Source organism: Schistosoma haematobium, chromosome 3 (assembly GCF_000699445.3).
Source record: "Schistosoma haematobium chromosome 3, whole genome shotgun sequence".
Taxonomy (NCBI): Eukaryota; Metazoa; Platyhelminthes; class Trematoda; order Strigeidida; family Schistosomatidae; genus Schistosoma; species Schistosoma haematobium.
Genome location: NC_067198.1, coordinates 47,178,106 through 47,280,805, shown reverse-complemented (window position 1 = coordinate 47,280,805; position 102,700 = coordinate 47,178,106). Strand labels below are relative to the sequence as shown.

The window sequence follows — 102,700 nt, the reverse complement described above, 5'->3', positions numbered from 1 at the left end:
AGGCACGAAAGACTCAATTCATACGTTTTGATGTATGTCGGAGCGTTCATCTTGTTGTGCTAATGAAATATGGCAACTTGGACCGATGCATTATGTGCTTGGTCCTACGTTGTAGCCGACTGGGTACGATATTCTTAAGACGGAAAACAGCCGCCCAAAATAAATCGCCCATAACGAAATAGTGAGTAGTTACTAATTATAGAACACCATATAAGTTATTCTACCAATGATTCAAAGACCTCATGATCTAACATGGGGTAAGTTTATTCATATACTAATGAGTGACGTGCAAAAAATTGCCCCCAAACGCCATAGTATGGACGAGGGTGGAGAGTTTGCTCTCCCCTCAAATGCTCTCATATGACTATTTCTATATCGTCACTGTCAGTACAGCCGTACCCATTCTCTTCTAGAGGAACAAGTGTTGATTCCGAAATTGGAAGAAATATAAGCGAACCTTCATCTCTTAAACCAGATTGCTGGGTACAGACGACCCTCCTAGAAAAGTTAGAAAACCCTGATTCCAAATCTATGGTGCACATGTCATACAGGACCCTAAGGGGATAAACGTCATATGAACCTAATCTCGGCCACTGGTTGATATAAGACCGAATCTTCTAACATTGTATCACTGTCATGTGTATTAGGTGGCTGAGTCAAAAACATATGGAGTAGTAGCACCATAAGAAAACCACCTGCTTTGGTATGAACACCTGAATAGTAACCCACGATAGCACAAACCAAAGACTTTATAATAGTAATAATATATATATATATTTCTGCATGCGCAGGTATACGCCATTTTTACAGGCATGATCTATAAATTACAACATTTGTTGGTTCACAAAATGCTTCACAACCTTTTAAGTTTATAGTTGTTATAAAGTATACCCGTAGAACGCTTGCTGTAAACTGTGACCTTGAGAGGACGCGTACGTCAAGTTTGTTCCAGACGTCAGAAGTTTCACAGCTGTGCCTTCAAAGCAAATTTAGTAACTTGGTGCCTGCGAAATTATTCCCACTTCTAATCGCATTAAGACATATCAAATTCACAATCATTTGAAAACAATCGTTCTAATTTCTTTTATACAATGTCAGTTGTATAACACCCCATTTATCCTCACGTTATGTATTCTTGCATTTTCGAACTCATACAGCATGTCGCTTAAGATGGAAACTCAGTTCTAACAAAACGACCTCAAGTCAGTGAATGTGTTTAACGCGACCGTGGTTGCCACTCCAACGAATGTTGATGAAAGGGTACAGGTCGAGAGCAAGAGTCGAGATAAGACTATTGAAGAAAATCCAACCCCCAAAAAAGAAGTCGAGAACTTAAAGACTGGTCACAGTGACAGGTCAGTTGTCTTTTATAGAATCAAGGAGAATGGAAGCTCAGAACCTGAAACTCGTTTTGAGCATGACATGGGGTTGATAAAACAGCTACTAAATCAGCTCATGCCTAAGGGTATCTCCGGAGTCACCTTGCTAAAGGCGTAAAGTCTAGGTAGTCAAGCGGACTTAAAACCTAACCAAACCAGGCTGCTTAAAGTAGTATTCAAATCATCGAATGAGCGGGACTTAATTTTACAAAATGGATATAAATTAAATGATTCAGGAGTTTTTATCCGTACGAGCCTGCCGCTCTCGGAACGTGTAAAAGGACGAGAAGCCCAAAAAACTAACACTTAGGTTAAATGCTGTCAAAAAGAACCAAAAAACGGTAAATTTTCGGCCTGTGAGGCCTCGACAGAGAATGATGCTGAAGCCACTCTGGGTACAGCACGAAGCCATTTAAATAGGCTTCGGATCCGTTACACAAATACCCAAAGCTTGCTCGATAAGCGGTCGGTATTAGGCGTACAGATTGGCTCTACCGAGCCAGATATAATCACAGTCACAGAAGCGTGGCTGACAGCCTGTAGATAGTATGGAATTTGATTTTGAAGGTTTTACGTTGGTATTAGTCGAGAAAATTTAGAAGCGTAAAGGAGGGCGGACAGCTCTATCCATTAAGATTACTATCCCACTTACCATAGTCGACAGTGTATCCCATGAGAGTGGAACGTGTGAACTGGCTAGTTGCCGCTTGAAATGCAAGGGAAAAGAGCTGCCGATCGGTTTGGTCTACCGCAGTAAAAGCTATGAGGTAAATGAGGTCTTGCTAGACAGTCTTAATACTTGTTTACGAAGTGGTCGATGTCTCATCCTGGGAGACTTTAATGCACCCATGGTAGACTTGAAAAATTTGAGAACTGGATTGTCAAAATATTCCTTTGAGCAGGAACTAGTCGATGCAGTTATCACATATGCCCTAGTGCAACATATGGAAGAAGCGACTAGATACTATCCGGACTCTGAATCATCCTTACCAGATCTTATATTGACCCATTATAAAGATGACGTCATGAACCTTGATCACACGCCACCTCTTGGTAAAAGTGATAATGCAGTTCTAACCTTTGATTTCCATATAGTTGTCAAAAACGAGCACGCGTCAGTCCAACCCAGACCTAACTTCTGGAAAGCAAATATACAAGATAGTATACACTCAGCATCGTCGGTAGATTGAACAGAGCCAGAGTCCGCAATTGAAACAGTTTGGGATGTATTTCGAAATTTATATTTAAAAGTTACTGCAACCCACATCCCTAGGACCACACCAAAGGGTCCGAGAGACTCATCACCGTGGTTCAGTAGGGAGGAACTGACCACTTAGATCTCCTAGGACACATTATTGATGCTCAAGACATCTGACTTCTAAGAAACAAAGTGGCCGCTATTCTGGATTATCCAGAACCGACCACAATTAAGCGACTACGCACGTTTAACGGTCTCGTAAGTTTCTAAAGACGGTTCATACCAAACTGCACGTCCCTTATGACACCTCTAACTGATTAACTTCGTGGACTTGCGGAATCCATCCAAATATCATCTAAACATAAATCTTTATGGCTTCTTTCTCTGGAATTATCATCGATTCATGAAAGTGTAATCTGTTGTTCATTCACCAATCTTTGGATCGTTACGTTTAACGTGAGTTAGATATAACTTTTACGTCATTTGACCAAAGTGATTTACACGCATATTCAAACAAAAATGGCAATTATTAAAAGCTCGAACGATACGCTAAAACAATTCACAGAAATACTCAAATGGAAACCTTTTTTGTTTGTGTATTAGGAGTTTTATTGGCTTTGTGGTAAAATAATCACCAATATAATTGTAAGTCTACGTCATGTTCGAGAAGTAGTTCTCAATTTTTTACAGTTCATTTTTAACGGACATGACATAAATACCATTTCTTTGTAACAAAGACCTGTTTTCTTCTGCTCAGAAAATCAACTTGAGATGTGAATGGTTTCTGGACGTAAAATTTACAATCTGATATCTCTTCGAGAAATCCGCTCTTCTATTCAGATTTTTGGTTCAGATTCGAATTTGTGTAGTAAGGACAGAAGACATACAGCCTCTGTTAGTACTTTTCTAGTAAGCTTTTGAGAGTATCTTGTTTTCTCTTGAATGATTCAACAAGAAGGGTGGAAACACTTCTTCGTGTAAGAGATTCCAAGAACTGATGATTCAGTGTGAAAATCAGAATGCTATGAGCACTTTTTGTGTACTTGGCTTTCCTAATCGCCTGCTATGTCTTCTGATTTGTACATATATGGATAAATATCAGGATCATAGCTCACCGTTATCCCAAGATCATTGCGAGACCAAACTAAGGACACCAACTCTTCCCCTATGCGGCAACTATTTGCTTTTGTATATCTAATGTGTTTATAGACACGTTTGACTGCGTTGATAGGCATCAGCCAGTTTTAGACCAGCCAGTCAAAACGTCTAAGTTCGCTTGAAGTGCACATGCATCCTTGTCTCTTGTTATTCCTCGCCAGAATTCTGCATTAGGGTATAGTAGCAGAGAGGACTCAACAATACTTGAGGGTTCGTTTACATACAATATGAAAAGCAAAATAAGCAGGACAGAGCCTTGTTGAACTGCACTAAGCACTGATTTCCACATTGAGCACTTGAAATTTACTCGTACTTCCTGCCAGCGACCTACCAAGAAATCGCTAATCCACTTAAGTAGAGGTACGTTAGTGCCTGGATTTTCCATTTAAAAGAGTAGTCTATTTTTTGGCACCTCATCAAATTCTCTGCTGATGTCTAAGTAAATAAAACTCAATGATTTTCCATTACCTGACCTCCCGGTCTAAAACCTTGTTGTGTGGCGTCAAGTCGCGGTTGACTGTGATCACCACTACAGGAAGACTACGTGTCAGCTAACCGATAAGATCCCCCGTAAGTAAAATATCAGAAGGCAGTTGGTGGCCGTAGTCGAGATGTATTTGTCGGCGATCTCGTGGTATCGAAAGAATACCGAGATCGCGCCATGTTACAAGTGTGGTTACTGAGCGTAACCGAATTCGTGCAAGGTCACAATCAACGGAAGAATGTATGTATTTTGGTACAGTTAAACAAACTACTACAGTGAAACAATCCGTGGTACAATTGGTTATAATAATAATTGTTTCCATTAAACCAATCGCGTTCTTTTGATAAAAGTAGGTCACTACAACTTTTTGCCATAAGTTTTATTGTGCAGTATACTCCCTACCTGAAGTGATTTTGTTCGTCATTTAACAAGTTGTTGGCTTTCACGACTGTCATTATGACCTTTTTGTTTATTCTTTGTAGTACTTGATTCATAAAAGTCATGAGGTTGATAGGTTTGTAGTTTGATGGGAGTTGTCTTGATCCATGCCCTAGGTAGCCCACCTTGTCCAAGTGACTATCGTAATCAATAAAGGATCAAGGTAGTTCTCATAATTCGCACATTAGTACCTATTGAGGAAAATGATATGCGCCATTTAGACTTAATCAATGCTAGGGATCACTGGGTTTTGTAGATTTGCTTGGAAGTGATAGGTTTGAAGTGCATAGTTGAAGCGCCTGGTTTAGATCTCAGGGTCACCAGATTTCCTATGGACAATAGTCCTCACACTGAAGGTCGCGTGCGCAACAAGAGCGTTAGCGGCGAAAAGTATATGGTTGTTTGGGACAATTGTAAGGTCTGTATCTGTAAATTGTATCTATATGCCGAGTAAGGTGTTTTGTTTTTGAACGTAATCTCTGCGGTTCATGGAATCAGAATAAAAATCTGTTTCCTTTTTTTCTGCTCTGTTGTTTTTGTAGTAACAAACATTTGTCATCGCACTGCCACCTTAATATTGGTGTACTGTTCGACGAGAGTTAGGTTTCACTGGTGTAACAGAATTTCATACTGTTCCCCAGTCTCCTGATTTTGGGGAATTTTATAGTCTTTTCCAAATCCATACGAAAACCCGTAGTTTCCATCAAAGTTTGGGGAAGGTATTGGGAAGAACACAAAATGTACCCAAAAAGCTTTTGAGTTTCTTCAGGCCTGAAAAGATTTAGGGTTTTGTGTGCTATTTCCCCAAAACGTTCTACTGTAGTTTTCGCCAAGTTTACCCAAAACTTACAAAATTTTCGTAAAAGTCGAGAAATAAAGTTTCCAGTGTCAGAATGCAAAAATGGGCAACTTTCATATTTGCTTGGTGTATTGTAATTCATTTTCGTGCCATTCGGTATATTTTTGGAGTACAAAATTTATCTACAATGGGGTAAGCATTATTCGGCCTTCACTCTGGAATCCTTTACGTGAAAGTAGCGAAATTATTGCTTGCCCTATTGTATCCCACTGATGTATAAGGCTGCATGTATATTTATTGTTGTGTCTATTCTCCAGTACTTAGAATTTTCGCGGTTTACGGACAGGTAGTTAATAACAATTATCAGGGCTTTAAATAAATCTAGAACAAATCTTGATGCAGAATAATATGAATTCATTGTATTTCGTGGTTTCTCGTCAGCTGCTTGCAACCAAATATATAGTTATCGTTGATAACCTTTGTCATTCCAATCCTTTACATTCACTCATGTCAATTGTTCCATACTATTTCTTATCTCTATGTAAAATTCTAATACGTATTTGGTTGTAAGCAGCTGACGAGAAACCATGAAATGTGATGAATTCGTATTATACTGCATCAATATTTGTTCTGGCTTTAATTACATTCATAAAGGGAACTGATTGCATGAAATATCGGGTTTTATCAGTAGAGATTGAGATCATACAAACCGGATATGAAACTAGAGAATTACTTACGTGGAAGCTAAATTATAGTATTGCTAGTGGTTCTGGCCTTTGTGACCTATGTATGCACCTTATGAACTACAGTCATTCACTAAATTGTAGTAATGAACTGTTAGACAAATGATAAAAGTATACTATCCATAGTTATCAAGACAGTCATCCGAGATCTAAAAAAGCTATAGACAGCCACTCCAAAGTGAAAGTAATTAAGTGTAACGTTATTCTCTCCTTCAGTACTTAGAACTTGCGTTTTTAAGAGGTTAATTTACTGCACAAATAGATATTTAATTATAAAGAGCAAGAAAATATGTTTTCAGTATGTGGCTCAGAGTGCTGAGTATAAGTTTATTTATTTGTTTTCATTGAAATGGTTAGACCGACTGACAAACTTGATCACAGCTATTACCATAATATGTTTATTTGATTGTTACGAAAACTATCAACATGATGATATTTCCTTTAAAAAGCTTGGACCAGATTGCCAGGCGAAACGTTAGATTTACTTCAAATTCTTCCGCTGAGATTTTACAAATACATCCTTCCTCTTTAATATCAACATGATTGTTTACTGAAGTCTTACCTTTCTAAGCAAGTCAGATAGATGAACAGAAGCAATCGATTTAAGGTGAAGGAGCGAATTCTTACTGCCGACTGTGCAAAATTTAATCAGTTCTGAAGATAAAAAGAAGGGTTAGTTAATGTCAACCACGAAAATGCTCTTCAAAGATAGTTTACATGGACAGGTTAATAGCGTCAGGTCACAAACATTTTTGAAACAGTAGTGCAAACAATGCATAGGTCACATTTTGGAGAACTGAGTGGAATGAAAAATATGTTGGATAAACTGATTTTCACTATTTAAAGTGGCTGGGACGTGAATTACGTATGGCAAGCCACTGCTTTTTTCTATGCCCAATGCTAACTGGATTGAAAGTAGGTTAAAAAAGGCCAGGGCCTTTCAAACCAGATCATCTCATAAGTTCATGTAGTGTTTGATTGGTAGTGTGAGAACTGACTATTCATGTTACTATTCGGATGTAAAATGTGGCAACTTAAACTGATACACATCTGCACTAGGTCTTACAGTAATGACCGTTGAATACTGTAAACAGTAGGCTTTTAAACTGGAAACGGCAGTTTACATGTATTCGTAATGTTTATGTAGTTAATGGTCAACAGTTTCGTTATTTGGCATCTCATCCCTATCCTCGAATAGTTTCCTGGTTGAATTGTGATTATTCTGCCTGCAGCGCGCTACACACTTGTATCAACATATATAGTTTTTGTTTATGTTTAAGATACTACTAATTCACATTAATACTAGTCACAGTCATAGGTACTGCCAACATAAAACCTGGCACAAATCTACACTAGTCAAACTTGATGATCAGTTGCAGAAGTTACTGTCCAAAGTTCTGTCTGCTTTTTCCATCAAGATTCATAATAGTAAATAGAAAACTAACTCGTTCACTAGGTACTTGGATATGAGACACACTTCGAGTGTGAGGACTAATAATTCTACGCGACTATCCAAGCCGAAGTGGCGTGGGTTGTAAATCCATTACTTAGTGGCTGGATGTCGAACGCTAAAAGCATTGAGCCACCACTCTGCTTTTAGTAGTACACTAAAGACATAGGTTTCTCGTTTTACTGCACTAAGCCATATTGGTAGCTTCAAACTACCTGGTTAATATTCGTGTGATAACCATAATCAGTTGTTGGAGACTTTGGGTGACATAAATTAGAAGTAGTTACAACAGATGTATTGACTCTTGTTCGTCCTTCAACTATTAGATTCCAATATTTCTTCATACGTACTGTTTCACTTCGTCTTTTTGTGCTATGTTTTTAGTGTTCAGTCTTTCTCATTATTATTACCACTACCGCACCATTAAATTTCGGTTGGTATTCATCTTGTTGATTTTATCTCGTGCTATTCTTGGTACAGCAACACATTTTCCTACCAGGCTTTAAGTCATTTATGGCTGTTATTGTAATTCATTTGATAATGAAGGTTTATTTACTCACCTTTGAGACACATGATTCTTATGGGACTTGTAACACCACTTAACCTTACAAACCGTAAAGTAGATGGAACAGAGTATTAACCCACGACCTACTGATTGAGGTCTACGTTGATCAGGATTAACGCTGCTAATCCCTAAAATTAAGCAATTGATCAAGAAAACAATGCTCTTGTAGATAAGCTTTCAGTCTTCAATTTTCATCTTACTGGCTTGTATTACTATAGAGGATTTTCAGAATAGTACAAAGCAGTCATGTAGGAATACACGGGTTTGTCAAAATATGTATACTAATACCAAAAGGCGAATGGAGTTTAGCCATCATATATTCGGTTACATAGTTTGTTATAAGCCACTGATGTATGCACAGACCAACAATAGTTTCTTAGTTCTCAAAAATCGTTAAATTAAAACAGGACTTAAATGTTCAGTGTCTAAACTGTCAAAACAAGTCATAAGTATTAAGTATGTCTATGATTTTTCTGATGAGTCTGTAGTAAAATGCTCTACCAATAATCAATGTAACCGTTGTAACTGAACTAAATGCTAATTCTTTGATAAGTTTAAGTCTTACTGGAAAGAATGTTAACATATATGACTGAGATGCAATCACAGTCAATTGATGAACTCTATACAGAAATAAAACTGTCTTCATTAGTTATTGCTATTTCAATTATATTGTCATTCTTTAATTAAAGCAGTTAAATATTCCGCTTTTTTAATATCTTTATTCATTTTCAGGGTACTGAATCACCAGCTACTTTTGTGCATGTCGAAGAATTATGTAAGTTTAGTACGCATATATATATATATATATATATATATATATATATATATATATGATATGATATGAACTGGCTGATGGCAATTAATAAATAACTGTGAATGTAGGTTTGCCACTGATCAATAAGCTACATATGTAATTTTAAGGGAACCGATGCTTTTCATGGGATTTGAACATGTAAAAACAGTTATTATTTAACTTTTCACCTCGTAATCAGCTTATTTGTTACTATAAAGTGATCGATTAGTTCAGACGTTTGTTATATCTTGGATCAAATAAGAATTTGTTGTTCCTGTTATAACGTACACCTTTCTCTGTTGTTCGAAATATATTAACGCGATAGTAATCTGAACTTTAGTACTATTCCCTCAATCTTCTTGACCTAGTTAGACTCCGATTATTGAAAAGATGAAATTGATCTGTGAAGCATAAATAACATAAACAACTTCAAAAGAAAATTTACCGCTTAATACATTCCAGATCTAAGTGAATAATTAGTTATCAGAATACAGTAATATCACGTACAGGAATAAATGGTAACAGGATTAATCAAAGTACAATGAAATGTTAACTGAGCAGTTATCATATTAAATTAACTGATAATTTTACTTTTAATCGATATCTATCAACGATTTTCGTCTGTCTGGGATAATGATACTACTATTAGATTGCCTATACTGTATGAAATAATAATCAGGATTCGAACCAGAAGTCTATCAATTGGAAGTTAACTGCTTCAGCCGTTCAATTATCCATCAGAATTCCTTGTCACTTTCATCATCTTTCACGCTCACTTTTTTTGTTATTGCTTAACTGAACGTCCTGCTGTTGTTCTTATTTTTCTCCCAATGTTAATGCTCTTATGCGTTTTCTTCTCTCTGATTTTCAGCTGATCCTGATAAAGCTTATAAAATATTTTTAAAAAATCACACTTGTTATGATCTAATTCCATTGAGTGCCAAATTAGTCGTGTTCGATGTCACATTGAATGTAAGTGTGATTAACTATGCATATATTCATTCATTTTTCGTTCACCATCATCATCATTAATGATTATTTCTCTCCTCTCTTTACATAGGTAAAGAAAGCATTTTTCGCTTTAGTTTACAATGGTGTACGTGTAGCTATATTGTGGGATTCCACTGAACAGAAACATATTGGCATGTTGACTATTACGGATTTCATACGCATATTACATCGGTACTATCGTTCACCAGATCAACCAATGACTGAATTAGAAAAGCATCAAATTAAAACATGGAGAGGTAATTGTTTATTTTAGATAAAGAGAGTTTTAGAAAGATTATTTTGATTTGTAAGTGGTAGTCGTCATATTCTTACATTGTTTCCTCAAAACCTGTAGACTCTAGGTTCAGCCCGTGATAGTTCATGTGTATACCCTTAATGTTGGTGGTAGTATTGTGTTTCATGAGCTGGATAGCTATAACTTGAATATAACAGCATAATCAGGGCTATCTGAGAGTCTGAAGTAAACACTTATGCTTTCTATGTGAAATTCAGATTTACGTCCTATAAAACCATTTGTTCCGTAAAAAACTTAAGGGGAGGGGAGGGAGCAGCATTTACGAATCTGGATAAGATTCATTTGCAGTTTCTTCATAAAGGTTGATCACCTCATTAGACTTTATAGGTTTGATATTAACTTAATTTTTAAGTGTGAATGGCTTATGCAAAAAGGGAAAACTAAAAGCTACCAAATCAGTTCATGACATATTCGTCCACGAAATGTTTGACTGTCGACCTTGGTCTAGATCGCCGACGTACCATATCAGGACAGCGTGATGAAATTATCGAGATGAAAGTCAAAGTTTTAGAAGTAACAATAGTATCAGCGCTTGTGAAAGAAAAGATAAGTGATAAACGACATAATACGCGAAGAAATATTTTAAAGGAAACTTTAAAATCAAAGATCTAATATAAGAGTGGATGCATCTGTCTCATCAGTACCGATTCTAAACGGTATCGCCCTGTTGGTGAATGGATTCAAACACTGTCATACAACAACACGTAATGGTTAATTTAAACTTAAAAATTTATAAGTTCTCATACTCTAACCGATTTGATATTAATTGTATGTTAGAAACCTCTATGTAATTAAGTTTGTTTAGTCAAACCATCTATCTACAATTATTATATGGGGATTTAATATGTCACTACTTGACGTAGTTTTTGGTGTCCATAATGTTTAACAATTCCTCATAGATTAACGTATCACACTTTCCATAATTATTTGCACGTGTAATTATGTGATCGAGTGAATGAATCCTATCAATATCAACTACAAGGTATTTCGGTTTGGAAGATGTTTACCATTTCAATGAATATTATTTGGAAAGATGTTTTCCCATTGCAATCAAACGACTTTAATATGAAACAATGGCAAATAATTTAAAATTTTGGGTTTGTAAGTCAGTAGAGTTCATTTGAAATTGGACTAACATGATCTTAGTAGCCATCGGAAATCGTGGAACTTTAAACAGCTGGTTTGTCCTACTACAGGGCTCTTTAGAAATGAGTTTCTAGGATCCTTCCGGTTTTACGACGAACTCTTTATCTTTAGACAGTCAGATTCCAACTCAAAAGTCCATGGTCTTATTCTTGATGGTCGAACAGTGGTTTCAAGTTGCTAAAGAGTTTCATATTAAAGTAAAGTCATTGTCCAACGCTCCCTGGATTTGATTGATTCCACAGTCTAGGTTTGAAATGGTCAACGGGAAACTCTTAATTGGCAAAACTCTATCACAACTAAGGACTAAACAGATATAACATTCATTGATACTTGGTGATCGTTTCTGCTGACTCTAGGGAAATAATAAATTTGAACAAATTCTGTCCAAAAATGGTTATAATCTGATCATTTTTGACAAGGTAAAACTAATAGTAATTCAACTTAGTGTATCCATCAAACTGGTTCTGTTATATCTTGCGACCGCCAATTAGGGAGCAGTAAATTATCGATCGGACCAAGGATGCGTAAAACACGTACGAGCAGCTTAGAGTTCTGACTGGCCCTGCTTTCCGCCTAGCCCAGTCAGTTTAGTTCAGAACACCAATCTCAGCCTCTGCAATATGAATCCTTATATTTCAAACATACTGAGTTGATATACCAATCAAACAGACCACAACGTAGCATAAAATAGGAAATAACATTTATACAAGATATAGCCAAATGTGGCTGTGAATGTGTGAGGCAGTGGACTAATAGACAGGGCATAAATCAATAATGGTAAAACGTATAATAATGGCTCATAGGTCAAAATGAAGCTCAGAATAAGAGGGACATGAATATTCATAGTTTAGTTATTTAACAATTATGGGATAAAAATATACGTTTAGTATTGGTCCATAAAAAGGATCCCAAAAGTTACCATTCATTATGTTTATCAAGACCTAACAGGTTCTTATACTAATCTGTTTATAGTGACTACTTGTGATATTACTTGTTAGTGTAGAAAATTCTAGATGAATTTTTGAGTCTATCACCTTTCATACAAAATGTTCATTTCTATAGATTTTTTTAAAGTTGTTTATGTAAGATAAAACAATGTAAATCTGATAACCTTGATAATAATTGAATACTGTCTGATGAATTATTTATTTTTCATCTTTGTTTTCACCATTATTTGACCTTAAATTTCATTGAATTAATAAACTTGGACAAAGTGACCTTGTCTAGTTTGACATTGTCATCAATATCATTTGGTGTATCTTACTGAACTTATCTCTGGCGCATGTATAACATTTTGTGAATGAAAATGTATTTAATATACCAATAGAGATATATACAATAGGGGATCGGATCAAGCTGCCCGACTTTGTAATATCACAGACAAAGCCACTGTTAACCACTATCCATCATTGCTTACAAATAGCTTGTGAATTAAGGTAATATCAAGGCATACGCACAGTATGCACATATGCCAATAACAGACTGATCAATTGCAGTCTTAAACCTCAATGGGAAGATACAAGCCAAACAATACCAATTGAATTCAAATTCACCCCATTGCACAAGCATGTGGCTATCAGGACTCAGTAGCTGAGTGGATAACGCGATAGCGTTAGAAGCCAATGGTACTGGGTTCGAGTCCCAGAGTGCACATCAACTCTTTGAGATGCAGATACATCCAGCTGACGAGTCCCAAATAGGACAAAACGCGCGTCCTGGATTCCACTGCTAGCCACTATCCATCATTGCTTACAAAAACTAACAAAGATTCTGAGATATTAAAGTGAATAGTCAATCAGAGATATTCAATTTATAACTTAAGACATATGTATTACTTCAAGTTGTCGTACCACATGAACATAACAAGATGAAATTTTACAAGATAAATATCAAGGTGGAAGAAGTGTAGTATCAGTGATATGAAAAAAAATCAAAAAATAAGGGAATATGATTCGAAATGGGAGAATTAATTAGTTAAAAAGTATAAGACAATACAGAGACTCCTGATTCAGTAAAAAAATGTGAAACAAATGCATCTAAGCCATTGATATTAATTTTGAACCATTGTCTCGTAAGATATCCATCTACTGACCACAATGGTATGGGGCCACAGCCAACCAGGTTACAACTTAAATATCTCAGACTATCAGTCAATGATTTCATAAATGAAGTGGATATATGTCGAAAATTGAAAACCAATGGGTGATGGAATATTATTTTACTTCAAATCCTTCGATCATTTATTTTCATCATACAGAGGGCTATGTCTGTAGACAGTTTACAGTTCTTTGCACAGTTACATGAACTTGACAAGAATCGCAAATGAGTTCGAACAGTAAAAGTATTAGTATCATTGTTAGTGAAAAAAACTAAACACAGAAAATGGTTTAAAATGGGTGCGTAAATTCACGCTGCATAAATTATGAAGTAATATTGAATAGTCAAGATTTAGTAGAAGATAAAAAGTGATTACATCATGATTGGTGCACTGATTCCGGTCTACATAGTTTGGATCTATAAATATGGTTCAAAAAATCAGTCAATGGTTCAACAAATTTATATCACTGTAATTTAATCATCCCTTGCCTATTGTCCCACCTACACTTACTTCAGTCACCACTGCATATATAGGTTGATTGTAGTTGAGCCTAGGTAATACTTGTGTTAGCCACCACGATTGATAAAAATAAATGTATATAGTCAAGTTATATTGTAGCCAGTAATGAAATCTAGGACGTGGATTTAATCTTACTGAAGATCGTTAGCCAGATCTATCTTCATCCTAGTGTTGGTGTTAGTGGGTATCTAAACCCATTAGCTCAGTGGAAACTAGTTGGCATTTGAAGCGAACTTCACTGGTTTTAAGTCCTACTGTAAGCTTCAATATTGAGATACATCTACATCTACATGAAAAGTTCAAGATAGAATTAAGTGCGCATCATGGATCCTACCAGTAGCCACAATCCATCTCAGTTCTACTAGGTTAGGTAAGCTTCAAAGATTAAATACTATCAAAGGACGTCTGATTATGTTGGAAATTTTTCTGCTATGACCTCATACACTGGCTTTCATTTATATTTAGCTTGACACCACAAAGTGGTTAGTGCCTGAATCGGTTCACGTTTATTAACGGAATTTTTACTGACTAATGGGGTAGTTTCAATTCTTGAAATATTCTGATATCTGCGAGATATTATTTTGCTGTACAGTGTGACACCAATTCTTCATCCCTAAAACTAAAGGATATACAATGGGTAGCGCTACTATGGCTCATTTGATAAATTATTTATGGGAGAAACACAGAATCTCGCTCTGAGAATGCAAAGCAAAATATTCTATTAGATTCCTAACCTGTATTGACCAAGAGAATTGGATTTTACATTTCGAACCACCATCGATTTGTCCCCTTGGATAAAAAAAGATTGGAAGTGGTCAGTTGGTGTAGAGCATATTTATAGTTATCAAATATTGAGATCTCACACTAATAGCATTAATTTACTTACTATAAATCATCTTCAGACTTCAACTAGAGAATCTTCACGGGACAATAAGTACTGGGGAAATCTTTCGTTCTAGTTTTCGATTTCTCAGTAATTTCGTACTCACTAGTGATTTAATACGAGAATTCGTACGAGATACTATGAATAACTGAATTCAACCAAGTTAAAGATGAAAATTTATCACTGACAGCAATGGATGAATGGTATCATAGAGACTAAATGAAATATCCTTATTCTCATTATGTTCAAATTTTTGTGAATCACTTAACAACAGTAAACTTTCTTGATTTGACAACCATTATCATCTCAATAGTTTTTCAAATTAATCTGATTTTGAAATAGATATTTAAAAAGTTACGGAAATTCACTTGTTTGTTTTGAACAAAATGCAGACATATTACACCACTTTCCCTTCACATCGCCTACTTCGGTCTGAGCACTCGGGAAATATCACAGTTCATACACAAATCAAATGACTTGTTTGACACTTGTGTATTCGGTATCCCCTTTTTTACCAATATTTTTATGTGTTCAAAGAAATATATAATATACTTCACATCACCGACGAAGTTTGTTTATTTTTGCCGGTTAATGAAATGAATAATTACTGATTGGTGTAAATTTATGATTTAAAAAAAAAGTTTTTCATTGTATATATTAGTCAGTCAGTCAGTCGGCTACAACGTAGGACCAGGCATCGGTCCAAGTTGCCATACCTCATCAGCACAACAAGATGAACAGGGTAAACAGTGTTCAAGCATACGCGACACGTGGCCCAACCATCTCAGTAGATGAAGATTCACAACCTCATCGACTGGCTTGCCATCATTCCTTAATACCTTGAGTCTAACCTCACTATTACTTACCTGGTGATCCCAGCAGACGCCAGCAATATTTCTAAGGCATCTGTGGTCAAATACCAGTAGCTTACAAGTATCTTCTACTCTTAATGACTACGTTTCTCAGCCGTAAAGTAGAACAGAACGAACTGCCACGCAGTATACTCGTCGCTTAATTGATAGACGGATATCTCGACTTCGCCACATTTAGTGACGTAAGTTGGCAAAAGCCAAGCGAGCTTTTTGAATCCGTGCTGTATATATATAGACATGAAAAATAAATTTACTGTAATTTTTATATTCGTTACCTTTTTCTCTGATGTAAATTCATAAGATTAAAGTTTCAATGTTGAATTGGGTCATTTAATTCACTATTTATATTCTATATGTTTGTTTTTTCTTTGTTTGCAAGTGAAAAGTTAACCTTAATCTGTAAAATTAATCATTAAAATTTTGTTCCATATTATTCTGTATATAAGTTAATCTACTTATATGTATATAATATGGATAACAATCCAAGTCACTTGTCATTCAGTCATAAGCAATGTAAGACCTGATACATATGTGCATCAGTTCACATTGTCACAACTTATCAGTATAGCAAGATGAAATGATTAAAACAAATGCTGGTGGAATAAATAAGGAGCTCACTTCTATATAAAGCGTTAATAATATTGTGCAAAACGATAATGACAGCTCGGCAATTAAACTGTCTAACTTAGAGAACTGAACAATGCTAAAAGCATTGACCTGAGATACAAATCTTCTTCTTCATTTCAGTATTAATGGTAGTGGTAATTATTACACATAGACAAAATAATTTGGAAAAAAACGAATAAATTTGCAGAAGAAGAAAAGTATTAAGTAATTTTAAGACTAAACATATAAGGAAGGTAAAAGAATGACTGTGTATGCTCGTTAGAATAGATTCTGAGCCATATCGACCATTGGTTACAATCTATGCACGGATCACTGTTCGATACTCTCCACCTATCATCAAGTTTCAGTCCACCACTCAATAATTTTATGGTTCGATCATAGGCCTTGGTTTGGTTACCTCTAAGTTTTTTCAACCTATTCATACTCCAGCAAACAAGTCACTTATGCCAGTGGGATATTAGTTATTATTATTATTATTATTATTATTATTATTATTTCATCACTTACCGGTTAATGAAATGAATAATAACCCGATTCAAGTTCGTGAACTTGACTTCAAGCCACACTCCTATTGTGAGAGTTAATGATATTGCCTAGCTGCTGAAACCGAAGTAAATAAAGTGGGACTCAAACTTTTAACTTATTAGCTGAAATTCACCTGCCCTAACCATTAAACTGTCAACTATAATAGAGAATCAGTGTTCATTTAAAAATATATTGACTATTATTTAGTAGAAGTTCTTGTACTTCAATTGCGTTTTGTTCTTGTTACCTAAATGAACTGTGTATATAGACTAGTTGATCAATTCGCAAACTGAACTTCAAATTGTAAAACCAAAGAAAACCATTCTAGGTTCCATAAAAGAAACACACGTTATTTAATGAAGAAATCACACTATACTAAAATTAATTCACAGCATAGTGTTTAATTAATCTAAATAGTATTGAAATAAAGCATAGTAACAAATAGTAAAATGGATTACATAACTATTCAATAAAAGAAAATTATTTATTTGTTTATGATCAATATTGTTTTGTTTCATCTTTTTTACACTGTAACCTTGAAATGGTTTTCTGCATTTTGTGTAATATAGATTCCTTTGGTCTGAATGATAATGTATATAATCAATGATGAAAAGTTCATTTTGTATGGTCTACGTATATGAAAAAGCAAATGTATAAATATCCACATTAGTTTAGGATCAAACTTTATTAAATGATCACATAGAGATTGCCCCCAAATGCCCTGGTATGGCCGAGAGTGGGGTGGGCCCGCCCTCCCTCTCGAAACGCTCTCACATGGCCACGTGTATACAGCCTCTGCTAGGGAAGTCCTTTTCACTGCCTTCTCATGGCATTACTGTTGTTTGCGAAAATGAGAGGACGAAAAGCGAATGTCCGGCGCTTTAACCAAATTCCAAAACAATGGTGCACATGGGCTCCAGTATCCTGAAGGAGCAAATGGTGTATGAACCAATCGTTGGTCACTGGCTACCATGGGACTGCATCTCCTCACGATGCTCCATTGCCTTGTGGATCAGACCTTTAGGTCCAAGGCTCGGGGTGTGGCCCCCTAAGCAAACCACGTGGTTCGGTTTGGGCACCTGGACAGTATCCCAGTCCTCACACATATCAAATGATTTATGTGGCGCATACCTATTTGTTGCCTCCTTGTACCAATGTTTATGTGTTTAAATAAATAAAATAAATAAACATAGAGATTTATTTATTGAAGTGAATTAATCGATGACATACCTTAGCTTCCGATTAACATCATAGGACAAGTCAGGATTCTAATATATATGACCTTATGAATAAATAAAAACCAAACATTTACTGAAGTTTCGAGACGAGGTCATATTCTTTAAACCTGTTATTTTCTTTTATTGTCTATTATTTCCTTAGAGCGACAACACTACACTTGACTTTTCTCAAATCAGAACAATAGTTGAGAGCGAACAATCTACATTATAATACATAAAACAAGAAAGATACAACGTTAAAACATTAAAGTTTATTCAAAATCAACATAAAACTGTTCTAGCACTTGACTTTGTCCATTAGCACCGATTGGTTGAACATGGATTAATTCGTTTACTCCAATTTGAATTTGATAAGATTATTCAATAGTCAATACTCTGTCCTGTTAACTTACCATAGAAATACCTAATTACATTTATTTGGAAATACTATTTAAGCATTTTAAGCAAAGATGGATATTGGCTAGCAGTGGGATCCAGGACGCGCGTTTCGTCCTATCCGGGACTCGTCAGCTGAATGTATCTGTATCGTAGAGTTGATGTTCATTCCACTTCTAGCCACTATGCATCTTTGCTTAAAAAGCTCGTGAATTAAGGCCATATCGAGGCAATCCTCACAAGAGACTGATCAATTGCAGTCCTAAATAACAATGGGAAGATACAAGTAAAATAACACCAAGTGAATTTATCATTTAAGCAGTTTAACCATTCAATTACTAACCACTGGATGATAGTTGATTTGTGCAACTTGGTACTATCGTATTTGCTTTCATACAAAAAATATGTGGCACATAGTTAAATACATAAATAAGCACCTGGTTACTGAGTTAGTTTTCAAAGATATGAATAATTAAGGATTTATACACATAAAACGTCCATTTTGTTCGCTATTTGTCTTATTGTTATCATCATTATTCGGATTTCAAACTTCAGAAAACTTTTCTTTTATCGTGTACAAAGTTTTCAACATTGTCTTATCTGTACTCTTTCGAAAGGTTCATATAACTTTTGAGGATGGCAAATCAATTGATGAAGTAATGAAACTTCATCAGTTGAGATGGCTGGGACATGTGTTACGTATGCACAACCCAACCACTGACTGCCTCGACGTGCGATATTTTATAGTGTAGGAGTAGGTTGGAAGAAAGCTAGGGGCGGCCAGACCAAAACATGGTACAAATCCATGAGGTCACTGACAAGTGGACTGAGTCATGTTGGTAGATGTAGACTACCTGGTTGGGATCCGTGAGACGATAGCAACCGATGGTTAGAGACCTTGAATGACATGACTGAAAATCGTTTGGAATGGTGCAGGTGCATCCATCCTTTGTGTTCTCCCAAATTCTAATCTTCTGAATTCTTCATGTCCTTTATTTTCTTTCTGAGTTTATTTCACTGTATTATACTCCTTGAATAACATCTTCAAACCCTAATGTTTCCAATTACTGCTTATACTTTTACTACCTCTACCACTATGGGATTTGAATTGACAATTGTATTTCTGTGCTAATGTGGTATGGCAACTTGAACTGATGTATGTACGTACGAAGTTCCACGTTGTTACTGACTGACTGATATAAATTTAAGTAACATACTGAATAGATGAATCAAAATGATGTAAACCTATTTTTTTTGTACTTACGTCTAAAACCTTATTTATTATATTTTTTTGTTTACTCTTTTCTCTATTCTTGTTTACGTGTTACTATATATCTGTGTACGTGGATATATATTTGTGTATGTTCATAGAACAATTAACAGAATATCAACGTTCATTAATTTTCATCACACCTGAAAGTACTTTATTAGATGCTGTACGTATGTTACTCAGGCATAAAGTTCATCGTCTTCCTGTGATTGATCCAATCAGTGGAAATCCACTGCACATATTAACACATAAACGTGTACTGAAATATTTACATATTCATGTAAGTTATTGTTAATAGTAAATGTTACCTTCTTTTCACATTGTTTGTTGTTTTCATTGTCTTTTCGTGTGCCAATATTAAGGTATACTTATTGATATCATTTCTATTACTATAGGAGATTTACAGCGATCAGTTCGAAGGTGCTTACTGTGCTTATTTTGTTAAGATGTAGTGATTTGAATAGGAAGACTGTAAATGCTGGCTCAATGACCTGCTCATATGTGCAATCTCAGTTTAAAATTTGATGTAACTATATCGGTTTGGGTCGGTGGTTGATTCTTTAAACTTTCAGCCAGTCACAGGTTTGAGTCCTGGTTCACCTATTTCAGTTTCTTCAGGTAGGTAGTATTACTGGCCCTCACACATAAGGTATGACTCAAATCCCGAAGTACGCTAATCTGTACTTGGTAAGTGTGTCTTATCATCAGTTTTCGAGGATAATTCACATCATGACCTGGATTCATCTCAGTAACAACATTGGGATTCATATAGTATTAAAAATCGATTCCTTCTTAGTATAGCACCTCTTACGCAACCATTTCAGGGATCGAAGCTAAGATCTTCGAACGTTGTCCAGAGCTCTTAACCCTCAAACTAATATTGAGTTGCAATCTAGTAGCCAACGTTTCCAACTTCAATCATTTTTGATATCAGTGTTACTTGAAGTCTTTCGATCCTGACTTTCTACCAAAACTTCATGAACTGCCCTAGGGGTCGACCACTAGTAATGTAATATTTATTATTATTATTATTATTATCATTATTATTATTATTATTATTGTTAAGGGAGATTTCTGTAATCGTAACCCCAAGATCGCTTGTACCATGTACTGACTTTAAATTGATAACATCTACCTATTTCATTAATTTATAGTATGATACCATTAAATGTGTGTAACAGAAAATAAAGTGATGTTTTGTCATGAAGTATGATGATAAGAATAATGTATTTTAAGATACACCGGTTGAATCAAGAACACAACCTATATATGTTCTCTTCGGTTGAAAGTGTATCCTACATGCTGTTTAAACAGACAACTTGTTCTCAATGATTAAGCGTTAATACATGTAGTCTGCGCTACTTCACATCGTTTTCATGAAGACAAATTATATGACTCGGTTACTGAAACTAAAGTAAGGCAGGGGTTTAAAGTTAAGACGTTCGTCTTTCAGTCGCTAATAGATGATTGTGGCACCATATTATGACTTAACGAAAGAGGAAAATATGAGTTATTGGTTGGGAACTCATCGAACTAAAAGTAATACCTTTACTTCAAAGGTTGATGGCCTTGTGTTTGATCCTTTACGGAGTCTGAGATGAGCACCACTGTTGTTCTGTTTCATGATTCTAAATGATTTCTCAATCAAAGGAATTCCCATTTTAAATCTTCTTACACACACAATTAGTATTCAAAGCTTTTGCATTAAATTTTGTGATTATACCGAAAGACAGCTCATCTCTTCAAATTAGCGTACATGTTACCACATCCTATTCGTAAGTCTTTTTCTTTTCAAACACACCTTAACTGAAAATTGTTTACTCATGCAATCATGGTACTTTATATCTATTTCTAGTGGTATATATTAAATAACATTACCTCGATCATGCGACTTGTATATCTATCTATAACTATCTATGATATACATATATGAGCTGTCTATAGATTGGGAGGATTTTCTAAATACGCTTATATTCATATCATACTTATTATGTATTAAGTAGCATAGAATTTTTGAATAGCAAAAAATGTTCTTGTTATTATAACTTTATATTGTACAATACACATAATAATAAAAAGTAAAATGAACAGAGTATTATTAAAGTTTAATAGTGACTATCAGTGGGATCCATTTAGGATTCATCAGCTTGATTTACCTAGATTTCATTGCGAACCTCAATACTGAAATATGAGTTCATCCAACTGACTAGTTGTAAATAGGACGAAACACACGCGCTGGATTTTATTGATAGTCACTGTTCAACTTTGGTTAACGTTTTTAATTGGCAATATCGAGTCAATGCCTTCAGTATTCTCATATCCCAGTAGTGAATGGTCATTTACTGTCTTTAACATCGACAATGGGAAAATACCAAAGCTGATGTCCTAGATTATGCCCATTTGGTTGATGCATTCTTTTAACATTTTTTAATTATGAAATCTGATCACAGAATGATGATAAATCATTGTCAGTAATGTCTATAACTTAAAAATAGATGTAAACATCCTGATAATATAATATAATGTTGTACTTTATGTATTTAACGTTATGTCGTGCTTTGGTAATCATCAGTAAGAGTTCCTAGATTGAACATTGTCTTCTTTCACTACTTGCAAGCAAGCAGATCTCAGTTAAGAGCATGGTTTTTGAGTGGTTCTAACTTATATTGTATTATGATTGTCCTAATGGCGGGAGGTATTACATATACTCTTTACTGTGGTGGGTACAAATAAAACTAGACTGCTTTTGATTTAATGCTGTGGAGGTTGGTTTTTGTGGTTTGATGAAGCAATTTTCAATCATGAAAGTTAAAATTCGCATTCCCCTCAGCACGTTTGACATAATGCAGAAATCCATTAAGTCCCTTTACTTTCGAAGGGTTCTTGGAATTTTTCTCAGTAAACGAAATATACCCATTGAGACATTCAAAACACCGAATTCTCTAAAAAAATTTCAATGAGAGGAACAAGACCTACATGATCGAAAAGTAACCGAATGAAGAGGATGAAAAATGATCATGTAATTAACGGAGGTATCTATGAGCGCTTAAAGCCAACAGGATCAATAATACCACGATTATATGACTTGCCTAAAATACTCAACCCTGGCCTACATCTCCGATCAATTCTTGATATATTCGAATCCCTCTACCACTCCATAGCAAAGTGGTTAGTGAATCTAGAATCCGTAAGAAAACGTATATGCATAAATTACCTACATGATACTTTTGAATTCATGGATTACATATAAGGAGTAAATGTAAATGACGAACTTACCCTTTCTCTTGATGTCGAGTCACCATTCGCCGATGTTTCACTTACAGAAACGATCATTTTTATCTTCAAATACACAAATTATAATAAGATTAATATCGGAATATTGGGAGCTTATTCAAAGGAACTACTATTATGATGCACTTGTATTGTACAATTTACACTCGACGAAGTAATTCATAGGCAAAAGAATGCCATAGCAATGAGAAATTAAAAAAAAGAATTGGAATCAACTTAACTCAGCATTTGGGGGAAGAAGATTGATAATGAGTGGGATTATATTACTATGACTGATTTTTGTGCCACATCATCTATATCCCCGAATCGCTGATCACTGTGATCGCCTGAATGTATCAACCTAAGTTGTCAAACTATGTCCGCTCCCCGAAATGAATAGTAAATAAGTCGAATAATTAAAGTAGTAATCATAGTGCAATATATAAAACATTGAGAATGTAGTTCGAAAAGGAAGTATGTACAGAAGATGCAGATAGTCACCACTCCTCCAAATCTTGAGCCATGTCACTCAACGTCTCCAACCACTGATGGCGGTTATCGCGTGGTCTTGAACCATATAGTAGTCTGGATCCACAAGCATGAGTCAGTCAGTGATTTCATAAACTGATGTCACATTGTTAAGCAGGCTATTATAGTAAATTGGTAGGTGAAACACTGACGACAATAGTCAGCCGTTATAAGCTAAGTTATGTAGAAAGTGAACAATGTTTATAGTTGGTTTCATGTTTAGCTCACATCATAAATCTACAGGAAGCAGAATCGAATTTCGAATTTCTAGTAGAAACTACAGTCATAAACAAAATGTAAATTCAGAGTTGATTTTCATTACGACCAGATGTCACCTGGAGAAAAATGAGTAAAACAAAGAAAACTGACCAGACATTTCATTCTAGGTTGTAAATTTTTAATAAGGTGCTTTCACAATTCAACATAGGATTCAACTCAAAATGCATACGTTTCACAACAAGCACAACTATCACTGAATCATTAGTCAACTGCCAACATTTTCAATTTATTTATTTATTTAAACACATAAGCATTGCTACAAGGAGGGGCGGCCAAACCAAAACGTGGCATCAGTGCTTGAAGTCACTAAATTGTAGTCTGAGCCATGTTGGTAGATGCAGACTACTTAGTTGGGGTCCGCGTGACTATCGTAACCAATGGTTAGAGTCTCTCGGTGACAAGGCTCAGAATCGATCACAGTGGCGTCGGTGTATACACTCTCTGTCTTCTCTTAAACTAAGAGATTAAAATCGCTTCATATCTTTCTTTCTACGAACTAATTTTTTCTTCCTGTACTATTTCCTTATTGCGATCTTTCTTTTATATATTACCACCTCTGAATTAACTACTTTTATGAATCCGATGTCCATCTTGTTGTGTTAATAAGGTATGACAACTTGGACCGATGCATATATGTGCCTGGTCCTACGTTGTAGCTGACTGACTTCTGTTCGTTGTTAGGTTTCAATATTTAAAACATAGACACTTTACATGATGTATAATAGATATATTATTTTACCACAAAATCCGTTTTATTCATCAGTGAAATGTATTAATTTGTGTAAATCCGTACACAGTATTGTTTGATATGCATTGTTGATTAGTAATAGTATTATTTCTATGTAATTAGTATAAGGAAGTATTGGTGATCGATATTTCTCCCTAAAATGTAACTTATTTCATTTCAATTCTTTCAAAGGTTGGCAGGATAGAAAAGCAACTCGAAACACATGAACGTCTTTTTTTTTTCTTTTTCTTTTTTGAAACACCCACGTTTATGCATGTATTTATTCCTTCAAAGTAGCATATCCTCCAATTGTTTTAGTCTATAGTATACAGAAAACTAAATGTATAGTTGTCTATCATCGATCTATTCATACTGTCCAGATAAAACTATTTGAATAATTTACATGTGCTACTACGACTGTAATCACCACTTCTAGCCTGATTTAGTCAGTGCTTTTTTTTAAAGATAATTTCATCATTTTAACTAAGCAAATTACCGTAATGATTTTTAGAATTGATCTTCCAGTTATATTTGTAAAAATGTCGAATACATCAACTATTCATCTAAGTATAGTTTGTATCTAGAATGTTAAATAATTTATCATAAAGGGTTGTATGTTTCAAGTATACCCCAAATGTCCTGGTACGGTCGAAAGGGGGGAGGGTCTGCTTTCCCTCTCGAACTGCTCTCTCAAGGCCACGGGTATACAGCCTCTGTCAGGGAAGTCTTACTCACTGCCTTCTCGCAGCATTATTGTTGTTTACAAAATTGAGAGGACGAAAAGCGAGTGTCCGGCGCTTTAACCGGGTTGGTGGACACGGTGAGTCCACCTAAGGGAGTTGAGAAACCCTGATTCCAAACCAATCGTGTACATGGGCTCCAATATCCTAAAGGAAAAAAATGGTGTATGAAGCAATTGTTGGTCACCGGCTACCATGGGACTGCATCTCCTAACGTTGCTCCGCTGCCTCGTGGTTTAGACCTTTATGTCGAAGGCTCCGGGTGTGCCCTCCTAAGAAAACCACCTGCTTCGGTTTGGGTGCCCGGGCAGTATCACAGCCCGCACACAAATAAAATGAAATGACACTATTTACTAGAAATACTGTTCTTGTTCCAATTAAAATTCAGACAACTCATCCATTTGACAACATTCATTTTTATTTTTATTTTATATACTACGTCACTTATATACTGTCTTTTATTCCCAATTTGTATATCCTTATCTTTCAACTTATAGAGAAGCTCGCCTATGATGGAAAATCTGTTCTATCTATTGTGTGGCGCATATATATCTGTTTCCCCCTTGTACCAATATTTATGTGTTAAAATAAATAAACAAATAAATAATTAAATACTATTTGGGAATAAACTTGGTAGATTCGGGGGCATAATTGCAGTTGATATTGTTTGGAGCCATGAAAAAACGTCTTCCGAAAACGTAACGAAGTCGGAAACCATTCCGTCTATTCAACATCCAACGAGAACATCTTAGAAACTTGTGGGAAAACGGTGGATTATGTGTCACACTGTGATTGAGTAACTATCTATTTTGTTACCAAATTCAGCACGTTTCCAAAATTTAAAGGTTATCCTTGAACATATGGATACCATTATTCTCTGTACATAAATTAACCTTTAATTAAAGCTTCTGTTCTCCACTGTTCGGGGCTCAAGTATAGAGTAATTCTGAAGATCAAGGAAGCGGCTAGAAAGTTTTTATCAAGAGTTTGAGTACTAAACTTATCAGATATAAGTTTTTGGTACTCCTGAATATGAATAAATGTATTGGTAATGAAACATCAGCAAACTTAATTGTGAATTCGCTGTTGACTAAAATGGTAATAATATGTTTCCATAAGTATTATGATGCCATCTACGCTAATACACTACAGGTGTTCTAGCTGTTGTAAACCGCGGGAAGCAAATTATCAATAAATATATCAAGTCATTTTACTTAACTTGAAGATTTCATTAATCCAGATGAATTGGCGGCTGACGAACTGTTGGTACAGACATAAAAATCTCACTTGTTTTTTTCCTGAAAATTCACCAGATAAGGTGGTTAGAATACATGTTATGCACGCTCAACCATTCCCCATCCTAGATAGCTTAGCGGTAACTTCTGGTTGTAATAATAAATTGAAACTAATGGAGAGTAAGGTACATTCCAAAGTTCTAGGTGCACCTTCCAGACATAAGCTAATTAGCACAAAAAGTGAGCTCAATTACTGAGACTTCCTACTAATAGCCACCAATTACGAAAATTTCAAACTATTTATTATACGTACCATTTATTAATTATACTTTTATTGATCCATCCCTACAGCTTTCTGAACTTCCCTATCCTTCATTTATGTCGAAGAAACTATGTGATGTCAATGTTGGCTCAATGACAAATGTATGTGTAGTTAATCAAAATTGTCCTGTTCATAAAGCTTTACAATATTTCATTGAGTATGGTGTCTCAGCGTTGCCTGTTGTCGATCAAGATGGTCAATTAATTGATATTTATGCAAAATTTGATGTAATTGTAAGTTTGTTTAAAATTATATTTTATTTAATCGTTAGTGCTGATTGAATTCTTTCAATCAAATGTGTAATGCTATCATAAGTTCACTGTTAGGAACCGTTGAGAATTCCTTTGAAAACCTTAGTAAAGCCTGAAAAACGCCAAAAAAGTTTTTTGACCAGTATATTCTTTTTCTAAACTTCCAAAATACACATGGGAATTTACTGACTCTGTTCATTTTATTGTGATTATAGAATTGATATATCTGTTTTTTTAACAACTTGGGCTTATTTTCGAAAGGTTACAGAATTTTAACGTCATTTGTATTCCTATAAACACTCGTGGTTCCTATACATAAACTAACTTTCAAAGTTAAGCTCCTTCGTGTTCTTCACATATTTTTTTCCCCTTTGGGTTTCAGGAGTAGAAACAACTTCTGTAAACTAGCATGCAACTAAGTAATCTCTGTGTATCTAAACATTCAAATAGAAAACGTATCATAAAGGGATTTAACATCGGGTTCTAACTTCATATTTTTTGTTAGATGGTGTTTGGCAGTCAACAACTGTGAATCTATGTTCCGTGCTGATTACTATTCGTTAGTATAGGCTATATCACCGCAATGTCGAGTCACATAGTTAAGTGGTTACATCGCATGCGTTATTGATAGAATTCAATCAGTCACCTCGAATATTTGATGCATAATTGATTCCCACTCAATTAGCGATTCATGTTAATATCTCAGTTCTACTGGGAATCGATCGCTACCTGATTAGCTCAGTTATAATGTCTCTGATTGTTTAGTTAGGCGATGATATACACGTTCATTGCCGACTAGTGTAAACCAGCCTGGACACCTAACTTTGGATGAACTAATATGGTTAGTCACTTATCCTGGTAGTTTGCATCATCAACTGCTAACCGTTGAAAATCAAGATTCACTGGACAAGTGTTTGGTCCTAGTTGAAGAACTCAATAGTGCAAATCTGCAACCTTACGGAGGACCAAATACAAGAACTTCATATCTCACAATGAGTTATCTATCATCCATCGGTTTACACTTCTAATCACAATCAATGTACGATATTATTCAATCATATTCGGATATAATTGGTGGGTAACTCTTCTGGTCATAACTTCTCATTAAGACTTCTGAATCTATTCCCCGAAATTATTCACTCGTTAGCATATGATTATTATTAGTATTGAGGGTTTGTGGAGATTATTGGACTATATAATTCACATCACAGACTGATCTCAGTTAAACAATCATTGAAAACTAGAATTTAGTGGACAGTTGTTTTTTTTTCTACTATGACATTCCTCAGATTTCCCCACTTATTACCTGCATGAGAATCGAACCCTGAATTTCCAGATCCCGTGGCGAACACTTAAACATTAATTTAGATAATCCATAAATATCTATTTGATATTAACTAAGATTGTGTATTCAACATTGATTTACATTGAGATGGGTTCCTAAAACTTTTATGGAGTTTTGTTCTCTGAGCTGGATGGTTTAATCGTGGAGGTTTCATCGTTATTCTGAACGATATCGTCAGCACAAACTCCAGGTAGAAGTGTTCGAATTTCTCCACATATGCTTTACAGTTTGTTCTGTCGACCTCAATGTTGATTGTTTCTTGTTGACCTTAAACATGTCACTGTTTACTTTATTTTGGTTGTATCTCCCATTGGTTTGATTTTTGGTCCTATATTGGTGCATAATTTTTCTGACTGGATGATAAATTGGATCGATTTCAATGTGTTTGTTGGTTGCTGATTGACCTGAATGCCAAGCTTTATAAAATTCTCTGGTGTTTTTAGAATTGCCTCTATCCAAGATCTCAACATGCTTCCGGTCGAATATATGTCCACAGTTGTCCACATGCATTGATATAAGTGAGGATATGTCATGGCGTTTGACCAGCTAATTGATGTGTCATGCAGGCGAAGAGGGCATCCGCTTTGTCGATGTAATGTTTTTCGCAGTTGGTACAATCCATTGTCGGACGCCGATAAGCATGTCTGTGTTCTAAGATCTGACAAATGGTGAATATGTGGTCAACGCAGCCGCAACCATATCTTAAGCCAGCCTGATGTTCTCGTGTTTGCAGTTCACGAGTTTTTGTTAGACACCCGATAATTATTGATGCTATATTAGTCAAACTAGTCCCTCTATGTTTATCACAGGGTGATTTTAACCCTTTTGTTATATATACAGACAATAAGTGATTGCGACCAGTCAGATGAGATTTCTTCCCACTCCCAGATTTTATCTAAAATATTAGTCAACCTAATCGCTGAAACTAGACCTCCATACTTAAAGACCTCTAGAGCCAATCCATCTGGGCCAGCTGCTCTTCCTGGTTTCAGATTAGCTAAAGCTTTTTGAACTTCAATTAGAGTCGAGGGACCTACTTCAATATTCCATTCAGGCTGTTTGGTATTGGTGGGTAGTTTTAGAGTAGCTGAAGTTGTCTTTTGTTACCTACAGCCACTGCCTTTTCCGTCTCTCGTGGTTTCGTTGCCCACCACTGCTCACGGTCGTTCCTTAGACTTTTGGTTAACCTAGATCTGATCTGTTTTCGTTCTTAATCGTATTCAGAGCATGATCGGATATGTTTACGAGAGTGTATCAGTGCAATAAATGTCTCGGAAATCCACTAGTTTTTCTTGACATTTTGTTTCGAATCACTAACAGATGTCACTTCTGTTTCCACAGCTGTTTGTATAACTTTCCAAGCAACATCTGGGTCAGCCTCGTTTTTGGTACTGCCTAAATGTGACCTCAGTTGTTTCTGAAATATACTTTTGGCTTTCTCGTCACTGTGTTCAACTATAATGGATCTTCTTAATGTGGCTTTTCTGCGTCTAGTGAGGCGCAAGCAAATGCGTGCTCGTATTAGAGCATGACCGGAGTCCAAACAGGCATTTCAGAACGAGCGACAGCCTTCTATCGAGCCTCTCCAACGATGACTGATGGCAATATGGTCTATTTGAATTCATCGTTCGTTTGGTGCAAGGGATCGCCATGTTAGACGATGTCTTTCCGTATGCCTAAACTTGGTGCTTGTTAGAAATAAACGATTGTCTGAACAGAGTTGCAGCAGGCGGTCACCATTATCTGTTCGCTGAGCTGGAATTGAAAAGGGAGATTGATTACGAATACCGTGGTCCTGAGTGCTGCTAGAGATATGAGGGCAGTTATTACTTCCCGGTTGCCCACACTGTGGAAGGGTTCTTCTGGAGGTACCTGAAAAGGAAATTGGGTTAGGGGTAGTCTTAATGATCCGAGAGCGTGACCACAGTGCCCAAGAGTCAACTGCTTGAGGTCGATCAGACACGACCTTTTTGTAATTTTCGTGTTAGTTTCGTAATTGTCGAGACATTGCTGCTGGAGACTGAAATCTGTGGGATAAGACGGGGTGTGCATTTTTAGGGTCGACCTTTTCTAACCCCACCCTCCCTTTATGGGAAAGCAGCATTGCTGTTATGCTGGTTGTCTGAAGGAAACACCTTACTGCCGTCACAGCTCTTTACATTCAGCCGTATGACTTCGCCCTCGGAACTTGGGTTTGCTGCTCTTAGTCTTACCGTTTTTCAACCGACTTGTCTGGTATTGTAGAACGTCGAGGAACAATTGCTCCAGCCAGTATAGATCGATTGATTCATTACGATAGGCAAGCCCGACCTTCACGTCAAGGTAGCAGTAACAGTCGTTTATAAAAGCTCTACGATACCTTATTTAGCAAATATACTATGTGACAAACAGGTTATGAGTTACTGGCTTCGTCAATAACTTGCATTCTTAAACATGTTTCTAATTAAAAGTTGTACAGGTTTCTAATCTTCTTAAAAAAACATTTCATTTAATTCCAGGTAGTTTATCTACTTAATTTATGTATGTATGTGTGCAGTTATCAGTGTCTTTTAGTTTTTTTCTTCTTTTTTGTGTAAAAGAAACTTATTGAAATACCTTGTGTTGAGAATGTCATATTATGCCTAATTTGTAGTATTGAATAAAACCATTAATAATAGTAGTAATAATAATAATAATATGATTAGTATCAATATATTCGTGTACTCAGCTTTAAGGTCAAGCACTTTTTTACTGGAATATATGAAGTAAAGCTTGAAAGTGTAGTTCCAATATCAATTCATCATTTACAACTTAACTCTGAGACTTTTTATTCTATTACTAACCTTTATTCCTGTTACCTTTTATGATTGATAAATTCAATATTGTGTTATTTGTGTGCGTGTTTGGTGTGTGTACACTTTTAGAATTTGGCAGCTACACGAACCTATCAAAATTTGGACATTAGTGTATATGAAGCTTTGGATTATCGACGTGGAGTGAGTAGATATATTATTATTATTATTATTATTATTATTATTATTATTATTATTATTATTATTATTATTATTATTATTATTATTATTATTATTATTATTATTATTATTATTATTATTATTATTATTATTATTATTATTATTATTATTATTATTATTATTATTATTATTATTATTATTATTATTATTATTATTATTATTATTATTATTATTATTATTATTATTATTATTATTATTATTATTATTATTATTATTATTATTATTATTATTATTATTATTATTATTATTATTATTATTATTATTATTATTATTATTATTATTATTATTATTATTATTATTATTATTATTATTATTATTATTATTATTATTATTATTATTATTATTATTATTATTATTATTATTATTATTATTATTATTATTATTATTATTATTATTATTATTATTATTATTATTATTATTATTATTATTATTATTATTATTATTATTATTATTATTATTATTATTATTATTATTATTATTATTATTATTATTATTATTATTATTATTATTATTATTATTATTATTATTATTATTATTATTATTATTATTATTATTATTATTATTATTATTATTATTATTATTATTATTATTATTATTATTATTATTATTATTATTATTATTATTATTATTATTATTATTATTATTATTATTATTATTATTATTATTATTATTATTATTATTATTATTATTATTATTATTATTATTATTATTATTATTATTATTATTATTATTATTATTATTATTATTATTATTATTATTATTATTATTATTATTATTATTATTATTATTATTATTATTATTATTATTATTATTATTATTATTATTATTATTATTATTATTATTATTATTATTATTATTATTATTATTATTATTATTATTATTATTATTATTATTATTATTATTATTATTATTATTATTATTATTATTATTATTATTATTATTATTATTATTATTATTATTATTATTATTATTATTATTATTATTATTATTATTATTATTATTATTATTATTATTATTATTATTATTATTATTACCGTTTGTGTTTTTATTTGATGGAATGTTCTTCATTTTATTGTGAAAATATCAGTTGGCAGATTTATACTACTTATTAGTAACCATTACATATAAAGATCTTTAGAACATTAAATTAGTTGTAGTTCATGAAATAGCCTTGTTGTTGTTGTTGTTGTTGAAATCCCTGTTTAATAATCGAAATTCACTGATATATTGTCTCTGCCTGATGAAAACAATCATGTGCTTTTTTTTCGCAGATCTTACTTTTTCATCTGACTCATTCATCAATAGGTGCTGTAATGGTGGTTGTCTTTATTACATATTCTTACATTCTGTACACTTAGGCATAATTGTGGCTAATTTTCTTTCAAAACAACCACACACTTCATAATAAAAAACGAAGAGGAATGAAATGAAAAACAACTTAAAATAATTGACATAGAAGAAGGAGAAAGTTGTGACCAGAGATGAACTGAAGAAAAAATCCCATCGGTTCATAACAGAATGAAACAGAAGGTATTATATGATGATTTCAGTTGTCCTATGAATCAGAGGCGAATATTCACATTCTTTTGAAAAAATTAAAGTGACTAGTTAGCGAGTGTTTTATTTATCTTCTATCTGGTAGTTTCGCCAAGCTTTCAAGGCTTCTTCAGAACTACAGGCAATCCAACTAAGTTCAATGAACAATAGTTTTCCATGTTTGTAATAAAATAAATTACTTTACAGCCTAATAGAGTCCTCATAAACATTTGAGTCTCTTATCTCTATTGGAAAAATGGATAATATCGTTTTGTTTCCGTTTACCAGGTTTTTTTGAAGTGATACAACTTAAATAAATAATAGACTAATATCCTCAATCACTTTCTACTATTATGCAAAACTTAAGTTCTGAGTGAATGACGATAAATATAACTTAAACATTCTTAGATATTCTATCAAGATGTTTACATATCCTGCAATTCGCGACTCTGTATTGTGTTTGAAAGGTTTTGCCTCAATCTGGTCATCCTTCTAGTGTAATATGAACCTGTTAAGTTTTGTGGTTAAAGAGCTTCAGACTTTTGACCACTAAATCCCAGCGCCGAACATTACTCCACAACCGAAGCAGGTTGTTTTCTTAATGGACCATACCTGAAGGTCTGATTCAAAAGGCAGTGGAGTAACGTCAGGAGATGCATTCTCATGGTAGCCGGTGACCAACGATTGGTTCGTACTCCATTTGTTCCCTCAAGATCCTGGAGCCCATGTGCACCATTGGTTTGAGGGGCCTAATGTGATTAAGTTCATGACATTTTGTATGAGCTAACTTCTTTGGATGATAGCTAACAGCAGAATCCAAAATACATTTCACCTTTTTTTGTGACTCAGTAGCTACTTGCGTAATGAACGCAGACTTGAGTGGTACAAAGCAATTTATTATGTCGCACAAAACCACACACTGCATGTGTAAAATATGAAAACAATATGTTGACCATATTATTTAGACTTCTTCTTTGGATTGTCTCTTATCAACTCCATCGTTCTTCTATTCCTGTTGCTTCTCCGACCGTTTCTGTTTTTCTTTCTCTTTGCCTCATTTTCCTTTTCTGTCAGTAAAAATCCTTCTTATTCCTAACACACACTACTTATACCAGTCCGTATAAGTAGCACAATTTTGGCGTTCAAAATAAGGTAATACAGATGTTCACAAATAATTTAATATCCTTTGAAAAAATTAGTGGCTATCGGAATCCAGTGGCTTAGTGAAGAGCGTTTTACTATTTTAATTGATAGGTAATTTGAATCTCAGTGGGAATATCAATACTCGGATGCAGATTTATCTAACTAGTAAATTCCTTTTACTGCTTGCTACAATCCAAGTATATTAGAAGCTTTTGACCAAAGAAAATAATTTGGCAATCTTCACAGCATGCACATACCAGACGATCGTCCAATTGTAGTTATAAATAGAAACTATAACAAATGATAACGGTTAATTAGATAGATGATCCATGAGAGAAAATGACTGCTTTGTAATTAGATCAAGCACTTGAGAATAGTTTGTGAAAAGAATTCAAAGCTAGAGTGTTCGTCACCATCTTTACCTGGCGATACAGAGGTGATTGTTAATGGACTTAACATAGTTTATCTTTGAAAATTAGAATAATGACATAGCACACACCAATTTACGTGTATTATCAGATTGTTGCCAAATTGATAGAAAACATTTAGATTGTCTACGGGAATCGCTCAATTTAAGATTATTTTTTATTACAGACTGACTTCAAATAAGGAACTGTTTGAAAAAGTTGAGAATCGTTGCACAGTTCTTTCATTCTACCTTTTTTAAACTCCTCATTTACGTGCACGTATGACTGTAGACTGAGTCTGATCCAACACCTGAAGTCCTCTTAGTTAACACGATACTTTCAAACTACTAAGTTAATTGTTCATATTTTCGCTATACTACGCGGAAGATCATCCAATATGTCTTAATTTTAATGTAATAGAACTCCAGTAGTTTACATGTATTGTATGCTTTGGAAGACTAAAACTTACAGGTTTAAGTTTATCTTGAATTTGGAAACTGACATTACAGGCTTATCTTAGCTAAAGTACTTTTGAAAACTAGGGAGCACTAGATTACTGTGTTGTCCCACTATAAGACTCATCAACCATCGACATCCACAACCCCGCAGGGGATTATACCCAAGACTTTCAAGTGCCACAGTTAGCACTTAACTTTTTACAGCATTGATTCGACACACAAAGGTTTACTTGTTTAACTTCAGTTAATTCGTGATATTATGCAACAATCTCTCACATATTGTTGAACTCCATTGGTCGCGGCTATTCATTAGAACTCGGGGAATTACCTCTTGAATTAATCACTTGTGTTCATATGATTATTATCACTAATCTCTTATACAAAAACACATCTATCGTTTTCTATAAGCGGCATTTGGCTTTGTAGACCGCGAGATTCTATGCCAGTGTCCGTCATTGAAAGGCGTACCTCAGAAGTACATAAACCTTGTGAAGGCTCTTTATTCGAACAATACTAGTCGAGTCAGAGCTTATGGCGAACTGTCATCTGCTTTTGCCACCTCAAGTGGTGTCCGTCAAGACTGTTCACTTTCTCCATTCTTGTTTAACTTCAGCATAGACCTGCTGATGAACATAATGTTCTCACTGACTGAATTTTTGGGCATTGATCTCCTTCCAGGAGGTCCACTTATCGACTTAGGATACGCAGATGACATAGTCCTGTTTTGTGAAGACGCTGATAAAATGCAGTCTTTTGATAGCACTGAGTAACAATGCCACGATGCGTTTCTCCTCCGAATGCAAGTTGTTGCTTCAGGACTGGTCTGCGTCAACACCTGAACTAAGAACAGGGAGTGAAGTAGTGGAACGCGTTGACAACTTCACTTATCTTGGAAGTCTGATCAGCCGTAATGGGTTGGTGTCTGACGAAATCTCAGCACGGATTCGAAAAGCTCGTTTGGCTTTTGCCAACTTACGTCACTAAATGTGGCGAAGGCGAGATATCCGTCTTTCAATAAAAGGACGAGTATACTACGCGGTAGCTCGTTCTGTTCTACTTTACGTGGCCATTAAGAGTGGAAGACACTCGTAAGCTACTAATATTTGACCACAGGTGCCTTAGAAATATTGCTGGCATCTGATGGGATTACCGGGTAAGTAATAGTTGAGGTTAGACGCAGGGTATTAGGGAATGATGGTAAATCAGTTGATGAGGTTATGAATCTTCATCGACTGAGATGGTTGGGCCACGTGTTACGTATGCCTGAACCCCGATTACCACGACGTGCAATGCTGATTAGTGTTGGGGATGGTTGGATGAAAATTAGGGCCGGCCAAACCAAAGCGTGTCAACAGTCTATGAAGTCACTGAATTCTATTCTGAACCATATTGGTGGATGCAGACTACTTGGTTGAGGTCTGCGTGACTATCGTAACCAATGGTTGGAGACCGTTGGTGACATGGCTCAGAATCGATCACAATGGCGTAGGTGTATACACTCTCTGTCTTCTCTTAAACTAAGAGATTAAAATCACTTTATATCTTTCTTTCTACGAACTAAATCTTCTTGTACTATATCATCATATGCAATCTTTCCTTTATATATTATACAATGGAGTTAATTGCTTCTATGAATCCGGTGTTCATCTTGTTGTGCTAATGAGCTGTGGGAGCTTGGATCAATGCATGTGTGTGTCTTGTCCTACGTTGTAACTGACTGACTGACTGAATTCCATGTAAGTGTAATCTGTTTAATTTGTCACATGTATAGTTCCAGCTACATATATATGTATGTATTTTCTTTCAATGATTTCATAATCCAAAGAGATATCCCTAATGTAAATATTCTTTTGAATAATTGTTTGTATTAAATAATTTATTCTGAAACATTCTTTTCTCATATTTTTTTTACGTTTTTTTCTTTCTAATCCATTCTTTGATCTGTCAATATGAAGAATAGTAATGTAAATGCCACTTACTGAGAGATATATCACAAAATGCTTGTATTTATGCATGATAATAAACAGGCGTATATATTTAGAATTAAAAAAATATAAGAAGAAATATTTCACACTACTTAAATGGATCATTCATTTTGTTGGTGTATATTTTGGAAATATAGTCGTTAAACGTTTACTTCACAGCACAGTACCTTTGAACACATACCCGAATGTGTATGTGTGTATGTACATAAATAATAAATTCTGTAAATGTATAATGACTACGGTTATCCGGTGGTTTTTTTCTACAACCAATTTTGTTGCTAATTTCATTCATTCTCACTGTTAGGTACTACTGATTTAGAATGAGTACCTGATCGTCAAAGACAGAGTAACTTTCAGCACATGTCAATAATATCGATAATAGTAATAATGGCTTTATTTAGTACCATTTGTTTGATCTTAATAAGAAAATTTGGCATAAGACAGACTAAAATTGTACTTATCCACAAACCATATATACAAAAATAGTTTTACAACCGGGCTAAACTATCATTCTCATCCGCAAATATTTCCTACCCAGTTTTGGTTCTGACATATATATTTCACTGTGTAATATATTTTTTATGTATGGTTTTTGTGGGAAGTAAGTCTCAATTTACCTCTCGCCGAAGACTATGAAAATCCAGAAAATGCACGGGAAAGCTTTATCTAATCAGGATTAGACAAGCCCCTCAGAAACATCTAGGAAAATGAAGGGATGTATCGCATTTCCATTGGATAATTGCCAAATTTGTTACTATGTTTAGTAATTTCCGAAAGTTCTACGATATCAAGGCCACATGAACCTATAAATATACTCCAGAGGCCCTAAATTAGTCGAAGAGTTTCCATCTAATCAGAACATGATGGGGCTTCCTAGAATACCAACATGACATGCTACTATTGGACAGTAGCACAACTTGCCTCTTTATGGATTGGCTGAATTATAATTCTGATATAACAAACGTTATATATATATACCCATGATTTTCTGTAAATTTTGATTCTTATTTATAGAATCCCATATTCGCAAAAGCAGAAGAAAGCTGAAGAAGTGTTTGCTGAGTATTAATCAAAATGTACAGAAAATCATGGGTATTTATATATATAACGTTTGTCATATCAATATTATAATTCAGCCGATCCGCAAAGAGGCAAGTTGTGCTATTGTCCAATAGTAGCATGCCACGTTGATATTTTAGGAAGCTCTGTCATAGTTCTCGGAAGCCGTCCCAGTACATCCCCGGAATAAGACTTCTTCCTTGGGTGCACTTGGAACCTGACGATTGGTTTGCGGTGGCGTTCCATTTCTTTTCGCTGTCTTTCTTGTCCAAGTCTTCTTTTCAGTATTCTTGGGCGTATCTGTCGTTGATGTATCTGGGCTTAACTCTAGTGGAAGATTCAGCTGATTATCTTGAGTGTGCATCATTCTTTTGTCTTTCTGGATTTGGTTCGTGTGTCTGATACATGTCCCAAAAGCTGCTCGAAATCTATACAAAACTTCCCAATCTTTGTGCGGTTTTTCCTGGTTCCCATCGATTCTTTCTGAGGTAGGACTTAACGAACACTTTATTCCCAACGTTAAAACTTCGGATATTAAGATTTGGTTTGTGTCTATCCACTATTTTGGGGGTGGCAACATGGTGTTGAAAATAGTTCGTATACATCTTCCCAACATGGGTTTTGCAGGAAACTTTTCGTCTGGGACATTTGGGTTCGGAGTGGTTCTGTAAGCCGTTAAAAATTTTATGATTAGCTGTTTAGTTGTCCCCTCATCGCCTTCTTTCGGTAATGCTCCTAAAACGTTCTGCTTGTCTATTTAATTGGGGATGATAAGGCGGAGAACGTAGATGTGTTATTCCATTTATGCTACAAAAATAATTAAATGATTCTGCAATGAATTGTGAGCCATTATCAGTCACTAAGGTCTCTAGGACTCCAAAATAGATAAACAAAGTAGAGAGCTTGTGGATTGTTTCTGAGGCTGTACAATTTGGCATACTATATACTTCTGGCTACTTCAAAAATGCATTCACAGTAACTAGAAACATTTTACCTTGGATTGGACCAGTGAAATCTGCATGAAGTCTCTCCCAGGGTCCTGAAGATGTGGGCCAATGCTGTGATTCGCATTTCGAAGGGCTTTTGGCAGCCTCTAGACATGATGGGCAGTTATGACACTTATTTTTGAGCCAAGGATTTCATTTTATTGATCTCAGGGTGACCACTGTGAAATTGTTTGAGGATCTTGTGATGCAATAATTCTAGAATATCAATTTGATCACCGAATATAATGCGTGAGTCGGCAACCATCAGTTAGTCAATTCGACGAAAATATTGCAAAATTTCCGCTTCAAGACAATTGTTTGGCCGTTTAGTCGAAAGAAAGCACTTAACTCTATTCAATGTCTTATCAGTTTCAGTGGCTTATTTGATAGCTTCGGAGGTAACCAGGAGTCCGTCGATTACGTCATCCAATACACGATGGACGTCCTTTTCAACTTTTATATTTGCCACAAGAGTGTCTTCTGGCATTTTTGACTGGGAACCTATTAATCTTGATAACGCCTCAGCTTGCCCAAAATCTGTAGTGGACTGATACTTGATCGTGAAATCGTAACGCAGTGTTGTTGCCCATCGTTGTAGTCGATTAGCCGTGTGAACAGGAATCTCTTTTTTTCAACCCAAATACGGCAATCAATGGCTTATGGTCTGTTATTAGAGTGAAATGCCGACCAACTATCATCTTGTGGAACTTTTTACTGCAGAGATAATTGATAGAGCTTCTTTCTCAATCTGACTATAGTTCTGTTCTGTCGTCAATGCTGCGGCAGCATGGGAGATTGCCTTTTCAGACCCATCAGGGAGAATGTGAGAGATGATTGCTCCAATACCATAGTTCAAAGCATCTGAAGCAACCACTGTACTGTGTCAGTAAGTGATTGGAAGCTAGGAGCTGGACTAATGGGATGTTTTAGTTTGGACACTCATAACTCTTCCAATCTACTGCTATTCCACTTTACACTGTATGTTGTTTGAGGAAATGTAATACATGTCCTAACCTTATCAATTACTTCTTTCTACACGACCCAGTATATTGTGACAAGATAAGTAGTGATTCAGCGTTATAATCCAATATTATCTAGTCGTTGGTTTCATCATATCTATCCTATTCTGTATAATTTTGAATTAGTTGAATGAACCATTCAATTTATCAAACCATGTGTATTGTTTTAAGGAATACGATTACAGTATCATGGCTTCCTAACTTCATTATGTCTCTATCATAGTATCTGATTTTTTTCATTTATAGATTGAGAATAGCTCAGTGATTTAGATTACATATGTGGAACTCTTTCTCCCTCTCTCTATCTAATGTTCAATTTTACTTTGTTCAACTGAATCTAAACAATCATGAGTCGATTTAATTCACATTTGTTTTTCTATTTCATATACATTAGCTTTACTTAATTACTCTCTATCTCTCCTCAAATCGATTTTTCGACTTCATGTCCGTCCCTATTTCTCACTTTGTGTGTATGTATATTGAGTACAATGGTGTTTTCTCAGTCAAAGTAAATTTCTTTTGACCAAAGAATTAGTTTATAGGGAATGTAATTTATAGAATAAGTTAAATACCTTTCCGTATTCATTGATTAAATAAGACAATTTATCGATTAGGGTGTTCTTTTTGTTCTTTTCTAATTAGATTTAAATCACACTGATCGAAATGAGTCTACTCAGTAAGATACAATGAACAATAGATGTAGTGAGATTGTGAATTCTTTGAGCGACGTTTTTTTTTAAGGAAAAACACGTAGACGGCTAAAGCTAACTCGAATTTCGCAAAATGGTTATCAGTCAGTCGCAACGTAGAACCTGGTAGTCATATAATTCAGTTCACGTTGCCATATCTCATAAGCACAGAGAATTAGCATCATCTGATGAAATGATGAAAGGATTATCTCTAAAAAGATATCTATAACAAAGGTAATTAAAATTGAGACAGCGGACAACCGTGACGAATACCACTTGAAGTAACCGATTCCGATGACAGTTCGCCAGAAGCTCGGACTCGACCATTAGTTGAGCGACCAAAACCAGTCAGATGGGATTATGTCCAGTTCCCAGATTTCAGAGAACCTAACTGCTCAAACTGGACCATGCTTACTTATTTACGCTTGTCACCCCTCGTGGAGGAGCATAGTCCGCCCACCAGTATTCTCTATCGTATTCGGGACCACTATCCTTAAAAATATCGAAAGTTAGCTCATCAGGTACAACCACTTTCCCCCGCTTATAACTATTTCAACCTCACCAGGAGTTGGAGGACATACATCGATTTGCCATTCAGGTTATCTGGAGATAGCAAATAATTGAATTTTAGTCGACAACTGCATCTCTGTGCTAATATGGTGTGGCAACTCGAACTTATGTACGTAAGTACGAAGTTCTACGTTGTTACTGACTGGCTGACTGAAAGCCCAGATGTATTCAATCTCTTTCTTCCTCTCGATCTTGAACCTCAGTATAATTAAATATATATCTTTCTGTCCTGTATTTTCGAATCGTATTCCTTTTATTAAGTCTTTTATTTTCATCTCTACTACATTATTTCAGTGTTATTTGCGAATCGTCTTGTTATTTTCACTTCATTGTGTTAAAATGATCATGTGACAACTTAGGTGGATGCACATATGTTCCAATCCTAAATTTGGGGAACTTTTCTTTCCAAGTAAACCCCCTAATATCATATGACGGTACTTACTTACTGGTTGACGCATTTTTAGAGAATTGGTTTTCTATAGGATGGGGTTGCTAACCCCATGCCTACCCCCCTCCTTTATCCGGACTTGGGACCGGCAGTAGCCCCAGAGGGGTTCCAGGCTGAATGATTCTTTGTAATTCAAATAAATACTTATTATTATTATTTCGTTCAATTTGATAGTTAATAATACTGTTTAAAGTGTTCTAACTAATGTCAACTATTCTAAAAGTTAATTAGTTAAATAATAAAAAGAGAAAAGTGTATGGAGTGTATGGACTTGTCTGATACATATGAAGGTGTTTAAACATTTAGCTTAAGATTGTATCAATGAGATTGTATAGTATTACTGAATAAATTCACTATTAGTAGTAGTATTGTGTTATTCATAATATATTTTCTGTTTTCCATAAGACACTATATTATAATGTCATTCTCTTAAGGTTTCTTTATATTAATGTGGGTTGTTATTGAATAAGGGTAGATATTAGCATTGTATTGTGTGAACTCCCGGTTACGCCCATATATATCTGCTAATTGAATCGTTGGGATTCATCGATCATTATCAATTGTTTTTCTTATCAAATTATTCATGTATTTTCTACAAATATTTTTGAAATAAGTTATACTTTCTGGTTGTAGAAATTCGATATTGAAGAGGTAAATAATTTTCCTCAATTTTTATTTGACTGTAGTTATTAGTGAGGATTGGTAGCGTATTGATCATTGTATTTGTGCGTAGGCTGGATAGCTTAACGGATTTAAGGGTTTATGGGTTTAATCCATAAGGTATCATTAGGAAGATCCAGTCCTATAATAGTAATTACTGACCAGAGTAGGTTCGTACTCATTCAGGATGCTGGAGTCTATCCACACCGTTGATTTGAAATCAAGCTTATCTTACTTCTGTAAATGAACTCTCCTTATTCGTTGCCTCCAAATGCCCTGGTATGGCCGAGAGTGGGGAGAGTCCGCTCTACCTCTCGGAACCTCTTACACGGCCACGTGTATATAGCCTCTGCCAGGGAAGTCCTACTCACTGCCTTCTCGTGGCGGGGGTGTTGTTTACGAAATTGAAAAGACGGAAAGCGAATGTCCGGCGCTTTAACCGGATTCCAAATCAATGGTGCATATGGGCTCCAGTATCCTGCGGGAATAAGTGGCGTATGAACCAATCGTTGGTCACCGGCTACCATGGGACTGCATCTCCTCACGATGCCCCACTGCCTTGTGGATCAGACCTTTAGGTCCAAGGCTCGGGATGTGGCCCTCAAAGAAAACCATCTGATTCGGTCTGGGCACCCGGTCAGTATCACAGCCCTCACACGAATCTAATGATTTGTGTGTAACATATCTACTTGGTGCCTCCTTGTACCAATGTTTATGTGTTTAAGTAATAATAATTATTATTCGTCAGCTCAGTTTAAGCACGAGTATTCCGTCTTCGGTTCCTTCATTTCCGTTCAAATGTCCCTACAGTTGAAGGTATTGAGTAGGACTTGCCTGATGAAGGCTATAAATACGCAATTGGGATACAGTAAGATTAATTGGCTTTTATCAATCTACACTAACTATGGCATACATGAAATTTCTGTCTCCTGGCTACATGGGCGGTGAATATACTGTATAGCATTTTACACAACATTACATTATAGTTTTGAAACATGGCCTTTACAGTTAGAAAATATGTATTTGCAAGTATTTCATCGTAGATATATTAAAAGAATTGTTTACTTAACATGAAACATGAAGTATGTATTGTTCAAATTCAGCGTTGAAATTCAGAAGTCACTAAGAGCCATTGACTATTTCATCCAAATCCACAAAATACATGAGTTTTTCGATCTTGGCAATTATAATACCATTAAGTAAGAATTTAATTCGGTTCATATTATTAAGTTATTAGTACCCCAATGAGATTATCATGCTTACCAAAAGATATTAGGATATCGTCAAATTGATTATAAATCCACAAGTCTAAAAAGGAAAAACCAGTTGTTCCCATCTTTTCTATTTTTCAGTGGGTATCTTCATGATGAAAATAAAAACTTTCACTTAATTCATTATTGAAACAAGGTTGATAAATTTGGCTAGAATCCACATACGTTTACTCTGTACATATCTTGTGTGTAGTGCAGTCTGATATGCCAGATGACTGAAAAAAGCACAAAATTCGAATCTCTAATACTTGTGGTGTCGGTTACTATGTTAAGCCCATATAACTTATTCCAGCCTCTGAACAGGCCAATTTATCTATTCTTTAGGAGTTACATTTTGACCTTGTTAATTATTTACTTATCAATCCTGAGTGTTTTTATGTGAGCTTATGTGAGTGTACAGTTCTTATCCTATTCATCAGATGTCTGTAGCTTATTTTTGTTTGACTATAAATATTGATTAAATGAAGTTGGCTCATACGCCTTCTCCACTACGCTCCCTTTCGTTTCGCTTCATTCGCTGCGATCCTCAGATTGTCTTTTCCGGTCAACGACTATACAAAACATGCGTATTCGAAACTACATTCTCGTATTTGACTTATTTAGTTCTGTTATTCATCAACACGAGTTAAGTCGATAGCATCCAGAAACGACGCAACTAGAGTTAGATCCCAGGCCATATGAATAAAAACAGTAATGGAAAATTTGGGGTGCGATATACTTTAGGGAACATTTTAAACCTTATGGGTAATTAGAGTTGTAAATATTAAAATGACATATTTATTATATCACATATAACAAGATATGATGTTTTATAATTTATCTGTAATATGTATTAATCATAAACATTTAGTGAAATTTTAATGGTTGAGATCATGAGTCAATTGAAGCTAGACAATCATGAGAAACCTGGAAGCACTGGGCGGCCGTTTCATCCTACTGTGGGACTCGTCAGCAGTGCGCATCGACGATCCCGCCTCTCGACATTCAAACCTAGGACCTATCAGTCTCGCGCGCGAGCGCTTAAACATTAAACCACTGAGCTGGCATCCAACAGTGTTAATGTCTAACTTCAACTAATACATTAAATCGAGCTACACATCCACCATTGTCATCAATGAGTTAATATCTCACAACAGACCTAGTTGTACTCCACTGGTCATTACTTCTCACTAAAACACCAAGAAATACCTCTTGGAGATCGCGCGAGATTGATAGGTCGTGGGTTCGAATCTCGCAGGGGGCGAGGACGTGGATGCGCATTGCTGAGGAGTCCCACAATAGGACGAAACGGCCGTCCAGTTCTTTCATGTTTTCCATAGTGGTCTAGCTTCAATTGACTCATGATCTCAACTATCAAAATTACTAATAATATCCACAAAACCCCTACTTTAAACAACTTTATGTCTGTTTTATTATTTCATGTTCAATCTTTTTTGTTTTTTTAAGAAGAAAAGGTATTCTGTTCATTCATACACTAACATATACACATCATGATGATCATATCATTCATAGAAACTATTTTATATTCTTCTATTTATTAGTACAAATTGATTGTCTTTTATATTCATTTATACATATCGATTGATATGGATTGTTTCTAGGTGTCCTTTTCTTTTTTGTTGTTGTTGTTATTCTCTTGTTTATTGAGTTTTATTATTATGCTGATTATTGAGTATTTGATTCATGTATAATGATTAAATGGAATTGATTAATTGCTCGATCGATCGATTGATTGATTAGTTTATTGTTTTTTGTTGTTGTTGTATTTTCTGTTTTTGTGCTAAATGAAACTATTTTAATGTACATATGTGTTCACTTATTTGTATGATCATGTATTTAACCTTTAAAATATTTATAAATCATAATTTTATATTGAGTCCTTTCTAGATTACCATATAAATAGTTTGTTTTTTTTCTTTGTCGAATCCCATGAGAGGGATCGTAGATGCGCACTGTTGAGGAGTCCTCCAATAAGATGAAACGGCCATCCAATGCTTCTAAGTTTTTAGTGGTGGTTTAACATTAATCGGTTTATGCTCTCAACCAAAAAAAAAACATAATCATCTCCACAATCCCATACTGATAATATTTTCATTATTTCACTGGTTGAAATCATGAGTCGATTGAAGCTAGACCACTATGGAAAGTCTGGGAGCACTGGACGGTCGTTTCGTCCTAGTATGGGACTCCTCAGCAGTGCTCATGCACGATCCTGCTCCCCGCGAGATTCGAACCCAGAACCTATCAGTTTCAATATTATTAAAACTTTTGACATGAATAAATATGAAAATATTAAAGAATAGAAATTTCAGTTTATGAACTTTTCAAGTGTATTTTTTAGTTTGTTGATGTTTGAAATTGAAAAGTTGTCTTTTTTTAGTGTTCATCCATTGTAAACCTAGCCCGTACTATTTAACATGACTCTTCTGTCTAACGTTTTTTTTTTGTTTTATATCCGATACATTTATACTATTGACATTCCTATTGGTTAAAAATCGAAGTTGTCTTCAAGGTCATTTTACAGTCCTTGAAGGCCATCAATGCAGTATACTTTCACTTATTTATTAGCTTTGTTCAATATTATATTTTTGTTGTAATATAGAACTTTCAGCACAAGGTATTTCAGCAAGTTTACGTTCCTTATTATTTGATCGATCCTGATAATAAATAGTGAATGACCACCAGTTAGATGTTATCAGTTCAAGAATCGACATCTGATTAATGTACGTCCTCTTTAATGTATATTGCCAGCAACCACCATATCTCCAATTGTACGTTTTAGTAACTTGTACAGTGAAAGGTTGTAAACATTTCACAAACGCACCTGAATTGGTTATGCAATTAATTGACATAATGATCTGTTAAAACAAACAAAGAAACAGATAACTTGTTAAAATATCTAGATGGCAGGAATAGGTAGCCCAGATATTCAAGCAGGTCACCTTTTTTGTTTTTGATTGACCGCTTCAGTCGATTTTGATCTATATCACTTAGGATTTCCAACTGTTGTTCACAATCATCTCATGAACCCCAATCACATGATCTTCATCTCACAAATTTTAATTTGACTCCCCCTAACTTTCTTACAATTTACACCTCCATGACCCACCATCGCGCATCGAAGGAGGCAATGGTGTTGAACCAATATAACACAGTTCAACTAGCAGTTTTTCTCAATGCATCTTCACATTTTTAAACTCAATTGTTTCCACGACGTCTTATCACGCATGTACACATTTGAGGTTGGTTTCGACACACACACACACACAATCCAATACATACATAGAATCATTAAAAATACAACTAGTCTATACATTTTCCTTGTTTTAATTCCTAGTTTCCTTATCAATAAAAACTAGTTTCTTATTTTTTCTTATGATTTTAATATAGAAATTCCAAGGTGTTGCAACGTGTCAATTAGACGATACTTTGGAAGTGATTGTGAATAGAATTGTCGACGCTGGTGTAAGTCTATACCCGATTCTTAGTTTGTTTAACAATTAAATTATCATTTTTTGTTTGTTTGACAAATTTATTGAACATATTAGCAAAATGTTAAATTTTTAAGTAAATAACTGGAACATGGCAATTGAATACACAATTACATTCCAGTGCGTTTATGTTTATTTGTCGTTTCAGATAATGTAGCATTTCCTATTAGACTATTGAGTGAAGTTGTGTAACAGCTTGTACATTAAGTATATTTCTTATTGATATTTGTTAAGGTATGCCTTGAAATAGTTTGTGATGAATGTCTCATCGTTGTTACCTAAACTCCTTAATAATTTCAGATTACTGTGCTTAAATATATACAATGTACATATATTGACCTCATGCATATTTGTGGTGTAGATCCTCCATTGATTATGACTAATCATCACTAATCAGTATTCAACGATGAGGAAAGTGATAGCTTTATAAACATATCTTTCTAAGTGTAGGGCATTTGTGGAGATTGTAGAATTTTCGTAGGTTCACTTACGAATCCATGTTCGTTGAACCAACATTGACAACGCTTAACATCTGAACTAGTAAGTGATAAGTCTTGTTAATTCAATGTTTGATACGACTTTCTAGCCGCTTCTAATAAAGCCAGACTAAATCTACACGATAACCTAAACCAATCAATAATGTACATGTCTGACTTCATTCACTTTGCGATGTCGCACTTTCATTTGCCATTGTCGGTAGTGGGTAACTGTCTTAGATCCGATGTAGTTGAACTCTACTGATTACAGCTTCTCACTAGGACTCCAGAAATTGCATCATCAAGCCAGTTACTAGTGGACACGTGATTATTATTAGCTTAATGGGATTATGGAGATTGTAGCTGGATAAATATATCCTTAGATGACAGCGCTTTAGTCTAAAATTTAAGTGATCACGGATGCTCACAGCTTTGTAACTTCACTATCATATACCATGACAATAGGGCATAGACGATAGAGTTTTCATTGTCTTTTTAACTGGCTCCATGTAATGTAGTAGTAACGAAAGGGTGGATCCTAGAAACGTGGGACCAGAATCGAAATAGTAGTGAACCCCATCACTATCTCTTTGTATATATATATATATATATATATATATATATATATATATATATATATATAACTTTTTCTTCTTTTTAATTCACTTTTCTTTCTCAGGTACATCGTTTAGTAGTTGTTAAGGCTAACAAAGTATTAGGTATTGTTTCACTATCAGATATTTTACGTTTTTTAATTGCTGAACCAACTGTACAAAAGATCATTTCAAATTAATTCACATAAAAATGTAGTTGAACTTAGTTCTTCTTATTATTCGCTTCTCATAATGTAGACATAATAGAATAATCTTTCTTTCTTCTCGTTTCTTTGTGAAATACACAGACATACATACACACACTTCTACATCTATCGGTATAGCAACATGTGTTCCCCTTTCGTCGATTTTTTAAAATAATTTTCAAATCTAGTCATTTAATAAAAATATTTATCTGACTAGTTAATTAATTGAATTATGTTTAGTTTCCTGATGTTTATTTATTCTTTTTTGGCGGGGGGGGGAACACAAATCCTATCATCTTAATATATATATTATATGTACACATATGAATTACTGATGTATATGCATTTGTTGTAATGAGGGGGGTGTATGCATGTTTTGTAGGTGTTATAGCATGCTCAACCTCTTTGATTTTTTTTCTTTTTTCTTGTTGTTCTTGTTATTGTATGGTTTGAACCGATGCTCCCTCTATTTCATTTGCTCTAAATTTGTTTGTTTTTTCAAGTCAACTTTTATTCATTGTAAATTACTTGTAATTTCGATTTTTGTCTTCCTTTTTCTTCTTGTTAACAATACTACTTTAATAATAATAATAATAATAATAATAATAATAATAATAATAATAATAATAATAATAATAATAAAGTTATATTCTAGAAAATGAACAATAGAATTCATATTTATTTTACAAAGATTATTCATTTGTTCCTAATTCCTGATCATAATAATAAGTTGGTATACACTGTAGAGGCCCGTTATTTAATCGTCATTTAGATCGAACAATGTTGTCGAAAGGACTGTCCACTTTAGTGGCCCATAGATCTGACACCAAGGTGATTGTAATGATGATTGTTGTTGAAATATATATATATCGCCTATTCTCGTCATATAATCATAGACTTAAATCGCGTTAGTCAATAACGGATTTACATAAGTCAAATAACGAGAATGAACTTTTGAATACATATATTTTGTATATGAAGTGAATGGAATAGAGAGAAGAGAAACGACGCACAGTAGAGATGGCGGGTAAGCCAACTCCCATATAACCAAGCCTTAATCAATAGTTATAGTTACACAAAAGTAATTTACAGACATGTGATGAGTAATGGGATAAGAAATTTATACACACACATACGGGCTCATATAAAAACAGTCAAGATTGATAAGCGAATAAATAACAAGGTCAGAATGTCACTCAAGTAGAATGAATAGAATGGGCTATCCGAAAGCCAGAATAAGGTATATGGGCTTAACATAATAACCGACACTACAACACTCAGATTAGTTTAAATTGAAGATTTTCAACTGTATGATAAATCATGCCTAATATGAAGTGTATAGAAGCAAACATGAGAGTATTCCGTTTTTAATAATTGGGATTATGAGTCAATTGAAGCTAGATCACTATGGAAAACCTAGAAGCACTGGACTGCCGTTTTGTCTTGGAATTCTAGTGAGAATCAGTGACTAGTGAAGTTCAACCTAGTCTGTTGTGAGATCGTAACTCACTGAAGACAATGGTGGATGTATCGCCCAATTTTGTGGATTAGTTGAAGTTAGATATTATGTTGCCAACTCAGTGGTCTAAGGGTTAAGTAGGACGAAATGGCCGTCCAGTTCTTTCAGGTTTTCCATGGTGGTCTAGTTTCAATTGATTCATAATCTCAACTATTAAAATAACTATAATATTCACAAAATCCGTTCTGAGGAAAACCCGGTGTAATGATGAACCCATGTAGTAGTTATCTTGAAGTACAACCAGTAATATATTGCTACATATTCAGAAATTTAATGAATTTGACTACAAACTTGTCTTTTCTTTCTGATATTAAAAAGCAATATAGCTTTTTCAGGCTGAAGTATTTTACCAGTAATCAAACTGAAGTCCCAGTGGTACAAGAAGAGTAAATCGATGACTTCCTTCGTTGCACAACAATAACTGTAGCATTCACTAGGTCCCAAGACATCAAGGACTTGTTCGCATATTTTTGTTTCACTGAAAAGTTTTCTTCACTTGACTGAGTGATTTGTACAAATTTTATAGTCGATTACCATAACTAAATATGGCCTGGTTATGGTTTGGACAACCAAGTAGAAACACAATATTCCTAGGTGGCAACTCAAAGAGCCTTTGGCTTAAATATTTATTGCTCCATACAGTAGAGCGCTGTCAACTGATCCAGTACCACAGGAGTCGGGGACCAAAGTAGGTTCATAAATCATTCGTCTGCTTAGGATTCCGAGGCCAACGTACGCTAGGTGGACTCTGCATCCAACCGGGTTTAAAGGTCAGACTCGCTCCTTTATTCCTCTCACGTTCACAAAAAAAACACTCGTCTAAAGACAATGAGACTTTCTTGACAGATTAAATGCGAAGATGCATGGGGGCGTTTCCAAAAGGAGAGCGTATCTCGATTGTACCAGAAGATTTTGTAATACTAAGTTCAGTTTTTGAAAATGATTGAAATCAATGACTGACATCAGTTAATGAGTACTGAATGAAACTTTTACTTAATTTGGAACTGTCCCTCGTCAGCAGTGTGTACCCACACTCTAGATGGTGGTTGTAGGTAGTCAACAGGAAGCCCGGGTTTCGTGCTACTTGGCACTCGTCAGCACGATGGTGATCAATGTCATGTGTGTCTGGTCCTTATTAGCTGGGTGACACGAGATCGAATCCGCCAGAGAGCACCAGTTCCCTCAAGATTACACCCTGCTGACGAGTGCCAAGTAGCACGAAACCCGGGTCCAGGGTTTCCTGTTGACTACCTACAACCACCATCTAGTCTCAATACATAGTGCCCGCAGTGTCGAGTCACCTAGACTGGTGGCCACATTGCAACATGATCGATAGCATTCGATCTGCACTAATAAGGACTAGACAAGCATGACATTGATCACCACCCAGTGATCAATCAATTGTGAGTACCCACACTCTCTACAACCTTTCATATCATGTAGTGAGTTCATTACTTTGAAATTACTGACAAAGTGTTTCGCATACTTACTTTATTCACTTTGCGATATAGTGAAATGCCATTAATGTCGGCCTGACTACTTCGATTTCGATATGGTCTAGCTCCTTCGTAACGAATCCTAATAGGTATATATTGTAGACTTCAGGAGTTGCGATGTTTTTCGCAAGTCAATCTGAATCAATGTAAGATCTAGCACAAAAGTGCCTTAGTCCAAGTTACCATGTTGTTTACTTACGCCTGTTGCTCCTCGAGGAGTGTAGGCCACCAACCAGGGTTCTCCAACCAAACTCTGTCCTGGGGTTCCCTTTCCAGTTGTCTCCAAGTCCTATTTATTCATTTGATGTACGCCCCCGATTCCCTGTGCAGTGAGGTGTTAGGTCTGCCTCAGCTTTTTGCCTTCAGTTCTCCCAGTTAGGGCTTACCTCGTGATGCAGTCTGATTATTTCCAAAATGTTTGACCTATTCAATTTCAACGTCTTTTCTTAATTTCCTCTTCAACTGAAAGCTTGTTTGTTCTCTGCCATAGTAGGTTATTACTGATGATATCTGGCCAACAGATATGGAGTATCTTGTGTAGAAAATTTATAAATACCTGTATCTATTTGGTGATGGTTGTAGTAGTTCTCCAATTTTCAGCTCCATACAATAGAAATATCATAACATTTGTATTGAAGATTATGACTTTGACATTGACTGACAGTTGTTTTGAGTTCCACATGTTCCTCAATTATATTAATTCAGACCTTGCTTTGCAAACCTATGCCTTCACACCTGCATCATATTCACCTTGGTTATCAATGATGCTGTCCGATTACGTAAAACTTTCCACCTTTTCCAGAACCTGCCCACGAAGTGTAATTCGGTTGGTGTAACATTTCAGGATCTTGCTTTATCTCGTATGTTGAGGCCTACTGTTGTAACAGTTACTGCTCCACAGACTGTCTTTACCTGCATTTGTTGCTGTGTGTGGGATAGAAGATCTAGGCCATCTGTGAAGTCTAAATCGTCTAGCTGCATCCTGATTGTCCATTGTATTCTGTGTTTTCCTTGAGATGTGGGAGTTTTCATAATCCAGTCGACCAACAGAAGAAAGAGAATAAGTGAAAGTAAGGTTTTGCTCACAATATGCAGATGTGTACTATGGTAACATTTCCACTTTAATATTGTGTAAATAGAGTTGACACTATTGTGAAATAATTCAAATACAGGAGTTAATCCACAAAAAAGTTACATACCATCTTCATCAAACAACTTACCAGTATCTTACTTATAATCAAGTATTCTGTTCTGAAAATCTAATAATGAAGTTATTTGTATACAATGGCATTTTCTAAACATTTTTATCTGTGTGATTCAGTTGAAACAATAAACTGTCCATATATTAACAAAATTTTCTAAGATACACCTAAGAACTGACAAAAAAAGCCTACTACTTATTTGGGCAGTAATGATTTATGAGTAGTATATAACTGGATCATTGAATGTTAACAATTCACCTATTGAATACTGCTGTGTAAAATCAAAAAGAATTTTACAACGATACTAAACTTCACAATTCACTTGGTATTGTCTTATTTGAATCTTCCTATTGTTGTTTAAGGACTACAATTGATCAGTCTCTCATTGGCATATATACATACAAAGATGGATAGTGACTAGCAGTGGAATTCAGTTTGATACGCATTTCGTCCTATTTGGGAACTCGTCAACTAGATGTACCTGCATTTCAGAGTTGATATTTCCTTTAGGACTCGAACTCAGTATCGTTCGCATCAAACGTCATTGGCGTTATTCACTTAGTTACTGAGTCTTGATATTAAAATTTGTTACTAAAGTCATTTATCATATAACCTTTATTTGACTTAAAATTATATCACTGTCATTCAACAAAATATCGTATATATTGATCGTATTGAAATGAAAAGAGAAAAAAAGAAAGAAAAAATATTAACATCACAGTTACAAACCAATTTTTATTGACTTAGATTATTCTTCATACCAATCATACATGTATCACGTGACTCAAGTATTTTACTTAGTTCAAATTTGGTTATTTTCTAAATTCAATAAAATTGATGATTGAATTTCAACAAATCAATATATTTTGATGCTTAAAAATGAATATCCGAAGACTGAGGAAATATATTGATCAAGTTAACTTATTATTGAGAACATATTCAACATTTTCTTGAATAAAGAAATGGGATATTCTAAAGTATTTCCCGACTGTTGTTGCTACCTTGACGTGGTGGTCGGGCTTGCTGACGTCTGCTGGGATCACCGAGTAAATAATAGTGAGGTTAAATGCAGGGAATTAAAGAATGATGGTAAATCGATTGATGAGGTTGTCAATTTACATCGACTGAGATGGTTTGGCCACGTGTTACGTATCGGTATGGTTGGAAGAAAGTTAGGAGCGGCCAAACCAAAAAGTGGCATCAGTCCTTGAAGTCACTAACTTCTAGTCTGAGCCATGTTAGTAGATACAGAGTATTTGGTTGGGGTCCGCGTGACTAACATAACCAATGGTTTTAGACTGTGTGTGGCATGGCTCAGAATCGATCACAATGGCGTAGGTGGTGTATACACTCTCTGTCTTCCCTTAAACTATGAGACTAAAACTATTTCATATCTTTCTTTCTACGAACTAATTCTTTCTTCCTGTACTATATCCTCATATGCAATCTTTCTCTTATATATTATCACCACTGAATTAACTACTTTTATGAATCCAGTGTTCATATTGTTGTGCTAATGAGGTGTGGGAACTTGGATCAATGCATGTGTATGTCTGGTCCTACGTTGTAACTGACTGATTGATATTATAAAGAATTTAAACAACAGTATTTACTGCAAAGTTAGTGGCTTCACTAAAAATCCTTATCAATTCAATATAGTAGAAGTATTAAAAAATCAATGTGAACAATCTATAAGTTCGTGTATGTTGACATTTACAACTGATTGATCAATGGGTATTTAGCAATGTCATGTGTGTCAGATCCTTAGTTCAGATAGAATACTATTGATCTAGTTGAAATGTGACTACAAGCCTAGGTGACCCGAAATCGCATGTACTATATCGACTATCTCCAAACACCAACTTACATCTTAACATAGTGTAGGCGATGTGAAGTTATCTAGACTAGTGGCCATATTCCAACTTGATCTGAACTGAGAAAGACCTACCACACATGACACTGATTACTAGTGATCAATCAATTGTAAATATAACTCAGTCTTACTGAAGGTCAGTTGCGGCTCGGATAGATCACTGGTAACGTCTGATTGTGATGCTAGGCGATACGAAACCCAATGCGCAGGGAGTATCAGTTCCCTCAAGGTTATAATTACACTTTGTTGACGAGTGCTAAACAGGACGGAACCTAGGTCTAGGGCTTCCTTTCAACTTCCCCTAACCACCACCGTATATTAATATCTTATATTATTCAGTACACTTATTAATATATATATCTTAATTCAGTAAACTATCGATCCAGAGATAATAATAATAACGTTAACCACTCATATCGACTGCCCACTCCTTTGATGTTAGATTAGGTTAAGGAACACATGTCATTACACAATGTAATAAATGGTTCCACGTTAAAACAAATGGTGTACAATTGGTCTACTAGTCAATTGTTAGTTTACTTTCTATCTATTTATTTAACTGGGGTAGTTCTGTTATGCAAACATTTCAATTATTTAAGCTAGACAATTAAAAGTATGATAATAGAAATTGAAATTAAACAACTCGATATCCACAAAAAATCGTCATAGTTATGTTATTATTTCATTGAAATCATGAACTGAACAATGTTAGATCACTATTGAAAACTTGAAAGAACTAGACAACCGTTTTGCTGTAGTATGGGATATCTTAACAATACGTATATACATGGCCACATATACGTAGGATTCCAACCAGGAATCTTTGATCCCGCATGCAAACGCTTAACTTCTAGACCATTGAGCCAACATTTAATGGTATAAATATTTAACTTAAACCAATCCAACATCATATTGCACAACTATCTTGATAACAAAAAGATGAAATAACAACGAAAATAATTAAATTATCACATTTTATTCTCTTATATTAACTGCTAGCAGTAACACATAAGCGATATTATTATATGTGAACATTATACTTCTATTTCATGTGGAAAAAGAGATAGAACAAAACAGAATGGAAAACGTACACACAAAGAAATAAACACATAGAATAAAGCAATCAAAATAGATGTAAATATACGCATGTATAGTTCAACTAACAATTACATTCACTGATAATAGTGATGATAATGATGATAACAATAAGAATCAAGATAATATCAAGTGAGGCAACTGAAGAAAAAAAACCCAATCAACTTTGATCGATTCAAAAGAATCAATTAATGTAGAATTGATTGGCACACACACACACACACAAAATAATTCACTGTCAATGATTTGTTATTGTCCATAGGAATACAACCTCCTTTATTGATGTTAGCACGTACGGAATGTGTGTGTGTGAGAGAGTGTACAACAGATACACTTACATAACGTACGTGCATAAACTAAGAAAAAAGAAATCGAAACAAAATATGATACATACACAGATGTGTTAGGTATGTTCATGTGAACATTTTAGAGATGATCTACTATGGTTACTACTCAACACCATAGTAAATAATCATCTTAGTTTGATTACCGTCAACAAATCTTTATCAATTATTTCCTTTTAGTATTAATTCACAGTGCATGTAAGTGTATGGCGCAGAAATGAACTTCTTGAATCATATAAGAAAATAACATCATCATTATTCACGTTCCGATTACTAATATTTATCAGTAGTACTATTAGTAGTAGTAGTCGTACACAAAACCTTTTAATTGAATATGATATTAACTTATGAAAGTAATAGAAGACAGAAAGTAAAGTTAATCATTCAACATGAAATAGATCATAATAATAATAAAATGAACAATCAAGAATAGGCACAATAAGCAAAGCAGAGTGCAATTGCACACGCAAATGCACACATCATCATAATAAAACAAAATAATAATACTAATACTAATACTACTAATAACACAGAGAATGGAGTCCAGTCAATTGGTTGTCATCACTCAATCCGTAGTCATGGTTAATTTATCATAAATGACAAGCCACAAAAAAAAACACGAAACAAAACATTAATTCATTGAGTGAATGAAAAATAAGCAAGAAATATGAAAGAAATCGACTACCATAAAAACACACCGGGGATGAATATACATAAAATTTAAGGCTCATAGTGTAATTTATGTATGTGTGTGTGGGGGGGTGTGTAAAAGAGGTAATGTGCAGTGGTTATGATCAACAACAACAACAACAAAATAGAAACAATAATGATAGTTTGATAAGAGAAAATGAGTTACATATGTATATGTATATATTGTTGTACTTAAATACCATTACATAATGAATAGATTTCTTCATTATATATTCTCATGTATGCGCATTACCTAATTGAATTCCTATCTTGTTCACAGTATTATATGTATCATATTAATGTATGTAAGCAGTGAATATATTCTTTATGTATATACCAAGTGAATTCATATGAATAACACATAGAGAAAGGTTAAACACAGATAAAAAGAATATCAGTAAGAATATATTTTAATCATGGTGCACCAAGAAGATCTGGTCGTACAACTGGTTGTGAATTAATTGGTACACCACCACCATGAGGATTGTTAATAGGAGCATGTCCTGCACGTATTGGTTTAGCTATTTGTGATTGACCACGACGTGCTGTAACATTACGTTGACGTACAACTTCTTTTATTCGTTCCACTTCAACTTGATAACGTTTACGATCACGCATAGCACCTTCTTTAGCTTCTTTCAATGATAATTCTAAACTACGTACACGTTCCAGGGTACTCTGGAAAAAAGTTGAAAAAAAACTTTAATTAAAATTCTATATTTTATACTTACGTAATATGTAAATGGAAATATACGAATCACGGAGATAAGAGTTAACTGGTGAAACCTATCAAGTCTTCAGCAAAAACTCCATCAAATAGTACAAATAGCAGATCACAACACAGAACATAAACATGTTGAAGTTGAATACGAAAAAACGAAAAGTATTTAGAGATTTTTTTCAATAGTTGATATTATTAAGACAATAATTATAACTCGACTGAAGAAACGTTTGAACTTTATTCGTCACACCCTCCCGCTACAAATTCAAAAACTGATCTAGAACTGAGCTGACGATATTAGTGGAGACGTTGGGCGTGTTGACCACCTAACTTTTCTTGAATCTCATCAGTCCTGATGTTCGGGTGTTTGATGACATCTCGGTACGGATTCAAAAGGTTCGATAGGCCTTTACCAACTCGTGTCACTTGTCACGTGGGCAAGATATCCGTCTGCCAAACTAATTATGAGTTCACTGCTTAGCATTTCACTTCACTCTACCTAACACGTGTGAAACATGATGATTAAGGATAAAGGATATTCGTGTGTTACTAGTATCCGATCATAGGTGTCTTCAGAGTATATCTCGTGTATTTTGGAACCACAGAGTAGCCAATGTCTGGATTAAGAATGGAGTACTAAGTAAAGATGGCAAATCAACCGAATAAGTGGTGAGTCTTCATCAACTGAGGTGGTTGGGACATGTGTTACGTATACACAACCACCGCCTACCTCGACGGGAGATGTTTTCTACTGCATGAGTAGTATGGTATCAGTCCATGAAGTCAATTGAACTGACTCTTGTTAGTAGGTGTAGACTACACGGTTGCTGTCCGCGTGATTATCGTAACTAATAGTTAGAGACTTGAATGAAAGTGTTCAAAATCGTTTGCAATGATGCAGGTACATCCATACACTATTTCCCCCCAAATTCTGAGCTTCTGAATTCCTCAGAACTTTTCTTGTTTTTATTTCACTAATTTATTATATGCCCCCAAGTGCCCTGGTATGGCCGAGAGTGGGGAGAGTCAGCTCTCCTTCTCGAAATGCTCTCACATATCCACGTGCATACAACCACTGTCAGGGAAGTCCTACTGACTACCTTCTCGCGACATTACTGTTGTTTACGAAATTGAGAGAACGAAAAGCGAATGTCCGGCGCTTTAACCAAACAAGTGAACACGGTGAGTCCACCTAAGATAGTTGGAAAACCCTGATTCCAAACCAATCGTGCACATGGGCTCCAGTATCCTGAAGGAACAAATGGTGTATGAACCAATTATTGGTCACCGACTACCATGGGACTGCATCTTCTTACGTTGCTCCATTGCCTTGTGGATCAGACCTTCAGATCGAAGGCTTCGGGTTTTGCCCCCCTAAGAAAACCACCTGCTTCGGTTTGGGCACCTGCGCAGTATCACAGCCTTCACACATATCAAATGAGATCTGTGTGGCGCATATGTATTTGGTGCCTCCTTGTACCAATATCTATGTGTTAAAGTAAATAAATAAAAAATTATATTTCCTTCTCGAATCGTATCTTCGACGCTGAATATTTCCTAACACCATCGATACTGTTATTACCTTAACTATTCTGGGGTTTGGGCTGACGATTTTATCACTGTGCGAACGGGATATGGCGACTTGGACTGATGTACATACGCGTCAGGTTCTATGTTGTGACTGATTGAACGTAAACAGGTGCACACGCCAGGAATGCTGTCAGAAATCCTATGCACATTACGTAAATATACAAACAGCATATGAAGATGTATGATTTTAAGAAAAAAACAGGAATTGTATACATCTACAACTAACTAACCTTTAGACGTTTTTCCATTTTTGGTAATTCACAACGTAATTCTGCATTATCATGAACAAGTTGTTTATGTACTTTCGTTAATTTATCTAAATTATTTTCAAGGAATGCAATTTTTTCACGTTGTGCTAATGTACCAACTTGAATTGGTTCATCATCATCGTCATCATCCATAAGTAGACTTTCAGAGATTTGTTGTTGACCTGGTATACCACTAACAGCGTTCGGTGTATTACCACCACCCTGATTAGTATTATTAGTATTATTATTAGCAGTGGCTTTTTCAGCTGCAGTTAACGCATTTACACGATTAGCAGACTGAATAAGGTAGAAAAAGAAGGATTAGAAAAGTATTACCGCTGGCGGAATCAGTGGGATTATTAAACAATAGATGAGATTTATATTCACTGGGACAACATTGCAGTACTTCGCAGTTTTAGCATACAGAAGAGTAATTAGAAAAGGGTAAAAATTCTAGAATTACTCTACGAGGAATTATAATTGTGTATTCACTAAATAGTTAATATATGCTGACAACTTGAATCGGTGTAAACACTTACCAGGTTCTAGGTTACATATAACTGACTGATATGGTATTTTCTATAGTGCCCTAATTGTAAAGATTCAATTGTCTTAGAACTACTGTCAAATGTTCAACCTCTCTTGAATTATCATCAATAATTCGGTTGGTTATTTTCGATTTCACATTAGTCTTTAAGGATAGAAGCTGTGTCGACCGATTAGCGGCACGATACCCAATCGTTGTATGTGGTTGTGTTATGATCGATTAGCCTCAACATTATAAATCTACATGAAATGAGTGCTATAGTTGACATATTGTAATAACTTGAATGTTAATTTATTTAATTCGATAACAAAGTCATTGATAATGTGGAAAAGACTGGCAAAAGTGAATACCTTGGGTTTTTACACTTTTAGCTAATACAGCAATAAAAGCATTTCCCCTAGAAGTAAATTATGCGGAGAAAAATTGACCTATTCAATTCGTCCTCAAGTACTCAGTTTCAAGTAGACATACATTATGAAGTAGATAATCATGATGACCAGAATACAAGTATAAAATGATATTAGTGGATCTAAATTTATGTAAAATATTGAAACCTTCGGACTGGTTGAAAAAGGAAATTATCGACTTTTTTTGATGGTTCATACAAACACCAAATTGTTATAATCACCAAGGGAATCACGGGTTCAATTCATGTTACATAACATAATAACACAGAATATATAGATTATCATTTACAAAACACAAGAACAATGAGGAAACTCGAACCTTTTTAATTCGACAATTAAGATCTTGTATGAATAAACGTCGTAGATTATGCAATGTTTGTAATTCTTTAATAACAGTCTCTTCTAAACCGCGTAGATCTTCTTTTGCTTGTTCACGTTTTTCTGTAGTCTTCTCCAATGTTTCCAATCGTGTAGATTTATCTTCTAGTTCTTTACGTAAACGTGTAACTTCTTCTTGAGATTTTTCTGATTGGAATTTGAAATTATTTGCTTCACTATAAAAAACAAAGTTGGATAGGTGAGGAAGACATAAAAATTAATGAAATGACAGTTTAGCATAACAACAAATATGAATAATGCCAAACAACGTAGTTTATCGTTAACAAATGAAGATTTGATGTTTCTTAAATAAACATAGATAAAAAGAAGTCACTTAATATTGAAATTTACATTGCTGGTAAACCTTATTTAGACAAAAATCGGGAACTAGGAAGAACTGAACAGCTGTCTTCTCCTAGTATGAGATTCTTAAGCAGTGATCATCCATAACCTCACGGGGAACCGAATCTAGGAATTTCAGGTTTAACAACAAACGCTTACTTACTTACCTGGCCCAGATGACTTACCTCCGGCTCTTTTTAAAGATGGCGGTGACTTTTTGACTAAGGAATTGACGACGTTGTTTACAAAGGTTTCGGAACTAGAGAGTCTACCAACGTCATGGAATGAGTCGATAGTTGTCCCTATCTTTAAAAAGGGTTCACGTCGTTCCTGTAACAACTATCGGGGGATAAGTCTACTTCCAATTGCGTTCAAACTGTTGACTTCTGTCATACTTCGTAGGTTGTTCAAAACCCGAGAAAGATTGACTCGCGAGGAGCAGGCTGGGTTTCGTTCTGGTCGAGGATGTATTGATCATATCTTCACCCTCCGCCAAATGTTAGAACACCGCCATACTTATCAAAGGCCAACAATCGTAGTGTTTCTTGACATCAGGGCTGCCTTCGATTCGTTGGACAGGATTGTTCTCTGGGATTGTCTATTGAAGAAGGGTGTGCCTGAGAAGTTTATTAACATCCTAAAAGCCCTATATAAAAACACCTCAGGCAGAGTGAGGGCATACAACCACCTCTCTCCATTGTTCCATTCGAGCAGTGGGGTTAGGCAGGGTTGCCCAATCTCACCATCTCTCTTCAACTTTGCCATCGATGACATTCTGGAAACAGCTCTGATGAATGTAAGTAATGGTGGTGTGGATCTGTTGCCTGGAGAAAGACTTCTCGACCTTGAGTATGCGGACGATATTGTCTTACTGTGCGATAATGCCCAAGGCATGCAATCCGCACTTAATCAGTTGACAATCAATGTCCGTAGGTATGGTATGTGCTTTGCACCTTCGAAGTGCAAAGTACTTCTACAAGACTGGCAGGATTCCAATCCTGTACTCACCCTGGATGGTGAGCAGATAGACGTAGTCGAGAAGTTCGTGTATCTGGGTAGCTGCATAAGTGCTGGTGGGGGGTGTGAGTGATGAGATCAATGCACGAATAGTGAAAGCCAGAGCGGCTTATGCCAATCTGGGCCACCTTTGGTGCCTTCGTGATGTTAGTCTGGCTGTAAAAGGTCGGATCTACAACGCGTCGGTGAGAGCAGTTTTGCTCTATGCTTGTGAAACCTGGTCTCTCCGAGTTGAGGACGTTAGACGACTTTCTGTGTCCGATCATCGTTGTCTCCGAAGGATTGCTGACACCCAGTGGCGACACCATGTTAGTAATGCAGAGGTTCGGCATCGTGTGTTCGGGCACAGAGATGAGAATTCAATTGGTGTCACCATCTTGAAACACCGACTTCGGTGGCTTGGACATGTTCTACGAATATCGTCCCAGAGAATTCCATGTCGTGCATTATTTGCCGACTCTGGGTCTGGTTGGAAGAAGCGGAGAGGTGGTCAGTGCATGTCATGGTGTCGTGGTATGAAAGAAAGCTGCAAAAGACTGGCTTCTGTTGGTCCTTCACGACTCCCTGGTTGGGGTCCGAGAGATGGTGCTACACAGTGGCTAGAGACGTTATCAGATATGGCTCAGAATAGAAGCCAGTGGCGATCCTGCTGTAACCTTCTTTTACTTTCTTCATAAAGAGTGGTTGTGTCTCCCTTACCTGAAAGATTTCTTCTGACTGTACCTTTCCGTTCCCTCGTTACTACCACACTACCTTACACCAATCTCTTCGTCATTGTTCTCTTTTTCTTTTGCGCTCCTTAGTTTTTTTTCTATTTCTCTTCGAATTCTCATTGTTTTGTGTGGCGCATATATATTGGCGCTCTCTTGTACCAATATTCATGTGTTCAAATAAATAAATAAATAATACTTACTTACGCCTGTTACTCCTCGTGGAGGAGCATACGCCGCCCACAACAAACGCTTGGTCTTCAAAAAACTTCACATACAAACGGGTATTATAAATCGATGCAAGCCTAAAATGATTGTGATACCAATGTTTTCATTTCTTCTAAATAGTATTCAGGTCTACTTTCACCTTAATTCTAACGATTTTTATTATAGAAAACCATTCAAAATTCTTTTACAGGATGACTAACTTTAGTCAATCAGTCAGTAACAACGTAGAACTTCGTACGTACGTACGTACGTCAGTTCAAGTTGTCATATCATATTAGCACAGAGATACAATTGTCGATTCAAATCCCATAGTGGTAGAGGTAGTAAGAGTATAAGCAGTAATCGGGAAGATTAGGGTTTGAAGATGTTATTCAAGGAGTATAATACAGTGAAATAAACTCAGAAAGAAAATAAAGGACATGAAGAATTCAGAAGATTAGAATTTAGGAGAGCACAAAGAGTGGATGCACCTGAGCCATTGCAAACGATTTTGAGCCATGTCATTCAGGGTCTCTAACCATAGGCTGCTATTGTCTCAGATCCCAACCAGGTAGTCTACACCTACCAACATGACTCAGTCTACTTGTCAGTGACTTCATGGATTTGTGCCATGTTTTGGTCTGGCCGCCTCTAGCTTTCTTCCAACCTACTCCTATACCACTGAACATAGCACATCGAGGCAGTCGGTGGTTGTATTGTGCATACGTAACACGTGTCCCAGCCATCTCAACTGATGAAGTTTCACTACCTCATCAATCGATTTGTCATCCTTACCCAGTACCCGTTTCCTAACAACTGCGTTACTTACTCGATGGTCCCAGGATATACGAGCAATCCTTAGAAGACACTTATGATCAAACACTAGTAGCATACGAATATCCTTTACTCTTACCGGTCATGTTTCACAGCCATGAAATAGGACGGAACGAACTGCTGCGCAGTAAACCCGTCGCTTGTTTGATAGACACGGATATCTCGCCTACGCCATAAATGACGCAAGTTGGCAAAAGCTAGTCGAGCCTTCTGTATCCATGCTGAGATTTCGTCACACACACCAGACCACACGGGCTGATGAGACTTCCAAGATAAGTGAAGCGGTCAAGACGCTCAACTACTTCACTCCCTATCATTAGTTCGGGTTTCCATGCAACCCAATCCTGAAGCAAAATTTTGCATTTCGAGGGGGGGAATCGCATCCCGAAAAAGCTTGCATTGTTGCTAATAGTGACTAGCATGATAAATTGTGATAAACGCAACACTTTTCGGCTTCTCATAACTCTAATAACTTCAACTTGGTATCAACTTGTTTTTTTTTCAGTCTTTTGTTATAATATATCAAAGATAATTAGAAATTTTAATGCCTTTGATATAGGATCCTTGGGAGACCAGTCATTTATGCACTCGTACACCAACTGATAAAAATTAAGAGGAACACTTCGTCATGATTGGTGACACTCAGTCATTGTTTTCATTTTCAGGTCGTCTCAGTGTGTTAGGACTCAATATTTTTTCATGAAAATTGAATGGTTTAATTAGTCACCTCGGCAATGTGAAAGAATTTATTGCCGTACACATGCCAAGTTACCGTCTACCTGACATGTTATATGGGGGCTGGTGCTAGACTACGACGGAAGAAATTTAGGGGCATTAGTGCTTTCCATCCATGAAACTAGAGACCATTGATTAATGTCTTGCTGGTAAGTATATAGTTTCATATTGGCATACGGCCGATAATTGTGACCAGAGTGTAGACTCCAGTTATCATAACTTATAATTAACTGAAGTCGCACAGGTGTATGGATTCTTTGATTGTTTTCACAATCACAGACACTGTTATACAGATACTACTGCTCTTTTACTATACACTGTGTTTATTTTATTCAGCCGTGCTAAATCTATACGAGAACATTGAACCGACAGATATATACGCATAAACCATTACGTCGATTTTGACTTATTCCAATCACTTTAGGAAAGCCTCTCTCCTCCAACATCAAGTAAGTTATTCAGTTATAATCAACGTAGAGCCTGGCACAAATGAGCATCAACCCGAATTCCCACATCTGATTAGTACGACTAGATAAAAGTAAAAAGATGAGTAACAAGGGTCAAAATAATTGTGGCATTAATGATAACGGGAATGTGGTTCGGAAGCATTGAGTGAAGGAATACTAGAATTCAAAGTCTAGAATGAACGCATCGAGCCCCATGGTGACTGTTTTTCAGCTATATTCCCCAACGTCTCCAACCACTGGTTGCGATTGTCGAGTGAATCCGTTTCACATAGTCTCCATCAACAGTCATGGTTCAAACCAATAGTCATGACTTCATGAATTGATGACAAATTTTGGTTGGTTGCCATGAGGTTTCTTCCAACTTATTCCTCCTACATATACTAACAACTCCTATCAAATGTTGACAGTAGTTAGGCATATGTCACATATGTCCTAAGCATCAAAGTCAACGAACATTCACTACCTCAACAACCGATTTGGCATCTTTGTCTAACACCTAACCCTTAACCTTGATACTTATTCACTGGGTCATTTCACAAAACGTAAACAATCCTTTAAACGTACCCATGATTGAAAATCTACAGTATATGTAATGTCATAAAAAAATCATCTTTAAAAAAAGAAACTTACTCTTTATATTCTTCTAATTTCTTCTGTTTTTCATCTAATTCATCCCGTAAACTTTTCACTTGTGTAGCATAATGTTCTGATTGACGTTTAAATTCTTCATCTAATTTAGCACGTATAACTGATTGTCCAGATAGAATTTTTTCATTTTGTTCACCTGAACCAGACATAAATTGTTCATTTGCACGAAGTTTAGCAATTTCTGCATTCATATTATCAACAGTTTCTTGTAAATGACGTTTACGTGATTCCGATTCATCAATTTTATCTGTTAATGTAGCAATTTTTACTTCAAACTAAAATATGAGGTTTTTTCAGAAAGGAAAAAAAGTTGAACAAATTTTAAATCACATGTTGCTAACACATTTTGCAATAGATTTGTTTCTAAGTGGTGCATAGATTTAGACTTTCTAAACAAGAAATAATAAATGTCAACAGAAAATAAGGAGTTTTAATAGTTGTGATGATGAGTTCATTGAAGCTAGACCACAACTATAGAAAACTTGAAAGCATTGGACAACCGTTTCGTCTTAAGCATAGGACTCCTCAGTAGTTGCGCATCCACCAAAAAATATAGAGTTAGACTAGGTAGATCAGATGTATTTAATCGATATCCTAGTAAATAACTTTTATTTCTTGAATTATGAAGTTAAAAAAGGGGAATTAATAATGGATGCTATAGAGATTATGAACCAATTTAAGTTAGATCAACAGTATTACTTACTTGCTTACTTACGTCTGTTACTCCCAATGGATCATAGGCCGCCGACTAGCATTCTCCAATCCACTCTGTCCTCGGCCTTCCTTTCTAGTTATACCCAATTCTTGTTCATTCTTCTCATGTCTATCTCCATTTCTCAGAGTAGTGTGTTCTTTGGTCTTTCTCTTCACCTTCAGTGGCCTTGAGGATTCCACGAGGGGCTTGCCCTAGGACACACTTCGGTGCTTTCCTCAATGTGTGTCCTATCCACTTCCAGCACTTCTTCCTCCGCTGGAATTTGGATTGTTCTCTCCCATAGTAGGTTGTTGCTGATAGTTTCTGGTCAACGGATCCGAAGTATTTTGCGTAGACAGTTGTTAATAAACACTTGTATCTTCTGGATGATGGTTGTGGTAGTTTTCAAACTTTCCGCTCCATAAAGTAGAACTGTCTTGACATTTGTATTGAAAATTGTGACTTTGGTGTTGGTTGACAGTTGTTTGGAGTTCCAGATGTTTTTCAGTTGTGGATATGCTGCCCTTGCTTTGCCGATCCACGCCTTCACATTTGCATTAGATTCACCGTGTTCATCAATGATGCTGATCAGATATGTAAAGGTTTTTACATCTTCCAAAGCCTATTTGTCAATTGTGATTGGATTGGTGCATGCTGTGTTGTATCGGAGAATCTTGCTTTTCCTTTTGTGTATGTTGAGACCTACTGCTACATTGGTCGTCTTCTCCTGCGCTTTTTGTTGCATGTGCGATAAAAGAGTCAGATCATCTGCAAAGTCTAAATCATCCAGCTGCATCCTAGCCGCCCACCGTATCTCATGCTTCCCCTCAGATGTTGACGTCCTCATGATCCGGTCGATCACCAGGAGGAGGAAGGGTGAGGGTAAGCAACCTCTCCTGATACCGGTCTTTACCTCGAACGAGTCAGTCAACTGCCCTCCATGCACGATTTTGCAGTTTAATCCATTATAGGAATTCTGTATGATATTAACCACCAGTATAAACCTGGTGATCTAACTTAGATCGATACATGATCGAAATGAAATTCAACAATCTCCAAAACACTTTACTGGAAATTAGTAATCAGTTTTGTGATTTCCCGTTGTTGCTCTTTAGAACTGCAATTAATCAGTCTGTATCACCATATGTACGTCTTGAATGGATTGCCATAATATAGCTGTTTAGCCACTAATATCTACATAACCGTTGGATAAATTGGTAGCTACCTGGACTCAGTAGCTAGGTGGACAATGAGATGGCGTTTGGAGCGAAAGGTACTAGGTTCGAGTTCCGTAGTAAACATCAACCGTGGATGTACTTACATCCAGCTGACGAGTCCCAAATAGGACGAAACGCGCGTCCTGAATTCCACTGCTAGCCATCATTCATCTTTATTTAAAATTAACTCTTAGGTTAAGTATGTTACTCATCGGTTGATTTTCAAAATAAAAGATAATAGAATTGTATCCTCGAAGAACATCAATTTTATCAGTATTATTTTGAGTTAGTGAGATAATTTTGATGTTGCAGGTAAAAGGTCGTGAAAATGTTATTTTGATTCAGTGGTGTGTGATGACCATTTATTTTGATTGGTATTCTTGCAGAGATTAGTCTTTTTCTTTCTTTCTAACTTTTATACTGTTCACTGTTCACTGTTCAAATGTATTAGTTGTTCGAATTACATTCATTCTCTTATGACTGTACTAATAGTACATTAGTAGTAAAATTTACAAGATTAAATTATTTACAATAAAAGATGGAACGATTGTTCAGCAAGTATTTCTATTTACCTATTTGGTTGACTAATCAGAGATATAATTAATGGCAGGAATGAATTAATAATAATAATAATAATAATAATAATAATAATCAACAATGAACACAACATACAGCATGAATTCTTGTACGTAGATCTTTTGATTCATCATCACTTTTACGCATTAATTGTACATGTTGAACACGTTCTTCTTCTAATTGACGTACACGTGATTGTAATGATTTTGCTTCAGTTTTCATTTTACTTATATATAAACGAACTACAGTGAATTCTTCATCTAATCGTTCAGCGCCAACAGATGGTTTCTATTATGATATATGAAGACAAAAAAAACAATCAAAGAAAATCATCAGTGATGTAAACATTCCTTATTAATCAATACACAACTGTAAAAAAACAACTTTATTATTGGTTTAATATTATCATGTTTTAAAATAGAAGAAAGATGTATCTACGTCCTAGTGTTAACTAAGTTAGAGACCCTGAATGACATGGCTCAAAATCGTTTGCAATGGCTCAGGTGCATCCACTTTTTATGTTCTCCTAAATTCTAATCTTCTGAAATCTTTATGTCCCTTTTCTCTTCCTATTTCCAAATTTATTTCACTGGATTATACTCCTTGAACAACATCTTCAAACCCTAATCTTTCCGATTACTGCTTATACCCTTACTACCTCTACCACTACGGAATTTGAGTCGACAACTGCATCTCTGTGCTAATGTGGTGTGGCAACTCGAACTGATGTACGTACGTACGAAGTTCTACGTTGTTACTGACTGACTGACCTAGTGTTAACATTTACATTGAAACTTGAGCCTCGTACCTTTCACTCTAAACGTTAAAATAGCAACTTGAATAGCTCAGCGGATAAAGAAATTCTACAATACTGAATATTTGGGACTCAAAATGGAACCATTAAAGAGTTAAATAACACTCTACCAACGTTTTAATTCAGATGTCATCCAAAAATTAGTTTCCATCAGAAGTTAATTTCTGCAGTAAAAGTACAATTCTTTTATCATTGTAATGTGGAAATTTAATAGTTGATATTTTAAAAATTTAAGTTATCAATATAACATGAGCTAAGTATTTATTTGAACTCATTCAAGGTTGGTGGATACGGAGGATCTACCTAGGGGAGTTGGAAAACCCTGATTACAAACCAATGGTGCACATGTGCTCCAGTATCCTGAGGGAACAAATGGCGTATGAACCAATTATTGGTTACAGGCTACCGTGGGACTGCATCTCCTGACGTTGCTCCACTGTCTTGTGGATTAGACCTTTTGACCAAAGACGCTAGGTGTGGCCCCTAAGAAAACCACCTGCTTCGGTTTGGGCACCCGGAAGTATCCCAGTCCCCACAGAGAAGATCAGCATGGCCCCTGCGCAAGGATGACACGCAAAATCGTGAAGCGTTCCATAATTTTTTAGCCTCAAAATGCCCTGGTATGACCGAGAGTGAGGAGAGTCCGCTCTACCTCTCGAAATGTTCTCACACGGTCACGTGTATATAGCCTCTGTCAGGGAAGTCCTACTCACTGCCTTCTCGTGGCGGGGGTGTTGTTTACGAAATTGAGAGGACGAAAAGCGAATGTTCGGAGCTTTAACCGGATCCCAAACTAATGGTGCACATGGGCTCCAGTATCCTGCGGGAACAAATGGCGTATGAACCAATCGTTGGTCACCGGCTACCATGTGACTGCATCTCCTCACGATGCTCCATTGCCTTATGGGTCAGACCTTTAAGTCCAAGGCTCGGGGTGTGGCCCCCCTAAGAAAACCACCTGCTTCAGTCTGGGCACCCAGGCAGTATTCCAGTCCTCACACAAATTGAATGATTTATGTGGCGCATATCTGTTCGGTGCCTTTTTGTACCAATGTTTATGTGTTTAACTAAATAAATAATGTACATAAAGAAACCATTAAAAACAATAAACAGGATGAATCTTGATGGTTTTATCAATATGCGATTACTACTTATCACCAGTTGGGGTAGAAGTCTTTTTGTTTTAATCGTTTAAAGATCCCCGTCATATTAAAAAAAGACTAGTATTTGAATAAAGAATAGTCTTTTCGATAAATTCTTCTCTTATTACAATCCTAAATTCACATGCTTTAAACGATGTATTTTGCTCTTAACCTGATCATTTTTCGGACTATTAATTTGGATATATGGCTTGTAGAACCTGAAGAGAATTTATCGAAAAGAATATTCATCGTTCAAATATTAGTCTTTTTGTTTTCTTGCATATTGAATGTATACAATTACATTATTTATAATTTACCTTAACTAAAACTAAATGTATATATGTATACATAAGCTTTCTTTCTCTCTCTTCCATAACAAACACCCACATAAACACATACACAGAGAGGGAGAGAGAGATAGTATATTAAGTGTACTAGAACTACTTTTTTTTCATTTTTATGGTAGCATAGCAATGAAAGAGGGTGAAGACACTTACTGGTTGATTGATTAATTTATTGAATGTAATCAAAATACATATCAAACTGATTTGTGTGAATCATTGACGTGAATGAATTTTATATACGTATGATAATTGATTTCTTCTCATATGAACCACTTTTTTATGTCCAACGCTTTCTAATATATATTAGAGAATAGCTCTTATGACTTGGTGTTCAACTATTCAAGGTTTTAAACTACAATATTCTTTTGAGTGTGAAAACTCTAGTGATAGACCTCAATTGCTTAAACTAAGATAGGTGAAATAGAGTCAGTCAGCTACAACGTGGGATCAGGCACATATCTGTATCGGTTCAAGTTGCCACACCTCAATAGCACAGCAAGATGAACAACAAATTCATAGAAGCAATTAACTCAATGGTATAATATATAAAGGAAAGATTGCATATAGGAAAGAAAGTTAGTTCGTAGAAAGAAAGATATGAAATAGTTTTAGTCTCATAGTTTAAGCGAAGACAGAGAGTGTATACACCTACGCCATTGTTATCGATTCTGAGCAATGTCATCCAGAGTCTTCAACCATTGGTTACGATAGTCACGCGAACCCCAACCAAGTAGTCTGTATCTACTAATATGGTTCAGACTAGAAGTTAGTGACTTTAAGGACTGATGCCACGTTTTGGTTTGGCCGCCCCTAACTTTCTTCCAGTCATCTCCAACACCGGTTAGCATTGCGTGTCGTAGTAATCGGTGTTCAGGCATACGCAACATGTGGTTCAACCATCTCAGTCAATAAAGATTCACAACCTCACCAACTGATTGGAATGTATAACTGCATGATTGAAAGTTGAATGTTTAATCATCACTAAGTCAGAATTACTCTAATAGTTAAATGTTCATGTAATATATTCCTTAAAAATAATGAAGATATATGTAGCTTGAAAGTTATTGAAACAAAAATCTTTGGCAGTGGAATTTATATGCATAATGAATTGAAGATCGATCAAAAAATAAACATAACAACTAAGTCCAAATTACAGAAATCTCATGAAATCATCTTTAACATTGATTAATTTTCAGGTTATGTAAATAAACTTCGTTTCTATGAATGATATAAAGTGATTTATTAGTATTTTGACAGCATTTATTTGTTTTAAACTTGGATGGATACAAAATTGTGCCATGAAGTCGTTAACTGTTAATCTGATTTATCCTGCTGGATAAAAACTACATTAATTGAGGTGAGAGAAATCATCGTGATCTATATGGTTGTAAACATTGGATGACATGGGTTAGAATCGATACTGATGACGTAGATGTATCTATCTACTCTTTGTTGTCCCTTAAATTTTGAGTTTTAACAATATCTTATACTTACTTTCTATTTTGTGAATGAATTCATTCTTCTCAAATAATATTTGCTATACCTAATCTTTTTTTTATTATCATTGATATTACCACTTTGGTATTCATCTTGAACATGTCATGTTTGTGATAATTCGAACCAGTGCATATTTGTGCCAGATTCTACCTGACCACACTCATTGAATGACATTTAAAAGTATATATATATAAAAATGTAAACCTACCGTCAATTGATCATTTAGACATTCACCAACATCAATTAAATCTTTTAATAAACTAGACATCATTTCAGTATATTTCTTCTTTTGATTTTGATGTGTATCTTTCAATTGAGATAATTCACCATCTTTACTATGCATTAATCTAGTCTGTTTTAATAAAGATTCTTGGACTTCTTCTAATTCTTTTGCTTTTGAAGCAATCTCTTGTGCTTTTTGATCATAATTCATAGCTAATTCTTCTAAAGCTTGTAAAACTTCTTTAACCTCTTCTTTACTCGATTGATATTCAGCCTCAAGATGGAAAAAAAGACGGAATAAGTGACTGATTAAAAAAGGGAAGGAAAAGAGTAAGGAACTAATAACACAAGCAATCAACATCGATCTCAATATTTCAATGATATTGTCTCAGACTGTGAAGCTGAATGACACAATTTCCTTTAAGAATCCGGGCACGCAATCTCTTTATGAAGTTACGTTCTCTGCGTTAGATGGTTTAATTTTCTACCTGAAGTTTGTGTTGATGGATTTTATTCAAAAGAACAATGAAAATCTCACGACTAAACAATCAAACTCAGAGAACGAAACTCTGCCAAAGTCATCTACCTGAGTTACAAATCCTCTGTAACATCTCGGGTACTCATTAATTGGTGAGTCCCAGGTAGTACGAAATGCAATTTGAATCAGAATTTCTAACCGACTACCTCTAACCATTTAAAATCAAACCAATTACTCTTTAATAAAACTATGAGTATATCTAACCACCAAGGGATTAAATCAAGGAAAAATCATATGTGAAGACTACTACTCTCAAACAACTATGCGGTATTGCTTCTTACAATTAAGTTATACATTTACTCCTTTCAAGTAGTAAAGATGTTCTCGTAGAAGTGTGCTATAGTGAAAGTACAATATTCAATATTTAAACTGAACAGGTAAATACGAGATCTGGTTGTGAGAACTTAGGACACTATGTCAGTTTAAAATGACTACGTCTCTTTACGTGAAATGGATACTTTCTTGTTTGGTTTTCACTACCATTTCCTATTCAATATTTCTTCTCAAATGTACGAACAACTGTTTATGTCATGAAAAAATGAGGTGTTCAAATCATAGTCACAATGAGTGAAAGTCAAGTAAGTACAGCATGACAAGAATCAACCAAATTAAATAACTAAACCCTAAAATGTGTACAATATTAAAAAATTGATTTGTCAAATAAATGCACAAAGGAAACGAAAAAATATTATACTTGGAGGTTTGTGATCTCCTTCAGTTGACCTTCACGTTCTTTACGTAAAGTATTGATGATTTCGTCTTGTTCTTCAACTTGTTGTCGAAGACGAGCAATTGTTTGAGCTTGCTTATTAATTTCATCGTCTTTATCATCAAGTTGTTGATAAAGAAACTGTAGTTGTTCATCACCGACACCACCCGCGGTTGGACTGAGAGTATCACTAGGGGCAGTGACACGTGATGATGGAAATGAACCGGTGCGCGCTGTGAAAGTGACAATAACAATAGAAGGGTTAAGGAGGTTTATGGCACATGAGTATAACAATCTAAATAACACAAATACAAACATTTGAAAACTAACAATTTCAAAACATGAAGCATTTAGTGGTTACAATCTGTAGGCAGTAAACTTGAATTCCAGTGTTGAAAAGAGATGACTCGAACTATAGCAAACCATCACTACCATTCAGTAGTCCTTTTTAAATAATACGTTGAAATAACGAAGTTGCAAAACTTTGGACGACAATGTAAGTTTTTTCAAAGTTGTGATCAATACTCAGTATAGACAATGTAATACGAATAATTACAAAATCTACAAACTGATCTTATTGTCAAGGTCAAATGAAACAGTATAAAATTGTCCATTATCCACTAACTGACTACAATTAACAACTAGATAGACAGTGGGACTAAGACTGGACGCTAACCATCTCAGCCAACGTGACAATATAATTACTGGAAGGGATAGATTCAAAAAGCGATGATAAGTAACAATTAACAAACAAATAACCACCAATGATATCATAAATTGGGCTGCTAAGTATGTTAGGTGAAGTTCTACTGTACATAATGAATGTGTGTAGGTGGGGTATTGTATATTTCTAGTGTATAAAGAGTTAACCCTAGCTATTCAGCCGATAGTAAATGATGGAGAAGATGGTATAAATGTACAGCATTAATCCAAAATGTCAAGCTTTCTAATCAATAATAGCAAGAAAGATTAGATGTTATAAAACATACACTCTCCTAAAAAAGGGAATGAATGAATGAAAAGGTTAGATAGTAATTTTTAAAATAAAATATTTAGGTGCAGATTAAAATGATAAACAATTCCGTGCTACAGAGAACAAACTATAGGTACAATGTTACCCAAGGTTTCTCTCTAACCACTAGTCAGTTATTAAATGAAAGCAAACCAAGTGATAAAGATCTCAGACTTCATGGAACGATGGCAATTTTCGACTTATCAAACAAAATTCATAACAAAAGAGTATTAAGAAAGGTTAAACACACAAAGATCATAGTTTAAAATGTAACTTTAAAATATGTAGATTTGTAATAATGCAACAGACTGAGTTACACAATAATGTGGAAATGAACGATAATAATGAATTACATACAAACAGAAACAAATGAATGAAGCTTATATCCATTTGAGACAACAAATTTATTATGAAACACTCAATTCAATTAGATAGGACATCAAAACATCATTCACAGATAGGGTTTGAAAATGAAACTAGGAAAATATAAAAGAGAATAGAAAAACGAAATTACTTTGAGATATATTTGATAGTTGAACACTTTGTGGTGCAGTTGTCGAAATGCTATCTGACATGAGTTTGGTTGGAAATACATCTGGAGTTGTTATGTCCTTTGCATCATCTATGGCAGCTGAATATTGAGTTTCTGTAAACCATTCAGTTTGACTGACAGATTCACCTGAAAATTTAAAGTATAATGGAAATTATTATAAATGGATTATTATTTATAACAACATAGTAAACATTCATCTTACATGTACTCAGAAATAATGAAATATAAATTTTGGAGTTAAGTTCACACAACACAGGTAAGGCATTCTAATACCCAAATTATGATCTGGGTGTTAATATGTCTTATCCTTTTGATCCCTCCAGCACTAATAACCTCCGACGTCAAAACAAGAAGGTTCACAAACCGCGATCTAATAAACTTAGGGTGAGGTCCCATTTTTTCATTGAGTAGTCAATGACTGGAACGCCTTACCCGAACAAGTGGTATCAGTCCCATTAAAGAGAAGCTGGATCTTCACTGGGAGGCAATCTGTCAGGATTAACAGAAGTTTACCAACTTACTATCCTTATTACTGAAGACTGAAGACTAATACTGAATATCATACGAGTCAGTATGAAATTCTATAATGTAAACCAAACAGATATAAGTATGATATACAGTGTAGGAATTGGCTTGTAAACAAAAATGAAACAACTATGTTAATTAAATCAATCTTAATTATCTTTTTTGATTTTTGAATTTTCAAAAATGATCATCAGTCAGTCGCAACGTAAAACCTGGTACGCATGTTCACGTCGCCATACCTCATTAGCACAGCGAGTTCGCATTATCTGATGAGATGATGAAAGCGTTATCTCTAAAAAGATATCTATGACAAATTTAATTAAAATTGAGACAGTGAACAACCCTGACGAATACCACTTGAAGCAACCGAATCCGATAATAGTTCGCCAGAACTCCGACTCGACCATTAGTGTTCGAGAACCTGTACGAGGCTAATGTACTTCTTTGGTTTGCTTTATAATGACAGACACTGCCACAGAGCCTCATGATCAGCCGAGTCGAACGCAGCCTTAAGGTTAGGGAATTTAACTATAGCAGGACGTAGAAAAGTGTGTTTATTTTACAGAAACTGACGAAGGGTGAATAGTTGGTCTATACATCTACGTCTAGGTCTGAAGTCAGACTGATTTTCTCCGATTTGATTTTCACGAACTCTAGTTAGACGTAGAAGTATTATTGGAGATAATGTTTTAGACAATATACTAGTTAAACTGATTCCTTTGGGATTGTTACAAGAGGTATTTTGCCCTTCCTTATAAACTGGGACGTTGAGCGACCGAAACCAGTGAGATGGGATTATGTCCAGTTCCCAGATTTCCGTTAATCTAATTGCTAAAACTGGACCAACATCCTTAAAAACCTCAAAAACTAGTTCATTAGATACTGCTGCTCTCCCAATCTCACCAGGAGTTGGAGAGCTTACATCTATTTGCCATTAAGGTTGATTGGAGATAGTGGACAACTGAAGTGTGGCTGAAGGCCAGTTGAATTGCTCCCTAGATTATTTTCCCCACCGATCTAATCTCCTGGACCAACAGTGAATAATAGTCCCATCGTTTTATAATTTAAATACCGACCAATAAAATATGATTACTGGCGAATAACATTCCCTATTCTAAGCTAACACTCGATAACAAATAATCAAATGAATGAATTTTAAAAAAAATCAAAATTAGCCCTCGTGTAGCCACTATCAATTATTAGTTTTATAGTTAGGAGGATGTAAAAAATCTAAACTAAGAGATTAAAATCACTTCATATCTTTTTTTCTACTAAATAATTCTTTCTTCCTATACTATATCCTTATATGCAATCTTTCTCCTATATATTACCACCTTTGACCTAACCACTCCTATGAATCCGGTGTTTATCTTGCTGTGCTAATGAGGTATGGCAACCTGGACCGATGCATATATGTGCCTGGTCCTACGTTGTAGCTGACTGACTGACTAAAAAATCTGTTTTTCTTACTTCCATGAAGCAATGAATGACCGCTATACATAAACGCTACTATATTATGAACTAGGAATTCAATAATTAGTCCCGGGATTCCATGATCAAGTCACTATTCATACAATGAACCCACTGTTTTGCAAACCATAAAACATGTTCCGTTTTTATTCCAAATTGAAGCCACCCGCAGTAATGGTTATACACATGTTTATGCATAGATGGTCCAATATACAGTATAACGATTTATTTTACTTTACCGTACTTCTGTAGGACAATTTCTTTGAGATATGATAGAGTTAAAAGATGATAGATACATCTGCTGGGATCACCAGGTAAGTAATAGTGAGGTTAGAAGCAGGGAACTAGGGAATTGTGGTAAATCAGTTAATGAGGTTGTGAATCTTTATTGACTGAGATGGTTGAACCACATGTTGCGTATGCCTGAACACCGATTACTACGACACGCAATGCTAACCGGTGTTGGAGATGACTGGAAGAAAGTTAGGGGCGGCCAAACCAAAACGTGGCATCAGTCCTTAAAGTCACTAACTTCTAGTCTGAACCATATTAGTAGATACAGACTACTTGGTTGGGGTTCGCGTGACTATAGTAACCAATGGTTGGAGACTCTTGGTGACATTGCTCAGAATCGACCACAATGGAGTAGGTGTATACGTTCTTTGTCTTCCCTTAAATCGTGAGATTAAGGTTACTTTATACCGTTCTTTCTAATCCTTTCTTCTTGTACTATATCATCATACACAATCTTTATTTTATATATTACTACTACTGAAGTAACTGTTTCTATGAATTTGGTGTTCATCATGTTGTGCCAATGACGTATGGCAACTTGGGCCGATGCATATATGTGCCTGGTACTAAGTTGTGACTGACTATTAGATACATGGCTATTGATGCGTTTTTAGTGAAACCACAGACAATCAATTTCCATTCTACATAAAGTTTTATGCACTAAGCCTAACTATTTGAGCCGTAGTTTAGTGGTTAAAGTGTTAGACTTTAAGCCACTCCGCTCCATCTACTTTGGTTTGAGAAACAGGGTGGTATATTATCCCTCATGCTTAGAGTGTGGCCCATACCCAAGTACCTGGTGAGGTCAGTCAGTCAGCTACAACGTAGGACCAGGCACATGTATGCATCGGTCCAGGTTGCCATACCTCATTAGCACAACAAGATGAACACCGGATTCATAGGAGTGGTTAGGTCAAAGGTGGTAATATATAGGAGAAAGATTGCAATAAGGATATAGTATAGGAAGAAAGAATTAGTTCGTAGAAAGAAAGATGTGAAGTGATCTTAATCTCTTAGTTTAAGAGAAGACAGAGAGTGTATACACCGACGCCATTGTGATCGATTCTGAGCCATGTCACCAAGAGTCTCCAACCATTGGTTACGAAAGTCACGCGGACCCCAACCAAGTAGTCTGCATCTACCAACATGGCTCAGACTAGAAGTTAGTGACTTCAAGCACTGATGCCACGTTTTGGTTTGGCCGCCCCTAACTTTCTTCCAACCATCTCCAACACCGGTTAGCATTGCACGTCGTGGTAATCGGTGTTCAGGCATACGTAATACGTGGCCCAACCATCTCAGTCGATGAAGATTCATAACCTCATCAACTGATTTACCATCATTCCCTAATACCCTGCGTCTAACCTCACTATTACTTACCCGGTGATCCCAGCAGATGCCAGCAATATTTCTAAGGCATCTGTGGTCAAATACTAGTAGCTTACGGGTGTCTTCTACTCTTAAGGGCCATGTTTCGCTGCCGTAAATTAAAACAGAACGAACTGCCGCGCAGTATACTCGTCCTTTTATTGATAGACGGATATCTCGCCTCCGCCAAAGGTGACGTAAGTTGGCAAAAACCAAACAACTTGCATTTAGAGGGAGAGAAGCGCATCCCAAACATTCTGGCATTGTTGCTTAGTGCTACCAGAAGACTCTGCATTTTGTCAGCGTCTTCACCAAACAGGACTATGTCATCTGCGTATTCTAAGTCGATAAGTGGACCTCCTGGAAGGAGATCAATACCCGAGAATTCAGTCGACGAGAGTGTTATTTCCATCAATAGGTCTATGATGAAGTTAAACAAAAATGGAGAAAGTGGACAGCCTTGACGGACACCACTTGAGGTTGCAAAAGTAGATGACAGTTCGCCATAAGCTCTGACTCGACTAGTAGTGTTCGAGTAAAGAGCCTTCACAAGGTTTATGTACTTCTGAGGTACGCCTTTCAATGACAGACACTGCCACAGAATCTCGCGGTCTACAGAGTCAAATGCTGCTTTTAAGTCAAGAAAGACCACCATCGTCGGACGCCGATAGGTATGCCTGTGTTCTAGAACCTGACGAATGGTGAATATGTGGTCGATGCAGCCACGACCAGGTCTAAAGCCAGCTTGGTTCTCTCGTGTTTGTAGTTCACGAGTCTTAGTTAGGCGTCTGATAATTATCGAGGCTAGTATTTTAGATATTATATTAGTTAAACTAATCCCTCTGTGGTTGTCACAGGATGATTTTGACCCTTTCTTATATATTGGGACGATAAGTGATTGCGACCAGTTAGATGGGATAACGTCTAATTCCCAGATCTTAGCTAAAATATTAGTCAACCTAATCGCTAAAATTGGACCACCATCCTTAAAGACCTCTGGAGCCAATCCATCTGGACCAGCTGCCCTTCCTCGTTTCAGGTTAACTATAGCCTTCTCAACTTCAGCAAGAGTTGGGGGACCTACTTCAATGTTCCATTCACTTTGTCTGGGAATGGAGGGTAGTTGTAGAGTAGCTGAAGGCCAGCTGAACTGTTCTCTGAAATGTTCCGCCCATCGTTCTAAACGTCTGGACTGGGAGCAGATGAGAGTATCATCTTTTTCCGAAATAATCTCACTTACACTTGACTTATTAATTCCAGTTTCTTTTATTAGTCTGTAAAGCTGTCTTGTGTTCCTTATAGTCGCCGCCTTTTCCATCTCTTTTGCTTTCGTTGCCCACCACTGCTCACGGTCGTTCCTTAGACTTTTTCTTAACCTAGATCTGATTTGTTTACGCTCTTCACCATGTTCGGAACGTGATGGGACGAGTTTGCGAGAATCCATCAGTGTGTCAGACCTTGAAGAAATCCACTGGTTCCTTGTAACTCTGTGGTTTAAGTCACTAATAGATGTCACTGCTGTTTCCACAGCTGATTGTATGCCCTTCCAAGCAACATCTGGGTCAGCCTCGTCTTCACAACTACCTAAGTGTGACCTCAGTTGTTCCTGGAACCTACTTTTGGTTTTCTCGTTACTCAACTCAGTTCTAACGGGTCTTTTTAATGTGGCTTTTTTGCGTCCAGTGAGGCGCAAGCAGATGCGTGCCCGTATTAGGGCATGGTCGGAGTCCAAGCAGGTACTCCAGAATGAGCGACAATCTTCTACCGACCCTCTCCAACGATGACTGATGGCAATATGGTCTATTTGAGTCCACCGTTGGTTTGGTGTAGGGGGTCGCCATGTTAGACGATGTCTCTCCTTATGCTTAGAATTTGTGTTTGCTAAAAATAAACGATTGTCTGAGCATAGCTGCAGCAGACGATCACCATTATCTGTTCGCTGTGTCGGAATACTAAAATATCCACCTAAATGCCTTTCTGTTTGGTTTAAACTGCCTATCTGAGCATTAAAATCACCTGCTACGAGTACTATGTCTGAGCGTTAAGGTTTCTGAAGAAGTTCGGACAGCTTTCTGTAAAATTCATCTTTCACTTCATCTGAGCTGCAGTCAGTGGGAGCGTAGGCAGAAACGACGAAAAGGCAACGACGTGTGTCCCTATCCTTCCGAGTTCTTACGGAGCCGTTTAGCCGAACAGCACATAGACGACTGTTGACGGGGATCCACTCTAGCAGTGCTTGTTCCGCCCTCATGCTTAGTGCTATGCCTACACCTGCCAGTCCACGAGAACTGGCCATCGGGTCACCGGATACACGGAGGGTGTATCTCGTTGGCTCTCCGTTTTGCGGAGGTGAGGTCAAGTGAATGACCACACTGGAATCCTGTATGCCTGTTTCGGAGACGCAGCATACATCAATGGAAAGAGACTCTAGGGTTTTAGCCAAGGAAGCCTGCTGACCGATTTGACATAGGGTGCGTACGTTGAAGGCTCCAATGTGTAGTTTGGAGCGAGGTTTCAGTAGACCTGGGACAGTGTTTTGCGCACTAGAATCGTTGGCTACGGTGACACTTGAGGTGGAAGCCGAGAGAGGAAATATAGAGTTGAAAGTCGATGTAGGAGGAATAATAGGAATTGGAGACGGAGGTTGATTATGAATACAGTGGTCTTGAGTGCTGTTAGAGGTATGAGGGCGGTTATCACTTCCCGGTTGCCCACACCGTGGAAGGGTTGTTCTGGAGGTACCTGAAAAGGAAATCGGATTAGAAGTGGTCTTAGTGACCTGGAAGCGTGACCGCAGTGCCCAAGGGACAACTGCTTGAGGTCGGTCACACACGACCTTGTTATGGGTAATTTTTGTGTTAGCTCCGTATTTATTGAGACCTTACCGCCGGAGACGGATATCCGTGGGATAAGGCGAGGTGTGCATTTTTAGGGTCGACCTTTTCTAACCTCACCCCTCCTTGTGGGAAGGCAGCATCGCTGTCATGCTGGTTGTCTGAAGGAAACACCTTACTGCTGTCACACCTCTGTACAGTCAGCAGTACGACTTCGCCTTAGGACCTTGGGTTTGTTGCTTTTAATCTTACCGCTCTCCAACCGACCTGTCTGACATGGTAGGACCTTGAGGAACGGTTGTTCCAGCCAGTATAGCTCGGTTGCTTCATCACGATAGGCAAGCCCGACCACCACGTCAAGGTAGCAACAACGGTCGGGTACCTGATGAGGTTCGACAATATCTTAGACCTGCAATATTTAGACTGCTAGATACGCGTTGATTCACTTTGAGACAAATAGTCGAATCAAGAAATAACACCAATCTATGAAGTTTTGAACTGTTGTTACAAATTTAGGTTGGAATTTATAATTTGACAATAGCCAGTGATCAGGAGTTAAAACCTAATCACCCTTTATCTAGCTCTAGATTTCAGACATTTCAATACTCTTACTTCATTTACTCTGCACTCTTTTAGATCGCTGATAAGGTTTTATTCTTATTTATATCTGCTCGTGTTGCTGTACTCAATAAACACCTACTATCAAAGCTTTATCTAGACTACTGGAAAAAAGTTGAATTCTTCTCAGACACAAGCGAATAACTTACCACCTCGCCAACGTTTCAGTTCACTTTCCAAACGAGATACAATATTGTGAAGTTTCCTAACTTTCTCTTTCTCACGTTCATATCGTCGTCGCCACTCATCGGCAGTTAGTTCTTCATTTACAGTGACTAAATTCTTGATTGTTTTAGCGCGCATGCCAAACATAAGAGTTGATTTTGTCTCAGCATCGTTAAAAGCAGCTGGTGAACAACATATCACCATTGTTGTCCGTGCATTACCACCCAGAGATTCTTGAAGAATACGCGTCAACTTAGAATCACGGTAAGGAACGTGTGACTGAGAATAGAAAATTTATTGAGAACTGACTTAACAAATAACGTACTCAATTTTGGAAAAATGGGGGGACTTTAAAATTTGCCATTTCCATTTTCATTACTGAGTACACAATTTTTTACTACTTAAACAATAAATATGCGTTGTAAAACTATTTTCTGAATCGTTTACTTGGTGAAAAGTCAACTTAAATCATCATATTCCAAAAAGTTCAGTTAGAATCTACCCGATAAATATGCTAGCAACGTGCAGTTAGGTTTACGTCAATGTTTTTTCATGTAACTCTGCCTGGATCCCTTTTAGGGTTACTGCCGGTCCCAAGGATAAATGGAAGATTGGAAATAAGGTTAGCAATCCCATCCAGTAAAAACGAACCGTGTGAAAAACACTAAGCAGAAAACAATTTTTGGTTCGCATTACTCAGAATAGTTTAGCAACCAGTTCAAAACTGGAATTCGGATTCCACCACTGTCCCTGACGGACAACCAAATCATTATAATCAGTTCAAGTATACGAAGACCATTTAAACAAGAGTAGATAACGTTAAGCTTCCCTCCAGCTATCACCGTGGTCAATAAACATCAAATGAACTTAAGTAGGTGGTCGATCGTTCAGCAACTGACAAAAATACACGATTCTGAAATCATACAAGTAGTGTAAAGCTTAATCTTAAGATTACTTGATAATTTTAACACAACTGAGGAAAATAAACCAAAACAATAATAAAGTGTAAAACTTACGCTCCCTTCTACAAGTGCATTGATCACATTACCGAGAGCAGACAATGATTTGTTGATATTTTTAGCTTCATCCAAAACAGTACCCTCAGCCCCTGTTTTAGCAACTTTCTCACTACCAGCCAAATCAACAAGATAAAGTTTTCCATGGAGTTTTTTCTGCGTTTCTAAATTTTCTTGTCGGACGGTAATCATGAATACTGAATGACTTCGAGAACTATGTTCGTTCATGTCTACACAATGATAAAACGATAAGATGATAATACTAGAGGAAGATAAATAATCTTAGTCTGAAAGATATTTGGACTGAAATTGGTATCAAAAAACTAAATAAATTCTGGACTTTAATAACTCACTACGTAGTCTGTTGATACTAAATACGTTTAATCATTCAGTTTCAAATGTATGTAGCTTTTTTATCGCTAGATACTAACTGAAATTAAAAGACTTGTAATCGGACGTTTTAAGTACTTGGATAATATTACAGAAAAATCGTTAAGACTGAAGTAACAGCCTCTAGTCAACCTGTTATATTACCCAACCATTGATTACTAGAAGCAGTCTGTAGTGTTTCAGATGCCTTAATTTGGACAGTCATATGATATCACCGACCCTCAAATACAAAAGTCATACCACGACCAATAATTTCAAGTCTATAACTTTAGATACAACCTAAAGTATGTCAAAATACCACTTTTTATTTAGCGACACCTGTATGTTGAGAAACCATTGTGTAAAGCTCCAAACAATAATACGTCTTTCTAAACTACTACGTTTTCAACAGTCAAAAGCGCATTAACAGCAAAGGATAAATAAAGTCAATTTCTAGTTAGGAAAAATCATTAAGACATCTATATTTCTGCTTCTTGCACGTGCTGAGGCAGAACGCAAGATACAGTAAATACATAATGCAATTATTGTCATGTAAACATTTCTCTTATTATTGTAATGAGACTGTAAACAACACTTCTATTTAGCAAGCAGTGGTTTTACGCACTAAGTATTAAGTGGGTAGTGGGAACTACAAGTGAGACTTACTTGTTACGGCTACATGACGATTAGCTTTCCCCTCATCAATGACGTCAAATACCTCTTCAGGACTGGACACAAACCGTTCTGTGGCTCCCTTAAGGTTTTGAATGAGAAAAAACTGCAAATATTACTTTAACATAAGGCACTCGATCTTTATCTTCATGAACAGGTAGGTTTGTCTTTGAAACTAAGCCAGGATATACATTGAATGACAGACTTACCATCAAGCAAATCGCGAATCTTATCCATGTATATTTCAAAATATGAAACCTGAGGATTAAAAAATTATTTTCAAGAGTTACTTTGATATGGAATTCAAGGTTTTCATCCATTTGGTAGATGTGATTGAATATGTCGTGTATTATCCGGGGGATAACACCCTGAAAGACTGGGTCACCTAAAATCCCCTGGACGAAGTGTTATTAAACGGATATTCTTGCCTCCATGGTAAATGTTTTTCCACTCGATGTCTGACCGTAGGCGAAAATTGTGCCGTTATATCCATTTAGAACATCTGCAACAATTGGTTTGGCAACAATTTCGTAGACCTCTAACTGGGTTGCCTTAGGTTGTACTACATGGTCAAAGTTAAAGTTTTTGCCCTGAAATAAAGAATTATGTTGATCCAAAAAATCTTACTCCAATCGATATTGCCGTTTTGCCATCACCAGGAAAAGATACAACAAACTTGCTGTCGTTCGCCTTTTCTAGATCATTGAGTGGTCTTACACGGCAAATGACCTTTATGCTCTCAGACATATTAAACCCTGCCCGAAAATCTAGATCCGCCAAACGATCTCAGGAGAAAAGCGCGCCAACAAGTAACTGGCACAAATCACCTTCGCCATCATCTCACCACTCCAAAAATTGTTGCATTGAATAGCTTCAAATTCCAAACTTTGTTGACAGGAAAAAACGAGTTGATCACTATTGGAATCCGCATTGGGATCATGAATAATGCTGCTTTTTATATTCGGAAATTATAAGAGCATACTTTTGTTTTAGTTATTGAGAAACTCAAGAGAAATAGTGCTCCAATCAAGGATTGTGTTCTTTGAACAGAAAATTAGATGTTTCTGAAAGTTCTTTGATAAAGTTTTTTACATGAGTGTTTATTCTTCCAATTAGGTTGCCTGAACATTCAATAATTCTCATGGAAAGTGATTCGAAGTTTTGAATACTCTTGGAGAAAACTTGTTTTTGACGGAATTTTTATTCGTTCTTTTGTTACGAAATACCCAGCTGTGTCGTCTCAGATGTCCTGTAATATTCAGAATGCAGTGATAGAGTGGATGAGGCTAGAAATCGATTTTTGGAATGACGTGAGCTGTGACCGGATCCCGACTTGCACGAACAGATGAATATGCTGTAAATTAGACTTGGGGTAATCACATTTGAGTGATGCGGGCAATGAAAATCCAAATACGGAGCAAGTTGGATGAATTTGTTTCATCCACCCGCCAACTCTGGTAGATATTAAGTTGACAAGCGAGAAAGCGAAACAAAGCGGAGCGGAGAAGGAGAGCAAACTGACTCCGTCTGATGGAGCGTAACTCACTTTCTATAAGCGGGAAAAACTAAACTGATGACATGTAGTGAATAGGGTAAGCAATACACGCACTCCCAATTAAAGATATTGCGTGTTACAAGCGAATAATGGACAATGTGAATATATGAGCGGACATTGATTTCTTAAAAATAAACTAATTGATCCACTCAGAAACTGGGATAACCTATGCGGCCGTGACGTAGTATTAGCAAAATGACTTTAATCTACAATAAGATGAAGTAGAGTGGCCTAGCTTCTGAAGTTGACCATTATGAAGCAAGGACCTTTGAAATTGAGTCCCTTGTTGATCTCTGTACTCCTCAAAGGAAATCTGAACTTTTTAAACCAGTATCATTGGGTTTGTTCGTAGTTTTCCTATGTGAACCTCACTAGGCTGTGTAAATCAATGTGGACATTGTGATATTCTTAACACCTTGTTTTAAAACATTCGCCTCCCACACAACCGTAGAGAATCTTTATCCACTTATCTTTACTTACTGTGATTTCTAAACCACCGTCTGCTAGTTCCTTATATAACGCCTCCTATGAACATTAGGAAAACTTAAATCCACCTGATTGTCTTGATGATGTTTTAGTCAGTTTGGCGAGATGCTGAGATTAGACAAAAGTGCATGCACATTATTCCCTACCACTTACAACCATTATTGACATCATCAGAATGACGAAATATTGCAGACTTGATGGCACGTGAAAATTCGTTGATACATGGAACGAATAATAATGGAGCTGCTATCAAACAATGTGACGCCCTCCGATCAACCTCTGGTTTTCAAGAGGAGACCTTCAACCAACGGCAAACCCCTTCGTTTGCCAAAGTAGGTGTTCGCTCACTACCAACCTTTCCGGTTTAAGTAGAGACTTATTGAGCGGAACCTGGTACGACCCTTTGTTTGCGTCAAAGTGGACTAGATATTCTGGCTTTCCGTCATCTGATGGGTGCGCCCACTTCGCGCACAGTGAAAAGTTTATTGTCCTCAAGCGCTACTGAAAGGCGGTTAAGTTCATAGTATTCGTTTGGATGAATCATCGGAGTGTACTAACGATATCTACCTTGGAGTTGAGATTCACTGATAAGGTTATTTTTATGCTCTGTTATAGTAAAAACGATAATTAGTTTTGTGGTGGGTGAACGTCTACTCTTCATCATCAACATTCTGGTTTTCCCCAAAATAACAAACTATTTCGGGACGGTTTCCACTCAATGGCTGCTCCGAGAAATTTATTCACTGAAACTAGGGAGTACTATGCAAATGCTCACAGTCCACGAAAAAAAAATGGTGGACACGGAAAACCTTGATGTGATTGTCACCTCAGAAACACGGTTAACATCAGACGTGTATGGTGGTAAAATTCAGTTGCTTGGTTTCTTACTTGGTAAGACTGACAGACTAAACTGGGGGCGTGGTAGAGTTATCCTGAACACGGGAAGTACATAACTATACAAGGTGACAAGACAGTGGCAAGTGATTCAGTGACATGTGGACTGGTGTGCTGCAGGACGAAATGTAAACGGTAAGATATTGAACCAGTTTTAGTGTGCCACACTCTAGAATGTGTAGTGGATGATTCCTCCTTAAGCAGACCTAAGTCCTGATGCAATCGGGTTAAAAGCCTTATATTAGGTGGCTTTAATGTACCATCAATAAACTGAGGAAACTTGGAAGTGGGGTCATCAACAAAAGAAATCACTATCACTCTAGCTTTATTCCAGACCCCACTAAATATGAACTACAAAACTCCTCGTCTCTCTTGGACCTAATCTTCACACATGATGATGTCAGTCAAATAACTTTCCTCTTACTTTTAGGTAGAGGTGGTCATATAGTCATCTTATTCAAGCTCATGGCTGGGATGGCCTGCCAAGCAGTTGCACAGGTATGTCCAGACATGTGGAAGGGGTACATGAGGACGATCAACATTGAATCCTCGGCTGAAAACTAGATAGTTGACTCAGGGACATCGGTAGAAGAGGGATGGACTCATTTCCCGCAGTTTCACCATCGGATAACTTAACCATACTGTGAACAGTCCCAAAGAAGATGAAGTATGGCCATCCCCTGATAGACCGGGATATTCGGCGTTTACTAAGATCAATGGAGAAATGTTGAAACATCGCCATCAGCACAGGTGGGTATGAAATAAGTGTATAATTACAATCCGGAAAGATCAACGAGTATATGAAAAGCAATTAGCTTAATCTGTAATCAAACAGCTGAAGATACTATTCTCGTACACTTATCACAGAAAAAGGACTCGTAATAGGATTCCCAAGCTAATGACGGAAGGGATTGGGTCTCAAACGGCGGAGAATGGTCAGGACAAAGTGGAGGCCATGGCAATCTATTTCGGGACAGTTTCCACTCAGGAGCCTTTTCTAGACAAAGAACTAGACTCAAATACGAAGTCGAACAATAATAAGTTGTTCCCGAATAAAAATATGCTAATTGAGGCATTCCAGCCTACAAGCAAGATCAAATCATTACAGATGATAAGTTATGGCTTATATCGAGAAGCTAAACCTAAAGTCCTTAGCACTTCAAGCAGGGAACGATCAGCAGGACCGAGAGAACCAAGCCCTTAAGTCATGAGACGAATTACACAATATATTGCCTCCAATAGGTCACTTGACCAAGATGAGTAACCTACGAACTGGAAGAATGTAATTGTCACCCCAATACATAAATCTATTTCAAGGCAACTTCCATCAAACTGCAGACCTCTGAGCCTCACCAGTATCGTAGATAAATACTGGAAAGAGTAATCAAAAAGACCATGATGACATTACTGGAAAACAACAACTTGCTAAACAGTGAACAACACAATTTCAGAAAAAGTGTGTCTTATTCAACAACTTTGCTTAAGGTAAGAGAGCAATGAATAGATGCTCTAGATAGTGGGAAATCAATGGGAGTTGTCTAAATGGACTTCAGCAGAGCATTTATCGAGGTGCAGAGAGATAGATTAATATTCAAACTAGAAAATCCGGGGACTGATGAACCTCTACTAAAGTGGACGAGCGATTTCTTGGTAGGTCGCAGGTAAGAGTAACTTCCAAGTGCTCCTCCTAGAAATCAATATTCAATGCAGTACCGCAAGGTTCTGTTCTAGGTCCTTTACTATTCATATTGTATGTAAATGAACTCCCAAGTATTGTTGAGTCCTCTATGCTACTGAAGATGCACAGGTATTCACTGTTTGACAACGCTTTTACCAGTAACACCTAATATAATTCGTACCCACCAGGAGAAATCAAAAGACAGAGTCGAGGAGATCGGAAGAGTGTATTTGGCGATAGCCAATATATCGGAATTCCCTGATCTAATCTGACTAGCGATTGCGGTAGATGTTGAACACGTCGTTCTCACACGTTATCTGGTGCGGATGCATGACCGAGCGCCTTCAGCCAGATGAGTCCACTAAAACATATGGTCAGCATCCAATGTCGAAAATTTACAGAGCTATTTATTTTGAGGATTTATTTACCACTACACTACTATACGCTAATGCAAAAATCTGGCGAGGAATAACAGGAGACAAGGATGTATGTGAACTTCAGGCAAACTTAGATGTTTTGATTGGCTGGTCTAAAGATGACTGTTGCCTATCAACGCAGTCAAACATGTCTTTATGCACTTTGGGAATACGAAAGCAAATAGTTACAGCATAGGGAAAGAGTCGATGCCTTTAGCTCAATGTCATACTGATTGTGTGACAACAGTGATCTCAAGATCACAGGCAACTGCCGTGCAGTCGCGACTAAGGGGTTTCGAAACCTATGAGTTTTGAGATGGCCATTTGTCAAGTTAGATACCAACATGTTGACTACATTGTACACAACCTTAGTGTGATCCAAACTCGAAAACTGCGTTAAGGCTGCAAGCCATTGTTTAAAGAGTGAGCTGGAGATCCTGGAAAAAGTACAAAGAGCATTCATTCGTGCAAATCCAGAAGTCTTAGATCGACGGTATGAAGAGCGCCTTGAGAAGCTGGACCTCTGTTCTGTCCTACCACAGCTTAAGAGATGATCTGATTTCGATGTACAGAATACTAAGAAGTGATTCGAGCCTAATATATCCTCTCTTTTTATTTCTACCAGATCAGAACAACCCAGGAGACATAGCTGGCGAGTAGCAAAGCCAGGAACGAACAAAATAAACGTGACACACAAAGTTTCACACTGAGTCATCCATTTTTGAAATCTCTTATCCGAAGAAGTGGTGTCCGCCCTTCTAGTTGAATCATTCGAAAGAAGACTAGATACTCTCAGGAGCTTATTAGAAAGAGACTAACATAGGCCGTTGGCCGTTTATCCTAATTATACAAATCTGAGTTTAATTAAAAAAGAGCCCATGGTTTATTCCACTGTTCTAGTCATCTTGAGTGTTAGTGGTTTCTGTGTGGTCACTTATTTTCTTCCAGATTTAAGAACCATCTTCATACAAAAGAGTATGACAAGAAAGTTAACTGACCAAACAATGAGATATTATTGTGCTTCTGTCGACATTGTGAACCTTTTCCATATCAGGACGAAACGGCTGTCCAGTGCTTTCAGGTTTTCCATGGTGGTCTAGCTTCAATTGACTCATGATTTCAACCAGTGATAATGATTAGAGTTAAATGGATCACATTATTCCATGGGTTAGGATTATTCAAACCCGATTTGACTTAGGTCTGTAGAATTGTGGTCTGATTCGGTTCTAGTGTAGTGCGTGCTACTTATATTGATGTACGTAGTATATGACTCGAGTTAAAAACGTAATGTCTGGCAGCAGAAGATGGGAGAAGATCAAGAAAGGAAGAGCGCGAACACCATGCAATTTGTATGAAAAGGCATGAACAATGGAATGGGGGACAATGGATTGATGTTTGCAACAGGAGTAGTCCAGTTCGATATGATAGATTGATATTTTGCAAATTGACGATTTACTATATGGTGTTCAGATTTTATTGAGATAGTCTGTAATTTTTGTGCTAAATACATTCGATCGTCCCCACCCATGTTCTGTTCAGTACACGAGTACATTTGTCTTTGTTGCTATAAAAATAGACCTAACCCCAAAATTGTAGATTTGTCATGATGGGATTACCGAATCCATAGGATCTTATGTGAGTTACACCATTATCTACACTGACTCACCCTATCGTGACATTAATAATAATAATAATTTATTCTCAAATAAAAGTTTGTTACATGAGGCATGCCAGTTTACAGGCAAGATCAAATTGATACAAATGATACAATATACACTGTAGTAAATTACATAGCTGGGTTGATAATTTATGAGATATGAATGTAGATGGTTTTATGCAGTTCTACAGTTAGCGCGCTTCATGAAAGTTGCGTTGCAAATGTGCGACTGATGGTCAAGGATAGGTCCATTGAAGGTATGAGCTTCCAGAAATCGCAACCTTATGTCCATTTAGAATATCCAAGGCTTTAAGGATGGTGCAGGATGAAGTCACCCGTTCCATATCTCAAGGGGGCTGAAAGAGGGAGCAAGTAAAAGAAAACACGAGGGGCAGAGTAGCCAACATTCATGAAGGAATGTTCAAGGTATGATTACTCAGTCTAATTTTCTTTTATTAAGGTACTTGTTAAGAAATCGCATTTTAAGAGGTTAAAGAAAATAAGTGATAACAAGGTGTGAGTGGACATACAACTGTAGTAACTCACATTTATCACGAGAACACGACTGGTTTAATAAAAACAATTATTATTATAACCAACTGTACCAGTGTTTGTTTTAACGTGCTTTTGTTTGACTGTGCTAATGACAGCTATTTTGTGCTTCCATTCTTATACTTACACTTTGATTGTAACTTCGCGCGAATTCGGTTACGTTCTGTAACCAAGCTTGTATTCTGGCACGATCTCGGTATCCTTTCGATGCCACGAGATCGCCAGCGAATACATCTCGATTTGGTCCATTAACTGTCTTCTGATATTTGGCTTCTCGGGGATTTTATGGATCTATTTGGTTACGTCCAACCCTCGCCTTCTGATTTATTTGGCACGTGTTTCTTGGTAGCGGTGTTCATAGTCAATTTCGACTCGACGCCACGCTACAATTGGTGATCCCAAAGTTTGGAACACGCCTCAACTTCTGATCAAATCTTCCAAAGAAGCCAATTCGGTGAGTCTATGATTTATCTATCCACGTCTGTCGTATATTTTCATATTTTTTAATGTATAATATACTCGACATGACGGATAACGATAAGAATAGTATTAATATAATAGACTCACATGTACGTGTACCGAATCCTTGTTACTTTTTATTCGCGTGACGATGAATTCCACGCTTTATTCGAGAAAGTTTCCCCTATTAACTATTCTCCTCGCTGACCCGGCTGCTTGGTACGGAATGCATACGCATAAGCATATCTGTCTACCACCCAGCACCAAATGGTTAAGTAAACGGTTTCACTGCCAACTTAAAAGTGCTATACGAGCACACGAAAACGGCAATTGGCACGAAACCTTACCGCTCGTTCTTTTAGGGATCACAACGAGCTTGAAGGCAGATATACAATGTTCCGCCGCTGAACTGGTATTCGGCACGACATTGCGTCTGCCCGGAGAATTCTTCACACCACGGAGCAGACCTAATTTCGGTAAATCAGAATACGTCCATCGACTGTCTGCATTTATGCGAACGCTGTCTCCGGTGTCAACTCGAATACAACATCGACAGGTCGCTCTCCCTCGAGAGTTATCTACCTGTTCACATGTTTTCATACGAGTAGATTCGGTACACAAACCTTGGCAACAACCTTACGAAGGCCCTTTTCACGTGATCGCTCGTCACGAAAAGACCTTCAAGGTTGATCGACATGGCCGCGTCGAGATCGTCAGCATTGATCGTCTCAAACCAGCACACGTCGATGACAGTGCCCTATCTGGTAACCTGAGATTCAATGTTAGACCTATCAAACCTACTAGCAGGATCCTCAAACCATCTTCAGGTCCCACGCTAGATACATCTGAGACCTCATTCTCACGTCCCGGTCAACAGCACGCGTCATCTGCACCGTCTACGGGTGAGACGACAGTCTCACGTCCAGATCAGCAGACCACGCCGCCTCTGACCTCGGATGAGATTGCAGGCTCATGAAATACGAACGAGACTGCCGTCTCACGTTCCGGTCGCCGAGTACGGTCACCTGTACGCTTCCGCGACTAGTCGCACAGTTAACAAACGATACGGTGTAGGATTATTCCTATACTACACGCATGATACGCTCTTCTCTTTTTTGATTTTCTTTTTGTTTCCTGAGCCCACGCCCTCGACCATCTCCGTTTGGTTCCGTCGACTTCAGTCAACTTTGGCGAAAGCTGGATTGGCCACCCATGCTCTTGTCAACGCACTCAGTCGATATATTGGTTTCGAATGCTTGGCATACGCTTGGTCTCGAACTTGGTCGTTACGGTCGCTTTTGGCTCAACGTGGTTTCGTCCTACGTCTGCAGCGTTTCTTGTGCGCACCCCTACGAACGCAATCTTCAGATTCTGGATACAAACCACTCTGGTGTAGCATGCCAACTCAAACAATAATTACAACACATCGCTCCTGGTACCGTTCTCCGAAAACGACCTTCGTTGCCAACTCGACGATCAACGATCGCTTTCCTGTTCGCCAATTCTTCCGTCCTACAATCGCTCGTCAGCCGATCAGTCCCACGACTCAAACCGCTATTTATCGAAAGTGTAAACCCTTTCTAGCGGGGGGCTCCTGTAGTGACTCACATTTATCACGAGAACACGACTGGTTTAATAAAAACAATTATTATTATAACCAACTGTACCAGTGTTTGTTTTAACGTGCTTTTGTTTGACTGTGCTAATGACAGCTATTTTGTGCTTCCATTCTTATACTTACACTTTGATTGTAACTTCGCGCGAATTCGGTTACGTTCTGTAACCAAGCTTGTATTCTGGCACGATCTCGGTATCCTTTCGATGCCACGAGATCGCCAGCGAATACATCTCGATTTGGTCCATTAACTGTCTTCTGATATTTGGCTTCTCGGGGATTTTATGGATCTATTTGGTTACGTCCAACCCTCGCCTTCTGATTTATTTGGCACGTGTTTCTTGGTAGCGGTGTTCATAGTCAATTTCGACTCGACGCCACGCTACACAACTGACAATTGGAGGCGATTCGTAAAGGAGCTGAAAGTATGGGATTATTTGTGATTATAAAATAAAATCTAGTGCTAGAAACAGTATTGTGATATACAATTGGCTATCTTCCTTTTATTATCGAAGCTATTAGAGCCCCTTTCGTTTTTTTTGTATTATTATTTTTTTCAGGTATTATAGGGTCTTGAGTAGGCTTCGTATATTAGCGAATTGTCTAGTTTGCTTGTAATAGGATTTCTGGGTAGGAAGTGAAACCAATTCAACGTTCGTAACACGATTTAAAGAGGTATTTTGCGTGATAAATCAGCATCAATACCATAAGTTCGTAACATCCCACTAAACCATAAGGAGCCGTAATTAAACAAAATTTTCTGTCCTACAGACATGGGTGGATTGAAGTTATCTCCCCACCTTCATGTTTGCTGGTCAGTAACGCCACCCTCCCTCCTTTTGTGATGTTAGGCTCTCTTACGTTTGTGGTAAGTATGAATACTGCTTTAATCAAAGCCCATAGTTGGAATACACTGTCTCTACTAGGTCCATGTTACAAGCAAATCAGATAGTTGAAAAGTCTTTTTTTGGGGGGTTAGATGTCCATATAGTATATCACACTACTATGAAAATAACTAATGGTTTAAAGAAGTAAGGACTAATAGCAAATCAAAAGATATGAGAGGGTATAAAATTGTAGAAAGAAAAAAAAGGATTTCAGGGTAAGACAAATAAAACATTGAGAAACGCACAAGACTTTGTGGGCAAATTTTGAGCTTTGTATGATCGGCCTTGGTAGATCAGCATCCATAAGATTGAGCTGTCTACTTGCAGTAGAAAAAAAAGCATGACTTTTAGGAAGAATAATGTACATTTAACCTGTAGAGATTTGGGGACTGAAAGCTAGGGTTAGGAGCATGAAGTCATGATTAATAAACAATGAATAATAGGAAAGGATAGGCCATATATTCTGTGATTTGGTTATATTCATATTAGTAACAGTCGAACGTGTTATAATTTTGTTCTTTCTAGACACTAGGCGGTCCGTAATAAAGTGCCTCCTTGGTGGGCGGGAGATCAAGGAAATGTTGAAGCTCTTTGGAGTCTAGAAATAGGGTTATTAGCTTTTTGAATCTGGTAAACGTATCACAGTTACGGATAGGCATTGGCAGCCTGTTCCACAATAAACTGTACCGTACTGTAAAAAACTTACAACGCATTTGTTTTTGGTGTTTTACGGTAAGTAGTGTATATGCGTTGTTTGTAAGTCTATAGGCTGGGTCGTGGGTGATAGTCGGGCAGGAGGTTAGAAAGGAGAGCCCATATATCGCTTTGTAGAGAAAAATTAAATTGTTTTTTAGCCTACGGTGCCATAAAGGTTCTAAAGAGAGGTGCTTACATCTTTCTGTGTAATCGAGATTCGAGTTACATCCTAGTAGTTGACGTGTGAAACGTCTTTGAACTTCTTCTACTCTTATCTTGTCTGCGATATTCATATTAGAGAAGACAAAAGAGCAGTATTCAAGGGAGGGTCGTACACATATTTTGTAGAGAGTAAGTTTACCCTCTGTTGTGAAAAAGTTTTTCATTATAAAACCAATTAGCCGTCTAGATTTAGAAATAATATAGGAGGCATGTTCTTCAAAGTTTAGGCTTCCTGTGTAATTAATTCCTAAATCGTGTACTGATTCGAATGTTTGGACTCTACATTCATTTAAGTGAAGTCGCGGTTTATAGGGATGCTTTCCAAAGTGCATGATCCCGCACTTGTTGAGGTTAAATGGTAATTGCCATTTTTCACTCCATATAGTTAAGTTATTGAGGTCCTTTTGGATCTGGGATACACTTTCGCTTAGTGTCTCAGGCTTATAGCTGTATACTATTTTGAGATCATCCGCATATAAGTATGGTTTCCCAAATTCTATGGTGTTACATATATCGTTTATATACATAAGAAACAAAAGTGGACCTAATACGCTTCCCTGGATGACTCCACTGGTGATTGGTCTAGGGGACGAGAGACAGTCATTGTACTTTACCATCTGTTTACGTTCTGTTAAGAACGAAGCAAATCATGAGTACAGTGGGTTGTGTATTCCGAAGGACTTTAGTTTGACGAGTAGCCTTTTGTGTGGGACCCTATCAAAGGCTTTCTTAAAGTCAAGGAATAGGACTGATACAAGGAGTCCGCTGTCTCGTTTCAGAGTTATATCATTCAGGTAGTCTACTAGGCATGTATCGCATGATCTGGACCTAAGAAATCCATGCTGGGAGGTCGAGATGAGATTATTAGTTAGTAGATGTTGGACTACAGCCGCCTTAACTACTTTTTCCATCACTCTGGATACCACTGAAGTTATGTTTATAGGCCGGTAATTTTCAACGTTTGCTTCAGGTCCTGTTTTAATTTTGTGAATGATATGTGTAGTTTTCCAGGCAGTAGGGTAACACGCTGAAGAGAGTGATATCGCGAATAGTTTGAGAAGCAAAACACACATATCATCACCTCCACGTTTTAGCATGCTAGATGGGATACCATCTGGTCCATCAGTGTAGGAGTGTTTCAATGTACTGATTGCCTTGGAGATATTTTGTACACTGAATTCTACATTTGTAATTTCACAGGGAGTTACTGGGATTGGTTCTGAATCATTAAATGGTTTTTCGTTAGTTAGTGAGAAACAAAAATGTTCACTAAATAATTCTGTGATAAGTTTGGGATCTTCGTATACTTGTTTGCCTTTAATGAATATACTCCCTCTCGATTTAGAGCGTTTAAGTTTATTTTGGAGTAGTATGGTGAGTGCAGAGGAGTTATTATTAAGTTCAACTGCACGTTTTTCCTGTGCTACTGCTTTTTGTTTACTTATTGCCTCTGTTCGGACAAGTATTTCTGTCATCGTTACTAAAGAGGAAAAGTCATTCAAGTTGTGGAATCGAGTACAATGTCTTTGAAGACGTCTTCTTGTACTGACCAGTATATAGAGATCTTTGGAGAACGTAGGTTTACAGTATTCTAAAGGTGCGATGTTGTTGATGATACTTTTGATGTTGTGATAAAATATATTGGTTAATGTGTCGGTATTGTTTGAGGTAAAGAAAGTTCTCCAATCAGTGATTCTTAGGTAATTGTGGAAGTTATTCCAATCAACCTTGCGATAGTTTCTATGAAGTGTTACGGTTTTACTTCTATCGGTTGTGGTTTTTACATCAAGGCTGCATATGACAATGTTGTGATCACTACCTGGGAACTTTTTTCCAATATACAAAGTATTGGGGATGAGGCCACTGGTAAAGACTAAGTCTAAGATGTTTTGATGTCTGGTAGGTCTATCGACATACTGAGTCCATTGTCCGAGCTCTAGACATTCAATAAATGATTCATAACGTCTCGGCGCTTTGACTTGCAGCCAAGAAATTTCGGGCATATTGAAGTCACCACAAATGGGCTTGCCTGTGAATGGGAGGGATGATGCTAGTGTGAATACCTCCGATAATACTGCTATTTCATCTATTGATGCGTTAAGTTGACGATAAACACAGCCGAGCAGTAAGGTAAGGGAATTCGACGGCTTTAATACAATCCACACCGAATCCTTCAGTTTGTTTAGTTCAGGCATATCACATGGCAGTGAGTTTAGGCTAGAGTGAGCGTAAATAAGGCATCCTCCGCCTCGTCCACTCAATCTATCGCTTCTATATAGGGAATAGTTATCAAGAGATATACTTCGGTCGGAAATATTACTGTTAGTCCATGCTTCAGATATCATAACAACTGATGGTTGATATATGGATACAAACAGGGCTAAATCCGTCTTTTTGTTGCAGATCGACCGAGCGTTGATAAGACATATATTAAGCAGGTGGCCTACTAAGTTAAAATGGGTGAAAGTATCTCGGATAAAATTGTCGTAACCCTCGCGCGTATGAGATGAGTTTGATGTGAGGGATTGGATGTTCTTCATTAGCTCGGTATTTTGATAGCTAGACTTATTGGGAGATGTATCAAATGAGCTAGTGAAGTTGATTGGGGAGTTTACCCAGGAGGAAAGGGTGGGAGTACTCTCTGGTGGAAACTGTACGGAGGAAACAAATTTATGGTTTGCATGTGGTTTGAAATAACCTGGGCTATATGCTTCAACAGAGGTTTCACTAGGGGTCTTATTCCAAAAAAATCTTGTACAGGCCTACTGTGAAGTGTATGGTTATTTACAAAATAGTCTTGATGGTTAGACTCGTAGCCCCTGTTATGGCTATTTAGGTTAGCGTGAGAGGGGTCTGCTACGCGTAACTGGGAGGAGTTGCGACTGCTGTTATACATGGGAGCCGTTGTTATGTGATGGGTCGGTACTAAAGGGTGTGAGAAGTTTTCTTTCTGAGAGTAATTACAGTTGCGATCCTGGGGAATGTAGGTAGGGTGTGGAGTGAGAAACCTATTATTACCATTCTTATTCATGGTTTTAGGCTTCAGGGGGTGATTTGGGTGGCCAGTTCTCTGGTAGTTTTCGTTAGTCTGCGTGTAAGAAGGCTTGCTACGTTGAAGCCCACCACCCTTTTTGCAACTTGGAGGTGTTGAAGGCAAGTTATACGATAGCAGCGGGGAGAACCTGTTCACTGTTCTTGGGATACCTATAGAGCAGTTGGGTTCAATCGTACGTGTTTCCCTATTCGGTATTATGAGTTTTGTCTTCCCACCCTTTATTTTCAGAGCTGGAGTCTTTCGTTGTCTCTGTGAGATGAACTTACGTTCATTCAAGTCTACTTGCGGAATATCTTTAGGAGGACAAATTTTCAAGTGTATAGGTTTAGTTGGATGTGTGTTGTTACACGACTCACATTTTAGTACATTACTGAACGAACAGCTGGGATTAGTCATGTCGTTATGGTTTTTGGTGTCAGTTGGGGTCCGTATCTTATCCAAAGGTTTCTGATCTGTAGACTCATCTAGATCAACAGAGTGATCAGCCGTATGTGGAGTGGTGTCATGTTTATTGTTCGTGTGTTTTAAACTATTTCCTGTGTTGCAAACTGTCTCTGGCTGATTATTAACTGTAACACTCCCATTCAATTCTATCGCTTCGCGTCTTCTTACACGACGTTGACAGGGCGTAAGGTCTGGAGTGACTTTTATATTCTTGTATGGAATTAGTGAGCTAATATTTTTGCTCAGATTAATAAACTGCTTAGCATCGTTACAACAGCCAAACATAAACAAAAGGGGGCAAGTCGATCTGTCTGACTTTTTTCTAAGGCGGATGACTTTGCAGTTAACGTTCGGCATACCACATGCTCTAAGGCAAATATCCCTTAACTTAGATGGGTGTGTGCGGTCGGGGAGGTTGTACACAACTGCATTGAAGGAGGACATCACTCTCTTCGTCACTTCTTCAGCCACAAACTCCAAAATACACTCAGCTTTAGTGAGTTGCTCAAGATTTCTGTCTGTATCAAGGCCCCATATATGAGTGAGGGGTGCTAATTGCTCAAGTTTGCCGTTAATTTCGGATAGAGGGTTTTGTAGCTGTCGGATGTCATTACTATATCTATCAGTATTTTGGTGTGTATGAGGTTGACCATTGGACTCTTTAGTTTTTGAAATTTTAGATTTAGGCCTTGGTAGCACATACTGTCTGGTAGACTGTGCTGCCTTTTCGATGCACGTAGGTATAGTGTCTTGTATGTCAACCAGTCTTACCGTTGGCATACTGCACGTAAAGATAGAGGGGCTGCGACATGGAGAATCTGGTGACGATAGAGACATTTGTGTACAATACACATATTTTTCAGTAGTTAAAGGTTCGACATTGTCAAGCACTAAGTCGTCAGTTGTAGGGGTTACAGATTTGGACCTTTTATTTGGCTTAGAAGTTGGTGAAATTCCTCTTTTACTGGAGTTATTGGACATGATATGAAAATAAGTGAGCACAGTGCTCGTTAAATTAAATGTAATATCTGAGTATTAGTTGTTATTAAGTATTAACCTGGTTAATACTAGGATTAGAGACTGTGAGTATATAATGAATTGCAGATCTATTTACGACTTACGTCCGCAATAGGTACAATACGAACTGGTAATTATCCGTCGAATAAAAACAAGTTTTTTCCTTATTTTTGGGGGTAAGATGTACCCGATGTACAGGATAGGATGATAATCACTGTATAATACACCCTACAAAAGAGCAAGTCGAAAAACTCCTAAACCACGTGAAAAAAATGTTACCACTTTCAAAGTTCGCGGGTATATTTCCATACCTTCGTAGTAATATGATGTTTAGCGCCTCTGAAGGACACATTTGAGATGGAGATATAATATATATTCAATGTGAGTTAAGACAAATTATACAGAATGATAACTCCTGTATGTCTGAGTCATGTTACTCTGACCAGTTGTTTCTGCGTTGACCATTACTAACCTCCTCCAAGAGTTGTATATTAAATGTGAGTTTTCTGAGTTATTTTATGTTCATCTTCAAGAATCGCGTGGTTAGGAACCAACACCATCACAGATCAGCCGATAATGGGACATAGCAGCTGTTCAAATGTGAAGACATCTTAATTTAGTAGTGTTTTTAGCCAACTCATTTTTCCGTATTTCCCTATAAGATTGTCGGTTTAGATGTCCCAACACCCCATATTTCCGAAGCCATACAATTACGCCTGGTATATTGGTGTGTTCCAGACTTTATTCGTAAAGAAAGCCTCCTTAGTTAAACATGTGGCTACTAGGAGGAATGCAGTAATACATCATTCAGAAAAGCAGGTGTTTGAACAAATAGAAATATGTCACACAGGGAGTGTCAGTTTACAGGCAAGATCAAACTGTTACAATTGCTACAGGATTTACTGTAATAAGTTACTCAGGATGATATATTATAAGGCACATTGGTCATAGAAACGGGAGAATGTATTTTCGTACATTAAAAGAGGAATGTTAGTAGACTTGAACGTTCAGTTCATGAGATGATGCGCTCTATAGAGGTTGCCTCGCGACAAGCAACCAATGGTCGAGAACGAATGTAAGTAAAGTATAGAACTATCCATAAAAAGAAGTAATGCGGTAAACGCATAACGAGTCAGTTAAAAACATCAGCTTTGGTGTACTGTTTTGTGCTTCTTGCTAGTGTTACCAGATAAATAACGGAGGTACTGATGAAGGCGCAGGACGAAGTCATTCGTTCGATATGTGTGTTTTCGGTGGTATGCTAACAGGATGCGAAAAAGAAAGGGAAAAGCGAAGAGTGTGAGGTGGAACAGAGTGGTAATTACTGGTGAAGTTAAGTCACTTATGATGGAATATATTTATCTGAAGTCAGTCCAATTCATATGCTTTTCACTGAAATGATATCGTGAACATTATGTACAACTGGATGGAAGACGACACTGTCTAACTGGTAAAAAATCAGTCCGATCCGGAAGCCTGTTTGTTAGGTACCATGAGATCACACCTTGAAAAGTTTTCATGCCAAATGAATTATTTTTACAAAGCACTTGGAATGTCCTTGAAATGTCAGGATCTATTTTTTGAAGTGGAGAAACTGGTGATGTTAAGGTCACTGTATAATAAAATCGAAGACAATTTCGTTAGAGGTATCCTCCAACAGCTCATAGAAATCGACAAACGGGGTTCGATGGGATATCGGGTTTATGTGCAGCTTCTGTCGAGCAGAAGCCGTGATTACCCTTGTTGTTCAGTTTCCTCTTCTAGTCAGATTTCCAGGGACTTTGAAAAAGAATACGATCCCATCACCTACGGTTTCCTTTTAGTCCTATAGAAACAACTGAAGTTACATAGGTTAAACTAAATATCGAACACATTACCGGTTGACCAGCTTTTGTAGAAAACTTCCAATCCTACTACTTAATTCGCTTTTTCGAGTTCTAGGATTTTCAGGCATAAATCCTTACATTTTTGCATGGACATTGAATGAGATGCAGACATTTTGTTTCAGTAGGTACTAACTACCTCATTATATGTGAAGAGTCTTCTATTTTTAAACCCACATTTAGTAGGTCAACGTTCAAGCGTATGAGTTTAAGGAAACCTAATTGTGATACCAAGATTCATTACAGACTTCCTTCGACATAATGACAAACTCAATGAATTCAAGATAACTTTTAACAACAGGTTTCAAGCCCTACATAATGTGTTCAAAGGAGAAGAAACTGTTATGGAGGACAACTGGAAAGAGATCAAAGAAGCATTAACTTCATGTCAGGAGGTTCTGGACGGCAACAAGCATCATCATAAGTGGTGGATCTCTATGGGAACCCTAGACAAGATTTAAGAAAGGAATAACAAGAAGACAGAAATTAATGACAGCCGAACAAGAACGGAGACAGTCAAGGAACAGGCTGGATACACCAAAGTAAACAGACCAGTTAATAAGCAGAAATACTTGAAAAAGCTAGCAAAGACAGCGGAAAAAGCTGAAACACAAGGAAATATCAAACAACTGTATTACACGACGAAGAAACTGACAATGTAGTGTGGTAAACTAGGGAGACTGGTCAAGGACAAAGAAGGCAGGTCATTCACTGCACAAATATTTAGCACTGCCAGAATTCCAGCGTCCTGGATTTCACTGCTAGCCACTATCCGTCTTTGTTTATAAAGCTTGTGACTTAAGGCTATATCGAGGCAATCCGCACAGGATGCACATATGTCAGAAAGAGACTGAACAATCGCAGTACTAAATAACAATGGGAAGATACAAGTAA

At 36.6% G+C, this 102,700-nt stretch overlaps 2 protein-coding genes across 2 annotated transcripts; one reads left to right on the top strand and one right to left on the bottom strand.

Moving 5' to 3' along the window:
* The first annotated feature begins 4,963 nt into the window (after nt 1–4,963).
* PRKAG1_2 (5'-AMP-activated protein kinase subunit gamma-1) lies at nt 4,964–49,186 on the top strand. Its single transcript, XM_012937508.3, has 9 exons — nt 4,964–5,075; nt 8,947–8,989; nt 9,879–9,979; nt 10,068–10,254; nt 19,968–20,146; nt 26,997–27,200; nt 31,467–31,538; nt 47,196–47,270; nt 48,452–49,186. The coding sequence occupies exons 1-9, from the start codon at nt 4,989–4,991 to the stop codon at nt 48,563–48,565; spliced, it is 1,062 nt and encodes a 353-aa protein (XP_012792962.1). The 5' UTR covers nt 4,964–4,988; the 3' UTR covers nt 48,566–49,186.
* Nucleotides 49,187–54,982: 5,796 nt separating this feature from the next.
* KIF5C (Kinesin heavy chain) lies at nt 54,983–85,101 on the bottom strand. Its single transcript, XM_051214013.1, has 15 exons — nt 84,918–85,101; nt 84,581–84,880; nt 84,500–84,548; nt 84,410–84,465; nt 84,285–84,372; nt 83,250–83,479; nt 82,218–82,512; nt 74,921–75,085; nt 73,380–73,627; nt 72,134–72,421; nt 68,225–68,416; nt 65,624–65,916; nt 60,623–60,857; nt 59,332–59,646; nt 54,983–57,468 (listed from the first exon to the last, which is right to left on the bottom strand). Exons 2-15 carry the CDS (start codon nt 84,608–84,610, stop codon nt 57,205–57,207), a joined length of 2,748 nt encoding a protein of 915 aa, XP_051070039.1. The 5' UTR covers nt 84,611–84,880; nt 84,918–85,101; the 3' UTR covers nt 54,983–57,204.
* Between the last annotated feature and the right edge of the window lie 17,599 nt (nt 85,102–102,700).

Bases quoted from the DNA above. Each gene is read 5' to 3' on its own strand.
- PRKAG1_2 (XM_012937508.3), top strand. From the start codon at position 4,989: ATGGACAATAGTCCTCACACTGAAGGTCGCGTGCGCAACAAGAGCGTT. The intron at 27,201-31,466 runs GTAAGTTTGTTT...GTACACTTTTAG, and splicing joins ATGCAAAATTTGATGTAATT to AATTTGGCAGCTACACGAAC. The intron at 31,539-47,195 runs GTGAGTAGATAT...ATTTTAATATAG, and splicing joins CTTTGGATTATCGACGTGGA to AAATTCCAAGGTGTTGCAAC.
- KIF5C (XM_051214013.1), bottom strand. From the start codon at position 84,610: ATGGATGAAAACCTTGAATTCCATATCAAA. The intron at 82,513-83,249 runs GTAAGTTTTACA...TTCTATTCTCAG, and splicing joins ATGCACTTGTAGAAGGGAGC to TCACACGTTCCTTACCGTGA. The intron at 60,858-65,623 runs GTAAGTTTCTTT...TGTTTTTTATAG, and splicing joins AAATTAGAAGAATATAAAGA to TGAAGCAAATAATTTCAAAT.